Source organism: Eulemur rufifrons, chromosome 2 (assembly GCF_041146395.1).
Source record: "Eulemur rufifrons isolate Redbay chromosome 2, OSU_ERuf_1, whole genome shotgun sequence".
NCBI classification, from domain to species: Eukaryota; Metazoa; Chordata; class Mammalia; order Primates; family Lemuridae; genus Eulemur; species Eulemur rufifrons.
Genome location: NC_090984.1, coordinates 118,855,494 through 118,999,672, shown reverse-complemented (window position 1 = coordinate 118,999,672; position 144,179 = coordinate 118,855,494). Strand labels below are relative to the sequence as shown.

General features: G+C 40.2%; 1 protein-coding gene across 3 annotated transcripts; it reads right to left on the bottom strand.

The window, feature by feature from the left end:
- Positions 1 to 43,416: 43,416 nt before the first annotated feature.
- VRK1 (VRK serine/threonine kinase 1) lies at positions 43,417 to 126,887 on the bottom strand. Of its 3 annotated transcripts, XM_069465282.1 has the most exons (14): positions 126,822 to 126,887; positions 90,427 to 90,591; positions 86,447 to 86,502; positions 79,080 to 79,149; positions 77,763 to 77,850; positions 72,510 to 72,618; positions 72,295 to 72,387; positions 69,752 to 69,884; positions 68,824 to 68,944; positions 68,629 to 68,687; positions 65,121 to 65,299; positions 49,034 to 49,124; positions 47,250 to 47,321; positions 43,417 to 43,844 (listed from the first exon to the last, which is right to left on the bottom strand). In XM_069465282.1, exons 2-14 carry the CDS (start codon positions 90,584 to 90,586, stop codon positions 43,810 to 43,812), a joined length of 1,266 nt encoding a protein of 421 aa, XP_069321383.1. In that variant the 5' UTR covers positions 90,587 to 90,591; positions 126,822 to 126,887; the 3' UTR covers positions 43,417 to 43,809. The 3 variants fall into 3 exon arrangements, with proteins under 3 accessions (XP_069321383.1, XP_069321384.1, XP_069321385.1); XM_069465283.1 differs by lacking the exon at positions 47,250 to 47,321; XM_069465284.1 differs by lacking the exon at positions 47,250 to 47,321 and having other exon boundaries at positions 49,034 to 49,121.
- Between the last annotated feature and the right edge of the window lie 17,292 nt (positions 126,888 to 144,179).

Here is a 144,179-nt window from a genome sequence, read left to right as displayed (position 1 = left end):
CTGGCCTGGAGGAAGTGGAGAGAAGGGCCACCTCGAGGGTGCGGCCGCTGTCCGTGCAGAGAGAGCAGAGACGCTGCGTCAGCCAGAAGGAACACGCGGGTAGGGGCGCCGGCTCGTTCAGTCAGTCGACTGGTCATTGGGCACCTAAGACAGACGCTGTTTTACGCCTTGCAGGCAGAGCAGAGAACCAGCCACGCACAGCACCCGCCCTCACAGAGCTCATAGTCTGGTGGGGAGAGACCACAAGCACATAAGGAATGAATAAATAAACAAGAAAATGCAGGTTGCGGTGCACGCTCTGATGGAAATGAACAGGGTAATGGTGGGGAAGGCAGCTGGGGTGGCCCAGTGTGGAGGGCAGGGACCTCCCTGAGGAAGGGACTCCCAGTTTCTGGACCTCTGAGCCACTCTTTCCAAATAACAGAGAAGGAAGAGCAGCCACCGGCTCTGGGCGCTTCTGGTGTTCCCTTTGCTGAGCACGACCTTGTTGGACATCACGACAGCCCACCAGGACAGGCTCTGCTACCCCCATGGTACTGACAAGGCCACTCGGGTGCAGAAGAACTGCGACAGTCCGAGAGGCGGGTCCAGGCCCCACACCCCGTCTGTCTGACCCCAAAGCCTCTGTCCTTAACCCGGCCTCGCACACACTTCTGCTGCTGAGTTCAACATCTGCTTGGGCTGCGCTTTCCTGTCTACTCTCAACTTTCCAGAACACAGGTCCCTAACACCCCGCACCGCGATGAGGGAAGGGCTGGGGGGCTCTCCAGGAGCCTGCGTTGGGCGTCAGAGGAATGGCAGCTGCAGGGCCCCGTGAAAGCCACCACTGTGGCCTCGTGATGCTGTGGGGACAAGGCTGAGGGCTGAGGCATCGGGAAACCACGGGCCTTGCTGGGCCTCACTCCCTCCCCCTCTAAAATGGGGTAACAGCACTCACCCTGCCCACATCACAGGCCCGTGGGAGGATGGCACGGATGGGAAAGTTTATGAACAACGTCAGCTCGTATGTGGCCTCGGCCGTGGCATGCTCCTGGTGGGCGGCGGGGGCACGTGTTAAGCACTTGTAACCACCAACGTCAATGCTAAGGTCAGAGCTAGAAAGCGGGTCCTCGTGAGCTCAAAGCCCACGATCCACCACCCTAGGGAGAAATCCCGCATCCTCAGCCCAGGCAAACACCCTCTGCCGCAGCCACCACGGTGGCAGGAGTCACAGAGCCCCCCCTCCCTGGGTGCCCGTGGGGGCTTCCCTGGGGTACCCGGCAGAAGGAAGAGCAGCAGCCGCTGATGTGCGGAACCTTCACACGATGCACTTTTTTCCTCCAAAACCGGAATCCTGCGTGTTCGCGCACCCAGACCGACAGACGTCCAGTCCTGGGCCGCGCCACCCGGCTGCTGCTTTCCTTGCTGACAGAGGAAATGGCCTCGTGAGAGCCGGTGGCCTTTTTTTATTTTCTCTCAATGGTTGGAAGGGTTTTTTGCCTTCTGGTTGACACCGTGGATGACAAAGATGGATTTTCTAAGCAAATATTTGTGTTGTCTGTGGCCGTGTCTGTGCAGCGGGGAGCAGGCAGCTGGAGGACGGGAACCCTTTGGGAGAGGAGCGGGAGGGCCGTGTTTTTCTGCACCTTGGTCTGTCGGGCCGTGTCACTAATTGGAACTTACTGTCCCATTAATGAGTTTTCTCTCCAGAGATTCACATGACCATTCCGACTCTCGAGTCCCTGCCTAATGGACTATTGAACACCAGAGGGCCCAGGCGGCTTTGTCTCGGAGGCTTCCTATTCAACACGCGCCCGTCCCCAATTAACCCCGGGCTTCAAAACCAGGGTGGCAGAGCAACTCTTTTGCAGGCCAGCGCCTGGAAAAGGGCTGAATTGGTGTGATGTCATCGCTCCCCTCCCTGGAAAAGGCCAGCATGGCCACCATCTGAGCAGGGGACACTGGCCCCTCGGCGGCCAGGAATCAATTTTCGTTCTCAAGATGCCACATCTCCATTTCCAGTCACCAGGAGGCTGACGGTGACCCCAGTGGCGAGGCTCCCAGGGCACACTGGGGCACACCTGCGGCAGACCCCAAGCTCTAGCGGGTCCACAGAGCAAGCTCGTGGCCAGAGATGTGTGAGGACGGCCCTCCCTGGCCTTCTCCCCAGCGGGGGTGTCCATAGGGGAATTGCTTGCGCTCCCGGAACCTCGGTTCTCGCCTGTCACATGGAAATGACGACACGTAGCTGAGGGCTGCTGAGGTTAACTGCGGTGGATGATGCTGACAGTCAATACCTGCTGTTCTGCCTTTGACTGGGCGTCTTGTGTGAGGTACGTAGGAAATTCAGTGTTAGCCTCAGGTGCCCCCGACCACTGTTGGGCCCTGCCATGTACCAGACTCTTTTTCACGGGTGTCGTCCCATTCAACTCTCGCCATTGTCACTGTCAACGTTTTACAGAAAAGGAAACTTAGGTGGCAACGTCAGCTGAGTCACCCAAGATCTAAGTCACCACCTGTTGGAGCTCAGGGTGGAACCCCATCTTCTGGCTCCAGGCTGTTGGGTCTCTTTCCTCTCCAGGACCTGCAGATCTCTCCTCTCTACTGGTCAGCTCCCATCTTTCCTCGCCTGGTGGCCCCTGTCCCACCTCAGGCCCCAGCCTCATGCCAGTTCCCAGTTCCTGCAGGAGTCTGTGCACGCGGCACCTGCCTTTCTCATTTGGACCCCAGCTCACATCCCTACTAAGCCATAAGCTCCGGGAGGGCAGAGAGGGCGACCGACAGTTCACCACTTTGTCCAGTGCCTGGCACAGCGTAGACACTCACTGTGTACTGGATGAATGAATGATAAACAAAGAGAAGAAAGGCGAACTAATAGGACTGAGCTCTAACCAGGAACGTGGTACCCAGCAGGCCAGAGGGAGGCTCCTCGGCCCTTGAATGGTCTTTTGCTATGCAGGTGACTCCACCCTCTCCCAGAGGCGCTGTCTCCTTCCAGCAAGTCCAGCACAGCACACCAAACAGGGGAGATTATATAGCAGCAATATCTGAGCCTACATTTTTTTAGAAGTGTGGCTCAAACCCATTGACACGGAATCAGGCAGAGGCCTGGCATGGTCAGCTCCGTCGGCAAAGCTGTCCCATAGCCCAGCAGGTCAGTGCGTGTGGCGGAGTTTTGCCCGGATTCCTGTTCCATCTGATTTCCTCCAGCAACTCCAGTCCCCCGTGTACTCTGAGCACCAAGTCTTGCCTCCTACTGTTCCAGCTTCCCCAGACACTGCCGGGCGCCGACCATTGCCTCGGATCACCTGTGCGCTCCTGCCTGTGCTTTAAGCCTCTATCCAGATGTGGCTTCAGGAAAAGCCCATCCCTCCCTCTTGCTCTGACCAGGCTCCCGTCATGCTTGCGTTTCCCAGGCATAAGTCTCAGTCGTCTGCACCACTATTAATGACCGTCTAACCCGTCCAAGTCCCAGCTCTCTGGCCGCAGCATCCCTGGTGCCGGGCACATCCTAGGCGCTCAGTAAATACATGATGGGGAATGAATGTGTGTTGCACAAGTGTTCGCTTCTGGGATGTGGTAGCCTGGTGCCACTGGACACTGAATTTCTGCAAGTCCCCTGGCCTGTATCGTGGTCACCAAGCATCCTCTACTGATGTCTCCACATCTCTCATGAGGTCTACCCATGGGAGGGATCGTCGCGGTCCTAACTCAGGAATTCTGAAAACACGCTGTTTACCATTCTCACTGTAATGGAGCAAAATGGATTCTGGCTTCATAAAAGTAAGACCAAGTATGGGGGACTCCTTGCAGGGAACCGCCCGCACGTGTTTACGCACAGCCATCCTCTCTCCCAGGACAAAACTGAAACGGTTCTCCCTTTGTCTCCTCCTGTCCCCCAAAAGGCAGACAGAGCAGGAAGAGGAGAAAATCTACAATAACCTCGCCTCCCAGCCTCATCTCTTTGCAAAAGAAAAGCAGCATTTACTGGAAAATACTGTACAAAAGAATCTCTTCCCACAAGAAAAAAATGTAATCCTTTAGTGAAAAAAATGTAATCTTTAGTGAAAAAAAAAAAAATACATTTCCTTAAAACACAGCCATACCCTGCATATGGTCTGTTTAAATGCATTTTATTAAGATTTATACCACTTAATGATGGCTTAAAGAATCACTACATAAACAATACCGTTTTAGCGTCAGAGGGTTGGAATATTTCTAATTCGAGCCAGTAAAACCTCACTCCTCGGTGGTTTATGAAACTCGAATACGTTGATGTGGCAGCACTCAATTAATGTCAGGCCGTATGGGTTCCAATCTGGCTTGAAATATATTTAAACAAATGAAGTAGATACAAATGTTGGCTCTTCGGCCAGCCGGAGCTGAAAAATCCATTCTCCAGCCTATTTATAATAAGAACTAATTTGAATGTAATTTATCTAAAGCACAATGTTTCCTAATTTTTACATGCAACTATTACTTATAGTTTAAGTAATAGTTATCTCCACGGATCTTAGTGCACCTAATTGAAAATGCATGTTATTAAAATGCAAGACTTAATCCTTCAAAAATAAAAGCATTATCCTAAAGAATAATTGAATACTCAGACTCAGAGCGAAAGAGAACAGGGGAGAAAAGGCTTTTTTTTAATTTTTTTTTTTTAAAAAAAAAAACCAAAAACCTCCCCTTTAAATACAGCACTTCTCTCTCTTTACGTGGTATTAGAATTGTGTCAGAGTGAAATTAGCCACTCTCGACCCGTTATTTCAATTCAGATTACCACTGCCTCTCATCCAAGTGTCAGACTTGGCACTGGAGTCAAATCCGTCTGCCGAGGAGTGACATGTCAAGGGTGACAGTGACAAATTGTCACTAAGTGAGGAATAACACATGACAGGGCATGTGTCCGTAATGAGGCATATGCATGCCAGGAAGCCTCGGGACGCACGGGGCTGGGGGCGGAATGCTGGAAGCGCTCCTGAGCCGCGCGTTCTCATTAGGGCTCCGCGCCTCCTTGCACGGGGCTCTCCAGCATTAAAATAAATAAAGAATAAATAAATCCCTAAATGAACAACACACGGACAAAGCCCCATTCTGTTAAAAAAGAAAAAAAAAAACAAACAGAAATCCAAATGTTTGTAAATTTCTTTTTGAGGGCTTAGAATAAAATAAAGCTTTTCTTCCTGACCTCGTCTTTTGCCTTCGCAATTTGTTTCTTCTTTTCCTCCTTTAACTTCACCAAGATCAAAGAATCGCAAACTCCAGAATGGAAAGATTCCTCCTCTGTGTGTTTGTACAGTATTTATACGAGTACTTTGAGAGATGATCCAGTTTACCAAGCAGAGGCCATCACAGAGACATCTCACAAAGGCGTCCGAAGAGATTTCTTCCTGGCCTCCAGTGCAAAGGACGGCCTTTTAACCCCACGCAAAGTGTGAACTGTTGGGAGGAGGAATAAAAGCAGGTAAGAGGTGTTATCATGAAAAATTAACAGGCCACAAAAATAGGAAGCATTAAGAAAGGGAGATAGAATTCCTTGTTGTTTGGTTTGGTTTGGTTTCATTTTGTTGTCTTTAATTTCCCATATGGGATCTCTGAAATTGCTGGTTGTCCCAATGAACAGTCATGTTTTTATTCCCAAGTCATGTGGATGCATAAAGAAGTGCTGTTGGATGGATACTTAGTTGGATGGGTGAATGGATGGATAGGTGGGTGGATGGGTGGGGGGATGGGTGGGGGGATGGGTGGGGGAATGGGGGAGGGGTGGGTGGATGGGTGGATAAATAGATGGATGGGCACAGAGGTAAGTCATAAAGTGATGGCTCACAGGTATGGCTGGTTCAGGTCCTTTGAGGAATCAGATGTCATGCTAAGACATTAGACTGTGTCCAAGGTGGAGAGTTTGAAGGTGTGGGTACCATGGCCAGGTCTTGCCTGGTAGAAAGACCACTCTGGCTTCAGTGTGTGCAAACAATGGGGGTAGATGAGAGTGGACCAGAGAGTGACCAGGGTGGAGTCTGCTACAAACTTCCACCTATGAAATAGAATAATAAGGCCCAAGAGAAAGTACTGAAAGAGATTGAGAGAAATGGACAGACTTAAGGAATGTTAGAGAGAAATAATAAAAAGGAATTGGTGAACTTGTTGGATTTGTAAAGCAGAGAGATCCTGGAGGACTCTCAGGTTTGGGTCGAAGGTGGAACTACTGACGGAGACAGCAACATAAAGAAATGGCACATTTTAAAAGGGAGTGATAACCCGATCATTCGGAAAATGTTGAGATCTTAGGAAGAAATCCAGCTTTGGGAGCCCTCAGCACACTGGTGGGAACTGACATTGCGAGAGGGGAGAGAGAGCTCTATAACCAAAGACTCTATTTTTGCAAAATCGGAAAGGACGCAAGGGGCCACGTTTGCACATTTCTATAGTACACATCTACCTGCAGATCGGTATTTTTTTAAGTTTTAAACACCAGTTTGTAATCTGCTTTTGTCCTCTTAATAAAAATATCATGGACGTATTTCTTTGATATCATTTTTAATGGCTGTTTCAATCTATGACTATGTCATAAATTACTGAATCTATTCCTTACTGTTGGGCATTTAGATTATTTCTGGGTTTTACATACTACAATCCCCTTCCTGTGATTTTGACAGTTATATACTGATCTTTGCGAGGGCTCCCCAGACCCCCACCAGGATCAAAGTGAGGGAGAAGAGCAGGGATGAGACGCAGAGAGCCTAGATGCGCTCAGCGAGCACGCTGGGGACAAGAGGTCCAGTGGTAAGAGGTGACTTAGGGGTCACACACCATCTGTGGTGGGGGGAAAGATGGAGGTACCCAGGGTGGCTCTACTAAGAACTTCTGTCTGCCTCCGAAGTTCCACAAGTTCCACGGAGCCTCTCCAGGAAATTTCTTAATAAACCTTCATTTAAAAGTCACTTATTAAATTTAATGTCTCAGACATCTGTGTACTGATTTTTACTGTGCATTAGTTAGGCCAGGGGAAGAAAGCAACCTAAATGTCTAGCGGCTTAACACAGCAGTTTACTTGTTGTTGCTGCTAAACGTCACAATGTTCACTGTGGGTCTGCAGGAGCCTCTGCTCCACAGAGCTCCACAGGGATCCAGGCTGACAGAGGCTCCCCCATCACACGTTTTCGCCACCTGGAACCTGCCCCCTCTTTAGTTGCCACGGCAGAGGGAGAGAGATTAGAGAATCCTACATGGGCTTTGCACAGCCCAGAACTCTCGGACATCGCTGCTTCTCACAGTCTGTGGGCTGTAACTAGACACAGGACCCGCCTGCCTGCAAGGAGCTGGGAAGTGTGGGAAGACACATGGAATGTCAGGAGAGTTTTCCTGTCTGTGCCGTGGATGTAAATGGCATGTCCACGCTGCCCCAACCTGGGACAATAACAAAAGGTCTCTCTTTCATGAAGTGCCCACCGAATAACATTAGCAAAAGATTAGAAACAGTCTAAATGTCCATCAGGGGGAACTTATTCTGTTACACTCATCAAAGATACATTTCAATCACAAAAAAGAAAATGCATCAATACGATGTGTCCAAAGAGAATGAATCCATATGAAACAGTCTCACAATAATTACAAAGTGAAGAAATCATAGCGCAGAACAGAACGCAGTACTGCCATCGGGTAGAAGAGCGTATATGCAGTTGCTTGTATGTTCTTGGGATGTCTCTGGCAGGACACACAGGCAGCTGGTGACATCGGCTGTCTCTGGGCAGAGGAGAGATGGCTGAGACACAGGGGGGAAGGGAACAATTTCCATGGCTGCCCTTTCCTACCTTTCAAATGTTGAAACATGACCTATTTTTTAAAAAATAAATGCATGAAAAAATGGGCAAAGGACTTGAATAGACATTTCTTCAAAGATATGCAAAGGACCAGATCCCTAAGGACAAATACTGTGTGATTCCACCTATATGAGGCACCTGCAGTAGGAAAATTCACAGAGACAGAGAGTAGAGCAAAGGTTCCAGGGGCCATGGGGACAGAGGATGGGGAGTCATTGCTTAATGGGGACAGAATTTCTGTTTGGGATGATGAACGAGTTCCGGAAATAGTGGTGATGGTTGCACAACATTGTGGTTGTATTTAATGACACTAAATTGTACATTTATAAATGTAAAAATGGTAAATTTTATGTCATATATATTTTACCACAATGAAAAGTTCATTCCTACTTAAAAAATAAATAAATGCATGACCTATTTAGAATATTCATAAAATTATTTTGTAAAAACCTTCATTAATATTGACACTGCGTCTCCCACATCCCTGTGTAGGAACTTGTCACACGCAGACGCGCACACACACACACACACACACACACGCACATACACACACGCATGCCCCGTGAGCAAGCCCCAGCATCACTGACAGGCTCCGGGATGTGGTCTGCTGCCTCCCTGGGCCCCGTGTAAAGCCACCATGTCACAGTGGTGGTTGCCAACACCCCTCAAGGGCCACTTTCCTCCAGGCGGAGCCCTTTCCCCCTTCCAGCCCAGGGGGCCACTCACCTCCAAGTCCAGGCCCGCAGCCCAGGAGGCGGAGAGAGAGGAAGCCAGGGGTGGGTCTCTCTGCAGGATGGCTGCAGTGAGAACAACCAGCCCCCTGGGAGCCCCAGGGCCCCGGAGCCCCAGGGCCCGGCCTCGGAGCATCAGGCAGGGCTGCAGAAGTGCGGGGAGCAGGAAGCCGACTCACAGGACAGTTGGTAACACTGAGCGAAATCTGTGCCAAGCTCAGCCCTGGCAGGGGTGTGACTCCAGCGGAGAGAGAGGCTCGTGAAGGCTCCGGTCCACTAATTAATTGCAAGTGTTTGGGGAAATCAGAGAAAATTTTCTGAAGACAAATCCCAGACCTCCCATTGGACAACCGCTCCCTCTGCTCGTCCCCCAAAGTCTAGTTCTGCGCAGCTGTTTCCCCAGACAGCCCCTCCCTGCCAGCATCCCTCCCCCAGGGGGACATTAACATCATGGCGGCCCCAGGCTGCCACTCCTCACCCAGGGAGCCAAGTGCCTCTTCCTAGGTCACCGATTCCAAGGTGTGACTGCTGTGGCCTGGGAGTCATCTGGCTGCCCAGACCTGGTGAGGTTGCAGAGGTCCCAACTGGGCAGCCCGTTCCAGGGGCACAAGTGTGGACTGGGCACCCAGGACTGTGTCCGGGGCACTGCGGAAAGTGAACAGGACGAAAGTCTTCATGCCCCGGAGCTAGCGTGAAGACACACCACATAAAACAGGCAAACAAGAGAGAATGATACAGATTTCTTACAACATAAAAACCCTGGAGTCACACCAGGGCCTGTAGCCGAGGGGTCAGCCAGGGTCTGAGCTCCTGGGGGCAGGTGACCAAGGCAGAGGGCGAGGAGGAGGAGGAAGGCAGCGGCTCAGAAGGGGAATCCACTGGAGGGGTTTTAGCAGAGGGCCAGCCTGATCACTGGGGTAAATGTGGGAAGAACAAACTCAACCGGCATTTGAATCTAAAATTTATAATCATCAAAAAGTGAAAAGGATAAAGGTATACAACAATTATTAATATGTACCCATAATAATTAACAATTAAAAAAAATTTTAAGTGAAAAGACAAACCACAGATTGGAAGAAGGTATTTCCCATTCGTATGACCAGCAAAGGGAAAAGATCTGAACGTATGTAAAGAACATCCATAAATCAATAAGAAAGAGACAAAAACACCCCAAGATGAAAGACTTTAAACAGGCTTTTCGCAGAAGAAGGAACACCAACAGCTCACGAACATGTAACAAGATGTTCTGCCTCACAAATAATTGGGAGATGCAAGTTTGGTGCCCATGGGTTTGAGAAGTTGTGGAGGGCCCAACAGGGACACACATCCCATTAGGAAGCAATTGTGTGTTTAAGAATAAAATAAGAATATATATATTTTTTTCAATTTATATGTATTACGTATTTTAAGAGGCTACTAAGTCATTTGGACATAAATATATGTTTGGTTTCTTGGATCTAATATTAATTGACGAAACTCTTGGGTATTTCTCGTGGTTGACGGGTGGGTGGGAAAATTTCTGAGACCCCAAGAGTGCCAGAACGGATTACACTGGGGACCTGGGGGTTGGAGAAGATGGCCTGTCCCGGAACCAGCCCGGCAGGTGCGGCGAAGGCGGGAGTAGGGGAATCTGGGGGAGCACTCGGCTGGAGGGGGGGTGAGGGAAGAACAGACAGGCTTTTCCTCTGGGGCTGTAAGAGTGCCTCTAACTGATACTGTCCAGTTCACGCTGGCCTGTTTCGGGATGGCGCAGGCGCAGAAAGGCAGGAGGTCTGACGGGGCTCAGAGGAAATGGTCCAATCCCTGTGCAGGGGCTCAAGTGTGTCCCCCAAAAGAGAGATGCCCAAGTCCTAACCCCTGGAACCTGTGCATGGGAACTGGTTCAGAATTCGGGGTCTTCACAGACATAACTAAGTTGGGAATCTCACACCGGATTTAGGATGGGCCGTGACTCCGTGACCAGTACTCTCACAGGAGAAAGGCGGAGGGGGACTTTGGACACAGAGACACAGGGGAGAAGGCCACCATGCGGAGACAGAGGCAGAGACGGGAGCAACGCTGCCACCAGCCCAGGAACACAGGGAGAGACAAGGAAGACCCTCCCCTGGAGCTGTCAGAGGGACGCGGTCCCCCCCCCAACACCCTGGGATTTCAGACTTCCAGCCTCCGGAACTGCGAGAGAACAAATTCTCGTTGTTTTAAGGCACCCAGTTTGTGGGGATCTGTTGTGACGTCCCCAGGAAACTAATGCAGCCTTTTTGTCCACTGCAGAGGAGTCAGCAACAGGGCCAGGCGACACGCACATCTGTCTGCCACCAGAGGCGGGACGGGGCTCCGAGGGGAACGCAGGACGCAGCTGTCACAGCTGAAGCTGACCGCTGGCTCCCTGCAGCATCCTGGGCTGGCGCAGAGAGGCCTCGTGATGCGGCTGGCTTGTTTTCCCCACGGCCAACGGTTTATTTGGGGGAGTAAAGGGCACACGCATACCTTGTCAGGCAGGAGGTGGCAGTCGGGGAGCCCTGTGCTGGGCTCTGGGCTGGCTCCACCCTTCTGTGCTGTGTGTTCCTGGGTCTGCCATTTCCCACTCTGGGCAACCGTGAACCCCTGGGCCAGTGGCCTTCCTGGGAAATGAGTGAGCAGCTGGACTCTGAAAACCCATAGCCCTCGGCTGCTCGGAGGAGGCAGCACGGTGCTGACACGTCTGCCTGGGAGACAGTGGGGAGGGCGTTTTCCTGGCGGTTTTCCTTTGCGAGGGCTGCCGCCACAAAGCGCCACACACTGGTGGCCCCAACAACCGGGATTTCCTGTCTCTCCGTTCGGGAGGCTGCCGTCTGCGATCAAGGTGCAGCGAGGGTGCCTCAGGCTTCCATGGAGGGAAGGGTGGAGGAATCTGCTCCAATCCTCTCTCCCAGCTTTTGCTACCCTCGGGCGTTCTTTGGCTTGTAAATGGCGGAATTCTCCCTGTGGTGTCACATCATCCTCCTGTGTGTGTCTGTCCCCAAACTTCCCCTTGGTATAAGGACACCAGTCACGTTGGATCAGGGCCCACCCTAATGAGCTCATTGTAACACGATTCCCTCAGTAGAGACCCTATCTCCAAATGAGGTCACATTCAGAGGTACTGGGGGACACATTTTTTTGAGGGGAACACAATTCAACCCATAAAACTGGAGCAGCCACCACCAAAGCCATGTAGTGAGCCAGCTCTTCCCCACACCCAACCAGTGAGAGGGAAAAGATCCTTCCAGAAGCCATTCGATCACGTATTGCTTGGGGAGCGGGAGAAGAGGGTGAAGAGAGATCGGTGGTGCCATGTGTCGAGTCGCGGTGGCGAGGGCAGGGGCCACTCTGCCTGGGTTTGACCCCCCGGCGAGGTTCTGTGAGAGCTCTGTGGCCTCAGGCAATGTCCTTAAACCTGGGGAGGCTCAGTTCTCCCCGTTGCAAAATGAGAATGAAAAGACAGGACCAATGCCCGGGGTGACCGTGGGGAGTAAACGAGCGGGCACGTGGGAAACGCCCAGTGCAGTGTGGGCACGCAGTGCGCCCTCAGTAGACGTAACTCTGTGTCCCGGACTCTGAAATATCGTGCGTGTTCCATTCACGGGCAGTGAGTAAGAGAGAGAATGAGGGAATATAGAAATAAAAACCGATAAGTTGGCATAATTTTTGCAGGCTTAGAACCACGAATTTTATGTGTCCATGGAAAAAACCTAACGCACCCGGCGAGCTGAAAGACTGCTGGTTTCCCTGCTCTCTCCCACCAGCGAATCCTCCGTGGGGGAAGGCAAGTTCACGGTTGCTCCCACTGCCGACTGGTAAATGTTTTACACTTATTTACAAGGCAGAGCAATTATGTATAATTATTCCATAATGCAAACACATTATGAATACTTACAGCACCATTTTTTCCCCTCCTCCTAAGGAATCTGGTTGAACTCTATGTTACAGATATTGTGCGTAATTGAAATCTGGAACAGGTGTAGGAAGGAAGAAAGAGCCTTCCTGGCTGAGGGTAAGAAATCGCAATGAGCTCTCTCGTAAAAAGAGGAACGCTGTTCTGGGAAGGCCTGGGAAAGGGTCTGTCGTGGAAGAATCTTGCCCAGCGGAGAGTCGAGCACAGACGTGCTGAAGAAATCAGGAACGTCCACGAAGAGAAGCCCGTGCACCCAGGCCCTCTCTGCCACATCACCCTTTTGTGTATTCCTTGGCAGCACCTACCGCTTCTGAAATGACCTTCGTTCTTCGTCCCTGGCCCACCCCCCCTCCACTAGACAGGTGGAATTGTTGGTCCAGCTCAGCAGTTTGTCTCTGTTGCCACGGCACGCAGAAGAGGGCTGAGCACACAGTAGGCACTCAATAAATGTCTGTTGAATATGCAAGTAAATAAATGAACGCGTCGCTCCCTGAAGGGAAGGAGTAAGTGGGAAAAGGAATTATGGTTAAATGAGCACTTGCTGCACGGAGCAGTCCCAGGACCTCACTCACTCCTCACAAGCACTCTTGCGGTTCGGTATCTTACTCCCAATGCACAGCTGGGGAAATCGAGGCTCAGAAACGTTTGGCGGTTTGCCCACGATCACAGAGGTGCAAGTGCAAGGCTGGGGAGATGAGAGGCTTGCCCGGACTCGGCTCTTCCCGCTGTCTGGGCTGTCGTCCGCATCACACTTCAAACACCCCGCTGAAAGGGGAATGTCTTACGGGCGGCCAGAATGCCACAGATCGCCCAACTGACGAGTCCCACTGTGATCGGAAAAGAGCAATCAGATACAAAAGCTGTTTTCAGAAAGGAAAACAAGGTCGCAGTGGCCGGTGGAGGCCAATCATCCCGGAGCTCGTTTTCCTGACAGCTGAATGGAAACTTGAACTGCAGCCTCTCAACCTGAACTTCGACTTGGCCTGATCCGTATCGAGTGATGACAGTTTGCCATCTGTCCTGCGTCTGGCCTCCGAGGACCCCAAAGGGCAGATTGGATCTCCCCTTGCTTGGCCTTGACAGACAGACCCTGTCTGTTCTTACCTAGGAAACAAAGGCGGCATTCACTGCCCTGCTCCCTCGCAGATGGCCGGACACTCGCCAGTGGCCGTCTGTCACACTCCGCCCAAGAGGGTCAGGACTGGGCTGGTCACTGGACGGCGAGGGTGAAGCTGATGACAACGCTCGCAGGTAGAGTGTGTCAACTGGGGTGCGACAGATGAAACTCGCTCACCTTTGCCCCGAGTGTTGACCTACGGGCCACAGGGAAAGAGTGTGGACTCGGGAGTCCAACACGCTGTGTGCTGGATCCTGGCTTCCTCCTGTGCTGGCCCGTGACCTTGAGCCTGTCACTTTCCTTCTCTGCTCAGCTGTCTTAGCTATAAAAATAACTTCTTCCCTATGGAGTTATTGTGAAGATTTCATTTAATGTATGTAAATCATCTTGGATCTTACATTGAGAATGAGCTTCTTAAATAGTAGGTATTATTATTATTATTAGATTACCTAGACTCTCAGAAAATGTCTCTTAAGCCCAAGAAGTTTCCAGGAATGGGGCTGCAAACATTCTTTGTTGAACTAACCTCTTCCCAAAACTCATCCAGAAAATTAGTACAACATAGTGCTGTAAGAGACCCTGAAAGTCATTCGATATGCCCATTTTACAGATGGGGACACCAAGGCCCAGAGAGGGAAAAAGAGTAGGCCAAGGCCACCCAGTAAGGCAGTAGCAGAGCCAGGAGTTGAAACGCATATCCTCAAGATGTTCTTCTTAATTTCCATAGCTCTATACATTTTGTATCAGTTACTGTTGCTGCATAACAAATATCCCCAAAATTAATGGCTTAAATCAACACCTTATTGTCTGTGTTAGTTTGCTAGAGCTGCCATAACAAAATAGGATAAACAGGTGGCTTAAACAACAGAAATTTATTTTCTCACTGTCCTGGAATCCCTAAGTACAAGATCAAGTTTCCAGCAGGGGTGATTTTCCCAGCAGCTTCTCTCCTTGGCTTGCAGATAGCGGCTTTCTTGCTGTGTCCTCACATGGCCTTATCCCTGTTCATGCACAACCCCAGTGTCTCTTCCTCTTCCTAGAAGGACACCAGTCCCATTGGATTAGGGTTCACCCTCATGACCTCATTTAACCTAATTACCTCCATAAAGGCCCTATCTCCAGATACAGTCACTTTCTAAGGCACTGCAGTCAGAAACTCAGCATATGAATTGGGATGGGGCCAGACAATTCAGTCCATGACATTATCTCTCACTGTTTCTGGGGGTCAGAAATTCAAGAAGGCTCATCTGGGCAGGTCAGGCCAGGCGTCTCTGTCCTGCCATTGCAGTCGGATGGCGGATAGAGTGGGAATGGCGGGGGCTGGAGCACCAGGACCCTGGCCTGGCATTTCTTTCTCTTTCTCCTAGTCTCAAGGCTCCTCCAGGCAGTCTCCCCATGTGCTTTGTCTGGGCTGCTTCGTGGCGTCGTGGCCCCTGGGCAGCCAGGCTGCAACCCCAGTGATCCAACGCAGAGCACGGCAGCTGTGCAAAGTCAGGCTGCAGCATCACTTCTGTCTCTTTCTGTTGGTTACAAGTCCTGAGCTGTGCTGGGTTCAGTGGTGTCCCCCCAAATTCATGTCCACCCGGAACCTCAGAATGCCACCTTTGGAAACAGGGCCATTGCAAATGGAACTAGTCAAGATGAGGTCATACTGGAAGAGGGAGGACCTTAAATCCAACACGTCTGATGTCCTTATAAAGAGAGAGAGACTCGGATACAGATCATCACAGAAGAGACACAAGGAACCAAGGCCACGTGAAAATGACAACAGATTGAAATGATGCAGCTACAAGGAAGCCAAGGATTGCTGTCAGCCACCAGAGACCAGGACGAGATAAGAAAGGAGTCCTCCCTCGAGCCTCCAGGGGGAGCACGGCCCTGCCGATACCTTTATTTTGGACTTCTAGCCTCCAGAGCAGTGAGGGGATAATTCCTGTTGTTTGAGTCACCCAGTTTGTGCTGATTTGTTACAGCAAGCCTGGGACGCTGACACACAAGCCAGCCAGGTTCGAGGGGAAGGGAATTAGACGCTACCTCTGGATGGAGAGGGACAAAGTTGCAGCAGGCACATGGGACAGCAGACACTGCACCACCCATCTCTGAAAAGTATAATCTGCCACAAACTCTGGAGTTTCCAAGACGAGTGACCTTAAGTCACAGGTCTCCACATCCTCCCAAGCCAATCCAAGCTCTCTGGGGTGGCCACTCTCAACCTAAGAGCTCTCAAAGGATGTAAGGTGGTCGCTGGACCTGGGGCAGGAGTGGACACTGGCTCAGGTGGCCGGAGAAGCTGGGAGGTGTGGCTTCTGGGTCCCGACTCCTAAACCAGCATGAAGCAAACCAGCACCCCATGGCCCTTGAAGCCTGAGCAGGGACATTTGCCAGGTAATGTTAGGAAGCTGCCTGAGCTTCAGGGAAGCCTCATCTCCCCAGGGCTGGCTGGGGCTTGCGAGCAGGGACCACTGTGCATCTCCTGATTCCGGACGTTCTCTGTCCACCAGGAACAGCTGCCCAGGCTGCCCTGCCAAAGCCTGCTGTCTCGCTGTCTCAGTCTGTTCGAGCTGCTATAACAAAATACCGTAAATTGTATGGCTTGTAAACAACAGAAATCTGTTTTCACACTGTTCTGAAGGCTGGGAAGTCCAAGGTTAAGGTGCCAGCAGATCCGCTGTCTGATGAGGGCCTGCTTCCTGGCTCATGGACGGTCGTCCTTTTCCTGTAGCCTCCCACGGCTAAGGGCAAACAAACTCCCTTGGGCCTCTTTCACAAGGACACTGATCCCGTGCATGAGGCCTCATGACCTAATCACCTCCATGACCTACTCTCTTCCCAAAGGCCCCCCCTCCAATCCCCTCACATTGGGGATTGGGTTTCACATATGAATTTTGAGGGGACACAAAAATTCAGGCTATAGCAGGGCCGCAATAAACCAAAGCTCTGCCCTGGGCTGCCTTCATCTCGAAGGAAATGTTTGACCTCCTAAAAGTACGAGACTAAAAGTGGGGAAAACTCCAGCTGTCGCCTTAGTTAAAGAATCCCCAGCAGCAAAAGCAAAAGCAAACTCACAAGTGACTGAGCGCCGGGCTCCGAGCACGTGAGTTATTTCTCACTCGTGTAAGAAGGGTTTTAATTGGCAGGTGTCCCTCCTCCCAGGGGTGATTTGGGGATCCAGACTTCTTCCATCTGTGGCTCTTCCACCTCCTGTACGTGGCCCCCGTGTCACCATGCCCAACTACATGGAATCTGCAAAGAGGGAAAGAGCACAAAGGGTGTGCGGGCAGGTGGGGTCGGGGAAGGCCTGGGCCAGGCCTGGAAGAGGTGCCATCACCTCCACCTACAGTTCATTGTCTAGAACCCAGTCGAAACACAAGGGAGGCTGGGAAGCAGAGTCCAGCTGTGTGCCCACGGGCAGGGGACATGGACATGGGGGGCTAGCCAGGGTCACCCGGGTGCAGGGAGATCAGGGCCCAGAGAGGCTCAGCCATCGAGCACCCAGGCTCTTTTCCCTTCTCTCCTCTGCCCACAGTGAACTCTCTGCAAGCAGCCCAGGGTCCCCCTGGAGTCACTGGGGGCTCTTCAAGCTCCACGCCACACCACCAGTCTGTTAGCCAGCACTGCCAGCTCTGCCCGCGCGTGCCGACGCTGGCCCCTTCTCCCAGCCTCCATCCCCTGGTCCAAGCCACCATCATCTCTCTTCTCGGTGATCAGTGTCACCTCCTCATGGGGTTCTCTGCTGCTCCTGCCTCCTCCCCCAGCCCTTTCTCACCACAGCAGCCTGAATAATCCTTCAAAACAGACGTCAGAGATCTGGCCCACTCTAAAACTGTCCCTGGCTCCACATCTCTCCCAGAGCGAAGGCCAGCGTCTTCAGCGTGACCCGAGGTCCCTGCACAATCTTCCCCCCTCCATCACCTCTCGGACCCTCCCCCGTTCACTCAGCTCCAGCCCCACGGCCCCCCTCGCCACCCCGCCTGCACGACAGGCACAGTCCTGCCTCGGGCCTTTCCGCATGCTGTTCCTTCTCCCTCCGACACAGGGCTCACCCTCTCACCTCCCTCAGGCCCGCATTCCAGTCATTTTCTCAGTGAGGCCCACCCTAGCAAGCCCATCTGAAATGTCAATGCCCCTTCACCGATTTAATTTTTCTCCTTGGCACTTGCCACCATCCAGCAAACTACAGTCTTGCTTACTTTCTGCCTCCCCTACAAGAAGGTATTGCCAATGCCATGAGCACTGCCTGGAACATTGCAGACCCTCAGTGAAATCTTGGTTGGATAAATGAACAGAAAGGCTACAAGGGCAGTGGGGGCCGTATGCCTCCTGACTCGTGTCCAGCAGGATAAGGAGAGGGCTCTTGAATCTGACCAGACCAACATGGGAAGCATGTCAACCCCAAGACTCACGTCCTTAGTGAGTTGGCTCTTGTTTTCAGGATCATCCCTCATGGTGGCAAGATGGCTGCCATCACCCCAAGCATTACATCACACTGCAACATCAAAAGCAAGAAGCAAGAAGGGACAGTCGAGCAAAAGGAACTCCCCACATACACCTCTCTTTTCTCGTCAGAGAAGAAAATCTTTCCAGAATCTTTCCTATGCATCTCACAATCCAAACCTGGAACACAGGAGCACCCCTACTTGCAAGAGACCCTGGCAAAGGAGTATCAGGCTCTCTGAGCCTCTAGAGTTGAAGGTGGGTGAGGGTGAAGGGAGATTGGAGTGGGTGCTAGGTAGGCACCCTATAAGGTGTGGGCGCAGAGCCAGCACAGTGGGGAAGACCAGGCAAACCCACGAGAGCTGCCAGGCAAGGCCAGAGTTGGCATGGCCTGCCCCGGTCCCCTGATCCATTAGGGCAGGGACAGAACCTGCGCCGAAATCTCCCACAGCCCAGCCCAGCACCCTCCATCCAGCTCCAATAGTTCTACTTTACCAGAAGTGAGAGAGAAAGTTCTGGAAACAGCCCACGAGATAAGCATCATAGGATCACAGCTATCTCCTTGCCATAAAGAGAAGTGCAAGGATAGAGATAAAACACATGGCTGTGAGTAATACTTGCTCCTTGTGATCAAACCCTGCATTGCCATAACGACTGTGGTCCTCTGAAGTCAGCCGCACCCTGGCTACGGCAGGAAGGCTGAGGCCGGTCGCCCACCCACACCGCCCTCCAGAGCTATTTTCTTCCTATTTAATTTCCCCTCTTTTTGTCACTTGATAAAATATAGTGCATTTTTTTTCCTGGAAAGGACAGCTATTTTATCAGTATTACAAAGCACCTTCAATTTGAACTCAACTTGTAACCACCGCTGAAGACTGCTTTGCTTTTAGTCACTATTATGTGGAATGTTATTCATTACTTTTCTGTATTTCCAGCAATATGTTTTCTATCAATGCGTATCTTTTGTAACTCTTTTTTTTTTTTTTACATGAATGAATGTCTCTCTCCCACAATATTACATGTGTAGACAACAGGCATGCCAAACTCCAGAGTGTCTTTGACTTCCTGGGAAAGGAAAAGCAAAATAGATTAGAATTAACTCTTTTCCCAGAGCCCATCCCCAGGACACACAGAGACTCCACCTCCTGCACCCCTGCCCGCCCTTCACCTGTCTGATAAGAACGCGACTCCACGGGCCCAGCAGGGTGGGCTCGGTCTTCCTGGACGTCCCAAGCTTTGGGTGCTTAGGTCTGGGGTAGAGGAGGGTTTGGTAGCTTCGGACACAGCACCAGGTATCACCCCGACATGTGGGGTCTGGGTCCGGATGCAGATTTGCGTTTTCTGAGCAGGTGAGCCTCAAAGCCCCGTGAGCCTCAGTCCTGTCTCTGCAGGGGTGTAATCCACAGGGCTTGCAAGGACTGCACTCTCTCCTTGTCAGCGTGCTCAGCCAACTCTGGAGGATGAGAGTCGTGGCTGTTCTTCAAGAGGAGCAGGGCCCCACAACCCGGTCCCTGCTCTCAGGACCTCACAGTTTGGGAAGGAAGCCCGGAAATCCCTCCTCTCCCCAAGGCCGTGTTCCCATGCTGCCTCTTCCAGGAAGCCTTCCTCATCCCCGTATACCCACTCTGTGCCCAGGGAGCACCTGGAAAGCGGCTTCCTGTTTCTCCTTTGTGTTACCCATCGGCCAGTGGGTCTCAGTGCCTCTGCCACGCCTGAACTTCCCTCCTTCATCTCTGGAAGCCCAGAGCCTAAAATCTACTCGATGCTCCGGGAATACTAGCCGGCTTGATTGAGGCTCCCAGGGCCACAGACACCGTAGCTGCTGCTACACAACAACACAAACTTAAAACAGCGCTGGTTTCACGTATGGTAACCGCGGAGCTGGAAGTGGGTCTCCCCAGCGCAGCGTGAGCACCCTCTCAGAACGCAGCCCTTTGAAGAACTGCTTTAGGGGAAGGCGAGGACGCCAAGGGGCCGGGTCGTGGCAGGGTGATCCTTTGGCAAAGCGGAGTCTCGCCACACCCACGTCACACTGAGAACCCATAACAACCAACACCTGGAAGGCAGCAGGCAATTTACAAAGAGCTCTGAGGGAGAGAAAAGGAAAACATATTTGCAACATCTAAGCCAGCAATGGATCAGATTTGGAATGTGCAAGAAACTCCAGCAAATGAATAGGAAAAAGAGCAGACCTAAAAGAAAAAATGGGCAAAAGAAAAGAACAGGCAACTCACCGAGGAAGAAAACAAAAGAATCAACAAGCACGTGAAGAGATGTTCAAACATATTAGTAGTCAGAGAAACGCTATTTAAAACAAAGATCAGTTTACAAATATTAGACTGGCGAAGATTCGAAAGGCAAGTTGTGCCAAGTGGTGATGAAGGTGTGGGATGTGGCGCCACCCTGAGCTCCGCTCCTGGGTTCACAGCCCAGAGGCACTGGCAGTGACCCACGCGGCCACCACGCTGTCACGCGGCCTCACTGTGTTCCACGCACACCACGTCCACGCCATGGTGAGACACACACATATTTTGTGTACCACTAAGAAAGGAAAAAAACGCTGCCAATTAAGCAATGACAAAACGCTTTCTTATCACTTAGAATTTTCACACTCTCCAAAGGGCTTCTTTAGCCTTGCTTACATATGTAGATTTTTTTCCAATTATTTGTCACCTTTAGGCACATATATAAAGGAAAATATAAGTGAGATAAATCAAGAGACGTCTCCCAGCACTGCTCCGTGTCCCCAGCCACCCTCTGACTCAGTCGCCGGTGCTCTTTTCCCACGCGGCATTGCCTCCGCGGAGCGCCCCCTACCAGTGCGCCCCCGTGTCTCCCGACGCCCTTCCAAGCTGTGGCCGCCGCGGCACCAGCTCCAGCACTGGTGCTGACGACGTGTCCGTGGGGGCAGGCGGGGGAAGATGCAGGCGGCAAGCACGAGGGGCCACCCAGATGGAGATGGGAAAATAACCACAAACATGCATCTCATGAATCTCTGAGACACGGTATTTGAGGATTCGGTGGCCATCTGGGGTCGACGAGGAAAGTGAGGGGACACACCAAGAGCGCTCTGCAGCAGGAGCTTGGGGCGGAGGCACACGGCCGCCTGTGCGCGGGAGGGTCAGGGAGGGGACAGCAGGGGGACAGCGGAGCCATGAAATGACTCACCAGCAAGAACAGCAAGGGCAGAAACACGAAAGGCGGCTTCCAAACTGTTGACAGGTCACCTGTCCAGCTCAGTTAATCCTCAGAACTCCCCCCAAACGCAGTTCCGGGACGGGGAACCCAAGCCGAGAGCGTGGCATGGAGACCCGGGTCCAGGGAGGGAGGCCCCCCGTTCACGGAACGCCTGCTGTGCACGGGATGCGGTTCAGCCTCACGGCACCCTGCCAAGGCAGGCTTGATTGCCCCACCTCATACAGGCAGAAACTGAGGCTCAGAGAGGGGAACGCTCTTGCCTGGGGACACACAGCTCATAAGGCCCAGCCTGGGATTTTTGAGCCCAGGTCTGAGACTCCAAAATGTACGGTGTCTCCACGATGTGCCTTTATCACCATGCGGCCATCACAGCTCAGGCCAGAAAAGGGGGGCAAAGAAATTCCAAGGCAGTGTGTGTAATAAGCAGGAAGGCTCTGCACACGGGGGCAGCGTGCGGAGGGCGCGCCAGCCGTGGGAGGGCCCCAGCGCGGGGCAGGCTGGCTGGGCAGACCCGCGGGGACAGCTCCGCTACACTCTGCTAGCCAGGCAAGGCACGGAGCCGCTGTGCCCTGAGCCCCCGTCCACCTGCCCCGCCTTCCCGCCACCCTCCCAGCACACCAGCTATTCCACTTACCTGCTTGTTCTCGCTATTTCCCCCGCAGTAGACGGCAGGCTCCATGGGGGCAGGGACTTTGTTTGCTTTCTTCTCTGCCACATTCCCGGTGCCTCACATCGCAGACCTCAGTGAGAGCTTTGCGGGATAAATGAAACCACAAAAGGCCTATAGCCCATGCCTTTCTGAGGCACTGGGGTACCCTGGGAGGGTCTGAGAAGGGCTGTGACACTCCCGGACCGGCCCAGCGGTAGCGGTGGGTGCAGTGGTCAGCAGCGTAGACTCCGGAGCCAGGCTGCCAGGGTGTGACCCCTGCCCCCGCGACACATCAGCCTTGTAATGGCGTGCAAGTCACTTGATCTCAGCTTCCTCGTTTGCAAAATGGGGATGAAAATAGCACCTCCTTCACAAGGTTTTGTGAGGATGAGATGAGTTAGTACCTGTGGCTTTTAGAACAATACCTGGCCCAATAGTAAGAGTTGGTCATGTATCAGTTAGTTTTTGCTGCATAACAATCCCACCAAAATTAGTGACTTGAACTGCAATAATTTATTTAACTCATGATTCTGTAGTTTGGCAATTTGGGTTGATCTCAACTGCGAGGTTCTTATGCTGGTCGCAGCTGGGCTCACTGCTGCTTGAGCTGGCAGTCCGTGACCTCACGCTCACGTTGGGTGGCTATCCAGCTGTGGCTGGGGATCCAGGGTACCTGGGCCAGGTGACTCTCAGCTTCCAGCAGGCCAGCTCAGTCTTGTTCACGTGGTGCCAGGGGCACAGCATGACCAAGTGCAGAACAACAAAGTAAATCCCAATGCACAAGCAGCATCCAAGCTTCTGCTTGTATCATTTTGCTAACATATTTCATCGGCCGAAACATGTCACCTGGCCAACCCAGCTTCAAAGAGCAAAGAGATAGGGAGAGAAGGATTTGTGGCTGTTTTTGTAATCTGCCACTGCCCTCATTGTTTCAGAAATGCCAAAGGCATCCAAAGAGAACTCAGGAAGCCTTTGCCAATGGCCAGATTTGACAGAAGACTGGAAGCCCCGCTGGTGTGAGAAATGGGACCAGCCTGTGCCATTCCACACGGCTACTTCCCAGCCCTCCGTGATGAAAAGCAGTTGCTGTGAGCGGTGAGTGGGCTAATGCCAGAACTAGGTCTCGCTCTGTCTCAAACGGCCCTTAAACTTTCGGGGATGGAGGACGAAGTGTCGGCTTGGAGCAGGCCTTTCCAGGAGGGGCCGGAGCTCTGTGCCTGAGGCATCTTTCTGGGGGGCATTCCCGCGCCTCAGCCTCCCAGTCCAGTCTGGGAAAGCCTGGTCTCACTTAGCTCCTTCTCAAACAGTAATTTGAAATCAACGAATCCCGCTCTGACGTCCTCCTAGCCCGTGATTACCGAGCTCTAGACGTGGGGAAACAGGCATTTCTCAACCAAACCCTCCATCCATGATCATCATTATTGCATAATTGGGGACATCAGAAGCGACAGAGTGCCGCACGCTGCCAGGCCTGCACTCCCGCTCAAACGACAGCCTGAGTTCAGCTGCTGGAAGACGGGAAACGTGGCTAATTGAGACTAAAGACTGCTCTGCGTAGCTTTCTAATTTTCCACAGTTAGTTCCTTTTTATTCTGCAGTGGTATCCTTTTGGTAATTGACTTTCAAATACTACTTGTTACATATCACACTTAAACAGGAGTATTTCTGGCAGGGTTGAGCTACACAATGGGTCTCGAAGTGGATTTCATTAAGGGGACCAGCACGGCAGATCTGAGGGACCCCTGCAGAGCCGGCCACACGTGGATGCCTCAGAAACACCAGCCTGTGGGATACGTCCACAGTCATCAGGGCACAGAAGTCACAGTGTCACCTGTGTGTGCATACGGCGGCCACACACGTGATCACAGAATTCCCACATCTTTCCTCTCATTTTACGTGACCCTGTGAGTTCAGAGGGACAAGCGAGACATAAGGAAACTGAGGATCAGTCACCCACAAAGCACGTTGCTGCACATCTGCCGTGTGCCACGCGTTGGAAATGCGGACGTGAATGAGGACACCCCGGCCTTCGAGATGTCCACAGCGTGGGGCATACGCGGGGAGGGATAAAAAGCAAACCAATTATAATAGTGCAGTGGGAAAGTCTCGATTACAGAGATTTATACACATGCAAAATGGGGCAGAGAGGAGAGTAACTCTCTGTGGGGCTGGAGGAGGTGAAAGTCAAGTCAAGTCTTGAAGGATGCCTAGAAGTCCACCTGGTGGAGAGGGGGCTGAGACACCCCCGTCAGAGCAGCAAACAAACGCTGCCGATTGCAGGGAAGGGAAGAGGTTCTCCAGGACCCATGTGCCAGGGACAAGGCAGAGTGTGGACTGGCCTCAAGTCCCCGGCCTTGACTCAACATGCACAGTTTGTGTGCTCATGTGCTATCCAACCGTTTGGCAAATACATCCGCTTCCGGGCTTCCATGGAAGCTTTCATGATATCCCCGTGGGAAACCACATACTCATTTCATTGGGGCTGTCAGGGCTCCAACCTCATTTGGATTCTTATTTTAGAACTGCCACTGGAGTCCATTTGTAAGCCATATAACGGTTTTGTTTTTATGCCCTACATTGTTTTTGATCCCAAGTGCTATATTCCTCAGTGCAACTATTCATTTTGTTGCTAGATTTGGCTCCAAAGAATTTGGAAGTATTTCCAGACATTAAATCTACCCTCAAAGGTTGATGATAGCCGCTGCACCGAGAAAGGACTGTGTTCGTGTGGGAGGAGGGTGCACCCCAGTCTGCCGCCTTCTTCACCCTACCCAGGGGAAGGAACCTCCACCTGCTCCCTCAGGACACTGACTGGGCTCCTCCGGGCAGTACCTGGTGCTGGAGGGCTGGCTGTGCATGGCATTTGCCCTCCATTCATGGTTTATTAAGCTGCCCTGTCCCTACCTCTGCCTCGGGGATTCGACCAACTTACTCACTCTTATCTCAGCATGCTCAACGCATTGCAGATTCTTGTAGCAGAAGGCTAGCAGAGCAGCCTAAGACTCCAAGATCTGGATTAGGGCTTAGGGAGCGATAGGAGACTCTGCTTTCTTTGATAGACAACATACTTATTAACAGAGAGGAATGTTACTTATACAAACAGAGAGGAATGTTTGTTTTTAGAAGTCTCGTCATTAAATAAAAGCCACACCTTGAATACAGTCCATTCCAGGAAGGGTAACAAAGCATTTTCCATTAAAAATGTTTGTAAAATCCTTTTCAAGAAGGGAGCATGATTCTGAACCCAGATAGATGATGGGGACGGAGAACCCATTTCTAGATCAGCATTCTAGTCTCCAGCTTCTCCTCCTCTGATGCATTGAGCGCCTGTCTCCATGCACGGGGGAGCCTCCCCACACCCCGACCCAGCCCCAGCCCAGAACCACCACCCCAGGGAGGAAACGGCAGTTCTAAAGATGCCCACCCCGGCTCTCAGAATTACAAGCTGTGAATTATTGAAAACAAAACTCAGAACTACGCAGGGCATCCGAGAGGAGGACTGGCATTTCTGGGCTGGGAATTATAGATTGAGGTGCCTCGGTGAGGTCTGCGGTTCCTGCTCCGGAGGGCGACCGGGGCAGCCGGCTGCCTTGCTTTCCACGGGAGCTGGTGAGCAGTGTGACACTGTCACTCACCAAGAAAAGTCACTTCCCAAAATACCACACGCTGCAGGTAAACGGAAGAAAGGTCAGGACGATGTAGGTGTGCGTGTTACAAAGCATCTCGTACATAAAAATTGCCTAATTACTGGGAAGATACGGAAGAGCACATAATACTGCTCCGAGCAGCCCACCCTCGGGCTGGATGTGAGGCGGGGCACATCTCCGAGCCGCTTAAACCAATCAGACCTCTGGCTTGCTCCAGCTGCAGGGAAAATACCAAAATTCTTTGTGCCCTCCCTCCTGCCACATTGTTACAGGTAAAGCAATCTCTGTAAAAACAGCATGAAAACATCACATAAACTTGAATCTTTGTGTTCATTTCATACTTAAATAATGTGACTAATCATTGCTTTTTACTCTTTGTCCTTGAATTTTCATTATGAAGATTCAAAGGGTATAAATTTCATCCATTAGGTTTGGAAGCATACATAGTATGTTATTTGAATGAATTAAATTTTGTTGACTTCAGTCTGTTCAATCAGATTTTGAAATAAGATGGGCGAACATCATGTCCTCCATTGCCTTTTGTTATTTTGTTTGGTATCTAATCTCTGTGCTCCCGACAATGGGTGCTTTATCATGCAAAGACCAAATCGCTTTTCAAGCAATACAATTCTTTTAAAATCACTCCATAATTCATTTATCCCACTCCAAAAAAATCATTTGTTGAGTATCCATTATGTTCTAGACATTGGGCATCAAGGACTAAGTCAGCAGACAACTGCTGTTCTCGTATTTCCAGGAGCTTGTTGGGAAAATATAACAGATACAAACTTAATATAAAAACAGCCATCTATAGAACAGGAAGCACATAGGAGAGATCTCTCAGCCAGATCGAGGGGACCCGGTAAGGCTTCCTAGAGGAAGTGACACCAGACCCTGAAAGAATGAGTAGGAATTAGTTAAGTGGAAAAGAGGAGAAAGGGCTTTGGGGGTGGAGGGAGGGCCACGTGCAAAGACAAGGAGGCTTGATGGGGACAGCAGCTCATTTGAAAAACTGCAAGAAGTTTCTTTAAGACATATCACATGAATGTGAACTACAAGTGGCAAGCCCTTTGTTTCCACTGGATTTTCTGTGCACGAAATAGAGGAGCTCCTTGAATCTTCCTTCTTTTTCTCCCCAAGGTGTGAGTGTGAATCGATGTCATTAAGTCTACACGTTTGTTCTGGGAGACAGGTAATATTGGAAAGAACACGTAAGCCAGGGTACCAGGTTTCTAAAGAGATGGATGGTGGTCGCAGGACTAAAGGGGGCGGAGAGGCTTTTGCAAGAAAGCCTGGAAAACAAGGATCCAGACGCCACAGGAAGGGACTCTGTGACCATTACAGGAAAAATAGTAGATGGAAAATCAAACTGTCAAAGGACTTGGATTCTACAATCCCATGTCCCTGCACACACACACATACACCCACACAACTAGGGGACATTTGGGTTAGCTGTTGGGGCATCTACTGAGGTATAGGGCTGACTAGACCGGTGGTGGTAATTGCATGGCCTGGGGAGAAACCCCAGAAATAAGGGCTACTCCATCACAAGGGAATAACTGCAGAGTGAAGACTGTGCACATCACAGGGATTGCAGGACACCGGTCACAGGAGCAAGGGCATCCCCAAGATTCCACTGACCTCCAGGAAAGGAGTGTCTGTAACTATGGAGGAGAACTCTGACTTCCTGAGATCTTCCAAAAATGTTGCAGCTTTGTGGCACCCACCCACGTACAGTGTAACGCCAACTATCATCCAGCACATTCCATTCGTTGGAATTCCTCAACCTTGTGGTAACTTTGCACAGTTTTCTTAATTTCCAAGAAATTGTCATTTCCCCAAAGAAAAGGGAACTATAAGAACCAGAACTCTTCCAAAAAGTCAGTTACCCAAGGGCAATTCTTTATCAAATGCATTGATTATGCCAATACACTACTTCCCCACTCGACCAATCTCTCCTAACGATGAGTGATAGCAAGCCTCGCTACTCTGTGATCACGGGAGAAAGGCAGGGCACGGGCCTCGTGCAAAGGAACTCAAAGCTCCAGGTGGGAAAATGACATTTCATATAGGAAACGAAAGCACACAACAGAATGCAGCCAAGAGCCTGAAACGTGCTGAACTGCAGGTCTAGTCAACAAACCTTTTTTGAGCATTCACTCAACCACTGGTTCATCCATCGACCTCTTCCAAAGTTTACCAAGCACCTTCCAGATGCCAGGAACCATGGGGAATACACGGGCGAAACAGAAGCAAAGTATTTCTTGCCAATAAAGAGCAAAAGTGGGGACCTGACCGCAAGGTAGGACTGGAGCTTCGGAGGGCTGTGCATACCCTGCTGTGAGAATTTAGAGGAAGAGCACCACCCCCTCCCCTTGGAGCACTGCCGGGTAGGCTTCGTGGGGGTGGAAGCTTTCCATCCAGACCTGGAAGGACAGGGAGGTGCTGTACAGACCCCTGATTCTCAGACAAATCCTGGAATCCCACCTGTCCTCAATCTAGACAGACATGGTCTTGTGCCAGCTTAACAGTGGAGAGGTCCGTAACATACCTGGCAAAGACCTAAGCACCAAGGGGAGCTGCGTGTGCAGTGAGAGGAGCCTTGGGTTCGCTCAGGTGGACCTGAGTTGGATTCCAGATGTACCATTGGCTTGCTAGGTGACCTAGATGCTGTGGTGCACCACCCAGATGCCCCTGCAGGACCGAGGGATCCTCTCTCAGCTGCTGGGAATATTGGCACTGTCTGCTGAGAGTTGCTCAAGATCTGCGCTCGGTGGAAGAGAGCTGCTCTCCCCTGGGGCAGCCCATACCTAATAACAGGTCTGTATGGGGGTAGGGGCATAAAGCCTCAGCCCTTTGCCTCAGTGTGAGACTGTACTGAAGGACCACCCAGCCCCAGAGCTCACCAGCTTGGCTGAGGCATTTCTTGCCACTACACCACAGTTTGACTTCTCCCTCTGCCCAGCCCACTTCCCTCAGTGCCCCGCAGGCAGGGCCGTGTGGCACCGTCTGCCATCAGCTTGGGAGAGCCAATTCGACGTGCCTCTTCCCAACTGTGCACTCAGTGACATCAAGCTGATGGCTAGAAATGGGCCATCGTGGGAGAATTGACATCATGCAAACTGGCAAACTCTACAAAATCCGAACATTTCCACCCCCACCCCAAAGAATTATTAAATATTCACCAGCACACCGCTGCCCACAGCTGTCAAGCCCAAGGCATTCCTCAAGAAACTTCCTGAACACAAGACTTCTTTACATCTCAGGGTCTGTTTCCTAGGGACCCAATATGAGACTCTAGGTGACCAGGGGTGGGGTACGTGTGCAAACCAACCCTGCCACAACCACTGTGACCTTGGGCATTTCACCTAACCTCACGAGCCTCAGTCTTCTCATTTCAAAAGGCGTGGACTACGTCTATGAGTTTGGGGCTGTGTTACGTGGAGCGCTGGAGTCTTCAGGGTGTCTCTAAGTTCATGGAAAGGCTATCGAATCACTGTAGGGCCTGAGATGTGAGCACTGGAGGCCTCTCTAAAATGCGGCTAAGCCCCTCAGGTTGTTGCGAGGAATAAACGGGACCAGTGAGCAAAGCCACTAGACAGTGCTCCTGGGCTGTGGTCCCATGAAAGAAGGATCCATTACTCTCTCAGAGCCTAGTGGCTCAAATATGCATCAAATGATTAGAAGAAACAGCCGAGGCCTGTTTCTTTGCATAGCAGAACGCAGCATGGAGAGAAAGGATCACCAACCAATCCAAACATAACATTTTCACTCAGTTTTTCTTCTCTGCGGGTATCATAAACATAAGGAGAGACTTTTAACGGCCAAATCGTTCAACAAAACCACCTCTTTAGAACCACTCCATTTTGCGTCCCACGGCGAGGCTACTGGCTAGCGCACAGAAAAGGGCCTGCTGGGGTTTTAACATCGCTCTCTGGTTTCTTTCACAGAAGAGATCAGTCTCACCCCACCCACCCTCGTCCAGCGACAGTTGAGGGCTAATTGTTACCTTGGGGCGTTGGCCTGCGATTCTCTCCTTGTGGAGGGTAATGAAAAGGATTTCTTGTAACCCAAGACACAGAATCATGTGCCTTTCTTGGAAGCAGATGAAAGCCATTTGTCTTTAGCATTCTGTCGTGCACCTTTACTGATTCCCAAATTACGTGTTCGGGAATATAATCTGAGACGTTGCTACCAAGTAGGTGTTTGGCGATGCACTTTCCTCGGCTCTGCCTCCTATTATTTGAAAATTAGCAGCCGTTGCATTTCAGGTGGGGCTTAGCAAGTAGAAACACAGCATTCCCAGTTAAATTTGAATTTCAGATAAATAATGAATACTGGTTTTAGTATAAGGATATCCTAGGCAATATTGGGACAATATTGATACTAAGAAATTATTTGTTGTTTATCTGAAACTCAAATTTAACTAGGCATCTGCTGTGGTTTGAATGTTTTGAGCCTCCAAAATTCATGTTGAAACTTAATCCTCATTGTGGTGGTATTAAGAAGCAGGCCCTTTGGGGAAGTGATTAAGTCATGAGGGCAGAACCCTCATAAATGGAATTAAATGCTCTTATAAAAGGTGCTTAAGAAAGCTGCCCGGCCTTTCTGCCACTTGCAGACAATACACTTCCCCTCTGCCATGTGAGGCCACCGTGAGGAGCAAGTGCCATCTTGGAGGGAGAGAGAGCCCTCACCAGACACCGACTCTGCTGGCACCTTGATCTTGGAATTCCAGCCTCTGGAACTGTGACAAATACATTTCTATTATTTATAAATTACCCAGTCTAAGGTATTTTGTTATAGCAGCAAGAACGGACTAAGACAGAATCCTGTATTTTATCTGGCAACGCTAATTTTAGGGAACTTCCAGAAATCAAAAAGAGTAAGAGAAATTTGTGAGGTTCGACTTGAAGCAGCTTCCGCCGTCTTTCTTATTTTGTGTCACGGGGGATGTGCACCCCCGCAAGCCGTGGCCGCGTGACAGCTCCAATCCTTCCTAAGTACTGGCTAGTGGAGGGCCGTAGAAGAGAAGGGATAGAGCATGGCAATGCTTTAATGACTTGAAATTAGAACTTCCTACCTTGGAAACATCATGCATGTTAGAAGTATTCCTGCAGTAGGGAAAAAGCAGAGAAAAAAGTCCCCCCAAACCCCACGCACACCGAACACAACGTCTGCCATCTGGAATGTCTTCTAATTGATCTCCATTACTGCCCCATCCGGACTGTCTGCCGCTCCATCCACCACATCTACGTCCTGAAAATAGAGGGGGCCTAGGAGTTGAGATAAGAACCTCTGCCTTTTACACATTCGTTTATTTCTGGATTTGGTGCCTGACTTTCCAAATGAGGACAGAGAACTATGTTATGCATGAGAAGGGAGGAAGAGAGAGAGAGAGAGATCTGAAACTGTCTGCCGCACAGGACTTGCCCTCTCGGCTGCAGACAGAAGGTGTTTGATAGATTAGAGTCCTGCCTCCATTTCTCCATTCCTGGACCAAATGCCACAAGACAGGGATAGAATGCACCCAAAGTTTCCATCTCTCTGTTGACTGTAGCAGCAGTGCTGTCACAGCTCACGTTTCTACCATCAAGGCTTGAACTCAAAGAAGTCACTAAATGAGAAAGTCAACTGGCAATTATAAAACAAGATATCTTTCCACAAACTACAAAGGAAGTCTCATTACTTAACATTCATGCCATTTAAGCCATTATCTGACACTAATAATTTATTATTTTTAACTTCCTATCTCATAGGTGTGAAAGCCATTCATGTTGGTCACCAAATACATCTGGTTCTCCTTCCCAGTGCAGCCTGGGTCATGGAACATGGAAGAGGCAAATCCCTGTTGTTTATTTTTCCCCGAAGATGTTATATTTTTTTTGAGAAGTTTTAGGTTCACAGCAAAATTGAGGGGAATGTACAGAAATATCTTCTATACCCCCAGCCCCACTCCATTACACATAATTTCCCCCTTATCAACATCCCTTATCAGAGCAGTACGTTTGTTACAACTGACAAACTCCTATGGACACATCATCACCCCAAGTCCGTGGTTTACATTAGGGTTCACTTTTGGTGTTGTATGTTCAATGGGTTTAGACAAATGTATGATGACATTTATTCATCATTATAGTATCATCCTTCTCGTTTTTAAACCACTAAGATTTTGGAATTGTTAGTGTGGTATGACTTAGCCCACACTGACCAATACAGTCTGGGTTGAAAATGTTTGGGGGGTGCAAGGCCGGGTTGCAATGGCTGTGCATGGTATCAAGTTACAGAGATTATGGCCACAGGGGACAGTAGTGAAGGGGACGGCTCTGAAGACCTGTCTGAAGATCCAGACAGGTTGGGCTCAGATACTGCTGTACAACTCATTAGTTGTGTGACTTTGGGCAAGGCAAACTTGACCTCTTTAGGCATCAGATTCCTGGAAAATCATAGCACCTTTGTCACAGGGTTGTTATGAAGATTAAATGAGACGATGTCTATAAAACAGCACTGTACCTGGAACATAATAAGCACTCAGGTTAATATTAATAGTTTTTAATTTGATTACTATTAAAAGAAGGAAATTCTAATATAAGAATTCCCACATAATATATTTAGCAATCTCTGCTTGAAGTTTCCAGAGGTGAAGAGTTTACAGCCTCATGGGTCTGCTGGTTCCATTTGCACTTACATAGCTTGTTTGGTCACTTCCCTGCACTGGGCCATCCCTCTTTAACTGAGCCTAGTGGCTCACTTCTCCGGTGACTCAAAAGAGTCTTCTTCTTCCACATGACAGGTCTTCAAATGTTAGTGGGCACTGACCTTCTCCACCACACCCCCCACAGCCACCTCTGTCCTCCTCTCCAGACTGTGGTCCCAGCTTTTCCATTTCCTGTGTAACGTGATTTCTTAACCGTTCTCCATGCTACCCATCCTCATCTGGAAGCACCTCAATTTTTCCAGGTCCATGCAAGCAGGTACCAAGTATGGCACCAAGACAGTCTCTTCAAAAAACTGTCCAGCGACAACTGGACATCCATAAGCAAAAAGCAGAACCTGGACATATAACTCACAGCTTATACAAAAAATAACTAAAAATAGATCACGGCCTTAAATGTAAACTATAAAACTTTTAGGAAAAATTTAAAAACAGAAATCTTTAGAATCTAGGGCTGGTGCAGTTCTCACACTTGACACCAAAAGCGCAATCCATAAAAGGCGAAATGGACAAGTTAGATGGCACTCTCTTAACTCTGGCATTCAAAATTCAGCCCTCTGGGCAAGAGACAGAAACAATCTTTTCTGGGGAAATTGACCAGTCCGAGAGGAAAGACCTTCAGATAATCACATGGCAGTATATGAGGTACCTCTTGTGCACGGCTTCAAATCCTTGCTCATTCCAGCCCAAGCAACAGTGACCGACTCTGCACAGGCTCCCCCAGCTTCCTGAGTGCTGCCTGATGGCCCCTCTCCCTCCCTTCTCTGGGGGTCGCATGGGATGCCTGCCAGGAACAGTGGGAATTCCACATGGGCAGCTCAGAAGTGTGAGAAAGCTAGCATCCAAAGACAGGCTGTGAGATGTAGTTCATAGGCTCCTTGGAAGATCCTGCAGGATTCGGGTGTCTGTCGCTCCTAGCAGTGGCCAGCCTGATGCATCTATGGTGGTTTTCCTTCTTCCCTGTTTTTACTCCCTTGTCCCTCACTTCTCCTCCCCAGGATCACATTCAGAAATAAACTACCTCCATGTAAGCCTTTGTCTCGGGCTCATCTTTCCGAATATTCAAGTTAAGAGACAGGGTGCTTCTAAAATTGGCCCACCTGACATGCTAAAAAAATAACAGCTCCAAACCCCCCCCCACCCCCATCACACACAGACTCGGAACTCCCGATCACCTGTTTCTTGGCTCACTCTTACATATGAACAAACAGCCAAGGATCAACAGGCATTTGAGAAAACCATCTAAAATGAAAGACCAAAACAAATGGTGTAACCTGGAGAAATAGAGACTATGTAGGGGCCGGGCACGGTGGCTCACGCCTGTAATCCTAGCACTCTTGGAGGCCAAGGCAGGTGGGTCCTTTGAGCTCAGGAGTTCGAGACCAGCCTGAACAAGAGCAAGACCCTGTCTCTACTAAAAATAGAAAGAAATTATATGAACAACTAAAAATATATAGAGAAAAAATTAGCCGGGCATGGTGGCACATGCCTGTAGTCCCAGCTACTTGGGAGGCTGAGGCAGGAGGATCACTTGAGCCCAGGAGTTTGAGGTTGCTGTGAGCTAGGCTGATGCCACGGCACTCTAGCCTGGGCAACAGAATGAGATTCTGTCTCAAAAAAAAAAAAAAAAGAGACTATGTAGGGACAAGGAAGCTTCCAAATGTTATAATTGTTAATAAAATCCTTAGAGATCCTGCGTCCATGAACTAAGACCAGAATGATTTTTTTTTTTTTTAAAGAAACATTAAGAGAATGAAGAAGAGCTCCTGGAAATTAAAAACATGATAGCAGAATTAAAAAAAAAATCAGGAGAACATTGAGGAAAATTTCCCACAAAGTACAGTAAACAGAAAAGAAAATGTTTATAATGGAAGTTCCACAAAGAGAGAACAGAGCAAAGAGAAAGGAAGAAATCATCAATAAAATAATTCAAGAAAAATTCCCCTGGATATATTTTCTGATTACAGGGATATGAACCATAGAAAAGATCCACATCAATACATCTTTGTGAAATTTAGGACATTAGGGAGAGAAAGAAAGCTCTTCAAAAGGCAGGGGGGAAAATGGGTCCCATACAAAAGACCGGAAATCAGAATGATTTCAAGTTTGATCAACAGCAATACTGGAACCAGAAGATATCACAGCAATGCCTTCAAAATTCTGAGAGAAAATTACTTCTGATCGATAACTCTACACAAATCAAACAATCAGTCAAGAGGAAAGCTAGAACAAAGACATTTTCAGACATGCAAGATTTCAAAAAATTTAGCTCCCACACATCTTTTTCTCAGGCAACTAATGAAGGATGTGTTCCACCAGGTAAGAGGAGTAAACCAAGGAAGAGTCCCACACTGGATCAGGAAACAGGTGAGCCAACACAGGGGAGAGACAAAGAGCAAAGCCCAGGGCAGGGGAGAAGAGGCATCCCACGAAGATTGTTGTACAGATGTGCAGCAGGTAACTGGCACAGATCAGCGGATCTTTGAAAATCTGTGCAAAGGACTGTGTTGGGCTCTACAGTCAGAGTCCCTTCCCTCCAGTGTGATTAGACAGGCAAAGCCAAAGCTTCTTCTATGAATAGATACAATTAAAAGATCTTCCAAAATGATGATGTGCAACTGAGACGGAATGATAAGACAGAATATATTCCCTAACACCATGAATTAAGAACATTAATAGGTAGTATTTGACTTCACAGTTTGACTAAAGCCTTTAGTCCAATAAATTGCAACGTAGGAAAAAATAACTTTCATTCCTTCTCTGATACACACACACACACACACACACACACACGCACAAACACAAACAGATATGCAGAGTGTGGCTTTGGAAGGCTATAAGCCTATAACAGTTATTTCTGGGGAGGGAAACCCCAGGGCTGGAGGAAAGGTTCTTGATTTTTTTTTTTTTTTTTTTGTCATGGATTCTTTTGGTTGTTAATGCAACAAATAAAACAAGTTTATTTTCTATACAAATTCCTTGAAGGTCCATGATCTTCAATTTAAGAACTTTCACTATTTACCTTTATTCCTTTTGATTTTTATATCACATACCATGTATATATACCTATTCAAAACACAAGTATTTCCTAAAAATCAATTAAGAATGAAGTAGGGATGCATGAGGTCTAACGTATATTGCATTCATTTACAGCCCACAAAGGTCATCAACCAACAGCTGGAGGGTCTTAAAAATCAGAGGGCTGTTCCCACTTTGCCTTCCATGGGAGAAGCCGTCAAGCCTACCTCTTAGAGTTTGTGGCAAGATTTTCAAAGCCAGTTCTATTTTTATCCAAGGCAAATTGGTTACATATACATTTTTAATAGCATATTAATTTTATTACAGATAATCTAACAGTAGATAAAATGGTCTCTTTTTCCCTTTTCTATTAGCTTCTGGTGTAGAACAAAAATCCAGCATTTCTGTTCTTTTGCGAAGACACGTGAAGCTCTTCACCTTTGTCAATGAAACCACTTCCATTGATGGCACTTCAGCCATCTAGCCAGAGGCTGGAGAAAATGAAAGATTATATGTCAATGTGGGCTACTCAATGGAAATGTAATTATAATGACTGTTTGGGTTTCACTAGAATGACCTCTACCCAGTTTTGTCTGCTGGTGGCCTTTGGTAGGGAAAATGGCGCCACAGAGAGTAAACCTCGATAGCAGTTCTGGGGTATTGGGGAAAGCTAACCAAAGAATGGCCAAATATTAAGGAGATGGAAAGTATTAAAACTCTCTTGTGACTTTAAAGAATGTAAGATTAAATTACCATTCCTAATATCTTCTCAATGGGGAAATAGAAGAAGCCATCATTTGGAGTCTTAAAAAGTTTGCATATTTTTGGAGCAAAAAACCATTCATTTCAAAACAGAACATCGGCAAAATAGGGCAGGGTGGGAGGGGGAGCTGCTGCAGATGCACCGGCTGAGTCAAGATGACAAGACTTATCTTCTCCCCGTGTCTTCGTTCCCAGGCTCTAATGATTCAGACAGCAAGTGTTAACTGCACACACCCCGTACCAGCCTAACTTCTCTTGACAGCCTGCATTACAAATTTAAAAAATTTTTGAAATTAAGTATCTTTGAAAATGGAAAACAGATCCAATGTCCCAATTTGGAAGAAGGGAGGCTCAATCTAGAAACTAAAATCATGGCTAATTTGCCAAGGGTGGGGAGTATGAGGAAGGGTCTTCTGAATTCCCCCTAACAATGGGGACGATCAATTAGGCAAGGAGTGCTTTGAGCCTCTGTGCTGGCTCTGCTACAATTTTCTTTTTTTTAAATGTCTGGCAGAATGTTTTACAAACTAAACCCAGCAAGACTACAATTTTACCAGAAGGTGCCTCAGATGGTTTTGCTAATAATTTTGATCAGCCGAAATGGAGAAAAACATCATTTCAATTATTCACTTTTCAAAAGCCGTCAATTTTAAGTTGGAATATTCAATGCCCCTTTCCTCCTCCCTCCATCACCATCAACCAAATAACACCCAACCCTGGAAGAGCCCTCACAAAAAGGTAAAGGGAGTAGGCAGTGACGTTTCTCAGTATGTTGGCATGCTAAGAATCTTGTCAATATTAATTTCTTGCTACTCGGAAGTTGAGTCCAGCTTATGTGTAACTTTGTTTGAGAGCGAGTTCCCTTAGAGATACTCGGGGGAAGCTGGCATTGCTGCTGCTGCGAAGATGTAAGTGCGAACCACCATATATTGGCTTTTGTTTTAATAGCCTTTTAACCAACTTTGTTAATGGACTGAATGCAATTTAGATATGGAACTTGGCTAAAACGTAGCTTCAATTGGCTATTAAAATTTAAGAGCCAACTAAGATAGCTAATTACAAAAAAAGCTCCAGTGATAATGCTAAGCAGAATTAGTAATAGCAAATGACAGTCTGTCTAGTCTTATTCCCATAGGGAAAGAAACTCTTAACTGAGAAGTCAACCAGACAGTGTGCAGCAAACCTAATTGCATTACTGGTATTATGGCATACAAATCTGGCAGCTCACTGGGACAAAACAGGGCGGAAAGTCTGTCAAACTCGAGGTAGAAAGCAACTGACCCTCTTTTACATACCAGTTATAACAGATTCCAGGAAATTTTAGTTCTATTCAGAGTTGATGGGTAAATGCTCTTTTATTGAGGAACATTCCTATAAAACCCTAGCAAGGACTGAGGAATAAGGACGGAAGAAAACAGACGCTCACAGAGAGCACAATTCAAAAGAAAAAGATCCTTTACCTATACAGAATTAGATTCTCCCTATAGATATTTACGTCTAAAAAGGGCAACAATAAATATCTGACTGCTAAAAAGTTGAGCTTAGAAGGAAAAAATGTTCTCCTTCTTTGCTTCATTACAGATACCCTCATTATGGCATCAGTTGAAGTGCAGACTAGCTCTCCTGTGAAGATTTATCATGTGTGGTGGCCACTTTGAATCGGAGGTACTGGAGTCTTTAACATTCCCTAGTCAAGTGTCTCCCTGCTGTGCCTGTAAATGTCAGTCCAGTTTTTTCACGGCTGTGCGCACAGATTAGAAACAGCAGGAGAGCTTGGGAGTATGACTACAATACCAGTAAGGACACTTGTCTTCGTGGCACTGCTCAAGTGATTCTTGGAATGCAGGACCCTGCTGTTTTCTAATATTTACACACAACTGGAGTCATCAAGAGCAGTAAATGCAGTCTAAAGGCAGCTTGCTTCTTTTGTGTTAGGGACTTTACATTCAAATAGGGATATCAACAAGAACACTAAAAAAATATTTTCTTTAAAGTTTCATATTTCCCCTCAATTTTGCTGCTACGAGACCAACCAGGTATTATCATAACTGTTCACTTAGCTTGACCCTCCCTTCAAAACACTTTCTATGTGCATCATACAGTTCATTGGGAACAGCAGGTGTTTTGGACTCTTGACCTCAAATCGTGTTTTTGCAGACTGTGGCTTCTCTGACCTCTACAGGAACAGACGGGGCCCTAGAAAACATTTTGATGTAATTTCAGCCACCTTTGCTTTCTGAACACTTTGCATGACATATCAGACTTATTTTGGAGACTATAGCACCTGGAATACAGACAGCTTCTCTTTCAAAAACCTGGTTAGGAATTAAAAAAAAAAAAAAAAAGAAGTGGGGTTGGGGAGAGAGAAAAAAAAAAACAAACCCTTCTTTAAATAATAAATGGTAGGGTAAACCACATATTTTTGTCATAAGCTTTTAAATACCTGCTAAGGATTTCTGGACTAGAAACTTACCCAGAGGTTGCCGGGGGAGGGGGCGCGGTGCACAGAGATGAGATCATATATCTTTGCAATTATTAATAGAATGTTAAGCAGATTAGAATGTGCATACTTCATATTTCTCCAGTTGAATTGACTTATGTGTTAAACCAAAATATTCTGTAACAGTTAATGAAATAAATGAAGATAAAAGAACAAATTTTGGGTGTTTGTGTTTTTTGGAGGGTGTAAAAGGATTAAAATGCCCAGGACATCAAAGGTCTTCTTAAGGATCTTGAAGGCACATTTCTCTACCTAGAAAAGCTCGAGAAATAAACTATTGCTCTTTTCACTAGGCAATTTAATAGAATCACTTCCCAATTGTAACTTTCTAGTCTTCAGGTTCAGCAGAACTTTTAGTTGCTCTACCCTGACTTTGAAGTACTAACACATATTAGTACCTTATGGGGAAAGTTTGAGAAAGTGTGTAGAGGCCTTTTTCATGCCTGAGAATTATACCAAAGACCACCACGATCTGTACTACGATTTTTGCATCAAGGCCAGAGAGAATATTGAATACAGCAATTTTTCCATTTATAAAGAAGCTGTTGCCCAGGTGTTGTAAGGTTTTCATTTTACACAATTGTGATCATTTTCACTTGCTTCTAAAAGATATCAGAAACAGAAAGACAATCTACAAAAACTGGAAACAGATTCCAGACTACTGTCCCACCTCCTCCCCACTCCATACTCTGGATGCACTCCTTAGTCTCTGCACCCCAGGCACAAAGATTATCTAATAGATCATCTCCACTCATACTTCTGATATTTTAGAACAACATTCTAACAAATGTTGGACTTAAGTTAAAAAGAGAGGTTTTTTTTGAAAATCATTTGCAGTGGAAATAAAACTAAATTTCCTTAATGTAGTTTTACAGGTAACTTCATGATGAGCCAAACTACAAAATTCAGGAATGATCTTCAGCTGCAAAATGCTATGCCATAATAAAAGAAAACTTACCATTGTATGTATAAACACACCCTTAGCATAATGGAAATGGTAAGCACTTTATTTGTATAATAACAGGCAAGTGATAATGAGAATTATCTAAACCATATGGTCAGCAGTATACTGCAGAGAATTACTAATATAATGTATGAGGCTTATAAAGACTCTTTTACAAATAATTCTTTAGTGTGTCTTGTACTTTCTATGTAGAGCTTAATGAATGAGTGGGTTACAGAATAACCTGTGGAACTTAAAAAAAAAGCACTATAAAATTTTATCTATGCCACTGTTATAACTATAAGAAGTTAAGCAGACATGGAAGAGGACTGAGCATAACATAGTCAAAGAACAAGGGTTTGATTTCTGCAGTGGTGGTAGGATCAGAAGTGAATTTTTTTTTCTTTCATTTGGATTGCTATTAATGTGGTCTGGGCAATAAGTAAGAATTAATAATAAGTAAAATGGCATTAATTAAATCAGTGTGGTGCTGGCATGAGGACAGATCAATGAAATTGAACAGATAGTCCAGAAACAGACCCTGGCATGAGAACCTAATATGTAATAAAGCAGGCATCGGAAACCAGGGTGGAAGAGGGGTGGGAGAGAGAATTTACTTAACAAATGGTATGGGAGCCACTGGTTAGCTGTTTGGGAAAAAATCCACTGTGATCCTCACCTTGTGGCATATATACACCAAAATAAATTCCGTATGGATTGAAAATTTAGAAGCATTAGGACCAAAAGCCTAGAAAAAGTCACAGCAAATATTTCTGATTTCTGGATGGAAAATATTTTAAAACAGTGGCAGAAATTACAATGAACAGATCAATAAGATTAAAGCCATAAAAACTAAACTTCATAAAAATGAAAAATATATCATCAACAAAAAATAAATAGGAAAAAGTCAGCAACAAGCATGACAAAGGGTTAAGGTCATTACTATATATAAACAGTACATACAAATCCACAAAGAGAAAATAGAATGACTAGTTTACAAATAAAGAACTGTTCAGGTTCACTAGCAATCAAAAAAAATTTACCTTATCCAACTATAAAAATAAAACTTAATATCTTAGTACATTCAGGCTGCTATAAGAAAAATATCATAGACTAGGGTGGGTTAAACAACAAACGTTTATTTCTCACAGTTCTGGAGGCTGGAAAGTCCAAGAACAAAGCACCAGCAGCTTCTATCCCTGGTGAAGGCCATCTTCCTGATTTGCAAGTGGACACATAACAGAGAGAGACATCATCTCTCTCCTGTCTCTTCTTTATAAAGGCACTAATCCCATTCATGTGGGCTCCACCAATCACCCCTAGAGGCCCCACCTCCAAATACCATCATCTTGTGAGTTAGGCCTCAACATATGCACTCTGGGGCAGTGGGACACGAACATTCAGTCTATAACCCTCAAGGATGACAAAAATTTAAGATGGCTATTCTGATTTACTGGGGAAAATCTTAAAATAGATTTTTGCCAAGCAATTTGGTAATACACATCGACAGCTCTGCATTTCATAATCTTTGACCCAGTGGTGTCCTTTTGAAAATCTAAGAAAATATTCATACATGTTGACAAAGATTTCTGTCCAATTTTGTTTAAGAACATTGTTTATAATATCCCCAAACTGAAAACAACTTAAATGTCCAATATTAGGGAAACAGTCATGAAAGTAACATAAATCTGTAAGGAAAGATACCATGGAAACATAAAAGTTACGTTCATAAAGTATCTGTAGTAACATGAAAAGTATTTGTTAGCTTTAAAAAGTAGAATATAAGATTTTACATAAAGTATAACTATTTAAAGATAAAAATGCATAGAAATGACTAGAAGAGAATGGGTCAAAATATTAACAGCGGTTGCCTGTGGGTGGTAGCATTATGGTTTGTTTGTCTCTTGACATTTTTCTGTATGTCCTAAATTTTCTACAAGGACCATGTATTGATATACCTTGATAATCAGAAGAACACAGAGCATTAAAAATAGAATTTTACAGAACAAGAATACAATGCTCAACTGTATATATCCAGATCCATACAAATACATATAAATTTATATTTCTGCCATCAATTTATTGCTATGCAACTTGGGTCTTATATGCACATTTAATTTAGTAATTAAAAAAAATCAGGGGTTTAGAACTCTGGCCTATTAGTGTTTGATTTGCCTTAAGAGATCACTATGGAAGAACACCTAGAAGCTACTTTACTTTAGGGCTTAGTTAGTTACCAAAGATTTATCAGTTGCTTTCTAGAAAATGTAGAGCACATATAAATCCTGTTGCATGAAAGATAAGAGCCTGGCAGAGGTGCTGATCCACAACAGACGAGAAAGGCTCACCTCACTACGGGCCTAAGGCAATGGCAGGGAAGGCAGGACACAACGGGGCCAAGAACACCTTAGAATATGGAAGCTGCATTGTGAAGGGAGAGCAGAGGAGGCAAATCCACTCCATTCAGGGATTGAAAAAAAAAATAAAAACATTTCAAGATAAAAATAATAAATATAAAACTGAAAGGGACAAGAAAAAAAGCATAACTCTGACTGGCAAGGAGGTTGCTTAACCATAATAAAGGAAGTAGGAAAAAATAGTACAAGGTAGAGAACAAAAGAATAGCAGAACAAGGGACGCAGCTGATTAATCAAACTGGCCACTGTGGCTAGTAGTTTGTTATTAACTTCTGTAGCCCTGCCAATACAGTAACATTCAAGAAAATGCCAGCACTTGTTTGAAACAGTATGTGAGGAAATATTTGTTTTCTTAATATTTAACCAACAGGTTTTGCTACGTTTTTGTGTTTTGAAAGATAAAGAAGGCCAAGGCATATACACAAAAACATATCACACACATTTTTTCCTATTTTAAGCGTTAATGTGTTTAAAACAGAACTTGAGGTATTACAAATAAACTTGGGATCATAGCACTGATGAGTACCAAAAACCCCACATTCTACAAAAAGCAGGAGGAGTCTCTCCCCAAAATCTAATTCTTTATTCTATAAAGACACATAGCTCTAGAACTTCAGCAAGCATTAAAAGATTAACCTTCAAAGGAAAACCTGTATATCTGTTTTGCATTTTTCAGTATCTGACCATCACAGTGATAAATGCTTCACATAACAACTAAATAAATACCCACATCAGAAAGCCAAAAGTTTTAGTCTGTGTTCGTTCAGCATTTCTCAAACTTGGTGCAACCTTGACAATATTTGGTAAGCCTACATCCTCCCTTTACAATTATTTTCTTAATATTTTCTTCAAATTAACTCACTTTTTAAAAAGTGAAATATCTACCACAGACTTGTCCTAAACAGTAATCACTAATTTAATATGCTAGCTGTATTTTGATTACATATTAAAATACTTAAATATTTAAATGAATCTGTGTCCACACAACACCTAAAAACACTGTACATACTATACATGGTAAGGTGTGCCCCCACTAGAAAATATATTCCAATCCCAATTTCTCTAATGAAGTCAATTTTGAGGAATGTATCTTGAAACTGTTCATAAATATGTTAAAATTTCAAGCTCCTGGGCCCAAGGCAGCTAAAAAAAACTTCACATCTTAAAAATTTCTTATCATTAAAACTCTAAGGTGCTTGGTTTACTGTACAAATATTACATGGCATAAAAACAAAACTTGCAAGAAAAATAATCTCCTGTGAATTAACAGGCTATATATATGTCCAGTTCACAGGACTTACTTAAAAGAAGTCAGTCTTTACAGAATCTTTGCCACCACTTGATAATTTATCACCTGTTTTCTTGTCATACAGCTTGCATACTTATGTAATTCCTATGTAATCTAACGCTCAGATATGTATATTTTCTCTCTTACAGACATATGTACTCCATTTTTTCTTTCATATTCATTTCCCTTCTTTATACCTCCTGGCTCATATAGCAGGTGCTCAATAAATGTTTATGGAACAGAACAAAATCAATACAAATCAAACCTTATAACCATAACAAATTGTGTATTAGTATCAAGCAACTCAGATCTTTATTTTAAGTTTTGGATTTCCTTAAAAGTGAGGACTTTGTCAAACATTTTTATCCATTCTGGGAAATGTACAACAATTAGAAATGTGCGTATCATAGTAATTTTTCTTGTATGTCCTTCAAAACCTCAAACACAGACAGCTTGAAGTAGCTTAAAGAGTATAACCTGAAGATTATGAAATTTCATAAATTAGCCTTTAATAAATTGTACAAAGTATTTTAATAAAAAAGTTTGTTTTCTGAAGATACTGGTATTTAATTATTACTCCCACCCCACAAGACTCAAATGAAAATAAAACAAATAGAAAAGGAGAAAAAAATCAAACGAAAAGGAAGAAAAGAAAAGTTCAAATTAACAGCATCTGAATTACTTCTGGACTCTTCTCTTTCTGGTTCTTGAACCTTGAAGAAAAATCAAAGAAATTTAATCATGAATCAGTAATTTATAAAAGCAAAAGAACAAAAAATAGAAATATTCCCATATACAGTTGTTAATATTTAAAAATCTGACTGATAAGTTTGCAGAGATGAAATTTGCACACAAAAGTACAACTGTTAAATGCCCTGAAAATCTTAGAAAATTTTGTCAATTTTTAATGTCAAAAAATATGCTAATAAAGCCTACTTTTTTAGCCATATAAAAACTCTTAAAGTCATAAGATATATCTAATTTATAGTGATAACAAAATATTTCTCCCCAAAATTTTTATTGTAAAATTTAAAACACTGACACCAAATGTAACATATAGCAATAAGAAGCATTTATTCCTTGGGAGAAGCAACAAGGTTATGCATATATGGAAAGCGAGGAATTTTATTCTAAATGAGTTGGTTTTTAAAGTCTATTAACTATACTTTTCAGGCAGGAGAACACTGGGCTTACTCTAAAACGGAAAGTCTCTTCCACTAGGAATAATGCAGATCCCAACTGAGACGCCTCCTGGAAAAGCATCACATCCGAAACTGGTCTAAGTCTCCACGACAGTTCTCATCCAACTCTTCTTGGGTTAGAACAAATCAGTGATTCTCCCTTGGGATTCTTCCTGAGCAAGGAGGCTTTTCACCTCAACGACCACCACCCCCACACCCCCTCCAACTCTGAGCACAGCAGAGTCAGAAAGATATGCCTGATCCCAGCTGCCTAGTGCTGGCAAGCGATGTGTGGCCATTCCTTCCCACTACCTCATGCCGCACTCTGCCAGGAACAAGCAGGGGCACCAGAGTGAGGGACTGTGAGATGCCCATAACCAGTCAATGACTGAACTAAACAAAAAAGAGATCAACGCTTTTCTGAAAAGTTCGAAACATTCTTTGAATCTGGCACAAAATTTCTAGCACACGTTGTGTAATAATAAACAGTCTCTAAAGGTTTTCTGATTAAAGGTTTATTTACTTAACTGGAAGGTCAGTTTAAAAGATAGCGCTTTTTATTTTTCCAAGTTATAGTTTCTATTTCCTTGCAATACAGCTCAATTAAAGCAAACTTCAGACTTATATGAATATCTTTTTTCCCTGCTACTCATAATACATAACGACATAATGAACTATGATTGAGTTAAAAATTTGTGGTTTTTCTCCAATTTTTGTGACGTAGCCTTCTATTAAAAAAATCCCACGGTAGATTTTTAGGTTTTTATTTCAAGAATTTTGAAATTAATTCTATATACAAAAATGTGATAGTGAGATTGGCATAATGGGATATCACAAAATCAAGGCCAATGATCAATACTATAATACACGTCCCTTGCAGTAAATTTTTGAAACTATAACATTACAAAAGACACTAAAGTAAAAACAACAGAGCTATATTAAAATAGCATTATTCTCATTAATGTCCTAATTTGACATTTTACTCTTAAATATCATTGTTGCTTTTCCCCTTCAATCTAAAGTTTCTTGCTGCAACAAAAAATGCTATCACCACCTGAAATTTATTATATAACCTTGGAGATTTTGCTGCATGTATGGATATTTTCCCTAATAATCAATTCTAATTGTTGCAGGGAAAAAAAATCTATCTTCTTATCTCTTCAAAATATAACCATTTTCATAATACACTAGTATGGGTAAAAGGTCTAATCATAAGACTAATGTATATATTAATAATTTGACATTTGAAAAATAACATATACAAGTTTGGGATACTCCTATGATTTTATAATGCAGAAGAAAAAAAACAAGCGGGAAATTTCTTTGCAGGGTGCGCTTAAAAATATCTATTTCTTGACTAGTCATGCTCTCCCCAAAGATTCCTTGGGAATAGTCCCAAATCCAAGGGAATAAGCAGCAATGATATTTAATTTAAGAGTAAAATGTCAACTTAGGACCTTAATGAGAATAATGCTATTTAAATATAGCTCTATTGTTGTTATTTTAGTGTCCTTCTTCAAACATTCAAAAATAACACCAATAGGAGTAGTCTTCATTTTATGAACAGTAGGGACTGAGTATACTGGCCATAAATATCATGTATATATGAACTAATTTTTAGCACAATTCTAAAATATTGGCATGGTTTTGAAATGCCAGAATATGCATGGTTTTTTAAGGCTTATCATTTTGTGAGGGGGAAAAATTACTTGCAGCAAATAACCAAATTTTCTCAATTGGTAAAAATTATGCCTTGCATAAAAATAAAAGGATTAGAGGCCTCTGTTCTTCTTGAAAACCACCCCATCACTCCCTCTCTTTCTTTGAGAAAACCCTACACAATACACATTTTGAAAGCTTTCAGAATGTGTTCTTACACAATAGACCCCCAACTATTCAAAATGAGTTTAGGTGTAGCAAGAAAATTATACACGTTTTAAAAATGGTCTAAATAGATATTAAAGGAAAGTTGCTCCCATTTTGCTAGGCACAGCATTCTGAAAGATCACACAGTGAGAAAAATCTCTTACCATATTGTAAATCATAAATTGTGTTTGAAAATAAAATTGTTAATGAAGAAACTGACATTTCTAAAGCTGCTGTTAGAGGTAACCATTCTTGAAACACGTTTATGACACAAAATTTTAAAGCCCTAAAATACAGAACTCACTGAACTGTATTATATATTTCTTAAAATTAAAAAAATTCAAATGTAATAATGTTTCATCTCCTTCAAGTTACTTTAAACTGATGAATACAAAAATATACATTTATATGAACCCTTGGCTTTTTCTTTTTTATTAGAAGCAATAACATTTTACCGTCTCAGGTAATATATCTCTCATTTATGAATATTTTGATAGTAAAATACTTTAACTAGCCTTGTACTGTAGGGGAAAAAATTGCAATGGGAAAATAAACAGCATTTAAGTAAAGCACTTCAGAGTTTATATGAGTAAGAGAGACTCTGATTATTCTTTATCTTCTTAAAAAGTTATGTCAAAAAAAATCTGAATTGTTCTCCTTAAATTATCCATGAATCTACTCTCTTTTGTCATTGATAAAATAACAAAAATACTAACATATTTTCTCAAGTTAAAAACCATCAGTAGGGGACATTACATTAAAATTTTAGGTATAAAAAAGCATTTTTATCATAATACTAGAATTTATAACCATTTATCTATCAAAACAAATACCTCTGGTGCTCATAGGCAAAGTTCAGGTAACAAATGACATCCAGGCAGTAAAGAGGGACATGAGTCTTCCCCATGCACAGTTGTGACTTCGCTTAGACTTAACGGGTATCAGCCTTACTAGGACGATGGAGGACCTTTCCTAAACTAAAATTGACAGTTTTAAAATTTAAAGGATTTTTTTAACAGTAAGAATATTATTCTATCTTTATAAATGCTCCTTAATTTTGTTCCCACTCACTGTCATAGCTGCTGCTGCTAGCCTCTGGCTGAGACATGCTTCCATGTATTGCTCCTTGGGACTCCTCACTTCCTAATAACAAAATGAACAAGACAGGGGAGGAGGGGAAAAAAGACAGAAGCGAACGGAAGAAGGCAGCAGAAAAAAAGAGAGGGACTACTTCAAAACCTTTAGCCTCCAGAGTGAAGTTATATATTCCCTCTTTAGGTAATACAAGTATTCTTTGGGTAAAGGTAGATAAACCTAAGGATGTCCTATACACAATATGTAATAAAGAAAATGTTAATAAAATCAGGGCAAAGATGATTGTCTTTCAAAAAAGTTGAATACTTTGCTTTCCACAAATATGCATCGATACCACTGTCAAAAGGCAAGGTAAAATATATTATTCGCCTTACTCAACAGGGCACTTATGCGTTAATAAAATTTTTAACAAAAATAAGCCTTTTTCTATTAGAAATCAAGAAATATTTCAGGACCAACAAAACAGTAAATAAACAAAAGGCAGACCAAAGAGAAACCTTTAAAAAAAAAAAAAGCATTGTGGACAGCACAGCACTGAATCTCTCCTCATCGAATCAAGTAAATCAAAGCTTAGAAAACTTGGAACACACTGACTGGCAGTTTAGTAAACATACCAAAGTCCAACCTAGTTTTGCCCCTTGCAGATGTTGCCTTTGCTAATGTCATTTCTGAAACTACTCCATTATTGGAAGTGCCATCAATCCCAGTTTATAAGCCATTTAAGAAATTACTTGGCCGGGCGCGGTGGCTCACGCCTGTAATCCTAGCACTCTGGGAGGCCGAGGTGGGCGGATCGTTTGAGCTCAGGAGTTCGAGACCAGCCTGAGCAAGAGCGAGACCCCACCTCTACTAAAAATAGAAAGAAATTATATGGACAGCTAAAAATATATATAGAAAAAATTAGCCGGGCATGGTGGCGCATGCCTGTAGTCCCAGCTACTCGGGAGGCTGAGACAGGAGGATCGCTTGAGCTCAGGAGTTTGAGGTTGCTGTGAGCTAGGCTAACGCCACGGCACTCACTCTAGCCTGGGCAACAGAGTGAGACTCTGTCTCAAAAAAAAAAAAAAAAAAAAGAAATTACTTCATACCTGGTTTTTCACTTCAAGAGCTTTGAAAAGTGAGTAAGTCAAAGCTTTAATTCCTTGCCTCCTAACTTGTTCAGAGAAAAGAGGAGTTGGCAGACTTTATGGGGAACAATCAGGCAAGTGGAATTTGGCAGTTGCTATAAGCTCATGTCTGACTCCTAACATCCACTATCATACCAGAGTCACGTGGGATCAGCGTGAGCAAGTAGAAAGACGCTGGCCTGAGAGTTAAGAGTTCTGGTCTCTACCTCTAACCTTTTCATAGTAGTTCTATTATTTCCTTTGTTTGTTTTTTCTTTTAGAGATGGGGTCGCTATGGTGCCCAGGCTGGACTTGAACTCCTGGGCTCAATCAATCCTCCCACCTCAGCCTCTTCAACAGCTGTAACTACAGGCATGCACCACCACGCCTGGCAGCTCTGTCATTTAAACACTCAGTGTCTTGGGCTCCAAATCTGCAAAATGAGGCTAGCTCCCCAGTCCCAACTTCCTGATTATTATGAAGAGTAAATAACATAATGTGTGTACAAAAGACATAGTGATACATACTATACAAATATAAGATCTTACATGATATTTTCTTATAAAATCAAAATGTTATGACCCCCCACCTAGTGGGAGGAAATGAAATTTGTGTCTATATATGGAAGAAACTAAGCAAAACTGTTCAACTTACGCGTTTGTGTGGCCTCCTCTGTCTGTGTATTTGAGCATTCCATATCTTCAACACTAGATTCTGCACTTTCTTCAATTTCTTTCTTTCGCTTCTTACACAAAAAAATTTAAGAAAGAGACAGAGAGAGAGATATGTAGTCTGATGGTTAAATAAGTAAATATACAAACTTACCACATGGTATATATAAATGTACATAGGTATAGTTATGTCAAAACATACAAGAAGAATATTCATAAGTTCAGGATAGTGGTTAACTAAGGGAAGGGATGAGGGATGAAAGAAAATGGGAGTAAGAGAACTTTCAGTTACACAGTCAGTTTGGATGGTAGGTACATTTGTTGCATCCACCTCTAACTTTTCAAGCTTTATATAGTTCATCATTGAAAGATATGTTTTAAGCCATCATGACTGACCATAGAGAAACTCTCTTTTAGGTCAGGCGAGGTGGCTCACGCCTGTAATCCTAGTACTCTCAGAGGCCGAGGCAGGAGGATTGCTTGAGCTCGAGTTCAAGACCAGCCTGAGTGAGAATGAGACCCAGTCTCTACTAAAAAAATAAAATAATAATAATAAAAGAAACTCTCTTTTAAAACAAAGTGTTTTACAAACTTGCTATCACCCACCACTCACTCAGGCCAATGATACTTACAATGTGGGTGGGAATGTTGGGAGAGGATAATCTACTTGATAAATGGAAAAATATAGCCTCACCCTGTATGTTGTATAACTAATTGTACCATATAACATTGGTGGTAAAATTCTATTCATCAATTAATAATGGCAAACTTCAAATAAATATTTTGCTTTTGACATACTTTTTATTAAAAGTTTAAGAGGGCCACAAGCCTTACTGAAAATGAATCGCCTTAAAAGTATAAAGCTCCCCTAAAATCCCAAAAACCATTTGAATTTCCCACCATTTCCTCAGGCCTTTCCTATTTTTCGAATGGAGTGTTATTTAAGAGTTAGTGCCTATATTCTGTAATTATCCATTCTTCCCAAATGTTTGCTCAAGTTCATTTTATTATCTTCTATTACTACAACATTTTCTAACATATCCAGTCCTGTGTAAAGTTTTAAAATTCCTTAACATCTCTACACATAGGTATAATTAGAAGAACATTAGTAATAAACACAAGACTTTGTATTTTTCATATCTTTATCCCCATGTAGTTTTAAATTTAAATGGGTTAAAATCCAAATTTTAATTCAAAGGTTCTGTAGGCTGCCCAAAATAAGTTTGCATTATTTAGAAAACCATCTGATATGTCCCAAATTTCACAGATTCACAATGTAAAAGAATGTCCTCATTTATATATTCTAACAATTTATAAGTTAAACTTCATCTGAGCATGTTCCTTGCTGCAGGCCATTTTGTGTATAGCTAGAAAAGAGGATAATACCTGCTGACAGCACATTATTCTTTTTCCTAATGGCAACCATGGGTTCTGTTCCAAAGAGAACTACATGGGAAAGCTTTACTCTACTCAAGCCACATTATCTTAAAATCTCCAAATGGTCAGAACTGTTATTACTTATGTATTACAATTAATCCCACTGTTTCAAAAACATTCTTAAGGTGGCTGTGGAAAGATTAGAACTTGGAGATACCTACCATGTTCTTAAAGAAAATGCTTCACATACAAAAAAATAAAAACTTGACTAAACCTCTAGAAACTTTAAAAGGCATTCATTTAGCAGATTTACACATGGAGGTACTGCTTCTCAAAAATAGCTATAAGAGTGGCTATAACTTCATATAACTGATGAGAGAAGGGAAGAGTGCCTTACATCTTTCTTTTCCGAAGTGTTGCTTCATGATTACCATCTAAACCCTGCTGGGCTGAACAGATTGGTTCGATAATTACATACAATAACTGCAGTGGGCAGGTAACCCTCAGCTGGCACAGGGCAGCTCCCCTGTGAGAACTTCCATATGCAAACTGCACTGATGGAGTGCATTAGGTACATCTTTCCTGCCGGTGCACAGGCCTGATTAACGCCAGCCAAGACTCCAAGGTTAGCATGTCAGCAGATTTGTGATGCATTAGGCAGGAATAAACACAGACACTTTTGTTCGTTCAGACCAAAATTAAGGAGGAATATTTCAGTACTATATTGCTTTCCATACAGGAGAGAATGCATTTTCCAGTTTTTGGAGGGCAGATTTTTAAATGCTCATTATAAAGGGAGCTAGCTATCCAATACATTCTACCCAAGAACCTAGTGCATTCATCTTGTTTTCAAGCTTATTTAATAAGAAAAGAGCTTTCTTAATCTCCATGCAGGTAAATTACATAGGAATGAAAATCAGACAGTATTCAACCAACAAAAGAAACACCTGTGCTTTAAGCAGATGCATTAGGTAAAGCACTGAATTGCATTAATCCACACTTCAGCCAGGTATCTCCTGCCCAACTTTTCTGACAATGTATGTAGTTTGGATAGAAAGGGCCAGTGGTCTACAGACCACCAATTAAAAAGCAAAACAAAACACAAACCCTTCAAGTTTAAGAGTTTCTAAGTATGTTATCCATTTTATAAGGCAATAAGTAAAATTCCAAACAATTTGCTGCCAGCTTCTTCCTTCTGAATGTCTCCAAATGCTTCATTTTGTTATTTACAACATCCTTAGGCTTCAAATAGTGCATATTTTGGTTCCCTTTGAACAGAAAAACAGCTTCACAAAGTGACTATGCTAATCTCTGATCTTGTCACATTCTATACCAGGTCTCACAGGTGCCTTTGTGTTTATAAATGAAACCAAAATATTGTACGACACACAGAATAACTTATAAAATAAACTTAAAATAGTGTTTTCTTTTAATTCAGCACAGCTAAAAGATCTTCAAAAAATTCCATTTATTCCAAAGGGCATTAATGTATATATTACACATTTTTTAAGTGTCCAGATATGCTAGTCTGAAATTTAGGTTATTAGCAGCTTCTCACTTCCAATGTAGAAGAAACAGGAAGACAAAGAGGCTAGCTGCATTTGGACTGGTAATTTACTAATAGTATAAACACTAATTGGAGCCCAGTTATAGACTTAAAGCTGTGTCAATGGAAAAGAAAATCAAAAATTTTCAGAGGCAAAAAACAAAGAGCAATTCTTTGCTTCCCAAATCAAACATCAAAAGATTACTGCTAGATGCTTTCAACAGCCTCTAAGAAAAGCCAGTCAGATTCATGGCTGTATCCAAAGAAGATAAGTACTGAGGCAATGTTATTGGGGTTTTTCCCATCCCTTATTATAAAAGTTACACATGATTATTTTAGAAACTTAGAATATACAGCCTAAAGTTTTAAAATGTCTGGTATTGCACATGTGTCCAAGAACAAAGAACTCAAAATACAAAAATGTGACTGCACTAATCAGTTAATCTTATTTATTTAAGGCTACTTGAAGTCACTATGCAAATGTATACAATTTACAAATTACTATCACATTCTTTAATAGCAACTAAGAATAGAGTATTAGTTACTCAATAGTAACGTAAAAAAAAGACAGGACACATCTTCCATTAAAGTAAAGCAAACACATGTATTATACAACAATATTTATAAAACTAGTAGATTTAGTTAAGATCCACTATATAGACAGAAAAAAACTAAAGGTGGGGACAGAGGAAAGCCAAAGAGAATTTGCTCAGTGTTTCTCGCCTGGTGGTGGTAAAAAGACTAGAACTCAGAGCTCTTTCTCTGTATTACAATTACTTCTCCACAGAACTATGCTGCCTCCCTATGTGACTTTTTAGTATGAAGCAGCAATTTATAGTTGCTGTGTTCTTACTTTAACGCATTTTTTTCTAAAGAGTTATAGCACACATATTTGTGTGCTTCGTGTAGACTATTTCCATGCCCCTGTCTATTTCTCTCCTACTGTGTATGCTCACTGAGGGCAAGGACTATGGTTTTCTTCATTTTTTTAAACCTTAATGAGCTCAGCACAGTGTTTTACACATAAATATTTATAGATCGGCACCTACAGAGCAACTGTTCAAGTACTATTAGTAATAATAAAGAAATGATTTCGTATCTTACTCCAGGTCCCTCAAAAACTATATAATATTTGAATGGACATTAAGTAATTACAGATATGTTTTAAGAAAATGCAGGAAAAGGTCAGATATAATTAGAAGGAGAAGAAATGAAAAGATGGGAAGTGGGTTAGGAAATGAATAAGTGACTTAAAAAGGGACAGATGAATTTGAAGAATTATCTAAAAATATTCTGCTAGAATGCATTAAAGTGATTTATTATTTCAAATGAGTTTCAGTGATGAAGACTGTAATAGGAATAATGAATATTGCAATTTCCTTCCACAACAGCATTGACCTCCATCGGAACAGAGGTGAAGATCACCACCACGAACTTACTAAGCATCTACTGTGTGCCTGGCACTGTTACAGGCTTCCCTCTCAACCTGAAAAACAGACGCTATAAAATAGATTAAAGCAAAAAAGTAATTTCAGCTTTTATAACATTAAGCACACACGTTCAATTTCTACAACTATTTGTCTTGATGTAAGCCCTATAAGAAATCCTTTTAGCATACTGTAAATAAGTGTTCTTAAACAAGAGTCCAATGTAATCCCACTTATATGGAATTTCATTCTATGAAGTATCAATCCATATGTAAATTTAACACACATATGACTTCACAGTCAACCCTTGATTTTGTTTTTTGTTGTTATTGTTGCTTATTTGTTTAAATTTAGATCTCTCTCTCCTGTGAACACTTAGTTACCTACTATGCAGGTAGGAAAAGGAAGTACAATTCAAATAATTTTGCTAATTATTAACAGGTCTAGGGGAAACAGTTTAATAAAAGAAAATGTTTAAGTACGTGGCTAACAAAATTTAGAATATCTATGTTCTTCACTAGTTCAAATACCCACTTTTACAATATTATGAGGAATTAAGACTTTACTGTAATTATCTGAAAATGGTACATCAAAAATTACTAATTCATATGAAGTGTGCCAAAAAAATGGTAGACTCTGTCAGAATAAATAAATGAATAAAACTCAATTTTATCTGATTGGCTATCAGGATTGACTGCTCCATGGGCAATACCTTTCTTAGCAAAAGCACTGCCTTCACAAAATAGGCATAATTTCTATACTTGCATTTTTTGAAGCATATGTATGTCCCTTCAGTTTGGCCTACTGAGAAACTAGAGGAAGATAGGATCCCTATTGTCATTCATTCTCCTAGGAAAAACATTCAGGTAATGAACAGATGAGCTGAGAAACAAGTTAAACCTTGATCACATGATCTACAAGAGTACTACCTGCATATGGATTTACTCTCATCAAAGTCTCATACAATAGCAATCACAACATAGAAAGATCTCCCAATTGCACTTTTGAACACCGTAAATCCAATTTCCAACTTGTTGGTAACAATGACCTTTCATGATTCCAGCATCATTCATATCACAAAGATCAAGAAACTTCAACATGATCAAACCTGTAGTCACTTAAGCTAAAAGATGTTTCTAGAGATCCAATGAACTAAGGTCTAGAAGACTAATGTATCAGTATATTCTCTTCTCTACTAAAATCAGTATGACAGTCTTTCATTCATAGCTTCCTCTGAGGGCTCTATGACTTGCACCATTAATGTCAAAAACTTTTAGCAAAGTTAAGATGTTTCAAGGACAATTTATGAGGAAAGGCAAATGGGTGGCTAGTTATGCCTTAATTATATTTAATATTTTATGCCTAAAACCACTAGATGTTTAAGTGCCTTCAGCTTCTCTGAAGAAAAATGCTATATAAATGCATAATAATAATAGTGGCATAGCCCTGGACAAGTCGCCTAGCCTCTTTTGAGTTTTAGTTTCATTTGTGAACAGATGTATCTCACATGGATGCTACAAAGTATATATAAAATAATTTAAAAGTCCTGAAAGAATATAGAGTACTACATAAATGCTCAATGACAATCTAGCACAATCAAGTCCTTTAGAGAATTCTCAAAATAAGAATTAAAAATACAAGACTTTGAAAGCTATAACACTATAAACTAAGAAGGCTAATATTTATAAAGACAAATACTTCAATGAAAGACAAACCCCAAGTATCATATATACTGGTGGGGAATTAACTGATCTCAAGCCATACATGAACAAGTTTATTACAAAACAAATCATACTACTATTAGCTACTATTTATAGACAGAATGCCTGATTTCCCCTCAATAAATCTATGTCCACAAAACACCTAATTTCCTAAACACATAGGCAGAAAATAGCAGACACAGAATTCTTTGGTAGTCAGGAGTCCTTTGCTTTATGTCAACTACCTATTACCCATTAGTATCAAACAATAGCTTTGTGGAAAAAAGTTAACTACAAACTCATTAATTTGTTTTAATATAAGTAAGTTACAGAGCTACATTTTGGAGTCCTTACTTCATAGTAATTACCATCTTGTCTTTCACAGCAAAATCAATTTTACCAATTCACAATCATTTATTATTCAAAACAAGCTATTTTAACACACACACTCACCAACTGAAATATAAGCCAGTCTTCATTTATGTGTACCTAATACCTTGTTTCATAAACTGAACTTTTTAAGGATCTAAGATCTTAGTTTAAGAGAGGGTGTTAACAGATTCAAATGAAAACATTCCATGTTATTTTCTTGTCATGAAGAAACCAGAAAGATGAGAAAACTTAAATAGTGGGTGAAATAACAGCTTTAACAATAATACTGCAGTTAGCATTTATTTGATCACTTGCTATGTACCTGCCACTGTTTTAGTAGTTTATCTATCTCTTTTAATCCTCGTAACAATCTTACAAGCAAGATAGATAACATTGTTATTTCCACAGAAGTTTTTTAAAAATTCATCCCTTATTAAAAAGAAATACATAGAAATGTTTAACATTTCCTAAGAACTGGCCATGATATCAAAGAAAAATCAATCTAATACTGTCCTTTTGAGATCTCAATTTTAAGCACATCTTACAAGCATGCCTTTTGTTACTTCAACAAATAAATTCTGCTGGGCACCATTAAAGCATTTTTATGACACCCAATGTCCTTCTATTAATATATCTGTTATAGCAAGGCACTTACATACACAAAGATCAAAATTTGGCATATATTATTGCCCACATACAATAACTGGACATGAGGCTGATAAATGCTACTACTTAAAGTCTAAAATGCCCAATATCTGCTATATTTATTTACAAAAAGGCTATTTTCTACATAGAAGCTAGAATTTGAACACTCAGATTTTGATTTGTAGTGGTTTTCAACGATATCTGCACAATGAAATCACCTAGGAAGCTTTTTAAAAATCCTGGGACCTGGGTCCCATCCTACAGCTTTAACTTAACTGGTCTGGGGTGCAGCCCAGGTAGTGGAATATTTAAAAGCTCCCAGGTGATTCTAATATACAACCCAGGATGCCACCCACAGCCCTCAAAACAACTGCATTAGAATGACCCGAGGTGCATGTTTTAAAGGGCCCTCCCGGACCAGACCAAGGAACTGGATGGAGAAGCAGGGAGTCCTGGCACCCAGAAAACAAACTATCTCACCCAGGTCTCATTCATCCTCTGAGATCACTGGAAGTGGGCGTCTGTCATAAAAACTACACTAAATTAACAGGAAAAGAGGCATTCCACTTGAGGCTGAGGAATGTAGTATTAAAATTAATCAACAAAAAATATGAATTGATAATAAAGATCTTCCTTAGATAACAAAGTCTAAGGAAAAAGACACTAAACTCAAACAGAAGAACTAATCCCTATGCCAAAAGAGCTAATATAAAAAGTTATAATTACTATTCTCAAAGAGACTTAAGAGGCAATCACACCAATCAAATAATATGGTAACATATAAAGAAAATAACCACTACCCTTAAAACATGACTGAAAAACAGAACAGATGAAATAAGTGAGCTAGAGGAAGCCCACAGATCTACCCAGAACAGTGTTAAGGACTGAAAAAAACAATTTTGGTGGAAGAGTTAGGAGATACGGAGAAGAGAAGCTAGCTTCCAGAGCTCCCAGATTCAGGCAGTAGCAGTTCCAGAGAGTGAAAAGAGAGATGAAAGGAAAGGAAATACATATACAAGAAGATAAATTTTTCAAGAGTTAAAAATACCTATTAAGTCTTTAGACAAAAGGGTCCACCAAGTAAATAAGGTTTAAAACAAGACACGCACACTTATTGTGGTGAAATTTAGAATGCCAGGACAAAAAGAAAAGCAAGATGCTTCAAAAGTGAAAAACAATAGAAATCTAACAAAAAACAAGTCAGGAAAACTGGATGCTAGAAGACAACAAAGCAATGCCTTCAAATGAAGAACTCTCTATATAGCCACATTACTCTTCAACTAGAGCAAACTATGGACATTTTTGGACTTTCCAAGATTTGAAAGTTTACCATTCATATGCTCTCTTTAAAAAAACTACTTGAGCATATACTCTGAAAAATGAATCCGAGAAAAAGGATATGGATAACAAAAATATCAGTTAGACTCATGATCAACTCTAAATAACCAATGATACATATTACATTAATACACACAAAAAAACTAAAACTAAAATCTCCAGATGATTGTAATATGGGAGATAACGGTTTGTGAGGAGCTGAGAGGGTAAAAGTAAAAACATGCTCAGTTTACTCTTATAAAAAAAGGGTATAAATCCTGATTAACTCTAAATGTTCACATACACTAACAAGTTAAAACGTGTTAAAAAATAAGAGTAGGGGCCGAGCGTGGTGGCTCACGCCTGTAATCCTAGCACTCTGGGAGGCCGAGGCAGGTGGATCACTCGAGGTCAGGAGTTCGAGACCAGCCTGAGCAAGAGCGTGACCACGTCTCTACTAAAAATAGAAAGAAATGATCTGGCCAACTAAAAATATATATAGAAAAAATTAGCCAGGCCTGGTGGTGCATGCCTGTAGTCCCAGCTACTCGGGAGGCTGAGGCAGTAGGATCGCTTAAGCCCAGGAGTTTGAGGTTGCTGTGAGCTAGGCTGACGCCATGGCACTCTAGCCCGGGCAACAGAGTGAGACTCTGTCTCAAAAAAATAAAATAAAATAAAAAAATAAAAAATAAGAGTGGGGACATTTTGGGGATAAGACTTCACAACTCCCCCCACCACCTAAAATCTGAAGAAATAACCCAAAAAAACAATTAAGAAATATTTCAGCAGGAAACAGAAGACGCATAGCTTTACACTATAACCTTTGAAAAGTGATGACCCCAAGAAGTTTGTCAGACACCTCAAGAATGGGAATGAACACTAGTCTGAAATTTTTCAACAATAATCCCCAATTTAGAAGATGTAACTAAGAAAGATTGGGGAAAAAAAAGGCTTAAAAAGCCCTAGAAAAGAGGAAACCCTCCCTACTCCTACAGTGACTCACCAAAAGCAGGACTTGTGATTTTGTTTCTTCTCTGATTGGGAATAAGCCTGGAGAAAGAGGGCAGAATAATCAAAGTCATTCAGGACTAATTATCTTCAATAAACAGGGAATTGCCAGAACAGATGACAAAAGAGAACATAAATAAGAAAAGAGCTAAAGCCATAGAGAAGACATAGCCAACTAAGTCTCTCTGTCACTGTGGATTGACTAACAATATCCCAAATTAATGAATTCAAATTTTTGCCTTTTCTAGCTAGGAAGAGAATGGAACTAACTACTGGGAAAAGACAGATAATGTGGCCTATGGCTCACCAAATCTTTCGCAAATATGCACCCTTAGGCAAAAAAAATGAATTAACACTACTGAGCTCTCAAATCCAAACTATGAGGGAAGGAAAAATAGTCTGATAAGATGAGAAGGTCAAATATTCACAAATAAAAGAATCTGGTAAGTCCATAAGAATCTATCCCCATTCAATGTGAATAGGACTGAGAGAAAAAGCATGGCAACAAAGTTAGAATGCTAGAGGACAAAAAGAGAAAATGAAATATATATTCATAGCATGGAAAAGATAGCTGAAGACTCCATCACTGAAAGAAAATATATAGTCCTCCCCAAAAGAAGAAAATTTTATAAAATGCATCAGAGGCTTAAAAAAGTTGATTTAAAAAATTGAAGAAACAATTTTTAGAAAGGAAAGCAAAGAGATAACAAGGAAACCATAATAATCATTACGGAACTTATATATTAGAAGTAGCAAAAACAGAGCAGACATAGCTGACAAGTAAATGACATGATAGAAAGGGTTTGGATGATCACAGATAATGCAAAAGTAGAGTAAGAAGCAGTTAGAAGAAAATAGACATGGAAATTGTACATGATCTCTATAGACATAGAAAACTACAAATACAACTGAGGTAAATGAAAGAACATTTAAATAAATATAGGGGTATACTATCATCATGGAAGAGAAGAGAATCTTATAAAGATGTCATTTCTTTCCAAATTGATCTATAGCGTCAATACAATCTCAACCTAAATCCCAGAAGTATTTTTGTGGAAATTAATAAGTTGATTCCAACATTTACATGTAAATTAAGAACCAAGAATAGCACAGACAATCTTAAAGAAAATGAAAAAAGAGTACTTAAACTATTCAGGTGTCACTATGAAGCAATATTTCAAACAGTCTGGCACTGGCACAAAGATAGACAAACAGGCCAATGGTACAAAACAGGGTATCAAGAAAAAGACCCAAACACATATGGTTATCTGACAGCCCACTGCAATGCTGTGGGGACATGATGGTCTTTTCAAGAAATGGTTCAGATCGACTAGATATCCACAGATGGAAAATAAATACTGATTCACACCACGTACAAAATCAATTTCTGTTTAAATTGTAGATCTAAAGGTGATGGCTAAGATAAATTTCTTGAAAATAACATAATATCTTCATGATCTTGAAGTAGACCAAATTTTCCTAAATAGAATACAAAAAGCACTAAGCACTAACCACAAACAAAAAAATCTGATAAACTGGGCTTGATTAAAATAAAGAACTTCTTTTCATCAAGATACCATATTAAGGTGACTTCTCGGGCCCCTCTCTCGGGACCCGTGAACCTCATCCGGGCCCCTCTCTTGGGACCCGTTACCCTCGCCCCCCCCCCCCACAAAAAAAGATACCATATTAAGAGAGTGAAAAGATAAACCACTGACTGGATGATATGTGTAATACATATATTATATACATACAAAGTACTCAATTCTGGCAAATCAAAAGAAAGTGACAACTCAGATTTTTTTTAATGGGCAAAAGACTTAAAATGCACTTTACAAATAAAAGATAAACAAGTCTGGCGGGCATACAAAAAGGTTCAAAATCAATATTCTTCAAGGAGATTAAATGAAAACCATGAAAAAGATTGTACACATCCACCAAAATAGGTAAAAATTAAATACAATGTAATAGTGTCAGTGAGCAACTGGAACTCCCATACGCTGCTGGTGGAAATGTAAATTGAGATAGTAGCTTTGGAAAATTGACTGGCAGTATCTACTAAAGCTGAACATGTGTAAGCCCTGTGCTTCAGCAACTCCACTCCAACTACACCCAACCTGAAATATATGTTGACCAAAAGAAATGATAAGACTGTTCTTAATAGGCCGGGCGCGGTGGCTCACGTCTGTAATCCTAGCATTCTGGGAGGCCGAGGCGGGTGGATCGCTCAAGGTCAGGAGTTCGAGACCAGCCTGAGCAAGAGCGAGACCCCGTCTCTACTAAAAAATAGAAAGAAATTATCTGGCCAACTAAAATATATATAGAAAAAATTAGCCGGGCATGGTGGTGCATGCCTGTAGTCCCAGCTACTCAGGAGGCTGAGGCGGTAGGATCGCTTAAGCCCAGGAGTTTGAGGTTGCTGTGAGCTAGGCTGACGCCACGGCACTCACTCTAGCCCGGGCAACAAAGCGAGACTCTGTCTCAAAAAAAAAAAAAAAAAAAGTCTGTTCTTAATAGCATTATTGCAATTGCCAAAAACTGGAAACAACTTAAACATCCATCAGTACTAGAAGGGATAAATAAATTATAGTACAGTCATATGGAGTACTATACAGCAAAGAAAAATAATAAACTTTTGTTACATGCAGCAGCATGGAAACTCAGACATACAACTCAACTGAATAAAAGACATAAAAGAGTATATACTGTATGATATCATTACTATAAATTTCCCCAAAAATGGCAAAACGAATTCTGGTAATGATCCATGTCTTGATTCAGTGATGTGTAAGTGCATTGTGTTCACTTTGTAAAGTTCAAATTCCATAGTTATTCATGTACTCTTCTGTACATATGGAACAATCTCACTTAAAAAAAATTAAGGGAAAAAAGGCACTTGACAAAATTCGTCCAAATAAGAAGAAATCCAAAATAACTCAAAAATAGACCAAAGAAAAAAATTGTTAGTAAATGCTAAATCCACGTAAATATAGCACTATGGCCAAACCATTAGAAAACAGAAATGAATGAACTTCAACAATCTAAATTTATATAATTAAAATACAGTTTATCTCTATTAGTGTATCAGGCTAAAACAGCTAGACAGATTTTCACCAAATTTACAGGATATATTTGGGGCAATTTGAAACTATAGGCTATGGAATGAAGACTGCAGAGAGAAAGGAAGGAAGTGGTCCACCAGGGCACCTGCAGGCTACTGATTTGCAATGGAAGGCCTCTACTCTTATGCAACTCTTTGTACCCTGTTCCAGGCTGAGTGCCAACAGGGGGTTATTTAACAATGGTTAATGACTTTTCAGAGAAACTCTAGAAAGGTCAATTTACATGATATAGCTAAAAAAATAAAATTTAAAAATTAGAAGGTAAAACAGGTAGAAGGAAAGAAAGGTACACATATTTCACAGGGAGCAGCAATATAGACTGTCTGAAAATGAAAAAATACAAATTGCAGGGCCATGCTCTAGACCTCCTCAGTGACTCTCCAGGGATGAGACTCACAAAAGATTCCAATCAACAGCCCCTTTTGTTGACTTGGGCGGGCAACTTAATCAAAATCCTAGAAGAAAATAGCTAATGGAAGTATTAATGTCCTTTTAACTTGCTGAGCTCTTTCCAGTAAATTAAGCTGTTCTTAACCCAGACGGAAGAGGGAGAAATTCTTTAAGGATGGGACTACATGTCATTGATCTTTGTGGCCCCGGAGAGCTAGCCTAGACCAGGTACATAAATTAGAGCTTATACATAATTGTTGAATGCTGACTTACAAGTACAAACTGAATCCAATAACTGTTGCACTGTACTGCCATATTCTAATGAAAGTGTTCAGTTATAATCAACAATAAAAATCTTTGGCTTTGTACTTTTCAAAAGCAGATTTATACTTGGTCTCTTTCTTCTTCAGCCTTACACATCCCAAAATTCTCTGCTATAAATAAAACCCTTTGCTATTAAGCTGGAAACATTTCCAAGTGGGTAAATTCATACTTCACTCTGGTTTCCAAATATGTTGTACCACAGTCAAGCATAGTTGCAAAAAAAAATGAACAGAAATCTTTATTCCATTGTTTATCAATTTCTACAGGTTTTACCTATGTCTCTCAGGAACCTAAAGAGAAATACATAGTGAACTGATTAAAACTACCTCTTTCCAAAAGACTGATAAACACAAAGCACATATACTCTACTTTTAAAAATTATGACAAAGGAAAAGAGGAGGAAGCGAATATGCTGATTATAAGATTAATGGAGTTAATATTTAGTTTTGAGCCTGCTGGTAACCAGAGCAAAAAAAAAAAGACCTTTATAAAAAGAGACAGCATATTAGTTTCTCTAAGGAGAACACTCTTCCTTGTAGGGAGCCCCCAACTTTTCATTCAGTGGAGCTCTGCTTTCATCTGTTTTAGATAGGGGCATTTACAATTTATTTGAAAAAAAATGTTTTGTAGCTTAAAAAAAAAAAAGAAAAGAAAAGATTTAAAAAAAAAAACTGATCTGGTCCAATTGTTTCACTTTATAAACAAAAGCCAAAAAAAAACTGGTAACTCACTTTAGCTACATGGTTACCAAGCAGCTTCGTGATTTTACCTAACCTGAGGTTAACTTTTAGGAATTTCTTTTTAATACAAAGAATAGCCCTATATCAGCAATGAGTATATAAAAAGCAGTAAACTAATAAAGTAGACCTCCTAATAATTCAACTTAGTATTCATTCCCCCCAGCTTAATAAAGCTTCATACATGTAGGGGATGATTCAACAGGAAATTTCCAGCCTTCTGAACTACCCAAGGACACAAGAGAATTTTAAGGTCACAGACGTTAGCTCTGCAGCAGACTGACCTATTCAGCTGTAAAGTCAGCCAACATGCAGAAACTAAATTTTCTCCAGCATGTAGGTCCAAACAACAGGGATTTGCAAAGGAAGGGGGAGTTACTCTGGACAAGGTCTTACTGCAGCAGAGGTCTTTACATCTCAATCAGCAAAATTTTAGAGAAAAACACTGTAGAAGCTAGCTATAAATATTAATGCAGAGAAATCTGTAGTAAGTGACAATATGTGTGCTGTGTGTTTATGCAAGTATGCAAACAGTAAGTTTACTACTTTCCTAAAACAACCCACTCAGGCTTCCATTCTACCCTCCTTCATTTCAAACCTGCCTTTCAGCACATCTGTTCACCACAAAAATGGAGCAGACAAAATCATGACAAAACTTGTGAAAGAAAAAAATATATACATAGATGCATGTGTGTAATTGCAGATTCTATTATGAAATTACAAGGACACCTGCTATTTGCCAAAAAAAAAGTCAAATTCATGATTCAATTTTGAAATTCCCATCTCCTTTGTTAGTTAAAAAAGATGATAATGTCTTAATTATGTTGCTTTTAATTTTAAAGAGAGAAAATTTCTTTTAATCCTTTTTCTCATAGTTTGAAATACTAGATTTCCAAAGAAACTTATTGGAATTTACAGAGTTAATGACAGTAAAAGTGGAAAAATATTTTTCTTCTAAAAGTAGTTTTCCTTTCCCATATAGAAACAGCTAACACATTTTATTAAATAATTTCAGACTATAAAAAGAAATCAGTAAGTTTATCAATAATTACTAAAAATAACCAATAGTAAATCAATAAGTTAATGCATACTTGTAAAATCTAAATTTTAAATTGATACAGGAGTTCTTTTACAGGCTTGAATAATAGTTCTACCATAAAAAGTTCATTGTTTAGCATTTCTCTCCAAAAAAATTAATCCCCTTATATGCATATATACAGCTTTACAAAATGACAGTTCTTCAAAGAGCAAAATAATGTTCAAATGGTAAACACACTATACCAACAAACAAGAAAACTTTCACAGGGTAATTTTTCAAATACCAATTTTCAAATTGTAAACACTTTACCATACCCACAAATAAGGAATAAATGAGAGATGAGAGAAACCCTACTTGGAATAAAAAAATACAAAAATTATGAATTCAGTACCCTATCAAAATCCCTCAGATATCAGTATCCCAAGTTAGAATCATTTTAGGAATTTAATAACTTGCTACCAAACATAAAAAATAGATATTTATTTTTCTACAACCGTCTACACATTGTCCTGTATCATAAAAAGATTTTGCCTGTACACAGTGGTGATAAATATTCAATTGCCTAGCAATTTGTTATTATTTTCTTCCCTGAGCTACTGCTATACTTTCTTTTTTTTTTTTTTTTTTTTTTTTTTTTTTTTTTTTTTTTTTTTTTTTTTTTTTTTTGAGACAGAGTCTCACTCTGTTGCCCAGGCTAGAGTGAGTGCCGTGGCGTCAGCCTAGCTCACAGCAACCTCAGACTCCTGAGCTCAAGCGATCCTCCTGTCTCAGCCTCCCGAGTAGCTGGGACTACAGGCATGCGCCACCATGCCCGGCTAATTTTTTCTATATATATTTTTAGCTGTCCATATAATTTCTTTCTATTTTTAGTAGAGGTGGGGTCTCGCTCTTGCTCAGGCTGGTCTCGAACTCCTGAGCTCAAACGATCCGCCCACCTCGGCCTCCCAGAGTGCTAGGATTACAGGCGTGAGCCACCGCGCCCGGCCTGCTATACTTTCTTAAAATTAGTGTTTGTGCACAATTATAATCACAAAAGCCCAAAGGATAATTAAATTTAAAAATTCACCTTTGTTGCAGTTTTTGCTTTCAAACCTCCATTCTCCACAACACTGAGGTCCAGTTTGCCATCATCCTTACTTCCTATGGCCTTTAGTCCTTGCAAAAGAATGTCTCGTAAATTTTGATAAAGAGGTTTTTCGGTATAGCCCAGTAATTTCACTGTTTCCATGTATTTAGCAATTTCACCTAAAAGAATAACACATTTTCTACTTTTAATCACAAATCCAATATACTTATCTCTTAGTTTAAGAAAATAATTTAGGGTTATAGTAAAATTAAAATGCAAATATACAACATCTTGTTCAGACACATGTTTTTTCCCAATCACTTCAATGAAAAATATGCTTTTGAACTCAGGAATTGTCAGGTAAGTCAAATAAAAAAATGTATTTGAGATATAACATAAAAACATTTTTTGTAATTGTGAGAGACAGTAAGAATACATACTTAAAATTTAAATATGTATAAATATAACTGTTATAGTTTTAAAGCTATAAAAAATACAAAGAACCTAGAAAAAGATCATGAAAGTAAAATGTCCTTAAGTACAATGAATATCATACTCAATTTATTTTTATTTTATTTTTTTTTTGCCATTGAAGCCATTCGCTTTATAGCAGATAGCTGCATTCTCTACGTGACAGAGAAATAAAACACACCAAAAACAGGTTGAAGAAAGGAGAAAGAAGTAAGGTCTGGTTTTCCCATAAAAGAGAAAAATTAGCTTCTAAATGATAAAAGGTTTACTGTACACAGAGGCAGAACCATACCATAAAAGTAACCCTACTATTCAAGATTAATACTTCTTAACATTAAAAATCCATTTTCGGGCTAATGATTTACATGTAGATCCTTCCCTGACCTCCAGACTTGTATATTCACTGCCTCATATATGGATTCTCGAATGTGTAACTATCATCTGAAATCCAAATCCAAATTCCTGACCTACGCTGAAAAACTGTTCCTTGCAGTTTTCCCTGTCTCAGTTACACAGAATTCCATCCTTCTAGCTTCTTACGCCAAAAACTCAAGAGTCAGTCATCCTTAGAATCTTCTCTTTTTCTCACACCACATCCAGTATATCCAAAGATCTTGTCAGTGCTACCCACACACAAACACTCACAAATCCATTAATTCAAATATTTATTAAGCACCCCGTATATGCCAGGCACTAACCTAGATACTTGGAATACTTCAGAAAAAAAGAGACAAAAATCACAAACTTCCACTTTCTTCACCTGATAAGTAGGATCTACAAAAAACCTAAAACAAACATCACCACATATGGTAAAATACTGAAAACGTTCCCTCTGATAGAGGACAATGGTTAAAATGTCCACTTTTACCTATTTCATTCAGTGTAATGAAATAGTCATGTACGTTTTTAGCCAGTATATTAAGGCAAGAAAAGACAAAGAAGGCATAAAGACTGGAACAAAAGATGTAAAATAGTCTTTCTCACAAATAACATGATAGTGCATGTAGAAAATCCTAGAGAATCTACAAAAAAAAAAACCCTACTAGAACTAATAGGAAAATCCAGCAAGCTCACAAGATGCAAGGTAACTATACAAAAATCTACCTTATTTCTACATACTAGCAAAAAGTAATTGGAAAATATTTTTTTTAAATGTCACTTAAAATAGCATCAGAAAGCATCAAATACTTAGTAACAAATCCAATGAAAAATGGGCAAGACTTTTCCAGAGAAGACTATAAAACACAGTTGAGAGAAATTAAGTTAAGACTAAGTTTAATAAAGGATATATACCTTAATAAAGGATTGGAAGAGCCAATAGCATAAAGATGTCAATAGTCCCCAAATTAGTCAAAGTTCCAGCAACTTAGGGGCAGGGGTGTGTGGGTGCATAATTGAGAAGGTGATTCTAAAACTTAAATAGAAATGTAAGGGGCTAAGAATAACAATGTAGCAAAGTCAAGTTTAAAGAAAAATAGTGCTACAGGATGTAAACTATCAGATACCAACAGATATCAAGACTTAAAGCTACAGTAATTAAGACAGTTTGTTCCAAGAACAGACAAAAAGAACAACTGAAAAAAGAAGAGTCCAGAACAGATCAACAGATCCACACTTGATTTATAACAAACGTGGCACCATAGGGAAAGAATGATCTTTACAAGAAAAGCTGCTGGGTCAACTGGATTTAAATATAGGAGTGGGAAAGAAAGCTGACCCCTCCTCATGTAATACACAAAAATCAACTGCAGGTGGACTATACAACTGTATGTATAATTGGCAATATGAAATTGCCAAAATTGTAACAACCCAACAGAAGAGATAAATAAATAGTGGTATATAAATACAGTAGAATACTATACAGAAATGAAAACGAACAAACTACTGTTAAACACACAACAATGGAGATGAATTTCACAAATTTATGTGAAAGAAAAGGACACTAACAGAACTAGACATTAATTTCATGAGGATGGAGATTTTTCATCTATTTCATTCATGGTATGATTCCGTTTCTATAAATTTTAAAAACAAATCTTTGATGCTGGAAGTTAAGCAAGTGGCTCATTAGACCGGAAGGAAAAGGCTACTGACTGGTAGGAGACATACAGGGTAATTCGGAGAAGGTCATATTGTATTTCTTGACGTGAGTGGTAGCATGCTATTTTAAATAGCATAAGGTCAGGGTAGACCTTCCTGAAAAGGAGACAATTGAGCAAAGGCTTGAAGACTCCTAAATATATCCAAAGCGACTTCTTCTCACTACCTCTACTGCTCTGTCCTTTGCTTGGATTACAGCAGCTTCTCACAACAGAAGCTGGAGATTTCCCTCAAAGATAAGACAGTTCGTGTCACTCTTCTACTCCAAACCTCACATACTTGCTTCAAGTAAAGGCCAAAGCCCTCATGACGACCTACAGGGACACATTCCTCAAATCTACTGGGCACTTGTGTTCCTTCTGCCTAGGACTCTCGTTCTCAGACATCCACATAACTTACTCTCTTACCTCCTGCTGCTTAAACATCACCTCCTTGGTGAGGCTGTCACTGGCCACCTTACTTAAAACTTCAATCTTCCTTCTCACTTTACCTCCCACCCCATCCCTACACCAGCCATTCTATTACCCATTTTCTTCTCTTTCCACAGTACTAACCACATAACATACTGTAAAATTCACTCATTCGTTTACTATTTCTCTCTCCCAACTAGAATTTAGCTTCATGAGGGCAGGGATTTTTGTTTTGTTCACTGATGCATCCCAGTGCCCGGTGTCTAGAACAGTCTCTCGCACACAATAAAGCCTCAATAAATACTAGTTGAATGAATGACATTTACTTCCTTTCCTGAAAGCACTGGATAATAATTGAATGAGGCTCAAGTATTTGTATAACAACCAACATTTGGAAAGGCAAGTGCTTTTCTGATGAGAGCAGATCCCAGTACAACGATTATACATAAGGGATATTCCATGGATAGCATGCCTTTATTTTTCCAGAACACAAAATCCCTATTAATACTTAAGAAATCTTTTCCTACCTGGTTTGTTTTTCTCAGGAAAACATTTGTCCATCAAATCTGCAATATTTTCTCTATATCTGTTAAAAATTAAACATTGAGTCATTGTTTGAAGCTTGATGTCACAGAATGTTATTAATATTTAATAACAATAAATAGCACATTAAGCTGTATTGTGCTACATCCTATATATGCTTATTACAAGTTCTCTTTTACCTAATTTTGGAATCTCTAACATATTTAGGATCTTTCAAATTATCCTCCCAAGGAAGATGGCCAGTCAGCCACTGGATCATGCAGTAACCAAGTATTTCCAAATCACCACGTCTTGATGGGGCTACAAATACAAAAGAAGAAGATGAGGTATACTGAAATAATTTTTAAGGTATAATTTCAAGTTTACATGAAGCAATAAGGTAAAACAGTTAACTCCACAGTCTATTTTTCATCACAAAATTTTGACTGCATTTAATAAATTATTGAACATTAGGCAGTATAAAAGAAATAACTTACTTGCTAATTTACCTCTAACTAATAATTAATTTTAAAATCCAAACTGTTAAACTTTAGGGTTTTGAGCTGAGACTATTAGTCTAGGAAATAAATTATAAAATAATATTTAATATTGCCTTTGGAAAACTTGAAGAAATTCTTTAAAATGTCATATGCTTTTAAGAGGCCCAGAGAACCGGGCGTTTGAGATCCTCCACAGTGTTGGGCACAGATAAAAAGACAGGACTGCTGAATAATAAGCTAACTTAACAGGTGACAAAATAGGTTATCTGTTATTAAGTTGTAGCTACACAGAAAACTTACACACCTTAGAATACATAAAAGCAAACCAACATTCCAGTTGAACTAAATAAAACCAAAAAGCAACCCTTAGAGCAGTTGAATGAACCACTTCACCACTATCACCTTCTTGGTTATCTTTCAAGGGTAAGAGGAAGGGGAGGGAGAGAAGAACACATGCCCTGGAATATACCTGTAGGAGTCTCACCTCTGCCTTCTTTTCCCATCCTACTTTGCCTCTTCAATTCTTATTTAGCTATCTATTTATTTATTTATGCATAATTAAGAACTGTGTAGGAATTTGGCTAACAACGTTAGCAGCATATTTCTCATTCTGGTACCACTGACATACCCACGCCATTATGTGCATCGATGCTGGTGAATTCAATGGTGCCATCATGACACCTTTTGGGGTCTTCTTTGTATTCTTTATGAACTCCTTCTGGGCAGTACCGATAAGCAAGGCCATAATCTACCAAGTACACCTATAAATTTCCAAGCAGCAAGACAAATTAAAGCCAAAATCATTACACATATACTCCTTTAAAGCACAGAAACAAAATACTGTCATTTAAGGGTAGATTCACCTACAAGGCCATACCATAGTGTCCCAAACAAGATCGATCCAAAATGCAAACAGGAGCAAACATTTTATCCTGAAAGACTTTTTTTTTTTTTTTTGAGACAGAGTCTCGCTCTGTTGTTGCCCGGGCTAGAGTGAGTGCCGTGGCGTCAGTCTAGCTCACAGCAACCTCAAACTCCTGGGCTTAAGTGATCCTACTGCCTCAGCCTCCCGAGTAGCTGGGACTACAGGCATGCGCCACCATGCCCGGCTAATTTTTTGTATATATATATTTTAGTTGTCCATATAATCTCTTTCTATTTTTAGTAGAGACGGGGTCTCGCTCTTGCTCAGGCTGGTCTCGAACTCCTGACCTCGAGCGATCCACCCACCTCGGCCTCCCAGAGTGCTAGGATTACAGGCGTGAGCCACCGCACCCGGCCTTAAAGACTTTTATTTTTAATAAAAAAGTTAAATGACCATGTAGCTATAGTCTGAATAATATCATTGACTCTATATACTTTTTTAGACAAGTATGTGTTATACTTGTAATTAATCTTGTCTCCTCAACTTGAACAAAGATTATAAATTTCCTATGTTCTCTTACAGAGTCTAAACAAAACTAAACACAGAGTAAACCACACTTGCCGTTGCCTTACACATAGAAAATCATACCGACTAGGAGACTGCTAACAGAGTTGACACATGATACATTAGTTATCTTCTATTCCTGTGTTGCTTCACTTGTAAAATAATCAAATCCCAATTTACTTCATAAAAATAGTTCATAGATTGTTATAATGATCCAAAGAACTTTTAACTGAGGCTCTTACCTACATTTAAGTACTATATATTAAAGTCAAGTCTTCATGATTAAAACTAAATTTTAATATTACATACACACATATCTGTGGGCATATACACGTGGGTCTGAAAGGCACACAAAGTTAATAAATTTGGTCTTCTTCTACTCCATAGCCACATATTACATCTCTAGTTCTGGATAAATGTATGCATCTGGGCACAAGGGGAAACTTAAGTAAAAATACGGGGATAGATCTAACACACATCTAACATGGGAAAAATAATTCCATCCAGAGCATATGGCCCAAGGATATCAAAGCTGCAAAAATATTTCCATATAAACAAAAGGCAGCATGTTTTAGTCAAATGCACATTGAGACAGGTTGTATTTTTATTTACTATGTTGTACAAATCCAATTTGCTTCAATTAATGGAAACCTAATTGTTTAAGGTTCTTAGCTGTGTTTTGTTTTTAACGTAGAAACATCCTAGAACAAGATGGGTAGAAAGAGTCGGTATGAATTTGAAGATTACCTTTAAGAGTCTCCATTAGCATGCTATAGTATAGCAACTTTCTTCTTTATGCTTACTTAGATTCCCTTATATCCACCATAACTGACATGGGAGGAAGGGAAGCAAACACATGAAATGACAGAAAAAGAAAAGAAAGCCAAAGGAGAAAGGAAAAACTAAGCAAAGGTAAAGATAGGTTCAACAGGAAGAAAAATGAAGTATAGAATATTGACAAATAATTATAATAATAAAAGTACCCAACACATTTAAAATGTTTAAATTGTCCTTTTTTCATACAAGATCAATGAAGAAGTGAGAACATACATTAAGTACAGTGGCCCAACTGTGAGTGTCAACTAAACCTTACTTTTATCAAAATCATGGAAACAGCTTTACAAGAAAATTGTATGGATGCCTCTAATCCAACTAAACTGACCCAAGTGAAGGTATAATAACATTAGCTTTTCTCCTTTCCTTAGAAAGTAAAAATTACAAAGGGAATGTAATAAACAAAAAAAAATAAAAAATAAAAATGCATATTTGAATTCCAAACACTAAGGGTATACAAATTTAGACAGCTAAGATATTTCTGTAAACCAATTGATTTGAATAATCAACATGTTAAAGACCAAATTTTCCAAGTAACAGAACACTTACATTTGATGGATTTCTTGAACAAAGGAAATAAAAAAAGTGACAAAGCAGACAGGCAAACATAATTCATTGGTGTACTATATAATTTTAAGCTTCCACCCCCAAATAGCTATTTGAAATTCATTTTGTATCACAAGTACTTCTTCTGAATATTATTTGGGCAAAATAGCCAACTTGATAAAGTGCCAACAAATAGCATCAAAAATGTAGAATGTTAACTAGATAAAAGTGTCAAGAAGAAATATTATTATTACCATATCTACTTCAAAAAGTAAAACTTCTGCATGGGTTCAAAAGTTCAATGCAACCAGATTTGTTTTCAAAAATGTTTTAAATAGTTGAAATTAAAGTTATAAAACTACCTGGTCAGGATTCTTGTAGCTTAGAAGAAGATTTGAGGCCTTGATATCTCCGTGTACATACTCATGCTCGTGAATATATTCGAGAATATCCAGCTATGGAAGCATCATACAGAATAAATTAATGCAGTACCTAACACCAACCAGCAGAGGACCAAACTTCAACACAAACTAGCCTTTAGTGTATTAAAAACAAATTTTTAAAAACAAGAACATACAATTCTTAAGCTTAGCTGCAAGACAGTTTTCCGAGAAAACCTTTTGGCATTTGCTTCATATATTTTCTGAAGGTCACTCCCAAAGCGATCCATTATCATAAACCTGTAACTGAAGACAAATATGTAAAGTCAACCAACGAAATATGACTCAGGAAAACCTACTTTGCAATGAGTACCCTCCTTTCAAAGCAATTTTTCCAAGGCAACATTTAGTAAGAAAGTATTCTTTTTAAAAAGAAATACAAACATTTGAAACAAGCTCCTGTCCTGCCTTTTACCTGGAGGGCCTCTTCCTCGCCTCAGCTAGTTATGGGAGACAATATTCAATTAAAGAGAATCCAACAGATTTCATTCATAGTAAAAATAAAACAATCTAAATAAGAATGATAGCACTGATTTTTCTCATTGTTAAAATTAATTTATGTTTCTGGGTAATAGTTTCCTTTCTATGACTATTTTTCTCTATTTTTAAGGTGTATTTCAGCAGTACCAACAGTGTTAAAATCAAGACTACTGTCAAGAGATGCTGTGACAACAGCTAAAGTCAATAAAATTGTTTAAGTAGTGTAAAAGGATTGTACATTAAACACTCAATGGCCAAGATTTGGGGAAGACCAAATATCCTGGAAAAATATGAAGATTTTGGTTTTTGCCACAAACCAACTATGTCATCCTGGCCAAGTCAAATTACTTCCTTAAGCTTCAATTTCCACAAGAGTAAAATAAGAAAGTAGGAACTCTCCCTTCCTATGATCTTTTTGAGCACTCAAATTCTAAGATTCAATAATCTTCTGTTATATTAATATTTAAACTGAAAAGCATCACTGATTTGAAGTAACACTGCTCAGTGTCTAATCTGAGAACCACTTTTATCTTCAACAGTTTCCCAGATTCCAACTTGTTTGGCTAAATAAATCAATAAAAACCAAGGCCACATTCAGAATGTATCAACATGTCTTCTAATGGGTATAAGACTATGAATCACCATCATCATCATAGATCTAGCATTTACTGATCATTCGGTATGAACATGGCACTACTCTAAGCAGTTTACATATATTAATGCATTTAAACCTCACATCACCCCTATGAGGTAGGTATTCCTACCATCCTCATTTTACAGCAGAAGAAAACTGTAAGTAATTTATCCTCTAGTATCTGGTGGGGCTATGCTTTTAACCACTGCACTACACATACTGAAATAAACGTCTCCTTCAACATAAGGGTTTTTTAAAAAGAAAAAAAAAAAAGAAAAAGGAAGTAAAAAAACAAACGTCAGAAGGATACAAAAATCCAACTTGTATGTTGCAGGCTTCTATTATAATACAATATGACAATTTCCATGGGGAAGGAAAAGCTAACTAACATTAAAAGACAACAGACCAAATAAAAAGTTCAAGATTCTAACCATTTTTGAACTGGAAGAAAATCAGAGATCATCTTGTCTAAACATCTTTTAATAAATAAAATAACTAATGTCTATGTAGGCAAAGTGATTTGTCTAAAGTCATATAACTAGTTATCGGCAAAACATATACATTCATGAAAGATTTCCCAGTACCCAGACCTATAAGATAATAAACAGGGAACAAGAATTTTGATTTACTGATTTCCTTTATATACCAGGTCTTGAAAGGTTGAGATGAGACCAGGACATATGGACATGTTTGCTTTTTTAAAATAAGTGATGTGTGTAATGATTATAAAACAGGTTGAATATCCCAAATCTAAAATCCTCCAGAATTTGAAACTTTTTGAGCACCAACATGATACTTAAAGGAAATGCTCACTGGAGCATCTTCAGATTTTTGGATTTGGGATGCTCAACTGGTAGGCATTAATGCAAATATTCCAAATTAAATCTAAAACACATCTGGTCCCAGGTATTTCTGATAAGAGATACTCAACTGTACTACATGGGTAACAAAAATATCTGACAATGGTCTGAAAGAGGGCTGAAACAGAACTGCTTAATTCAATATAGGATCTATTAATAAATCACACTGTGTAAGTCTTTGTTTTTATTCACAGATCATCTATTTTAAACATAGATCATCACTATTTTAAACAATCCCTTAATCTCCTATTTCTAAATTATAAATATCAACTGCAGCATGATTCCATAAATTGCTTAGAAATTTACCACATTCTACTAGAAAGACAGCTCTACCACTGAGTTGTAAGATGAAGGTTATTTCTAAGTAACTCCTCTAAAGTAAAAACTTTGATGTATACTTTTCTAGGGACTTGGATAAAACATGCAAGTAATGGGAAAATATAAATCAGTATAAATGATTTAATGACAGCAGCTAACATTTTTACAATCCTAACATTGTTCTAAGCCCTATATACATATTAATTCAAATGAGTTACAAAAAAAAGTAAGGATTCTGGCAGGGAAGGGGCTGGAAGAATAATCTTACTTTCTATTTCTTTACTTTTGTAAGAACTATAATGATTATTTTTAAGAGCTTCAACTTAAAAATAAATCAGTATCTTACACATGACTAATGTTCTCTTTTTGAAGGAGACATTTCTAGCAACCTAATTTTCTAGCAGAAACAGGCTAAGAGGTAAGGTCACCACTAGCAAGCGGTGAGTTAAGACTTTGCCTCAAGTATGTCTGGTTCCAGTTGCTGAACTGTTAGGCACATCTGATCCACACCAGCAAAGTTCTCTCTAGCAGCACCCTGGTCAGTCAGCTTACAGAGTCAACCTTTGACCCCTCCGTCTCTTTCATCTCAGGCCCTGGTAACCTCACAGGAATCACATACACGCAAGCCCTAATTAGCCGGTCCCAAGCTTTACCATAAAATAGGTGATAAGAATGTATACAGTAAAATGTGCTATGACAGTGTGGGCAACTTTAAGACAGACCACCATTCCCTAGCAAAACACCACCATTCCCAAATATAAATAATAAATAAATAAAACCAACAATAATAACCACAATGATGATGATTACAATGGATATTTACTGGGCACTTACTCTGTGACCCTTACAATTTACGTGTCTTCATTTCTTCTTAACAATAACTCCATAGAGTAATACTATTATCCCCATCTTACAGGTAAGGAAACATGACAGTAAAGAAACTAGCCCAGGACCACACCTGATGGAATCAAGAATAATCAATCTAGTGCTAGATTTGTTCAGTGATGTTTATGTTTTATTGTGATATACTACACTTTTTTTTTTACAAGAAGTTTATAGGAAATTATGGAAGAGTTAGAAGAGGCTTTGCTATTCCAAGTCCAAAACTGCTCTAACCCCAAGGACACTTTTCTTCCAATCATCTCTACAAAATGTGGTTTTACATAATGTACTATTTCTTAGGAATGTAACTATTGTATACTAGAGCACAAATATATCTGCTTTCTAGCAAGTCATCTGCAAGGGTTTTTCTCACTTTACTCCCCTCTAGATAGTCTCTGATTTGCCACCTAAACCAATTCCCAAGTGCCACTTTCACCATCACATCCTCTCATCCCTTGCTCAACAGCATGTAATAGCTTCTGACCACCTCTTGCACATCAGTTTCCAAACTGCTCTTTCCCCTCTGCATATTCATTAGGTGCCCCAGTCTCTTTCTCCAAGTTTATTTCCTTCTCTCCTTTACATACATGCCCTCTTCCTTGCTGGAGAAAGTGGGCATCAGGCCACACAGCAGGACAGAAGGCTATCTATCCTCCCCTGGACATGTCAGCCCTCCTTTCAGTGATTTTCTAAACCAGCAGGTCTTAACATTTAAGGGATTATAGATCCTTTTGGGAGTAAAAGCTAACACTTATCTATATTCCACATATATACTAAGAGCTTTACATTTAATCCTCATTAAGTGGGTAGCTATTAATCCGTTTCACAGATGAGGAAACTGAAGCAAAAAGAAGAAACTTACCTAAAGTCCCATACCTTTTAAGGGGAAAAACAGAGATTTGAAACTAGACAGTCTGGCTCTAGAACCTTCACTCTTAACTTGCTTAACTAATCCTTGCTCTACAGTATTTCTCCAGGAAATCTTATAAAAACTATGAAAATTTGTCCCAGTGAAACTATGATGTCAGGGAGCCCCACACTCCTTAGAGATGCAAGGACACCAAGTGAACAACACTGGTTGCCTGCCCAGAAACTACCCCTCCTCTTAGCTTTTCTAACAGAGGACCTTTTGGCTCAGGCACTCCCTCCTCTTCCACACAGCCAAATGCCTCACCAAGTCAATCACTGTGATCACTCTGCCCATGCCAGTGAGTGATTTAAGAATGAGCACTGATATAAGTCTGACCAAGAAACATGAGAAGTCTGCCACAGGACTCCTGGGAAGAGAAACTCACAAGATGCAATACTATTTTCTGCCAGTGGGTCCTGTATCTGCACATGAAGCCTAGAAATGGGGCAGCCACCTTGAGACCACACCATGGAGAACTAACTGAGAACAAAGCCAACATGAGGAGGGCAAAGGTACAAGATAAGGAACCTGGGCCCTTGATGACTGCTTGGGACAGGTGAGTCAAAGGTCTCCTTTACTTGCAGCTTAATGCATCCAAAGCAAACTGAATCTAGTTACAAACTAAATCTACTCGTCAAGTCTCAGCTACGAGCCTTACTCCATGAAGCTCCATTCAACTTATTCATTTGAATATTTAGAAACTGTTGCTTAAATATAAAATATTAGAGGTTTTCTTCAATGTAAGTATGCCAAAGTATGCATTCCCTCCATTCTCTGAACTCATAAGACATATAAGTGAGAATCACATGATAGCACTTAATTGTTGTCTAATTATTTCATACACGTTTGTTCTCTCACCAGCTAGACTGAAACTCTCATAAAGGGTGGAGTCTAATCTTCTGTGGGTAGATCATGTATATAACATAAAATACCAAATAGAATCCTAAAAGGCTCCCTTTTGCATAAAGGACATGGGGTTTTGTTTGTTTATTTTTAAGGGAAAAAAAATCAGGGCCTGTTTGGTTTTGCTCCTCCCTGTCTGCTGGGTTCTAGTCAGTTGATACTGCTCTGTAGAAGTCCCCTGATTAGAGAAGAACTTCCATTCTAACAGGGCATCATAGTTTGCAGCCATGGAAAGCAGAGGATGGAGATATAATCTGACATTCATCTGTGTCACATACACTCCACATAGTCCAGATGAAGGCCTAGTAGTATTTTAGTACTCGGTAAATAATTCTTGACTAAACCATCTGGACAATGAATGCTCAGAAAAGAAAGAAGAAAAACAAATCATATATATTTTTACCTTTTTCCATTTTTATCATGTAGACCAGACCCCCAATACTTAGGAACACCCAGGTACTTCAGTTTATGGGTACGAATCCATTTTTGAACTACAAGTTAAAACAGATGCTTATGATTTTAATTGTTATACAGAAATGACAACTTTTAAAAAAATCATTAAGAGCAGAATGTACTTACACATGGAAAAAGAATTCACCAAAAAAGAAAATGAAGAATACACAGTATAACCAATAACTGAAAACCACTTTAAAATCAAAGCATTTTTATTAACCTACAAAATTTTGTTATCTTTCCCCTAAAACTGTCTTTAAAATGAAAAATCTACAAAAAGCATTTTTAAAAAGATCTAAACCACAGTACAGTCGTCCCTCAATTCCAGGACTCCTCCAAGATATCAAAAATCTAGATGCTCAAGTCCCTTATATAAAATATTGTATTTGCACATAACTTCTACACATCCTCACATATACTTTAAATCATCTCTAGATTACTTATAATACTTAATATAATATAAATTTTATGTAAATAGCTCTTATACTATATGCTTTTTTAATCTGTATTATTTCTTATTGTTGTACTGTTACTTTTTTATTGTTATTTTTTCTTTTTTTTTCAAGTATTTTCAATCCTTAGTTGGTTGAATCTGACGATGCAGGACCTGCGGATACCAAGGGTCAACTGTACTCAAGTTGCAGTCTGTCTCTCTAATTATGAAAATGTTTACTTGCTTCCACAGAAAGACCTATTTTTTACACCAACATAAAAGTCTGCCTCAATCTAAAAGTCTTTAACCAGGAAATCAAGATCTAGGAGAGATGGATGGCTTCCTTGAGAAATTGCCAAGCTTGATACCATTCTACCGGGAGAATTCCTGGGTTCTTAAAGGAGAAATGAGGGGAGGTAACAGGAAGACAGAAGGGACAAGAGTTAACTAAAAGAAGTTCTGCTCTCTACCTTGATATTCTGTTTTATTTCATCAATTATGGCATTCCCCCAGGCTATGTTCTCCAGAATCTAGAAAAATACTCAAAAAGATTTGGAGATCCTTGAGCTATACTCATGAATTAGGGTTAATTCTCAGTATTTCCTAAATCTTCATTATTTATTAACTTTATTCTATATATCGATAAGATGAAATCTTATCATAACAAACCCATTAAGAGATCAGAATTCTTTATATGAATTGCATTTAAATGGAATTTATAATGCAAAAAATAACAGACTCATAACATAAGATATAATGCTCTAGTCTTAGCTTAACAAAACAAAAATAGTGGTCATTTTAAAAGTGTAAACATATGTCTACTGTATTTCTTACTTTGCTCTGGTTTAGCAGCTCGCTGGTAGAACTTTAATTCAGTAAAAAGAGGTCCATTGTCACTGGGTTCCTTAAAACATAAGAGTTAATTAGTACTAGCAATAGTTAAAATTATTGATTATTTTCAATAAGGCTTCAATAAAAACAAACCAAGTTTTCTTTCTAAACAATGTAATTTTGATATTTAAGTTTATAGCGGTGTTAAAGATTAAGTCAAACTCCTTAGAAATGCTGAGGGAAATTTAAGTCCATACATCTCATATTTATTTTAAGTTCCATTTCTGTAAGTAATAAATTATACAAAATCAGATATACAGCTCAGTCTTTGCAGAAGTTTAAAAAAACGTTTAAACTAATTTTCATCTTTATTAAGCTTCCCCTTAAGCAAAGATCAGCAACCATGTTAACTGTATCACCAAAGGGCTACAAGATATTTCTGAGATTTAATAAAATTTCAATACCTGATTTAACCAATTAGTGGCAAAATCCCATTCCTTTCCTGTTTCTTATTACAGTTATATTCAATTTATTAGTACTGGCCGAAACAGACCTTACCACAAAGAAGAGTATGTCTCCTGGGTCTCCAGAATGAACGTACACTGTCCACTTAACTGCATCCTTTTCTTTCTGACACTGATTCCCATCTTTTTCAAATCAAAAAGCTCTGCAACTTACTTCCCACACAATAGTTTAAGTCAAGAAGAAAATGTGGCTCATTACCAATTGTTTTCTATCAACTTTACTGAACTACATTCATTTCATATTTTAAGGGATATTAACAAAACTATTTATAAAGGGATACATTTACAAAAGGTATTTTGCACAAACAAGAAATAAAACCTGACAGGACTTTTGCCCTGTTAAATAAATACGAAAGAGTACTGAAGATCGTATAATTTTGTGAACTTTTTAAACAGTAAATTTTATCTGACTAAAATTTGGTTAGTATTTATTTAATATTTTGTTCTTACCTTTTTTATTGATAATTAGAGAAAAATTTTAAAGCAATGAAAATTTGAAATGAGGAAGCTAACATTTCTAAACTAATTTTAGGATTGTTTTTCTTTTTAGGAGATATGGGAAGAAAATTACTCTGGACAGAGTATCTACGTAGCTGGAGTTCAAGCTTCAATAGAGCATTAGGAGAAGTGATAAATGAGGCCCACTACCTTAATTGGGAGAAAACTTGCAGTTTTGAGTTACTAGAGATGCCTTTTACAAACACTTAAAATATGTTCACTTTTTTTTTTCATTCAAGACATCCTTACCTATCATAGAAAGCCACTCTATACACACAGTTCTAGCAGCTCAGATTTCTTGTAATTCAGTAAAATAGGAATCCTTAGTTAAAGCACTTAGAGGAAGACTGATTAGCCAATGTGCAAATAGGCAGTACCTAGTTATGAATGAGCATTTCACAGCAAATGGGCAATACATATAACACTTGGATCAGAACCTGAAAATAAGCTTGACTTTTTTGTTACAGGTAAGTATACTTTTCAGTCCAGCCTGGAAGAGAGTGGTATACATGGGCTTGGCATGTCCTCAACTCCATAAGAAGTAGGAACTAACCGATATTCTAAAAATTTGAGTGCTGACTCCTTAATTCATGGACTCAGCACCTCAAGATTCTCCATAACCTGTGGCTCCTTTCCTAGTAGCAATGGTAGCTAGACAGACACTTGTGAATGTTTCAAGCCAATGGCTGAGAACAGGCCTTCATCGGGAGTCCAGAGAATCAGTATATGAAATGGAAATTCAAGAGAAGAAATTTTGGTAAAGTTATTCTCCAAAGGCTAACTTTTGGGCTAGCTCATTAATATAATTCAGGTTTGAAAGGGGTTTTCCTAAGACAAATCCTGGCTTATACCATCAGTATAAAATTCTGATTTATTCAGTTTCAACCTACGTCATATCAGCTTTAATTTTCAAGTTTCCCTTCAGGCAATAATTTATTAAACTTATAATAATGAGAATCAACTACATAAACCAGGCTATTGTAATGAAAGCACCACTACAATGAAGGCTCTTTGAGCTCATTTCATACTTTCTCTAATCCAATAAACTTCCATTATCACAAAATAAAGGAGCTACTTCCTTGGCATTGCACTCCAGCCAAAGCTAGCTATTTCTGTTGAAGAAAATACCTTAACTCATAACTAAAATTTTATTAACATATTTCAAATCTAAAATACTTTGCCAACTCTATAATAGCCAAGATTTAGAAAAGAAATTGGGACTGACATTTTAACTAGAATATCACTAAACGTTTCTTTAAGACTTCTAAGTGTCAAAATGAAGATGACAACAGAAAAAAAATTAAAATGTGATATATTTCAATGGCACCATCTAAAAGCAACTGGCTGCCATTTAAAAATGAAGCTGCACAAAGTTTCTCCTTCCTACCAAAAAATTATGATATATGAATTGAAAATTCAGGTCACTTCTCATAACATCAGTGATGGAAATCAAACATCAGTCTGCAAACCCCTTTCCAGGGAACTTTGAAATACAGATTTTTATCAGTTCACACTGGGAAAGGACCATGATACAATAAACGTTAAGACCCACCATCCAAAAGCCTGACCTCTACCTCCAGTTCTGCTACTGACATGACAGCAAAGGGTGCGTGCAATTCAAACTACTTTCTTATTAAGTCTGTCAGCAAGAAAACACAAAAGAGAATTTCTTTCTCTTTGCATTATCTAACTTATCAATTTATCATTTCTCTCTGCACATTTACTTTCCTGAAATAAAACACAGATAGTGTCTCTCAGTAGAGGCAGAGAAGACAAGTTTGCTGCGTCCTGGGTGCCCCAGCACCACTCCTCCTCAGCTGCTCCTGTAGGTCAAGCATTACAGCCCAAACAAAGCCAGAGACCACTATTTGGTAGGAAGAACATTTTGAGTGGGTGCCTAAACATTTATCTTGAATATGTATGTCTTAACTTCACTCCAATGCCAAATATAAGAAATCTGTGGGTTAACTATTTGGAGCTCTTTCATAAAGCAGATACACGTACTATTAGCAGTAACCAAATTTTTTGACAAACCTTCCACATTAAAATGGAAACCCTTACCAGAAGCACAGAGTACCTGCAAGTCCCTACTGAAGAAGAGGATCATAAAATAAGGATAAACCATGTACGCACACATGATTCCATGTAAAATAATTTAAGGTGCTTTGTGTGCCAGATTCTATCAGTGGTTCTCAATCTTGATGCACAAAAGAATCACCTATAGGAAGCTTTATTAAAAATATCAATACCCAGGCCTTACACCCAGAGATTCTGATTATACTGCACAACTATGCTTGAGAACTACTGTTTGATATACCATTACATTATTAGGTCTAATTTCACATTAAACATCAATGTCTTTATTTCTTAAATACCATTTGCAAGTTTTTTCTCTAAAGCTAAAATATATGCTCACTTTAGAAAATTTGGAAACATTTTGGTATATTTTCTTCATATATATAGCCTTCATAATACAGAGCTCTGTATTCTGCTTTTTTTTAGTAATTATGAAATTTCCCCCAAAGAGTAGTACGTGTTCTTTGAAAACATGATCTTTAACAGCCCCTCATGTTTTAAATGGCAAATGTTCATAAACAGTTCTGATTTTAACTCTGGAAAGAAATGATACTCATTTTACATGTTTGTATTTGATGAACCATTTGAACTTTTCATACTATAAAGCTGTGAGAAGGCAAATTATGAATGGCCTACTCTCAGTGACGCAGACAAGGGAGGAAGGTAAGTGACATCAGGAAGTTGAGAGTAAATGAATAGTAGTAAATAGGTGGTGGATAATTATGGCTAAAACGTATTCCAAAAAATAAATACAATAAGCATTTAAAGATTTCATAGGGGAAAAATAGTTTAAAAACAAGGTCCTTATCAACTAAGTCAAAATCTACTTAGGAAGATAAAATAAACGCACAAAAAAATAAAAACAACTAGTGGCATAAGGAAGATATTAGCATATGAAATTGTAAAACAAATGTTAATACAAGGAGTGCAGTAAGAGTTTAAAGGAATCCAGAAAAGACAGCTATCAGAGGAGAAAGAAGCAAACAGCAGTTACTAAATTTCCCCTTCAAAGGGAAAGAGACAGTCATAATGTTGTTTTGCTTATGGCATTCTTCCAGGATCACAAACTGTAACATTGAAAAAGTTACTGAAATATTAAATGCAAAAGAGAAATCAACTGAATATTTATCACTGTCCTAATTACAAAGAGAAGTAATAAAGGATAATAGAAAGAGAACTAAATTAGAAGACAGGAGAGTCACAGTACTGAACTAGGTTTGATTAAATGGTCTTAGAAATGTAATTTGTTACCTTAAGCATATAGGAAATATCTTTCTATCCATTTTTTTCCTTAACTGTATATAAGTAAAAAAAAAAGGTAGTAAAAGTGAAGTTACATTGAATAACAACTGAAATACTTCCAATTACTCACAATAAAGAATAATATCATAATTCCGAGATAAAACACAACTTAAAGAAACTCGGGTTATACAGAACAAAAAAGACATGGTTATACACCAGTTCCACCTATAAGGTAAGGCACTGGCAGGCTTTCTTTCCGAGACATGGAAACGATTATACAAATTAGCCAACTACAAGAGGTCAGAAGTAACCATATCATTTGAACCTCAAGATTATGAGATGTCATAAGGACACTTGCTTTCTTCCCACAGTAGAAGCCTTTTGACGATCCTAAGAAGAAACTAATCTTACCCACAGATTTTAATATTTTAATTTGTCATATCAAAGACAAATGCAGATAATATTCTGCAATTAAATGCAAATGATCCAATTTAATAGTAAGAACTTTAGTTCTTCTGATTTAGCAGCAAGCTGACTATTTCAAAAGGAATGTTATTCCACAAATGAGAAGGAAGAAAAATCCAAAATAAAAGGGAATCAAGAAAAGGGAAATGACAGGAGAAACAAAGCACTGACATACAACTTTAAAGTCGTCACTTTACTTCCCCTTCCCCGCAGGGAGAAGCACTGGGACTCAATTAGCCTCCCACCGTAAACAAACATAAAGGTGGATAAAAAAATAGCAATTACTATTTTCAAAAATTCAATAATAGGCAGTACAGGAGTGTGACCCCTAAAAGATAGGAAACAAAGAGACCCCCAGGACAGCCTCAGCTTTTTTTCCTAGAAGCACTAGGAGTAAAAAGGAGGAGACTCAGGAGACTAAACATAGCACACCAACAGGCCCTGGTACCAAAACAAAATAATGAGACTAGAAAATTTTGAACCAAGAAGTATCTGGGGGAAAAATTAAAGACGAGTATCCCTCATGAAATCCTTAACAAAATATTAGCAAATCAATTCCAGTATTATGTAAAAAGTATAATACACCATGACTAAGTGGGGTGTATGTTAAGAATACAAAGTTAGTTCAACACTCAAATATCAATCAATGTAATTGCCACATTAACAGAATAAAGGAGAAAAATCCTGTGATCCATCTCAATAGATGCAGAAAAAGCATTCAAAAAATGAATAGGCAAACTACAAACTGGGAGAAAATATTTACAACACATACATCTGAAAAAGGACTTGTATCCAGAAAAATTCTTACTACTCAATTATAAAAAGCAAACAAACTAGTTATTTCATTTAATAAAAAAAAGAGACACTCCACAAAGGAAAATATATGAATGACCAATAAGCACCATGAAAAAGTGTTCGAAATCATTAGTCATGAAGTAAAAGCAAATTGAAACTACAAATGAGACACAGCTACACACCCACATAATGGCTAAAAAACAAACACACAAAACTAACACCACCAAATGCTGGAGACGACACGGAGCAATCAGAACTCTCGTATGTTATTGGCCGATGTGTAAAATGGCACAACCACTTTGGAAATCTGTCTGGTACTTTCTTATAAATTTAAACATATACCTTCCATATAAACCAGCAATTCTACTTCTAGGTATTTACCCAAGAGAAATAAAAACCTAAATCCATGAAAACACTTGTACAAGAATGTTTATAGAAGCTTTATTCCTAACAGCCAAAAACCGGGAACTACCCAAATGTCTATCAACAGAGAAATAAAATGGAAAAAATGATTGATGCACCAACAATATAGATGAATCATTAAAACATCATGCTGAGCATAAGAAGTTAGAGACAAAATAGTATATACTGTATAATACCATTTATGTAACATTCCAGACCAGTAATAACTCATCCCTGGCAAAAAAAATTCAGACAAGTGGTTGCCTTCAAGGGTATGGGGAAGTAGGAGCTTGACTAGAAAAGGACATAAAGAACCTTTTGGGGGTGATAGAAATGTTATATGTATTAACAGATGTGAGGGTTACACAGGTGCATGCACTTGTCAAAAGTCTTCAAACTGTTTAATATCTATGTGAATTAAACATCTACATATAATAAAAAATATGCCTCAATGTTTTAAAAAGTCATGGAAACAATTCAGGTCCAAAAACGCTGGCTCCCAAGAGGTCAATTTTTTTTTTTTTTTTTTAAAGAGAGTAAAACAAATCAAAACAAAAAACTAAGTTGGGGTAATTCTAATTCCTAAATTTCTGTATCCTTTAGGAAAAAAAGTGGGGAGGAGTTATAGGTTAATTTGCCCAAATAACACATCCTATTACTTCTTTTATTTAACAAAACCATGTTCTTCACATGTATCAAAAAACTTTGAGGAAGGGAAGTAGCAAATGTTGGTAAGCAAAAAGATGCACAATTTATTTAAAAAATAGTAGTTAAAATGTCTTTTAGTTTTCCAATATATAAATTGACCTGGCTATTCAAAATATGCTTATGTCAGATGGGATGTTGCCAGTCTTTACGCAATACAACTAATTTCAGCATTAGTGGAGCAAGGAAGGTCTAACAACCACTCTTAAATAATTTAATTTACTAAGACAGAAGGAGAAGGGAAGAAAATTGGCAATAAACAAAAAATCGATCAAGTGAAAGTCCAGAAGTAAATGCAAAAGAAAATACAATAAAATTATATTAAATTAGTATGATCTTGTAGGATATAAATATAAAAAGTATTTGTAAATAGCTGAAATTTTTTAAATGAGCTGAATATTTTTATTCCACATCTGGATACCTCTATGCTTTCATTCATTTATCACTGAATACCAGCGCCACTCTAATTCAAAAGAGGAGAGGGACTTTTTGAACTCAAGTTATTTAAAACTATAAAGCTATTTTTATGTCTCATTAAATATTTATAAAACATTATTAAAAGTATGATACCTTATGGTTTAGTCTAGCTATCAAAAAGGATGTTTTACAAAACAAATACTACAACAAATCAAAAGAAAAAACTTAGATAAAATATTTTCTTACCACTTTTACAACACATGGTGCATCGCTGCCAACTGATTTTGAAGAATTTGTATCAGCTGTTTAAGAAAGTGAAATATTTAATATCAGAAAAAGTAGCATTATTATAAATATTATGTTAATATTTAGGTCTATATATGTTACTCCTTGATAGAATAAATTTCATTTCCCAAATATGTGTTTTAGGATACCATTACAGTATATTTCATCAATTTTAAGACTTTCCCCCTCCCCATATTTTAGTATGTCTGAAATTGGAATGGGTCTTACAGTCTCTGGGTTCTTAAATTTGATCATTGATTAAGTACGAGAAACTCTGAGTTAAAGTTAAGATAACCTTGAATTCAAAAGTACTCTTGGCCTTTGATATGCCAACGTATAATGTGAATTCCTCAGAAGATAAATGATACAATTTCTTAAATTTAACAAACTATGGAATCCTTTTAAGAAGGAGCATCTGGAGGGTAAAACATGAGGGAGTTAAAATTCCAAAAAGCACTAGTTTGGTAAAAATGAATCTGGACTAATAGTTCAGGATGTTGGCACTAGAACTTTTACCTGCCATCCAGAATGTTCTTAATGAGACTGTCATTTTGTTTCATGCAAATAAAGAAGCTCCATTGTCCTGGAATACTGAGTTAGTAATATAAGGTTGCCCATCTTCATTAAACAAATATTTTCCAAGTATCTGCTATATACTAGTTTCTAGGAAATAGGAATTCTGCAGTAAACAGGCAAAAAGAGTAAATCTTTACTCTTACAAAGCTACATTTCAGAGGCAGGATGCAGGCAACAAATAAAACATGAAGAATGTTTGACGGCACTAAGTGTTATGGAGCAAAACTCAAGCAGAAAAGGAAGGTAGGCAGCGGTAAGAGAGAACTCACAGGGTGTGATTCAAGCAGTGGTCTGAAGGCAATGAGGGAACAAGCCATGTTAGTACCTGGGTGAAGAGCACTCCAGGCAACCAGCACAAAGGCCCTGATGTGGGAATGTGTCTGACATGTCCAGAAAGCAAGGAGGCTAAAGTAGCTGCAGTGAGGTGGAAGATGAGATAGATTAGGAAAGCATCAGGGAACAAACACAGGTCACATAAAGGTTTTGGTTATTACTATTAATGAGATGGGGAGCCACTGGAAGGTTTTGAGATGAAGATTGGCAGTCAGATCTTGATTTTTAAAGATTCCTTTGGGCTGCTTTGTGGAAAATGGAGCATGGGGGCAAGTGCAGAAGCAGGTGAATCAGTTGGGAAGCCATAACAGTGCTCCAAGTATATCAGTTATACCTCAATAAAGCTCCCCAAAATTTTCAAAGGCTTAGCACAAAAATAATGTAAAATATTCTATTAATAATTTTATTTTAAACACATTCTGAAATTATTTGTTAGACATATTGAGTTACATAAAATATATTATTAAAATTTTTTTTAAACGCATCACATACAAAGATCAAGAAGGCAAAGGGCAGAAGGATGGCTGAAGCATAGATTTTGAGACAATAAAAGGGATGAAGATAAAAGTTACATATGAAGGGTCTCATATGCCACTCTTAAAAATTTGGCACTTTATTCTAAGGGCACTGAGGAGCCATTAAAGAGTTTTAAGCAAGATAATCATAAGAACTGATTAGTATGCTAGGTCACTCACGGCACACTATGAACAATGGGTTGCAAGAGGGCAAGACTGGGACACAGAAGATTCAGTGCTACAATGAGAGTCCAGATAATGACCAGACCTGGGACAGTGGCAGCAAGGATGGAGAGAAACAAATGGATCTGAGAAGTCACAAAGGTAAAGCAACAGGACTAGAAAAGGTATGAAGGCCACTAGTGAAGGAATTCTCAAGAATGCTTTCCCAGTTTCTGGCTTTACAGGTGTCCTTCATTCAGACAATCGTCTGCTGATCATGAGCATATCAGGAGGTGGAAGAAGATAACATAAGTTTTAGACATGCCTGTGGAACATCCAAGGAGAGATCCCTTGTAGGCCACTGGCTATGGGCCTAGACTCAAGAAATCAAGTCCGAGGCTACAGATAAAAGATATGGAAATCAACAATAAAAGGACAGTAACAGAAGCCATGATATTCAATGAGATCACTCAGACAGAATATATACAATGAAAAGTGAGCCAAGGAAGGAAAGCTGGAGAACAGAGGTACCTACAAAGATGACCAAGTACAGCCAGAAAAGTAGTAAGAAAACCAGAGAGGAAGGTATGCTATCATGGAAGACAATGGAAGCAATGTTTATGAGAAGGAAAGATAAACAGTATCAAATGCTGCAGAAAAAAATCCAAACAAAATTCAAAAGCAATCTTTTTAATTCACTAACAGAAATTGCTGATGATCTTGAATATAGCGGTTACAAAGTATCAGCAACAACACAGAAAGAGAAACTAGAGGCAGCAATATTCAAGCAAATCCCTCATTTTATAGATTGGTCAACCAAGGTTTACAGAAGTAAAGTTTTATTACAGAGATCTGTCAAATCATGGGATATTAAAGACACTTAGTATTATATGGCACTTTATGATGATAAATACAAATAAAACAGCTAGCACACATATCAAGCAAGCTCCAAATGTGCAAAAGGTAACAAAAGCAAATTAATGTAAAATGAAGAACCTACTTGTTTAGAGACAAGTTCCCATTAATATGGGATGTCATAAGCCCACACATCCTGCAGCAGAGACAGCTTATATAATCTACCATCTCCTCTAAATCACAAGGTCGAAAATATATACCTGGCTAATATAGCTACTATGCTTTCTTGATTTACAAGGATTTTCACCTTAAGTCAGATACAGCCTAGCTTACTGGAATGGGCTTGGCTCTAAACAAAACCAGAGAATCAATATGTATTTCCCAAAGAAGTGTGTCAACGACCTATAGAAAGCATATGTGTAAAATATGGAGAAGCTCTCGATTTTAAGCTATGTTTCATGAAGACAGCCCTAGAAACTGCTGCTGACCAACTGCAGCCCACTGGTCCTGGAAGAGGTTAAGTGGGACCCCCTCTTGAGTAAGAGGAGTGCTCTTTTATCTATGTCAGTGGTTCTCAAACTTTAGCATGCACCAAAATCATCTGGAGGACCTGTTCAAACACACTGCCAGCCCTCTTCCTACAGTTTCTGATCTGTAGGTATATGGTAGGGCCCAAGAATTTGCAATTCTAACAAGTTCCAGGTAACACTAACCTATCCACACTATTAATATGCCAAGTAAGATGTTACTTAAAAGAAAAAAAGAGTTCCACTGCTAAAAATAAAAATTCATAAGCCTCTATGGCAGAAATCAAATAATTAAATTGAGATTTGAGGAATACAGAATGGAAAAGTTAGAGAGAAATATCAGAAGCAAACATGAATTACAATTGTATCACTACTAATATTCTTGGTAATATTAGACAGCTTTAGAAGCAATCAGGCAAAATGTTTTTTAAATCAATAATTTCAGGGTTCCACAATGGGTCCCCAAAATTTCAGAATAAGTATGCTAGTTAACAGCACATTTAATCAGCCCTAATATGCAGTTTCTAGGTAATTCTCCTAATTCCACTATGAAGAGTATTAGGTTTGTACAGAAAGAAAACAGATATACATCCATAAAAGATCTGCAAACCTCCAAATTAGACAAACACAAATGGAATAAATCCCAATTAGATGAAGGTAAGAGAGGACAGATGTACATGGCTTTCTTTGGGTCTCAAGAGATTAAGATTATATAAACTATCTTAAAAATCTAAAACCATAGTGCTCACTAATAACAACATTACAGATATATTACCTTCTTTTTTTATTGTGATTAAATTAACAATCGTCTTTTCCATTCCTATGTCAGAGATGCACTTTGGCTTAATCATACAATATTAAGTTGACTGCAAATTATTAGGAACACCCTATAATTTCTCATAATTGCAAAACCATTTTGATAAGAAAGCATATAAATCTTTGGGTTTATAATTAGAAGCAGTCACATACTTACCAAGATATATACAGCCAAAGCCACCTTGGCCAATGGGTAATCCCACTTTCCATTCCTTTTTTGCCATGTCAGTTATTATCTCCCCAACTGCAAATTGTTCCGCAAGACGTCTCTTTGCAGGGCCCTGTCTTCCAGCTTGAGCCGCTTTTACACGAGGCATTTTTGCTATAATACAAAACAAAGCAACACTCAGAATTATAATCTTAGAAGTATTCAAAACATTTTTCCCTAAGGAAAGCTTCTGTACAACAGAGATGTTCAAATTCCTACTTATTCCAAAACTTAAAGGACATCTGTTAATTCTGATTTATAATGGCTCAAATCCTATTTGATTATTTAACTTTAGAGAGGAGACAATAAATAAAATATATGCAATTATTTTCAAGGAAATATTTAGGTTTAAGTTCCAGTGGCATAAGATCTATGACTAAAAATGCTATTTAACAAAAAAAAAAAAAAAAAAAAGACTTGCTCTATGAAGTTGAGGGGACAAGGACAAGGTACATGCAATTAGAATGCACACTTTATATTAATGCAATGAGGATTTTATAAAGGTCAATACTGATGTGACAAGTACACAGCACAGAGTTTAAAAACACAAGGCAATTAAGCACAAGGGTCTCGAGAGGGCAAGTGTTCTTAGGACATGACAGTATATGCTTTACTTAGGTTCCCATCTGTCCTCACAACTCTGTGAAAACTGCATTATCATCCCATTTTATAGGTGAGGAAATTAAGGCCCAGCAAGCTAGTAAGTGGTGGAACAAAAGCAATTTGCGCTGATGACTACCTGACTCCAAAGCCTCACCAACATGCTCCACAATTACAGAAGTCACTGTAAGGAAGCATAGCCTTCAAGAGCGACAAGGAGAAACTGCGGCTGTTTAGTCATTTGGGTTCAAACAAAAAGCAAAACTGGTGACACACAGTATTTCTACACTTCCCTTGTCACTAAGTATCCTGTAGGAGACGAATCTCGATTAATTTTCCCCACTAACACATAAGTTTAACAAAACATTCGGGGAAAGCAGTGTTTCACTGTGAAAAATAGCACTGGACTGAAATCAAAAGACCTGGATACCAGGTATAATACCAGTTAGTTGAGTAATCTTGACCAAGTCACTTCACACTGGGCTCTAAGTGTCCTCAGGTGTAACTCACTTCATTGAGTGAAGGAACTCAATGTATATTTGTATGTATGCCCATGTGAGCAGTGTGTGTGTTGTGTGATTTCAAATTCTCAGTTCTACAAATATTAATTTTAAAAGATTTCAAACAAATATGTTAGGATTCTACAGTTTCCTAAAAACACAGTAGAGACATAGTAAAAAAAAAAAAAAAAAAAAGGAAGTTGATAAGAATTATTAAGACAGTCTGAAAAATCTGAAATGGCTATTCAGATGAAAGAAGTTCATTGTTTGGTTTTAAGCCTAGATATGCTACATGCATACATACTATATTTGATTAGAACTTTTCAGCAAATACCATCACTCCACATAAAAAAAAAGCCATATATGCAAATGTTCTTTATTAATTTATTGGGGATTTTTAAATCGACTTTTTTCCTAGAGAATACTAATGCATTTTTGCTATCTAAATCTTCTCTAATTTAACAAAAACATCTCCAAAATAAATGAATGTGCCCGTCACTTCTTCTTATCAATTAATTCTCTTAATTAATGTGTTTTTAATCATGGTAAAATCTTGCTGAATGGAATTTCAGTGTCAACCAAGATAGCCCAGATTCAAAACACCAAAAAAAGTAACTTTAACACCTATGGCAGTGAACCAAGTAAAAAAACAAACAAACAAACAAAAAAAACTAAAACACACAGTACTTCCAAATACTAAAAATGAATGCCTTTTGAATTTTATCCAACTTCATCAAGTCACCAGAGTAACCTCCTATTTGATTGTTTATTTATGATAGTCAAAACAGTTTGAAATAAGTGAAAAAGATGTTTTCTTATCTTTCTATAACTCAAAATAGTGACTAGGCAATCTTTTGTGTTTTTCTGGAATTCTTTTCCAGAAGTGATAAAAATACGATATTTTAAATGAAATATTCTGGTTCAGCATCAACTCAATATAAATTGTGGTCAATAAAAAGTGTTTTTCCACCAAATAAAGCTGTTTGTTTTCATTTTTAGTTTTAATCCCATGGCTAACTAATTGAAACTAAGTATAATTATTACTTAAGGCTTGGACTGACTTTCTTGTCTAGAAATAGTCCCACAGAATGGCCCCATTGCCGTCATCTACTGATCACTCATAAATCACTGCTCCTGAAGGTTAACACTGAACACGGTGAGAGCAGCAGCACAGTTGGTTAATCTCCCTGAATTCCCCTAAAGACCCAGACAGGACAAATAAAGACCAAACTCAAAACTCATGAATAACATCTACAACAAAACTGGGGATAGTATCTCTTATCTCGACAAATCCCAAAATTTGAGTAGGTGAAGACAAACCAGACAGCAACAAGATCTATGTGGTATCAGGAACTGTAAAGAAGGGAGCAGAAGTATAGTGCCTTTGATGAACCTAAGAATCCCAAAATTACCAGGGGCTACTTCTTAGAAAGCACAAAGACACTGTGAGAATAGAAGTTGAAACAAAAATGGGTGCAAGGGGTCGGGGATAAAGTCTGAAGAGGCTGGAGCACGCTGGACTACACAACTCTCAAAACTAATCAACCAAGGTCCCTCCCAGCTCAAAGCCTCAGGCTGAGGAGAAACTGCTCGGTAAGGACTCTAAAGTGAGCATCACAAGGATAATACAAATAAAGGACCAAGAAAGTTCAAATGAAAGTGGATCTGTGAGTTAGCCTCCATATTTTGGAACACTACACAAAAACAAATAAAGAAGAGGTTCTAGAGAATGACATAAAGTCTCCCTGAACCATATCATTTAAAACTAATTGCATATGAAATTCAGCAAGAGAAAAGGATGGAGACCTAGTACCTCACAAAGTTGATTTTTTAAAAAAACAAAGAAATGCCCATAAGAAAAACATACCTCCCAAAAGGCTGACAGCTTTCAAAACAAGCTAAAAAACATTTTATATACAAAGACTAACATGACTCAGAAAAATTCAGAAATCAGGTGATAAAAAATTTAAAAGGAAAGAGAAAATCTTTTCAGAAATGAAGACTAAATGAGAACAAATATAGACTGAATAAAATTTATAAAAATAACAAGAGAAATAGAAAGTGAAAAAAACAAAAAATCAAAAAGGACAAAAAAATTTTTAAAAGAAAATCATAAATTTAGAACACAGAAAAAAGATGATATATATATATATATATATATATATATATAAACAAAGAAAATCAGAGCAAGGGAACAGAATACTAAAAATGCTTAAATTCAAGAAAACTTTCATGAACTTAAAATGACCATCACTAAGACACAGGCTAATAAAATTACTGAACTTAATAGTAAAAGAAAATTCTCGTTGAGAATCCTAGCCAAAACGCAGATATTTTATAAGGGAAATAAAATCAAATTGTCATCACTTTGACAGCAACACTTTATGCCGAAAAAAAGGGGAAGTAAGAATCTACTAAAGAACAAGCCTAAGATATCCAAAATATTCGTAGAACTGAGACTCAACAACAGTTACAAAGGAGAGGATAGAGTATACGATGAGCATATGCTCTAGCAATGCAGATATAGTATAACTATAAAAAACAGGATAACATATGCAAAAAACAACTTTCCAGTAATCATATTGTGATAAGCCTACTGTGTGCATAAATGTTGAATAATGCAAATGAAAAATTGTGATATTCTTATTCTGTCATTCCCTTACATCCTAAAAACTCAGGATTCAAATATAAAGAAAGTAGATAGAGATGCAAGATAGAACAGGTAAAGTTGAAAATGCTGTACTTGGAAATATTTTTAATTGAGAAGGTATTTTATCTTTTACAAAAAGCATACACATACATACACAGAGACACACCCTTTGTATTAACAAATGGAAAAACATCCCCTGCTCATGAACTGGTAGAATCAACATCGTAAAATGTCCATACTGCCCAAAGTGATTTACAGATTCAATGCAATCCCCATCAAAAAACCAGCGTCATATTTCACAGATCTAGAAAAAATAATCCTAAGCTTCACTTGGAACCAATAAAGAGCCCAAATAGCCAAAGCAGTCTTAAGTAAAAGGAACAAATCTGAAGGCATCACATTATCTGACTTCAAATTATACTACAAAACTATAGTCACCAAAACAGCATGATACTGGTATAAAAGCAGACACACAGACCAATGGAACACAATACAGAACCCAGAAATAAAACCATCTACTACAACCAACTGATCTTTGACAAAGCAGACATATATACCCTGGGGAAAGGAAGCCCTATTCAATAAACAGTGCTGGGAAAATTGGATAGCCACATGGTAGAAGAATGAAACAGGATCCCTATCTCTCACCATATACAAAAATTAATTCAAGATAGATTAAGGACTTAAATGTACAAACAAATACACACACACATACACACACCCCCATGGAGTATTACTCAGCCATAAAAAGGAATGAAATAATGTCATTTGTAGCAATGTGGAGGGAACTGGAGACCATCATTCTAAGTGAAGTATCTCAGGAATGGAAAACCAAACACCATATGTTCTCCCTAATAAGTGGGAGCTAATAGATGGGTACACACAGGCACAAAGCAGGAGGATAGGTGTGGGATGAAAACTTAACTATTGGGTACAATGAACACTAACTGTTCTGGTGACAGGCACACCAAAAGCCCTGATTTAAGCATTATACAAGATAGCCTTGTAACAAAAACACTTGTACCTCCTTAATTTTTTTATATTAAAAATAAAATCAGGGAATTGACATTGGTACAATCCATAAAACAAGTTCAAATTTCACCAGCTGTACACACACTCATTTGTGCATATGTATAGTCCTATGCAATTTTATCACGTGTGGACTGTATAACCGCCAGTACAATCAAGATGTAGAACTGTTCCACCACCACAAGACTCTGGTGTTACCCCTTTAACCACACTCACCCTTTCCTTGTCCCTAACTCCTGGCAACTCCTAATCTGTTCTTTATCTCTATAATTTTGTTATACCAAGAATGTTACATAAACAGAATCAAACAGTATGTAATGTTTTGAGATTGGGTTTTTATACTCAGCATGATCCCCTTGAGATCCATCCAAGTTGCCATGTGTACCAATAGTTCATTCTCTTTTATCCCTGAGTAGTATCCCATGGCATGGATATGCCACAGTCTGCTTCACCATTCACCCGCTGACAGACATTTCAGTTCTTTCTGAAATGCTGCTATGAACAACAACAACAACAAAAAAAGAACATGCCACTACCCATGAAGTAGTCTTGCCAAAAAGTAAATAATAAATCGAACTCAAATCTGATCAAGCCTACCAATTCCCAAGATATGAAGAGAACAGAAGAACATGATAAACTATAACACAAGAATGCAGACAGCAAAATCCTGACTATAGGAAACCCTATAGGACATATAATCCCATTTTTTCAGCAAATTAAGGGGGGGAAAGGAGGCACGGGAGGAAAAAAAATAGATTTAAAAAAGACTTAAAACAATATATCTAAAACAAAACAAAATCAGGCAAATCTAAACCACAGCATTTAAGAATGCACACTTGAGTGGTAAAACTTTAAAGAAAAACAAGGAAGTGATCACCATCAAAGAGGTTACTTTGGGGTGGAACATGAAAGTTATGATTCAGTTGAAGCAGCTGGCAGGCAAAGTTTTACTTCTTAACTTAGGTGGTACTTATACGAGTACCTTATAACAACGACTCATTAAGTCTGTATTTGTTTAAGTTTTCTAAATTGTGCAATATTTTATAATTTTAGACATTCAAAAATTACTGCTCCTCTAATTAATAATCACCAAGGAATCAAAACTAGAAATGTTCTCATACGCAATGAGCTTGCCCAATCCCCCTGCTGATAAAAAAAAAAGAAAGAAAAACAAGAGACACCTAAGCAAAATCTGCACTTCATTTCCTGTCAGCTACTGGTAACTTTTGCCCATTTTTCTTCTGGATTACTAGTCTTGCTTTTCGTTTATAGACACTTCTTACATATTGTGTATTAAAGCAATTAGCTCATTGTATTACAAAGAGCCTCCTCAATTTGTCTTTGTACACTATTTTTAGCTTTTGAATTTCATCTCACCCTTAAAAAGACCTCCCCCCAATTTTTTTTTAATATCCTATGTTTTCTTTAGTTATTTCATGGTTCATTTCTTACTGGAAAATTCTCACCTGCCTACACTTATTTTGGCATAAGATACAAGGTAGGAATCTAGCTTTTTCCAAATGGTTATCTAGTTTTGTTCGTTTTTTTTTTCTTTTTCAGTCATTCATATTCATTAAAGGCATCTGGTGTTCAAAGAACTTAAATATAACACGTCACATCAACCCAAGTAAACCAAGTACAAAAAATATTCATATAAAGGTGTTTTCACATGTAGATCCTAGATTACCAATTTCTGAAGAAGAAAGGAGAAGGAGAAAGAAGGAGGAAGGAAGAAGGAGGGAGGGGGGGAGGTGGTAGAGAGGAGGTGGGAGGAAGGAAGGAGAAGAAAGAGGAGGAGAAAAAATAGAAAAATAGGTTCAATTAACTAGCATTTGAAACTAACTTTGTGCTTGGGTTAAAACCTCCCTCACACCTACGTCTGCTCCACAGGAGTGTTAAGAAGTCATTGAAATATACTCTGTTGTTCTGATAGAAAGAGTCCACTATCACACAAATATTTCTTTAAAATATACCTAAAACTCCCTCCTGCAGCTCCTAATGGAAAAATATGTGGGGGCTACAATCTTAGGTGGCCTTGGGAAACTGATGGCCATATCAGTGCTCAGGGGATAATTCTATTGGGTGCAAGGGGGGGCCAACGATAAATAAATATTTACTAAATAAATAATCTTTTAAAATGTTGAGAAACATAAAAGACTTAAATACAGCCAGTATCCCACATACTTAAAATAACTATTCCCAGAAAAAAAAAATTATACTTGGTGGTTGTTATGATTTTTTTAGTGTGCTGCTGAATTCTATTTATTAATATTTTATTTAGGAACAAAACTGATATTCATGAGAATAGTCTGTAGTTTTTTTTTTCTGGGATATTTATCTGTTTGAATATCAATATTATGCTCATTTCATAAAAAGATTTTGGAAGCTTTTCTACTTTTACCACAATCTAAGAGTTTAAACAGCATTTGAATGATCTATTCCTTAAAGGTTCTGAAGACCTTAACTGTGCAAGTCTGACAATCCCAGGTGTTGGTAAGAAGGTAAAACAATTAGAATTCTCATACACTGTATACTGTCCCAAACATTTTGAAAGTCTGTCTAGCAGTACCTGCTAACTAACCCAGCAATTCAGCATAGACAGATAGATAGATAGAGACCTCTAAGAAAAATGAAAACTTGTTCACCCAAGGACATGCACAAGAAAAAGAATGATGATAGCAGCTTTATTCAATAGCCACAAACTGGAAACGCACATGTCCATCAGCCGGGAAATGAATATAATAAAACAAATGAATCTACAAACACTGTATTGAGAAAAAGATGTACCACACAGAAGAGCACATACTGTATTTTGTTTATATGAATTTCAACAATAAACAAAACTAATCAATGGTAATAGAAGTCAAACAGCGTACACTATTTGAGGAAGGAAATGACTATGAGTTGGAAGGAGGAGGCTGCAGTTGGAAGGTACCTAAGGATCTGGAACATTCTGTATCCCAATTTTGGTGTTTAAACTGTATATTCACTTTGCAAAAATTAATCAAGTGGTACACTTATGATTTATTTCATCCTGTTTATGTAAAATTAACACAGTAAATTATACAAATTACAAGTGTAACAGTGAGGGTCCATTCAGGAGACAAAAAAAACATACAAGTAATTAATACAGGAAAATGTAATATAAAAAATTATTAATTAAGTAAAAGATGGTCAACTATTAAAAGGAGTAAAAGACAACTCTAAGGAATATGGGACAAGCAAATACAGGGAGTAGTTACTATCTCTGAGGCTATGGGAAAGCATCCAAGGAAGGAACGCTTACTGGACAGGCCGTGGTGACAACCCACTGGGTGGCAGAGTAGCTCTCTGAAGTGCCAGTGGGGCTGGAGCTGCTCCACAGGCATCTGCCCACTGGAGCACTACGGGGAGAAAGAAGTTGCCTACTGGGGTGCTAACAAAACTTACAGGAGAGTAAGCATGGCTGACAGCCACACATCAGAAAGAAAGAAAAACAAACAAGAAAAACAAGCACACTGCAACAAGACAAGCCCTTTCCTCTGCTAAGTCTTGCAGTACACCTTCTTCACCTTCTAGTGACAAAATCTAACATTATTATGGAAAGGAAAAAATGTTTACAGGATCTAGCTCAAGTATCACAAATATTTGAACAAAGAATGGTGAATTTGGGGCTGAGAGGCAATAAATTGATAACTTGCACAAGTGGAGATTGATAAATGTTTACGTATATATACACACCTTTGCGAGAACCAAGATTAGAACATTTTCATCACACCATAAAGTTCCCTGGTGCCCCTTTCCACCAACATCCATTCTTGTCCTTCCAAACACAGGCTCCTTAATGTACCTCTCAGTGTGTGCCACTTACTTTGGAGGACACAATTCTGCCAGCTCTGTCTGACGTCTCACCTGTACCTCAGACCTGACAGTGGTCCCGTTCAGCATCCTCCCAGACCCCCTATTTGACCTTCACTGTACTTGGCAGCCCCTTATTTTCTGGTTCAGGGCTACAGAAGTCTCCTAGTTTCGGAGAATATGAAACCTGTGTTTCTCAATCTCCTTGTTGGTTTTCAGGCAATTTCTGAAAACAAGAAAGGGGAATTATTTAAAACTAGTAGTCCTGGCTCAAAAAATAATATAACCACAAGTATTTTCCTAAGTTAGTGAGTTTTCTGAAGAATTTAAAAACACTAATTTGAATTAAAAAAATCACTTTAGTACACTACTGAGTTTTTTCTAATAATGAAACCAATACCTGCATTAAGGTTTCTATTAAAGAACAATACACTGGAAGACACAAACTTTAACCAAATCACATCTATCCATGTAATTTCAGCCTACTTGGCTCAATGCAAATCTACTGTTATAGTAGCCAATGCAACAGAGAGTTTTCGCAGAAAAAAAAAGTTTATCATCACATAATCCATTACATAATCTGACCATTTCTTTTCCCTTGATATTAAATGAAATGCAGATGCAAGTGAAAAGCACATCAAGATGCAAATCAATACTGCCCTTTGCTGAAATCACTCACTGGTATATTCCATATTAGCATATTCACCAAAATTTAATTGTAAACAGAGTAATTATGGTACTAAAGTTATTAAATACACAAAGCAAGCTTGGAACTATACATATTCAAATAGAATTTCAGTGGCAGATCAACTTTTATATCTGAAACAATACCCTAATTAATAGTCAGCTCTGATGATAAAATGGTCCTCTGTTTTTCAGATAACATTCCAAAAAAAGTTCTGCAATGAATATTAAAATAAAGTTTTGTGAAGAGATTTTAAAATTTTCAATAGCTATATTTATCACAATATGGTACTGTATTTAGACAACTGGCATTTCTCAAGTCCTGGATTCAAATTTGAAATTTTTTTTTTTAATCTTTTGCTGAGGAGAGAAAAAAAGCTTGAATGAATCACAACAATGACACTTACACTTAATGAGCTCTATGAATTCATCATATCCAAACTGGAAAATTGTAATGCTGAATAAAGCTCATTATACACTGGATGACTACTCATAAATTTTCCCTAAAATAGTTATGCATGTAAGCTCCTTTAGAGGGTCACATATTTTTATGAAATTTTCTTTAAAGTCATAAACTTCTCTGATGTGTTTTATACCATATAGAGACATGATGATTCAAGGATAATTTTGGACAAGCTGGACTATTCACCATTCCATTAACATGGTACCAACACATTCTTATCTCCTGTCTTTGCAGTGTGAAGCCTTTTCTCACACAAACCCCACTCTGTATACATTTATGGAAATTTTTCCCATATCCAAAGATCTACCTCTTCCTCAGTCAGATATGACCTCTGAAGTTTCAGTACTATTTGTACCTCTTATTGCATGGGATAAATAAATATTCCTTGTAAGTTTATAAGATCCCTGAATATGAGAACTGCCTTAGTCACAATACATCGTACTTGGTAGGAATTCAATAAATTTATGAACTTAAACAGTAAAAAGCTTAAGTTAGTTTTTTGCCCAAGTGCCTGATGTCTATGCTAAATACACATCATCCCATTGCAATGGATATTGCCACTCCTTTTAAAAGCCTAGCAACTGCTCTCTACAATGACTATGTCAAACCCTGTTTATTCTTCCTCAAAACTATGATTCCCCTTCCTAACTCATAATTCTCAGATGATCTACTCTAGAGAGAAATAGAAGCTTCAGATGGGAATTCTTTTGTCTTTCCAAAAGCCAACCCTGCAAAACCACCTGTGCCCACTTCAAGCCAATCCTAGCTTCCTTCTCTCCTGTCACAATGTAAAGAAGCCATCCTCTCCTATCCCATCCCCTCCAACCTTCTCAGGACTTATACTATGAATCCTTCTCATATATTCAATGTCTCCCTCAACAGGATCCCTTCCATCAGTTTTTTAATATGCTCATGGCTCCGCCATTTAAAAAATAAATTTTTTAATCTCCCTGCTCTACTATCCTTTCTTTTCCCTTTCCATGCCAAACCTCTCCATAATCATATGTACTTACTGACATTTCCTTTCTCCTCACTCCCTCAACTCACCCCATCTGGGCTCCACCTTCATGACAACTAACAACTCCTGCTAAGGTTACCGGGGAGCTCCACACCACAGAATCCAGCTGACATTCGGAATCACTCATTGGCCTGTTCAGCGGCACAACACTGTTGTTCATTCCTTCTTTCTTGAAACAATCTCTTCCTTTTGCTTTCACAATACAATACTGTCCTGGAATTCACTATACCATTTAGGCAACACACAGTTCTAGATAATTTGGGGGAGAAAACAAGTTCTTCTTTCAAGATGAAATGAGCTTGTCCTTTCAAGGAGCTCATTCCACTTTATGATATACAGTTTTCCAGGGCTGTGTGTTAAAAAAGCAGACCACCTACACTTCCACAGCTTATACCAAAATACAAATTTTATTATATGAGAATAAATTATGTAAAATAAGAATATGCTATTAAGTAAAATTAAGATCTTTGGAAATTTAGGACAGAAGCACACACTTGAAAATATAAATGATTGATAATGTTTGTTCCTTTAAGCTAACAAATAAAGGAAAGAGTTTATAGTCTTAAAGAGGTGTATGTACAGCCATGTGCTTAGCAGCACTATCCACAAACAGCAAGAGGTCGAAGAAACCCAAGTGTCCATTAACTGACGAATGGATAAACAAAATGTGGTATATACATAAAATGGAATATTCTTTAGCCTTAAAAAAAGAAATCCTGACACATGCTATACCACAGATAATCTTGAGGACAGTATGTTAAGTGAAATAAGCCAGTCACAAAAAGACAAAAACTACATGGATTCCATTTATAGGAGGTAACTGAAGCAGTCAAATTCTCAAAAACAGAAAGTATAATAGAATGGTGGTTGCCACAGACTGAAGGGAGGGAGAAAAGCAAGTTGTTATTTAATAGCACAGAGTTTCAAATTTGCAAGATGAAAAAGTTCTGGAGATCTGCTTCACAACAGTATGACTACCCTTAATACTACGGAACTGTACACTTAAAAATAGTTAAGATGGTGATTTTTATATGTTGTTCATTCACAATTTTTTAAAAAAGAAAACAGTCTCCAGATGCAATAGGTAAAACAGACACAGAAATAAAGTTGATCCAAGATAATACCAATACGTTCTTGGTGCCTATGGGGTCACTGCTCCCATACACACAACTAGAAAAAAACATTACAAGTGGTACTTTTTTCAAAGGTTGTTCTTATAGATGCTAATTACATAAATCTAGTTATCATAGCAATAAATAAATGTTAACTGTGAATTATGTAAATTTTTGAATAAGAGTAATCATATGGTTTGTTCATTCATTCACTTACTCTACAAATACTCACTGATAACCTACCAAGTACCAGGCACTGTTCTAGACACTTGTTATACCTCAAGGAACAAAACAAAGATCCTGCTCTTTGGACACTTATATTCTAGCAGGAAGACACAGACAATAAGAACAAATAAGTTATTTATCTAACATTTAGAAAACGTAGCTGTTATACTTCAGTATAACAGGAGGTGACAGGAAATAGAAGATAGGGAGTAGAAAGTGGCAGAGGTAGCTTGTAGTAGTAAACAGAGTGGTCGTGGTCAGCCTCTTTCACGAGGACTTTGCTCATCTAAGCAAAGCCTTGAAGGAGGTGAGGGAGTTGGCCATGTGAGTATCTGGGGCAGGCAGAAGGAAGAGTTGTGCCAAGATCTTAAGGTGGGAGCATGCTTGGCACCAGTGTGACTGGTGTGGAGTTAGCAAGGGAGAAAGTAGGAGATGAAGTCAGAGGAACAGATCAAGTAAAGCCTTGAAGGCCACTGTCGGGACTCTGACTTTGGCAACAGGGTAAACATACCTCTGTAAGGCTTTGGAACATGCTATATACTTGCATTTTAATTCACAATACTTCAATCAAATTAAAAGTCATACTCTGAACACATGAGTCAAAAAAAACTCTCCCACTGACTAAATTCTCACCAAAGTTTTTACATTTTTGATGTTTTTCACTAACATGTATTAATCTATTCTCAAAATACATTCCATCAAGAGACTAAACTATGTAAGCTTAAAATAAATCCAAAATTTTAAGTGCTTCTATAGTGCCTTTGTCACAAAGGTCACCTCGAGGTAGGAATCAATGGGTTTGTAATGGATCAAATTCCACTCCTAAAAAGTAGGATCGGACTAAGCCCTATTATTCTCCCTTTAACTTAAATATTAGTAATTTGGTAATGCTACTAGAGTGAATGGTCTGTAATTTTTTTTAAAAAACATGAAAATTTTTATCATGTTATATCTTTTTTTAAATCTAAAATAAAAATAATATCAAGTCCCATGGAATTCTACATTACTACAACATATACCCTGCACTTCATTAATTCATTACTCAACAAATACTCATTGACAACATACTTTGTGCAGGAACTGTTCTAGAAGACAGGGATAAAGCAGCAAACAAAGTAGACAAAAAGCCCTACCCTCATGGAGCTTACATTTTATTCAGGAGAGACAAATAATGTAAAACATTAAAACATGTCATATGTCCAATTGTAATAAGGGCTAAGGGGAAAAAATGGGAGTTGGTAAAGGAAGTACAAATTTTAAAAGATGGTTTGGTAAAGCTTCACAAGAAAGTGACATTTAAGCAAAGACCTGAAAATAAAGTGAGAGAAGCTACTCTGGAAGTAGAGCATCCCACACTGAGGGAGGAGCAAGTACAAAGGTGGTAAGGAAAGAATATGGCCAGCCTGTTCTAGAAACAGCAGGGAGTTGGTGCAGCTGAACAATCAGCCAGGAGAGAGAGAGCACCAGCTGAGGTCAGCTGTAAAAGGGCACAGAGATGGAGAACATGTAAACCGCACAGGTCACCAGAAGGAAATCCCTAGAAGGTCTTGAGCAAAGAAGTGACATGCTCTGACTTGCATTTTGAATGGATTGCCCTGGTTGATGCATCAATAAGAGACTGTAAGGGGGCAAGGCAGAAACAGCTGTCAGTTATTACAATGGTACTGCTGCTGGAATAAGCAATGATTGCATTCATCTTTATTGAATAATAAGAATGTCGATTTTTTAAAAAATTGTACTGACTTTTAGCCACTACACAGAGGGATACAGAATAACCTAAGAGTTTTGGTTTTTTTTAACTTTACACAAGCTGCCCTCCCCCTCAAAAAAAACAAGTCTGCAGTGCCAAGTAGAAACAATTGATATTAGTGACAGATGGTCTAGGAAGCATGCTAATCATCTCTTACTCTAGATTTTCTAAGCTCTCTCTTTATAGCAATTTAGTTCACCAGGAAATTAAACACTTGAACTCCTTTATTCCAAAGGCATTTATAAAAATACCTCCAAAATATGCACCAGATACTACTAGAGGCTGGAAATACAAAGATGAATAAAATGCAAACTTTGGTCTCAAAAAGCTTCACTTAGCTTCATGTAGAAACATCATCACATAGTTATGATTTAATATTATACCATCAGCTTCAAACAAGGATCAATAAAAAGCCTCCCAGGTAAAGAATGCTTCTGAATCCTTTGATAAAACTATTTATTAAAGACAGTGAACAGTTGTAGACATCTACAAAACAAACCCTGTCAGGTTCACGATAGGAAAAAAGTGCCTCTTCCAATGATGCAAGTTTTTAAGGTAGCAAAAGCTATGAAACTCCTGTTTCCTCTTTTGGAAGGAATGCCAGGAAGTTCAGAGCAAATTACGAAGTCATTTATGAAACTACTCATCATCTAAGGCAGTAACTGTCCATCTTGGCTATACATCACAGTTACTGTACAACTCTGGAAGAATAAAGGCGCTACTCCACAACAGCCTTAGCATCTGTATATTTTCATGCTGCACAGGAGACCGTGATGCACAGACTGAACCACTGGCCTCGATACTCTGGTACATCTTCCTTTCTTCATTAAGTCACTCATTTTCATTGCTCTGTTATATACAAGTCTATTGTATTTGAAGATTTTAATAAAAGCCCCCTCCAGTTCATTTTAGAAGTTAGATAAAAAATATAAATTGGGGAATGATTCAGGAGGAGTCAAAAACACTGCTTTTTGCCATCCCATCATATCCCTAGGCCAAAGACTCATTTGTATTTCAAACTTATTTGGGATTAAGAAGTAATTACATGTTTTGGTGTAAATGGCTTCCTGCCAAACTACAGTAAGTCAAAGAATAAAATCAAACAAGAGATAATTGGTCAACAAAGAACTTCATCACCTCTTTTGCTAAATTACATCAGGAACAATTTGAAAGCAATACATCTAAAGACAATCCTCTTACAAATGAGCCAGCTAATCAGAAGTTGATTAATGTATTTGATTAGCGCTAAGAAATCATCTGAAAAATAAAATACTTGCGTTTATACAGCTACTTCCCAATAACAGAGGGTCTTCATATATTTTCTTTATTTTGATCCCAGAGACAGAAATGTAAAGATATTCACTAGAAATAAAAATACACTTGTTACCAAAACCAGTAACATTAAAAACCTGAGGCATAGGAGGGCTAACTGATCTGCCTCTGGGTTTCTGTTAGGAACACCCAGTCAGTCCCCTGGTTTCACTCAGAGAACCATGCATATCAATAAAAGTATGAAAAACATTCACGGCTACATGATACTTTCAGTAACATTAACAAAATAAGTATCAAAATATAACACAACAAACCATGAGAATATAGAAGTGAACCTCCAGAAATAATGATCCCATAAATTCATAGATTTATTCCTGAAAAACATTAAGCTAAACTCAAACTGTGATACAATCTTTAGCAGCAATTGTCACACTAGTCATGTTTTCACACCTAAGCTGGAAAGAACTAGGTGAAGACTTGTGATTCTAACTCTGAAAGAGGAAGTGGGTATCTTCAGAGGAATAAAATTTCTTCCTATTCAAAAATATTTTTACTTGTATTAGAAAAGTGATTAACATCAGATTACAAAATTTTTTGGTATAGTGAATAAAATGTTTAAAATCCAGTATAAAATGTACTTCCTCAACTTGTATTTCCTTAAATGACTTCTAAAAGTTCTTAAAGAGGAGCACTAACTGCAGAACTAGTTTTTAACTAGGAACACAGAGCATGGTACATTTCTAAACACAAGCCCTAGACACTTCATTGCTACCACTTCCCCCCACAAAAGAAGAATTCCAGGATATAGTTAATAGAAGAACCATTCCTGGGTCCCAACAGGTCTCCCTGTTGGGAGACGGTGAAGACGACACTACAGTAACATTCATCTACTCCTACAGAGATTAGAAATTAGAAACTTACTGTTCTGCCTATGTAAGAAAGTCAGAGCTAAGAGATGAGCAACAGTAAAGATGTCAACTTCAAAGGAAAGTTGACACCTGGCTCCTTGACCCTGAGTCCTACAAAAAGAGCTAAAAGGAATGCTTCTTTATGTAAACACTGAAACTTTTATAAAATTAGAAATGTTGAACTATATCGCTAATATTTTTATATAACATTTAGCATATTTTATAAATTTAGTAAATGATAGATTTCTCATTAATTCGCCTATGTGGGCGGGGGCAAAATTAACTAGCAAACTCTGGTTGTTCACTATTAAATCTATCAATACACTACACAAAACAGCTACTAAACATTTTTCCTTATGTAAATCTTGGGGCAGAGCTCTAGGGGAGAAAATTTCCAAATACTCTAAGAAGAAACTAGAATGACCAAACAGTCAAACTGTATCAGAAGTATACTGTAATCATTTAAAAATTCATGAAAACATAGAACTTTTCAGAATCTGAGAGACAACATTTTTCTAAACAACACAAAAACTCAAGCCATAAAGAAAATTTCACAAAATAAAAATAAAAATTCTCCACAGGTTAAAAAAAAAAAAAAAAAAAGGACCATATAGGAACTCAAAAGACAAAACATATCTGCAAAACATATGACAAAGGCTAATCTTCTCAGTAGTTAAAGAACCCTTTAAATTATAAAAAAAAAAAAAAAAGACAAAAGCCCAAAAGAAAAATGGGAAAATGATATGAACAGGCACACTGACCGAAATATAAATGGCTTTAAAGAAAAAAAATTTATCAGAGGAATTTTCACATACAAAGTAGAGAAGTAATATAATGAGAGCCCAGGTACACATCACCCAGTTTCAACAACTATCAGCACATGGCCAATTTGCTTCCTCTATATATCCCAATGTACTATCCCGTCCCAAGATTTTAAACAAACCCTAGACATTGTATCATTTCGTATGCAAATACTTCTAACAGATATTTTTTTAATATAGCCACCATTTATCATTGCCACATCTAATAAAATTAACACTGATTCCTTAATATCATTTAATTCTAATAAGAAGTGTTCAGATCTCTATAATTGTCTCCAAAGATGTCTTCTTATACTTGTGTTTTGTACTCAGGACCTAAAGACTAGTCACTGCATCTGGCTGATGTGTCTTTGAGTCTCTTTAATTTATGAGTGTTAACTCTCTGACATCTTTCCTTCCTCTTGTCATTTGTCCTGTAAAATTTCCCATTTTTATTTTTGCTGATTGTGGCCCTATATTTTCACTTAATCCATTTCCCTGTATTTTTTGTTATTGATGCTGTTGCTCAAATCATCCTACCTCTAGTATCAATGCCCTTCAGCCAAGACCACCAGAAATATACCTGTAGTTAAACAACGTAGGTTTCTTACTCATCGCAGTGAGGGAGAACTCACACCATAGGGAACCTGGGGCTTCTCAATAACAGGATGTTAAAATTTATTACAGGATTTGGGCTTGGTATGGTAATTTGAGGGCGAGTCTAGAAAGGGAGGGGTTTCTCTACACTGGATGCTGTCAGGAAGTGGGCCAATTCTGTGATTGGGTATTTCGATAAATCTTACCTAAGTGAGGGGAGACTGACTACAAGGAAGATAAAGCTGCAACAGGTAAAGAAGCAGCAGTCACCCATTCTGGCTATTTTGTAGGTGACCTTGGTTTTTGTCTGTACTTTGCTCATTTTAGCATGATCTGAGAAATTCTGTCTGAGGTTTTCTGTGAGATTGTTCATGTTCAGTGGGAGAATAGCACGGCCTAGCTGTTGAGTGCTGGGCCAGCTGCTGAATGTCAGAGACTGCTCTTTTCTTTTTTCTTTCGCACTACACAATGAAAGCCCCTTCAAGTTGGCCACTGTGTCCTTCTGATATGACCCCAACTGTCTTGGAGATTTTCCTTGCTTTCTGGTACAAGATGTTTCAGTTTCCTCCTGTAAATTTTCCTGCCCTAAACCTAAAATCAGCCACTTCTACAAGGGACCCTGTTTCATTTTAGTCCAATATGGTATTTGGAGACCAAAATCTGGACCCTAAGGTTTTTTGCTTCTAGGTTATTATTTCTAGGTCTTTCAAGTAGACAGAGCAAGAATTCTTTTTAAAGAGAATCACAAATTTGTACTGGTATTTCCCATTCAAATTTAAAATTATAAGGTTTTGCTTAACTTCACTGACTTTATATTTGTATCTCTTTTTCTCTTTTGTTAAAAATCTTGGTTCCTGGCCTGCTGTGGTGGCTCATGCCTATAATCCTAGCACTTTGGGAGCATTGCTTGAGGCCAGGAGTTCGAGACCACTCTGAGCAACACAGTGAGACCTTGTCTCTACAAAAATTTTTTTTTTTTTTAAATTAGCCAGGCATTATGGCACATGCCTGTAGTCCCAGCTACTCGGGAGGCTGAGGCAGGAGGATCACTTGAGCCCAGGAGTTTGCAGTTGCAGTGAGTTATGATCATGCACCACTGCACTCCAACCTGGGTGAGAAAGCGAGACCCTTTCTCAAAAATAATAAATCTTGGCTCCTAACAATGTTAACCTAAATATTTACCAGATAAATATTTTTTCTCTTTTAATTTTTAAAATTTTATAAAACATTTACATGTTTCCAAAGCCCAAACAATACAAAGTGTGTTCAGAGAATCCTAGATTCTATTCCCCTTCTCTTCTTATAAGTAATTGTTTTCATTAGTTGTTGGTTTATCCTTCCTGGTTTCCCTTTTTAAATAACAAATAAAATACATTTATCTGCATCCCCCCACATCTTAGGTAATAGGTAGAATATTATACACCTTGTTCTTCATTGTTATTTTTTCACTAACAATACATCCTGGAAAGCAATAGCAAATAGGCTCAGCTTCATTCACTAATAAAATGCAAATTAAAATCACAATGAGGCTTAATTTACAATTAAAATGGCATTTTTCAGCTATCAGATTAGTCAAATTCAAAGAGTTAGAAAATGCACTAGGTTGGTAAGAGTATGAGGAAAAAATGCACATTAGTTCAGTATTATCCATCAAAATTTTAAATGCACATCCCTTTATCCTACAGGTATACTCACATACTGTCAAATATACATGGATATCTACTGCATTACTGTATACAACAAAAGGCTAGAAAGATCCTTAATTTACAACAAGAGGAGACTTATTAAATGAACAATGGCATATCCAAAGAATGGAATATTATGCAATTTTAAAAATGAGGTAGATCTATATATACCAATATGGAATAGTCTCCAAGATATATCATTAAATGAAAAATGCAAGGAAAGAACCATGTATAAGAACATTCCTATTTATATAAAATAAAGGAACGTGTTTATACATAGGCTTCATAGGCTTGAATATGTATGACCACACCCAGGGAGTTATGCAACAATGTACCCCCCATAAATATATATGTCCACACCCAGGGAGTTGGGCAACAATGTACCCGCATTGAATATATATGACCACAGCCCGGGAGTTGTGCAACAATGTACCCCCATGTGTATATATAGCATATTACTAAGAGGCTATATAACCAAATAGTAGCAGAGGATGCCTTAAGGGTGGTAGGCTTACCTTTCATTCTTTACCCTTTTATAATGTTTACATTAATTATTGTGAGGAGGTAATTTTTCAATTGAGGTTTTTTTAATTCTTCACAAATAATAAAAAAAAAACTTTACTAAATGAAATGCCAAGTAACTCTTTTCTTTGTTGCTAATCTGGAATTTGTCAGTGCTTCTATAACAGGATCAGCACAAGTCAGCCCTACCAATTGCAATTGGTTAAAAACACTGCAATCAACTACGTAGAAAAACAATTCTCAATACTTTCATTTGCAGACAGAATCATACCTTCACGTTTTGATGGCAAATACCAGGTCAGCCTTTAATGAGTAATACTGTCTCTAAAAGACCAGAAAATTAAAATGAATACTGACATCAAGTACTTACATTCATATGATCATTTATTTTTGCTCAACTAATCCTGAGTAAAAATATGAATGACTGAATCTATACCAGGAAGAATCAAGTAACCATTAATTATAACCCACAGCTCTTACACATAAATGAACTAATATATTACAACTAATACCATCACTATTAAGCATCTATGTAGTAGGCTGTGTCCTGGGTAATTTAAACACATTATCTCTAATTCTTACAATAACCATAAAACATAGGTATAATTATACTGACTGTACATATAAGGAAACTGAGGATAAGGGAAATTAAATAATTTGTCCATGCCCTTATAACCAGTAAGAAGAAAAGCCAAGGTTCAAAAACCATGTATGGATGAGTGGATAAAGAAAATGTGGTATGTATACACCACAGAATACTACTAGGCCATAAAAAAGAATGAAATACTGTCCTCTGCAGCAAGGTGGATGGAACTGGAAGCCATTATCCTAGGTGAAGTAACTCAGGAACAAAAACCAAATACCACATGTTCTCACTTATAAGCAGGAGCTAAGCTATGGGTACTCAGGGGCATACAGAGTGCTACAATGGACAGTGGAGCCTCAGAAGGGGGAGGGTAAGACGGGTGAGGGATGAAAAATCACCTATTGGGTACAAGGCACACACTATTAGGGTGACAGGTACACTAAAAGCACAGACTTCACTAATATATAATTCATCCATGTAATGAAAAACCACTTATACCCCTAATTCTATTGAAATAAAGTATTCTTTTTGCAAAAATGCCTTTTTGTTAATTAAAAGAGACTACATACTACAGAATAAATCATTTGAAAATCAAGAAGTATTAACATAGGAAAATATTTGTTTTAATAACTAATGATATAGCCATAAATATAAATGCCATAAAAATAGTATAAAGGACCAAACAGAAACACACTCACAGGTTACTATAAATATGTATCCCACAGCCTAACTCAGTTAAATAAAAAGAAGCTGGATGACTTCCAAAGAACAAAAGGACAAAAGTAATGAAATAAATCACTGATATAAGTAAGGTCTTCCGAAAGGAGTTTTTAGTTGGTTTTTTTTTTTAACATATTGACATAAATTCAGTTGAAAAACCTGATGTAATAAACCACTACAGAATATATGGGAAAAGAAGTTAAAAAAATACATGTATAAAAATAGTACACTTAATAAGACCATCTTCTAGATTCTAGTGCAAAACCCTGAAGATGCTAAAGTCCATTTCTTCTGTAATCTCAGCATCTGAATGATGGCATTTTTGTTATTTCTTACTAAATGGTCCAGACAAAATCAAATACTCAAGAATCTAATTCTGCCCACATGCCAAAGAAAATAAGGTGAAAATCCCAGTCAGCACTGAGCAGTGTACAGAGCACTAGACTGTACAGCCTTGCACACGTTTTACAGCACTTGTGACACTATATTATCATTAGTTGTGTATATGTCAGCCTCTCTTGACATATTTTGTGAGAATCTGGACATCAGGGACCCTGTCTTACTCACCTTGCTAACCCTTCAGACTAACATATATGTTACTTGATGAGAAACCAATTGATATTTCTTAAGAATGAGCTGAAATAAAGTTAGTCTAGTTCTACCTCCTACAAACTTCGGCACCACCCAACTTCTCTTTTTCCCTCACCTATAAAATGAAAAGCTTGGATTAAAGTGGAAGTCACACATTTTATCTACTGGTTTGTAGAGAAAGAAGCATAGTTCATTTTAAAACCAGTATAAACCACAAAGGATCTATTCCAATAACCAACAGATGTGTATTTTCCAGGCTAAGGTAATCCACAATGTATGTTGCCAATGGAAGTTGCTGCCAAGAGAATGAAAGAGAGTTTGAAAACCCTCTTAACCCTCCTGCTTAATACAGAAAGACTGAACAGTCCCTGAACAAAATGGAAGAAAAACAAAAAAAAAAAAGTGTTTTGAGTTGAAAATAAATCAAAGTGAACATTAAAAGGTTAATGAACTCAGTAATAAAAAGACAACGAACCCAATTTAAAAATGAGTAAAGGATCTGGATAGACATTTCTCCAAAACAGATAAACAAATGGCCAATAAGTACACAAAAAGATATTCAACATCATTAGGTAAATGAAAATCAAAACCACAATAAGACACCACTTCACACCCACTAGGATGGGTATAAATAAAAAGACAATAAAAAGTATTGGTAGGATCTGGAGAGATCTGAACCCTTATACATTGCTAGTAAGAATGTAAAATAGTGCAGCCACTTTGGAAAAGTTTGGTAGCTCCTAAAAAAGTTAAACAGAGTTACCTAGGTATATACTCAAGAGAAATGAAAACATACATCCACACAAACACTTGTACACGGATGTTCACAGCATTATTTCATTTAACCAAAAAGTGAAAGCAACCCAAATGTCCTTCAATTGATGAATGGATAAATAAAATCTGGTATATCCATACAATGGAATATTATTCAGCAATTTAAAATATGTACTAATGCATGCTACAACATGGATGAAACTGGAAAACATGCTACGTGAAAGAAGTCTAGTCACAAAAGGCCATATATTGTATGACTCCAATTATGTAAAATTTCCAGAATTAATAAATTTATAGAGACAAAAAGCAGACTAGTGGTTTCTTAGGGATGGGATAGGGAGTGGAGAGTGACTGCTAATGGGTAAGGGCTTTCTTTTAGCATTGATGAAAATATTCTAAAATTAGATTGTGGTGATGGTTGCAGTTCTATAGCTACATTAAAAACTACTGAACTATACTCTTTAATGAGTGAATTATATGGTATGTAAATTATATCTCAATAAAGCTTTTTTAGTTAAAAAAAAAAAGTAAGTGAGGAAAAATGTGATAGCAAGTAGCAAGGATAACAACAGAAGGAACAGTAGCTACACTGGATTATACTGTTCTGTGGAAGCTAGACTAGACCTTTTGATAGAAGGGCAGAAATCACCCCAAAGCAGGCCACTGACAACGCAAACAAACCAGCAAATGGGAGATTTCCTGTTGCGTCATTCAGGTTGGTTCCTGGCTTACTCTTCTTAGGGGCACAAGCATAGTATGCAAACCTCATAGAGCAATTTGTAAGGCATGCCACTTTCCAGGAACAGATATGCAAGATGGGAGAGAGAATTTGCCAAGACTAAAACTCACTGATCACGAATGACTTTGCTGATTCCTGAAACGGTATCTGTGATTCTTTAAAAGTTCAATAAGAAACTAAAGCAACACGTAAAATGAATAGGATGTCCAGATTTTCCAAAATGGAATTGGTGTCCTGTATGATGACTTACTAAAGCAGAATGATGAGCTCCTAGCAAGGGACAGATATACCAAAAGGATCAGAAGAACATGAAATCCTGGACTTGCCAACATGATCAAGAAAGCTTTCAACAGCAGCTTAGATGAAGATCTACATGGCAAACTTACACTGGGGACAACATAAAGCTGGGAGATGTCATGAATACAGTAGATAAAAGAATTCAAATATAAGAAGATTCTAACAAGCATCAATGCAACTGTAAAACTAGGTAAGATGATCTGGCAAATCATAGCCAAAATGAAAATCAGAAAACATTTCATTCAAATCCTTCATTTTACAGATGAAGCTGAGGCCAGGGGGGTTTAAGAATAGGCCCAAGTGCAGAAGATTCATTAAAGGTAACTTAAGGCTGAGAATACAGGAATCCCAACTCCCAGACTGTGTCCACCTGACCCAATGCTACCTGCCCACTACTTGTATGGATAAGCATATGAATAAAAAGGAACACTGACCCCTACCTCACAACACACAAAAATCACTTCTGGGGACTTTGACCTTAACATGAAAGGCAAAATAGTAAGCCTTATAGAAGATAATATAAGAGAATATCATCATGACCACAGGTAGCAAAAACTCAAATAAGACACAAAGCACACTAACCATAAAGAAAAAGATTGATAAATTGGAACTAAAATTTAGAATTTCAGTTCATCAGAAACACATTACAAGAGTGAAATGGCAAGCCATAAAATAGTAAGAAATTTTTACAATTCATATATTCAACAAAGGATTCATATCCAGAACATATAAAAACTTCAACATTTCAATAAGAAAAAAGAGAATTCAATTTGTCAAAAATGGGCATAAGACTTGAATAGATACTTTACAACAGAGGATACCCAAATAGCTAACAAGTATATGAGGAGGTGCTGAAAGCATTAGTCATTAGGGAAATGCCAATGAAAACCACACTGAGATCTGCTAAATAACCACTAGAATGGTTAATTTTATTTTCTAATATTTATCTGACAGTATCAAGTGGACATAATGCTGCAGGGCAACTGAAACTCTCATACTTCAGTAAAAGTACAAACTGGTACAACTACTTTGGAAAACAGTTTGGCAGTATCTTTCTGTATCTATTAAAGCTAAACATATGCATACACTTTGACCAGGAATTCTACTCCTAGATTTATATACAACTAAAATGAATATATATGTATTAGCAAAAGATATGAATAAGAATGATTAGCAACATTATTCATAATTACCCCAAAGTAGAAAGTATTCAAATATGCATCTACAATACAATGGATAAATTTTGGTTTTTAATTTGTGGTGGCTTTAAAAAATGGCCAAAAATTCTTTGACACACATGAAGACATGAGTTCTATATTCCTTTCCCTTGAATCCAGGAAGGCTTTTGTCTATGTTAACCGATACAGTATGGTGGAAGTGATATTATATGACTTCTGAGGATAAGTCACCCTCAGGAAGCTTCTTCTGGAAACTCTCACCCAACATGCTATGAAAAGCCAAGGCCTCATGACCCCCCAGCGTGTAGGTGCTCCGTTCAACGGTACCAGATCATCCTGGTCTTCAAGACATCCCAGTCAAGGTACCATACACATGTGAGCAAAGGACCCTCTAAATGACTCTAGACCCCAACCATTGTAGAGCAGTGACGAGCCATCCCCACCAAATACCTAACCCACAGAATCCGTTGAGCATAATAAAATGATGGTTGTTTTACACCTAAGTTTAGAGTGGTGTAATCAATAACACTAATTCGTTATGCAGTAATCAATAACCAAAACTAGTATATGATGTAGAAATAGACAACCAGAACTACAGAGCTATTTAAAAAAATAACAAACTACATGCAACATGAATGAATCACAGACACAACACTGAGTAAAGAAAAGTCTGGCAAAAAAGAGTACGTAAGGTACCATTCCATTTACATTTGAGTTCGAAATCAGGCAAAACTAATCTATAGTTATATAAGTCAGAATGGTGGTTACCTTGGATGGGAGTAATCACTGGAAATGGGCACAGTAGAGGCTTCTGGAGTGCTAGAATAGTGAATGTCTTGATCTGGGTGGTGGTGATTACAGTGTGTTTACTTCATAAAAAAAAAAAATCACTGAGCTTGATGCTTAAGATTTGTGTACTTTTTTGTTACACTTAAAAAAAAATTTAATCAGTACAACTTGGTAAACCAATAGATGCAAGAGTGTGAAGGAGAAATGAAGGATGACTTCCAAGTCTTCAGGCATGACTGACTAGGTAGTACCATTAACTGAACAGATAAACCATGGGGCAAATAAAAACAGGAGCAGAAAGCAGCAACTATGTCGTATTCACACTTTGTATTTAGGTATCTACCATAGTACTTAACAGTCACTCTAGCTTACATGACACTCCTCTCATTACCAGCCTGCCTCTTTCACCATATTTTCTTGGTCTCTTTTGTTGCTTCCTTTCTGCCCAGCTGCCTCTTAATATTGGGATTAGTCAGGCTTCCATCCTCAATCATCTTTTCAATCGCGTACATGCATCTTTCTCCTGTATTTCCAACCTCAGTTGATAGCATCAACATATACTTGTTCTTTTAAGCTAGAAACTTCCAACTAGACCAAGAATTAGGATTCCAAAATATATTTAAAAGTTGCAGTTAGCTAAATTCAATAAAGAGAAATTTAATGGGATAAACATAAGCTCCCCTGGTCAAACCCCAAGACTAATGCATAAGAACAGGATGAAAAAAATGGCTTAGACAGATCTAGGGGTTTAATTCAACTCTGGGCTCAATGTATGATATGGTCATCAAAAGGATATAGCTGGCCAGGCGCGGTGGCTCACGCCTGTAATCTTAGCACTCTGGGAGGCCGAGGCGGGTGGATTGCTCAAGGTCAGGAGTTCGAGACCAGCCTGAAAAAGAGCGAGACCCCGTCTCTATTAAAAATAGAAAGAAATTATCTGGCCAACTAAAAATATATATAGAAAAAAATTAGCCGGGCATGGTGGCGCATGCCTGTAGTCCCAGCTACTCGGGAGGCTGAGGCAGGAGGATCGCTTGAGCCCAGGAGTTCGAAGTTGCTGTGAGCTAGGCTGACGCCGCGGCACTCACTCTAGCCAGGGCAACAAAACAACACTCTGTCCCCCCCCCCCCAAAAAAAGGATATAGCTGACATTAATAAAAATACAGTATGTAGAAGAAAGAAGGTAATAGTCTTCCCTATACTAACAGAAGAAAAGTGCTATATCTAGAACAGGAGATGCAACTCTATTGCTTATTATCAAACCATACCTGGAGTATTGCATTCAATGCTAAGCACTACAGTTTAAAAATGGGATTTTTTTTTTTTTTTTTAAAAAAAAGGAAAGCCACCAATGTGGTGAACTGACATGAAACCATGCCATACAAGGAACAATTAATGAACTGGAGATGTTTCAAGTCAAAAAGACTGAGATGCCTTGATGACCATCTTCACATAGTTGAAAGGATATTATGTAGAAGAGGGATTCAGCTTATTCTACATATCTCCAAAAGAACTGAGTACAAGGAATAAGAAAGAAGACTTCCAGTCAATATAAGAAACAACTTAGTAGCAGTCAAAATTGTAATAAAACAGGATAGGCTGTCTCTAGAGCAGTGGGTCTCAACCAGAGATGATTTTGTCCCCCTGGGCAGTGATGCTGCTAAATATCCAATAACACAGAGAGCAACAAAGAATGACCCATCTAAAATGTCAATAGTCCCATGGTTGAGAAATTCTGCCCTAGAGGTAATGAGTTCCCTGTTATATTGCAGGCATTCCCTTATAGGCCAGACCATGTGACGATGTCCAATAAATGATTTTCAAGAATGGTGGGAAATAAGTTCAAAAAGATTTTGTTTCAGATAACTCTCCAGAGAAAAATACCTTCAAGTACGTCTAAGTGATGATGGTGGTGATGATGACAAACATTTATTGAAGACTTACTGTGGGCCAGACATCACACCAAGTGATTCACGTACACATTTTAGTTAATTCTCACAACAACTCTGTGAAATAGGTATTATTTTTACCTTGATTTGGTTCAGTTGGATTGCTCTAATGTCGTATAGTCAATATTTGAACTCAGATGTACCAGACTCTAGTTACACACATCATTGTCCAATGAATAAATGTTAAATGATTTTTCAAAGCTTTTGTACTCTGGAAAACAAATGAAGAAACACATATTCCAGAAGTATCAGGACAATGTCTGAACAGGTTTGTCCTCACTACAAACCTAGCTGGCTAGGACAAAGAGGAAAGGATTACTTGAAGTAGTCCTGTGATGAAGGAGAGAACAATTATCTTGATTGTCCCCAATTGCCTACTTCTGTAAGAGCCAAGAAGCTCTTATATACCCATGGAATCTCAGTCAGAAGCTGGGATTAATGATGACATCCCTTTATCCATAGGCGTGAAAGCTCAGGATGGACAGACGTTTGAACATTCCCGACTGGGAATCCTGCCCTTAACAAATACACTAGATGCAGATACATGGTTTCTTGGCTGCCTACACTCAGGCCCATCTGTCAGGATGGCAGTGTGCCTGCTCACATGTTGGTCAAACTGTCACTAGGGCATAGGTGCCAAGCAATGATAGTTTTAAATGGGCAGCTTGCATAGCACTATAAGAGCTTGCTCTTCTGCAGAAAAAAAAAAAAAAATTCTGTGATAATACTGAAGGGCTGCAATCACAAGTGAAATATTCTTGGTCAATCTCAACATTTAAGTAGAAAAAGATCTAGACTAGTAGAAAATAATCAGACTAAGCAAGTTAAACATAAAAAGTACTTTGAAGACAAGTAAATTGTTACACGAAAGCTTTTCACACTGCTCATCTTTCATTAATATGTATCATGGTAACCTCTTATGCAATGAAATCCTTGGCTCAACAAGTAATCACTGATTTTAAAAAAATGGGATGATATGCTTTTTTGTGTTCTAAATAAAAGAGCAGGAATGTACTGATTTCTAGTAGTTTGTCTTATACTATATAGGTTCTATTTGTTGGCTGGTTATTTCAAAAATGACGGAAGTCTAATCTATATCCAAGACTAATCTTTTAAATGCACAAAGGAAAGCAGAAACCCAATGAGATTCCTACAGATGAACAGGGGAAAAAACTATAACTTGTATGGAGAAAGAAACCAAGAACTGAAGTAGGTGCTAAGAAAACAGAACCTGAGTATTTTCAGTCATGAATTTAAAAATTAAGACTCAAGGGCAGAACCATAGATCTGTTACCTGTCACATCCCCTGACTATAAGCAAACTGTTCCTACACTATATCTAGGTTCCTATTCTAGCCTTAAATATCTTCTAGATTACTGGCATGAAGTATCTAATGTCTTTACTGTCTGGAAATTTTTCCCTAAAAGCAAAACCCTAATTCTACAGTTTGAGTCATTTGTTCTTATTCAGTACTCAGGGATTCGGAGGAACAGCTGGTCATCATCATTCTCTGTATAGTTCTTCACATACAAGTACCAGGACATGCTGATTAAATAACCCCTGAGTCTCCTCTTTGCCATGATAAATAAATCTGATTCCATTAACTTTTTCTCATTGGATCAATATATCAACTCCCTGCCTTTATTATTTCAGTTGCTCAACTCTTGGACCTTTCTCAGGCCTGATAAGAAATGTCACTCACATCAACAATGAGCCAATAGAAACTACTCTCTTCCCACATGTACAACCCAATAAAAGTAGCATGAATCTAAATGACTTTGAAAGACCAGCGGAATTTTCAGTATTCATCACTGAGGACAGCAGTAAAAGTTTGACTTTTACACTTCTAGAAGATACTAGGAATTTATAACATTCTGAAGTACCACCACTTTTTTAGCTTTCTGTTAGACATTTGTAACACAAAACAAGTCAGTCAAGTTAAGGGTCCTGATTATATCCGGTTCTTCCTACCAACACATCACTGCCATACATGGCCCTAAAACAACTTCTCTTAAATACCATTACCATCATATCATTTTCCTGCTCAAGAACATACAGTACCTTCCTAGTAACCAATGAAATTGCCTATAAACTCTTGAATCTTGCCAGCAGTTTATAACTTATGAACCAATTGTCTTTCCTTACTTCCTTCTACCCCTTCACTTGTGTGACTCCCCAAACCAGCCAGTTTTTATTTTCTCTAGAACATAGCATTCATTGCTCGTACTATTCTCTAAAATGTTTTCACGTTTTCTTAAGACTCAAGCCATGTCATACCTTCATAAATCTGTACTTAATTGCTCATTTCCTTCTGTCTTTGTTCTGGTACTCAGTTTACAGTGTATGGCCAACTGATTTTTGATAAAGGTTAAAAAAAAAAACTATCCAATGGCGAAAGGGTAGTCTTTTCAACAAACGGTTTTGGAGCAACTGGACATCCACAGACAAAAGGAAAAGAAAAAAGAGCCAAGATATAAATCTCACATAGTGTGCAAAAAAATGAACACAAAATGGATCACAGATCAAAATGTAAGATTTAAGTAAGAGAACATCTTCCTGACCTTGAGTTAGGCAGAGAGTTCTGAGATGTGCATGACACCAAAAACACAATCCATACATCAAGAAGTTGGACTTCATCAAAATTAAAAACTTTTGTGCTGCAAAAGAAACTGTAAGAGAATGAAAAGACCAGTCAGAGACAGAGAGAAGACATTTACAAATCATATATTTGGCAAAGAACTTTTTTCCAGAACTTACAAAGAACACTCTAAATTCAACAATAAGAAAACAAACAATCACAAAACGGGCAAAAAACGTGAAAAGACAAGTCACCACAGATATGAATGGCAAATAAGCACAAGAAAAGATCAGCCATTAGGGAAATGCAAATTAAAGCCATGATGAGATAACACTACACACAAAAAACCCACCAATATCAAATGGCGATGAGGATGTAGAGAAACTAGATCTCTCATATAGCATAGTCCCCCCCTTATCTGTGGGAGATAGGTTCCAAAACCCCCAGTGGATGCCCGAAACTGAGGATAGCACTGAACCCTATATATACTTTATTTTTTCCTATACATACATACCTGTGATAAAGTTTGATTTATAAATTAAGCAAAGTAAGAGATTAACAATAACTAAAAATAAAATAGAATAATTATAACAATATGCCAGCATCACTACTCTTGTGCTTTGGGGCCATTAAGTAAAATAAGGGTGACTTCAACACAAGCATTGCAATACTGGGTAGTCAAACTGATAATCTAGGGCTACTAAGTGACTAACTGGCAGGTAGTATATAGAGTGTGAATACACTGGACAAAGGAATGATTCAATCTCGCCTGGGACAGTGAGTCGGCATAAGATTTCATCATGCTACTCAGAATGGTGTGCAATTTTAAACTTATGAATTATTTCTGGAATTTTCCATTTACTATTTTCAGACCATGGTTGACCAGGGTAACTGAAACTGCAGAAAGCAAAACTGAGGGTATGGGGGAGACTACCATAGGGATGATAAGATTGTAAAATGGTGTAGTTACACTGCAAAAGTTTGGCAGTTTCTTAAGTTAAACAAACACTTATCATACAACCCAACAGCTGAACTCTTGGACATTTATACTAGAAAAATGAAAACTTACATTCACACAAAAACTTGTACATGACTGTTCATAGCAGCTTTATTTGCAATCACCAAAAATCAGAAATAACCCACATTTCCTTCCATGGGTAAATAAACAAAATGTGATACAGCCATACAATGGACAAGCAGAGTACAATTACCAAAAGCAGGAAATTGACACTGATACAGTATTAGTAATTAAACTTATTAAAATTTCATTTTTTACATCCTTTCGTGTGTTTATGTAATCCTATGACATTATATGTATACAGATTCATGTAACCATCACCATAATCAGGACACGGAACTATTCTATCATCCCAAAGAAACTCAGCGCTAACCCCAGAAAAACTGGTCTGTACTCCATTTCTATAATTTTGTCAGTTAGAGAATGCTATACAAATGGAATCATAAATCACATAAGCTTTTGAGATTGGCTTTTTTCACTCATCCACATTGCTGCATGCAGTAATAGTTTGTTTCTTTTTGTTAATGGTGGTGTTCCCTTCTATGACTGAACCAAGTTTTATTTAACCATTCACCCACTGAAAGAGATGTAGGTTGTTTCTGGGTTTTGGCTATTATTAATTAAGCTGCTATGAGCATCTATGTACAGGTTTTTGTGTGAACATAAGTTTTTATTTCTCTAGGATAAATGCCCAGGAGGGCAGCTGCTGGGTTGTATGTCAAGTGCATGTTAACTTCTTGAGAAACTGCCAAACTAATTTCCAGAGTGGTTTCACCATTTTACATTCCCACCAGCAACACATAAGAAGTAAGTCACAATTTCTAAACTATTTTCTACAAATCTTAAAAACCAACAAGGTTAAATCTCTTAAATGTTATAACCTAAACTTAAGTTTTTTTCAGATGAATTTTAAAACTTCTCCTGATTCCCAAATAAGAGACTTCTTTTTTCTCATCACCTCAAACAAAGAATTTACACAGGTGACCCTTGAACACCCAGGTGTGAACTGCAAGGGTATACCTATATGCAAATTTTCTTCTGTCTCTGCCACCCCTAAGGCAGTAAGACCAACCCTTCCTCTTCCTTCTCTTCTTCAGCCTACTCAATGTGAAGATGATGAGGATGAAAACCTTTTGATGATCCACTTCCACTTAATGAATAGTAAATATATTTTTCTTATGATTTTCTTAATAACATTTTTCTTTTCTCTAGTTTAAGAACACAGTATATAATACATATAACATAAAAAGTATGTGCTAACTTTTTATGTTATCGGTAAGGCTTCCAGTCAATGGTAGGCCATTAATAGTTAAGCTTTTGGGAAGTCAAAAATTACACTCGGATTATTCACTGTGTGCGGAGTCAGCACTCCTAACCCCCAACTTATTCAAGGCTCAACTATAATTACATATAATTTATATATTGATAGCTGTTGCCATATTATATAGTAAACTGCCACAAAAAGCAAAAAAGGCAACTTTGAAGCCTACAGTAGAAAGAGTAAAATCTATTCCTGCATCTTCCAGTCTATAAAGGCTTAAGGTATAACAGCACTTTCTAACATTGAGTATTGTGAATTACAATCACAATGCGTTAATACATAGTAACATCAAATGATGACATTTGTTTAGCTGTTACTTCGTAAAACAATTTGAGAAAATCAAATAACCTGAAATAAAGCTGTAATTAGCTACATGTCTAACTTCATGGTTTACTTTTTTAAAATTTTAGATATAATTGACAATTAGATAATGCAGTCTCTTCTGGGTTCTTAAAAGAAGTAGCTTAAGTCTAGAGCAGACATATCTGCCAACATGTAAGCAGCAGCTAGACAGCCAGTTCACAAAGAGAAAATAAAATAAATGCACAGAAAAAAATTATAAGACCTCAGAAAGAGTGGAATAGTACTGCCTTGTTCCTAATGACTTGCCAGTCTCATGTTTAGTCCTTTGCAGACCAACTATATTGTACCTGAAAATGAACTCTATTAAGAAACACATATCCATCATCAGCATATTTGCTTAAAAAGTATGACAGAACGTTTCCAACTCTCAAATTATCTTGCAATTCAATATGACTTCCATCTACTATATCTTCCACTTAGTGAATACAACTTATTGATAAACATTTTAGTATGCACATATATTTAATGTTCATCCTAAACATTTGCCAGTCTGAACAGTATATGCCTTAATCTTCAAATCCTAGAGTGCTGGTTTCCATCCTATGGGAACCTATCATAGAGAGAGAGGAGTTACTGCAAAGAATCATCAAAACCCATGTATTTACCTAAATGACTAAATAAATACTATGACTCACAAACATATTTTGCCAAGTTGACAAAGATACTGTAGCTAAAAAAATTCTTAATAAATTTGTTGAAGAATGTCAATAATAGTTTCTTGTCATTAGTATTTACTGATGAATATTAAAAATCTAACACCTAATATGGGGAGAAGGGCACACCTCATACCTTTCTAGACTCTCTAGAGCACTTTTTTATTTTAAAGTAATGCCCATATGTCATCCAGAACAAGAGTAGTAGGATGCGCTTGAATTTGAAAGCAATGATTTAAAACAACATTGGGAGAGATGGAGCAGGAGTAGGAGTAATTGGGAAAGTACATGACATTACATCAAAACAACTTCAGAATGCTGGGTGCCTAAATATCATGGGGGGAGGGGAATTAAAGGGCACAGCACTCTTTGCTTCTTTATAAAGGCAAGTAGGAACATATTCACAGGAATTTTGGTCCAAAGTGCCAAACATATCCCAGAATACAAACACATCTTGGGTATAGCATCTAGCTTAATGTTTTGTCAGGATTCTATCACCTCTTTAAATTAATCTTGCATCTTTATTAAAAATTTTCTACACTTTATCATTAACAGTGCAGTTTTTCAAATGTGCCCTAGGCATTTACTGACTTTTTGTGTGCTGGATGGTCAAAAAGTCAAAAAAAAAAAAAAAAAAAAATGACCTACATTAATTTAAAACAAAGAAAACTTGCTTCAACAAAACACTACAATAGCAAGCATAGACTTTGCACCTAGCACAATTCCTGGCAAATAGGAAGCACATGATCTCTGTTGAATAAATAAGTCCATTTCTTCTCAATCCAAAAAATAACCCTGGCAAGCATGTAAAATATCCTACCAGTCTGAAAAATAGTCTCCAATCCTATTCAGTTACCAATCCATTCTAGGAACCCATCAAGACCAATTTTCATGAAAGCCTCACTCACACACACAAAGAGGCAGCATTTAATTCCCATTAGGCTCACTGCCTGATATATGGAGATATGAGCATTTGCACATTTGCATAAATTCAGGAGTCATCCTTCATTTGATATAAGGTAAATTTGAAAGCTTTGTTTCATTTCCAGATAAGTTTTATTTTTCAAATCAAAAATTTTTTTTAAAGTTTTATTTTTCAAATCAAAATTCTATTCATAGTACATATTTTATTAAGGATGCTTTTAAGGAAAAAAAAACAGTTGTCAAAATTAAAATCTTGTTTTTTCTCTTCTAGACATCTGGGACATTCACTTATATATTTATTATTACTTCACATTAGTTCTCAAATTTTTAAAAAACCTGGCCTATTTCCTTAAGAAATTTAATTTTAGGGTCTGTCAACATTTTGAATGCATTACTGTTATTTTTAAAATATACACTTGCATACTGGAATAAAACTTAGCATAAGCTTTCCATATAACCATTTCCTGGGCACTTACTAACTTACTATATGCCAGGCTCCATGCTTAACACATTACTCCATTATCTCATTTGTTTAACAAATATCTTCTCATAATTCTAGCAGCACTGAGCATAACAAGAAGCCACTGCACTACAAGACTGATATTTGTACTGGATACCCGTACTAAATTGACAGTAATGCCTAACACAAGGTTATTGTTATTAAATTCAAGTTGTGTTACTGTATTAACACAGAATCTGATCAGCAACGCTGAGACGCACAGAGAATACCATCTGTGGTAGCAGCAACAGAGAAAGCTATTATTGACTACTTCAGTTACATTCCCTTCTATAGGTAGCAGATGAACATCATCTTACCTACCCAGAAATTTAATTCCAATTCCATGTATGCCATGTTGAACAACATAAATGTAACCTGAGCAAAATGACTATATAAAAAACCCCTGCTTCCTTCCGAAATTACTTTAAAATTGTGGATTAAATTCTCCCCCAAAGTATCATGCTCAGCATGTCCAAAAAAAAAAGGTGCCTTTTTCTGAACTCTTGAAAATAAGTGCTTCTACATTTTTTTCACTCTTTTGAATTTCAGACTCAACAGATGGGCAATTCAAGTAAAAAATAATAATAATTATTACTATTAATGAGGTTCTTCAACAGTTCCCTAAAAGCACCCCCCTCCTAATAGCAAAACTGATATTTCCCAGTTGATCCAAGAAAGAGAGGCGGGGGCAAGGGGGTGGAAGAGACTATACAAAGAAAAACAAGAACGAGTGGACTGGAAAGAAAACTGGGGTGGCCTCCACAGGAACCCAGTCTCTGTTTTTCTCTCTCTCCTATCTCTCAGCGATTCTGGTGCTGTTTGTCAAATTTAACTAACTCTCCTAAGAGTTTTGAGACCAGAACCAAAAACTATTTCGGCGGTAGGAAAACCCGTGTGTTGCCCTTAGATGCAGTTGCATCAGTCAAGGGTGCGCCCTGTCCGCTGGGGAGAGAACAGAGGAACTGTCCAGAGGGAAACGAAAATCTCTTGTAAAAACCGACCGCGACTCTAGCGCCTTGAACCATGCCCGAAAGTAAGTTCTAGGGGCCTGACCGCGACATGACAGGTAAATAAAACAAAAGGGAGGCCTCGGGGTCCCCGGGCCAGGACTGCTCCCCTCAGCGGGGGTAGGCGCCTTGTCCCCGCTCAGCTCTTAAGCCTCCTCTGAGAGGCCCTCCCTGACCACCGAACCTAACCCACACTACTCCGGCCACCGTCACCTGTCCCCATTTTAAGAAAGGTTTTCGGTATCCGCAAAGTACGGTATTTGCGCATATCGTGTTTCCCTTCTAGAATACGAGCTCCGTGGCGACAGAAGGGCCTCGTCGGTCCTGGTCGCCCTCAGCGCCAGGCTGACACACAGACCGGGTTTCTCAGACGAGGCCCCGAGCGCTGAGGCGGCGATGCAAGTCTGAGCGCGTTACGGTGCCCGCCAGAACATGGCACTAACTTGGGGGGCCGGCCTGGGGCCCCGAAAGGGCCTGAGGGAGACCGGGAAGAAGCGGGCGCCGGCACAGGCTAAGGCGATGCAGCGCATACCGGCCCCCAAGAGCGGTCGAGCCCGGCGGCGCCTCCCGCAGCCCCGCGCCCGCAGGCCACCCCCGGTCACCGCCGTATGGAGGCCCAGCGCTGGCCCCGGCCCCCGGCCGCCCGTCTCCGCGCCCCCGGCTCTGCGCGCGAGCTCTCCGGCCGCGCCACCGGCGGCCTCCCTACCCGGAGCCGCAGGCCGGACGCCTTCTGCCCAGTACGAACTTCCCGCCGCTTTAGCCGACTCGCAACTCGGCAGCGGCGCCGGCCCCTTCACACCCGGCAGTACGGAGCCTCCCCATTGGCTCCGGACGACGCTGGGAGGCGGGACGCGCGGGACCGCGTAGGGGCCAGGCAGGGCCCGCGCCTGCCCTGCTGCCTTCCGGGAATGCCGGGAGCTGTGGTCCCGCACGCCCGCGGCTTCCTGGGAAGTGTAGTCTTTTAGTCCAAGTGAGGCTGCAGTCCTGCCCCCAGGGCTTCTGGGAAATGTGGTTTACAGCCTCTGCTTCTGCCCTTCTGATCAAATACAGTACTGTACCCATCAATGCCATAGGAACCGAAAGAAATATTCCCAGTGTTCGGGGTAGCTTGATTTAATAAACGTGTTGACAAAGGGTTGGATGTAAAAGAAGTCCTATGTTACCACTGGCTGTCTCTCCTTCGCACTTGAAGTTGAGTTTTCTCGTACTCTTGCCCAGCACTCTGGAGTGCTTTCCCCCTGCAGTCTGCTTCAGTAGACTATGGCCCGGCTCCGATTTGACCACAGTTCAAATCCTAGCTCTTCCACTTTATAGCTTTGTAAACTAAGGTAAGTTACTTAACCTTTAAGAGTCTCAGTTTCCTGTTTTTGTCAGTATAAAATGAGATAATCTATATTACACAGGAAAGTGACTCCCAATGCTGGGAGCCTCTTGAGGTCCAAGTGGGTCCTTGGCTTTGCGTAAGAAAGAATTCAGGAGCGAGCCAACAGTGTAAAGTGAAAGCAAGATGTATTCGGAAAAGTATAGAAAGTCTGCTCCACAGAACTAGCAGAAGCTAGTTCTCCTTGCAGAAGAGAACAGGCCCCCTGATTCCTGTTGCCTTTCTATTTAAGCAATGGCTTAATTATAGGCTAAACAAGAGGAAGAATATTCTTGGAAGGGGCCATGTTTCACCATCTTGGTTCTAACCCATTGGAACTTGCCCTGCCTCCATCCTGTTTTGGTCAGGGTAATTTGAAACCTTGTTTTGAGACTTCCTCACTCAGGCAGTGCGGTAGCAATGCCAAAGCAATGCCTAAGGCAATTACTACAGTAATATCCAAAGCAGTACCTGCCAGTTCCCTATCTCATATAGATAGTACTTTGCACTTAGTGTTCAATAAATAGTAGATAGTATTAGTATTATTTAGTATTGACATGTGTCTAAATCCCACCTGTTTTTTGTCAGTGGAAAAGAATCCAAACTCTGTAAAATAATTGAAAGAGTTTCATTCTGAGCCAAGTATGTGTGACCATGGCCCAGAGACCCACCTAAGAAGGCTTGAGCAAGTGGTCTGCCCATGGTTGGGTTACAGTTTGGTTTTATATATCTTAGGGAGAAAGGAATTACACATACATAAAGTCATAAATCAATACATGGAAGGCATACATTTGTTTGGCCCCAAAAGGCAGGACATTTCAAATCACAGGTTATGGGTGGGTTTAAACATTCTTGATTCATAATTGGGTAAAGAGATGAAGTTTTTTGTTTTTGTTTTTGTTTTTGTTTTTGAGACAGAGTCTCGCTCTGTTGCCCAAGCTAGAGTGCCGTGGCGTCAGCCTAGCTCACAGCAACCTCAAACTCCTGGGTTCAAGCAATCCTTCTGCCTCAGCCTCCCGAGTAGCTGGGACTACAGGCATATGCAACCATGCCCGGCTAATTTTTTCCTATATATGCTTTTAGCTGTCCAGATCATTTCTTTCTATTTTAGTAGAGACGGGGTCTTGCTCTTGCTCAGACTGGTCTCGAACTCCTGACCTCGCGCCATCCTCCCGCCTCGACCTCCCAGAGTGAGGCGTGAGCCACCGTGCCCGGCCAAGAAATGAAGTTTTGTCTAAAGGCTTGGAAAGTTTTAAGTTAAGACAAGGAAGTCTGTTAATCAGAAACAAGCCACCAGACATTTACCAAGACTCAAGTGATCTGTTAAGTAAATTGACGACCTGCAGGTGTGGTTTAACTTTTGCCTTACATGGCTTTAGGTTTGTTAATAATTTTGTATCTTACAGTTACAAAGAATAACTCTAAAAGGGACAGGGTATAACTAGGCATGTCTGACCTCTCTTCTCCTCATGGCTGAAACTCAGCTTTAAGGTTTGGTTTGGTTTTGTTTGGGGAGAGGTCCCCTTGGCCAATAGGGGATCCATTCAGTCAACTGGGAGGGCTGAGGATTTTCTTTTAGTTCACACTTTCAAAGCCTATTTTAGTATCTACCTAACCCTCTGTAATAGTTCATCTGTAATTCTCTTATACCACAGTTTGCTCTGTATTTATAACCTGTTGTCTAAGTCTTCATCACCCGTGAAACTAAGCTTATGGCAGACTGGGACAGTGTTCTAGGACAAAAGCACCAAAGCCTAGGCAGAGGGAGATGAACAATGAAGCCAATGAAGTATAAGCATTAGGACCTCACTTGCACACGTCCCTTCCAAAGCCCTGAAAAGGGCCTTAACAATATGTTTATACAGTTTTTTTGTTTCATCTTCCAAGATAAGATATTTTTGTACGATTTTCTTAAAGTAGATCTTGCAAAATTGTATAAGCTTAGGTCCCTACAAAACCGGGGGACGGGGGGAGTTGTGTCCATGCAACAGTGCAGTGTGGTGACTGATGTGTTGCATGTACCCCTCCAGATAGCCTCACTGCCCCAGATACTTCCCCAGCCTGCCCTCTGCCCCAGGAAGCTGACCACTACAAACCACTTCAAGGTCCCTGTGCTCCCTGGCTTCTGTAGGGAACCCCGTAGAGGATTGGAAGGAAAGAGAAAGGTTGGTTAGGGTGGGTTTTCCCCTGGATCCTTGCTGGCAACGTCACCTCCAGTTGGCTGGGCCCTCAACTGAAGGTCACTGCTTCCTGGTCCACCCACCAGTTTGCAATAACAGTCATTCCCTTTGTTCCTCGGTCTGGAAGTGATAACACCATGACTGCTGCTCGGCCCCAAGTTACTGCTCCAACCTGCGTGGTCCCACCCCCACACCTTTGTAAATAGTCCTGTTGCAAGTAAACCCTCCTCAAATGATCCTGTTTCAAATGTATCATCTGCTTCCTGTTGAGACCCTGATGGAAACACATGCATAAGGTGAGCACTCGATGAATATTTGTTGGCAAAGAGGTCTCAAGATTCACACATCTCATGGGTATGGAATCCTCCAGCAAGACTCTGTGGCCAGAATCCACTGAGAGGAAGACATTCTACACACTCACACATGCGCACACACACGAGCATGCGCTAAGGAGACTTGGAACAGGACTATCTGTCACAGTGTGACCAGGTTCTCTAACCTCACCACAGACATGTGGAAGAAATGTCCCTGCCTCCACACTGGGTTGACAATTGGCTGACCTTAAAGCACAACTAAATCACTAAGCAACAGTGCACGGCGTATTCCAGGGTGAGAATGGGATGTATTTATTCTAGAGCTCATGGCCCTGGCACCCTCAGTAGGGTGACTTACTGTGAAATGCTACTTAAATGCAGCTATGTTCCAAGGCAGTTGCCAACACCTCCAACACCACCCACACATGCTGAGATGTCCTACCAGTGCCGAGCACAGCAGGACCCCAGTCTAAGCTGCCGTTACAGAGACCACATGTCTGAAATGCTGTAGGTGGGGCTACAGCTCTGGAATATAGGAGACCCTTGACGAATTTGCATGAGTTAATAGCTTGGTATCAGGATCAGGGTTGTGCAGAATGTTAACTAGACTTGCTATTGCCGGGCTTTAGAAATTAAGAATTGAACTAGGGAGAAAAGGTTCATGAAAATAATTCTGCCATTTATTCAAAAATACCTATACAGTCCAAACGTTTACCAAACACTGTGAGCCAATGATTGGGCTAAACTTCAGGGATTCTGGCTTAACTAGTGTTTAAAGAGGCCCTACTATTTGTTAGGCACTGTGCTGTTTCACATACATTATCTCTCCAATTCTTAGAGACAAAAAAATATCTCAAAGAATTTAAATGACACTAGGTCCTTAAATCTACTTTTTTTTTTTTTTTTTTTTTTTTTTCTGAGACAGGGTCTCATTCTGTTGCCCAGGCTGGAGTGCAGTGGTGTCATCATAGCTCACTGCAACCTCAAACTCCTGGGACTCAAGTGCTCATTCTGCTCAGCCTCCCGAGTAGCTGGGACTACAGGCACATGCCGTGACACCCGGCTAATTTTTCTATTTTTTGTAGAGACAGAGTCTTACTATGTCGCTCAGGCTGGTCTCCAACTCCTGGCCTCAAGCAATCCTGTCTCAGCCTCCCAAAGTGCTAGGATTACAGGTGTGAGCCACCATGCCCAGCCTCCTAAATCTACTTCTAAATGTTCTTTTTACTGCCCCTTTACGCACAGCCTCAGTACATAAGGACAGCTCTTATAAAGAAATACTTTCAGCACAGTGGCAGAGATTGTACAAAACGTTGTTGTCACAACGAAGTACTGGTTTCCCTGGTTAAGGGGCCATAAGGATAAAGCAGAGTGACCCAGGAGAGGGTTTAGCTCATTGAATAAAGATGTTCCAGCTGCCCAGCAAGGGCAGACCAACTAAAAATTTATATACAGGATCTGTATTGATTTACCACATAGCTGGGCCCCAGAGGTCCCTTTTGTATCTCTGGGAGGCCTAGCACAAAGGCAAGGAGAAGTGAAAACAGTGCAGGGCACTTTGAGGGAGCGTGAGGAGGGCGGCATTGGCTCCGCTGTGGCTGGACTCAATCTGTGAAGTTCAAACAGACATGATAGTCATTAGGCAGCAACACCGCCTGGCAGGCTGCCCAGTAGGCACTGGTTCTGCCCGTGAGTCAGTCCATGAATCCTTGTTCTTATTGTTTTCATCTGCAGAATGGCCCAACCAGCTCTCTGCCTCCCAGGCTGGTGGGAGTCACATGAAGCTGCATCTGAGAAGAGCTTTGATCTCTCTGGACCAAAGCCGCCAGGGTGTTATTACTCAGTGTAAGCGGCCTAACAACAGCCTCAGGAAATATCACCTCCTGGGAAGAAGGAAACAGGAGGAGGGAGAGGAGCAGGTGTGATCAGGGGTCTTCTGAGTGCCCTGCCCCCGAATTGTACCCCCCATGCCCTTTTGATGCTCCGTTTCATCATAAGTGCCTAGACCTCTTACTAATATTTCCCTTTTAGCATCTTTTGGTCCCCTACCATGTGCCAGGCAGTGTCCTTAACACATTTATAATCCAGTGGGACAGCCAGGCATATCCACAAATTTCTAGTAACCACGATTTTCATGAGAATCTAATATGTGCTGGGCAAACCATTTCACACAGCCCTGCGAGGTGGGGGATATATGACCCCAGTGTCCAGAGGAGGAGACAAAGCCCCAGAGAAATGAACCGACTTGCTAACTACCAACAGAGCTGTCTGACTCCAAACCTGTCCTGATGTCCATCGCAGCTGCTGAGGTTGGGAAACGTAAGGAGGTAAGAGCTACCTGGAGGCACACACACTCACGCAGTGCAAGTGCAGGAAGAAGAGCAAGTTGTCCCGCCAGGCTTCAGAGACAAGGCAGCATTAGCCCAGTTACTCTGCTGAACTAATCTAGTGACTCCCACGATAGTAGAGACAGGTTCTTTTAGATGTTATGACACAATAATGGACGATTCTAGGTTATTCTGAGGTCGGAAGTGTATGAAAAGGCCTAGGAAATGTTTCCTTCTCCTTTTCTTCCTCCTTATCATAATGAACTCAGTGATGGTGATGGTGGTGGTGGTGGTGATGTTGATGATAACAGCTTCCATTTATTCAGTTTTAAGTATTTGCCAGGAATTGTGCTAATACTTTACAACCATCATTTCAAAAAATATTCACAAGAACCTTTGAGGGCTGGGAACTTTGCCCCCATTGTAGAGATGAGGATACTGGAGCTCAGAGAAGGTAAATGACTGGCTAAAGGTCACACAGCTAGTAAATGATGCAGTTGGACTTTAAGCCAAGGTTTTTACTGACTCAGAAGACCAGACATTTATCCACTCTACCATGCAGTGCACCACACACTCATCACTTGATGTGTTCATATCTCCTGAGCTGGTTTTCAAAATTCCATTATTATTTTTTCTTTCCCAAATCTTGAGAGATTAATAATATAGGAAAATTTAATGTGTGGGCCTCCAAGAATGACTGAGTTGTTTCACAGTGCACTGGTGAAACCCTCTGGGCTGAGCGTGATGTGAGCCATGTGCACGTTGCTGTCTGCCCACTTCATGGGAGGAGTGGCCAATAGGGTCTGTCAACACTGGGCATCTATTTCTACTGCCTTCTACTGACCCTTCCTGCTACAGAGGTGGAAAAACTGAAAATTGCATTTCCCAGACACCCTAGTACTTAGGGCTGTGGATACAAAAAGTCCCACCAGTTAGATTCCTCAAAGAAGATTTGGAGGGCAGGAGTAAGGTGGCAACATGGTCATGGGACCTTGGGATTTTTCTGCAGCAGTAATCCAGTGCCTTGTCTCTAATTTTATGAGTGTCAGAAGGCAGTTGTGATGGTGGCAGTAGCAGCTTCCTAAAGTGGGTGTAAGTTTGTATAGTAAAGAATTGGACCTTGCCCAAAGAGAGGTCTGGCCTTTGTGCTCAGCTGTTGGAAGCTAATCTTGAAGCCCTTGGAATGTCATGCCTAACAGGAATATCTTTGTTTACCTGAAGACCTTAGGTCACCAGATAGTCTGAAAATATAATTGGCGGGGGGGGGGGGGGGAGAGGGGGGGAAGGCCATACCAGGTAACCTGGGGGTAGTGGCTGGTCATGCCAGAAACATCAGCAATGCAATTTAGGATGAGTGTTTTGGGTCATGCAGTATCAGTCGATCTCCAGAGGGACTGGAAAGTGATAGCAGCCACACGGGCAACCAGCTGAACCTTTGTGATGGGGCCTCAATAAAAACTCTGGACACCGAGGCTTGGGTAAGCTTCCCAGGTGGGCAACAGTCCATGAATATTTCCACACATTGATACTGGGAAAGAAATACTGCCCTAAGACCATGAGGAGAAGACAATACAAACTTTACATTTGGAACTCTCCTAGCTTCTGCTTCTTCCCTTGGCTGATTTTAATCTGTAGGCTTTTCCCATAATAAACCATATCCATAAGTATAACAGCTTTTAATGAGTTCTGGGAGTCCTCCTAGCAAATTATCAAAACTGAAGGTGGTTTGGAGACCTCCTCCCCACCAAACTTGCATTTGGTTTCAGAAGTGAGGGTGGTCTTGTGGACTATATTCTCTCTGTCCGTACAGTTGGCTAAAACTTTCAGAGTTCTTAAACTCTCTAGTCCCAATGACAGCCTCTTCACTGTTCCCCTTTGGATTGTAGCAGAGCCAGTGACTCCCTTAGCAAAGCAGTTCTGCAGTGCCCAGCTAGTGCCTGGTAGGCCGGCCCTTCAGGGCTTTACTCCCTATATTGTATCTCTTTGTGCTTAAAATACCTAGAGTGGTTAACTGGGTCCTGTGTAAAACTTTGACTAATACAGGAGGGAAGCTGCTCTGATAAATACAATCTCTCATCCATTCTAACATGCAAGCTTTTCCCATTTTAATACCTCTGAAATTAGGATATATCTTGCAATCAATGCCAATTATGTTAATAATTGGAAGTGGTTTTATTTTTTATTAGTAGCACATAAAATAATGGGGCATCTTACACTTGACGGAGTCTTAGATTTGATGACATTCTACGATACCTGGTGCTTGCCTCCTTGGAACTTCTCTCAAGATCATTTCTCCTTTTCATTCCACTTTCCACATTGCACACCGGGTCTGACACTCCCAAACTCCCAAGGACATGGAGTTCCCTCCTTTCTCCTGCTCCACACTTTTTGAAATTGAAGACACACATCCTTAGAGAAAGAGAGAAGCCATGTGGTAATGCAGTCGGGCGTGGGTTTTGTAAATGAGATAGGCCTGAGTCTGAAGCCTCCTTCTGCCCTTTAATTGCTGTGTGACCTTGTATAAATTATTAACCTTGCTGAGCCTCCCTCTTCATCTGTAAAAGATAGGAGCTGTTGGGATTAAATGAGATAGTATCTGCAAAATTGTTGGCCCTCGTAAGCACTCAGTACGGGTTGTTTCCTCCTCCTTCTGCTCATCCCTTTGTTATTGTTCTCCTTCTGAACATCATGAGGTCTGCCTCTCACATCACTCCATCTCCTGGAGCCAAGCTGCAAGCTGCTGTCACTATGAATTGTCAGTGGCTAGACACAGACTCAGGTCAAATATACATACATGTCCATATCCAGCTGCCAAGCTGCAAACCGGGAAAGGAAGGGGAGCTTTTTCAAAAACAAAAGCAAATTGTTGCTTTTATTTTTGCAACCATCCAACTCTTGTCATGTTTTGATTTCAGGGCTGCTCCAAGATTCTGGGACAAAAGGCACTATATATAAGCATTATTATGAAACTCAAAGGGGCTCTGTGCAAAACAAAATCCTTTCATCACAAAAGAATTGGAAAGACTTGTTACCAAATATACTTACTGCGTGGAAAATGCATTTTTCCTTTTTTCCACACACCCTCACCATTGCCACTGCTGTGCTGTAGCTAAACCCATACCCTATCAATTAATTTATCAGCAAATATTTTAAATGATAATGACTAACATATTTTGGCGGTTACCATGTGCCACGCATGGTCCTAAGTACTTTATAACTAGTATGTCATTCGGTCTTTCTGGCAACTCTGTGAGGTAGGTACAATTATTAGCCCATTTCACAGGTGAGGAAATTGAGTCTTGGAGAACTTAGGAAACTTGCCCAAAGTCATAGAGTTAATAAGGGGTGAAGCTAGGGTTTGAACTCAGCTGTAGGATGTCTGTGATTATGTTCTTCCTCCGTGTCAAAGGGAACATGGGATTGCAAAACAAAGAATGGCTGTGGCCCTGATCTTCAGATATCTGTTATCTGATCACCAAGATAAATTGTCTAGTGACTGGCACGATAATAACTGTCCTGGTGATTCAGGTGCAGCAGAAATCTCAGTGAGCCAGGCTCTTTGAGAAGCCAGAGTTCAGGAGCTGTCCTTTATTTTTAAGAATTGCTCTGTCCACCTCTAACCTGCACCACCAATTTCTCTGACCCTGTGGTTTCCTCCCAGTTCAGGCAACAAGGACCTTCCAGTTCCATGCCTCAGAGGAGGAATGCCACAAGAGAAGGAACAAAGATGGTAATTCTCAGCTTTCGAATTTTAAAATACAATTTTGAAACTCATGGCAGAAACAATGGAATTCAGAGAAGGTTTTTTTGAGTTTCAAAAACTTATCCGTTTGAGTATCAAAGGTCAAGGCCCTGGAAGAAGGCCAGAGCGTGCCAGGAGTTTCAGAAGACCTCTCTCCATCCAGCACTGGATCTGCTAACAGGAGAGTGGGGAACAGGGAAGAGAAAGGTATCCCTGAGAAAGGCCTGTGTGCATCCTGCCCCTTCCCCACCCCAAGACCAAATCCCAGGTAGTGGTGGAGACAGAGCCTCACATGGGACACATCTGATGGGTTTCAGAGCACCAGGTCTCACCTGTCTCCTGGGTGCTCCCTCAGGCGCCGATTCCATGTGTTATGGGCTGAATCACACTCCTCTCGTCAACCACTGGTTTAAGCCTCCCAGTCTCTGGTATTTTGCTCTGGCAGCCCTAGCCGACTAATACACATGGTGACCAAAACCTAGAGCTGCAGAGCAGCAGGGCTCTGCCTCCAAACCAATCCCCACCCACCCCCTCCTCCAGGCCGCCCCCCAGCCCCTCTCAAGGCCTGGGGCCTGGCTGCAGGCTCAGCGCCCCATCTCTGTCTCGCACCAACAGCTGGCGGCAGCCTGTCTGTGAACCAGGCCAGGAGTCCTTTCTTCTTCTGTCACTCGGGTTAGAGGGAAACTACTGTAAGGCCAAAGCATGAGCTAAGAAAGAGATGCTGGTGCAACTGTACTTTAAACTGTTAAAAAGACCAGCAGAATTCCTAGGAAAATAGTGAAGGGGGATGGGAAAGAACTGTGTTGCACTTCTGTTACGGGAGGCCTTCAGAGGATGCTGACTTATTTGATCCTCAGTATCAAGCCCAAAAGGCAGGTGTGATTATCACTAGCTAACAGATGAGAAATGGGAGCTTTAACTGTGCTTGTGACTAGTTAGTGACAGAGTCGGGCTCTATGCCCAAGATTAACTGACTCTCAAGCCATGATAACTCCATACTGCCCACTAAAACTAGATAAGTGGGCATCTCTCTCTCTCTCTCTCTCTCTCTCTGTTTCTGCACAAAAGCCTCTGGCTAATACCTTGAGCGAGAATGAATAACCAGTACGTGTAATTAATTGATAAATTATACTCACTTCTAGCAAACAAGCCAATTGCTATTTCGTCTCTCGCAGGTATGACTTGATTGCAGACCATTAGTGACCACTAATGAAAGAAACCCAGGCTGCAATTCACAAGTATGTTTGAATTTCCCAGGACTTGCATTTCACACCAGGGAGCTGAGCTCAGCCAACATTTTCATAAACTAACACCTGCACTAGAGGCATAAAGCATGATTTAACTGAGGTAACATTTGTCTTTGGGAATTAAAACAAACCAAAGGATAATTTGGGAACTTGATCATTCTTTCCCGCGACTGTCGTTGGTCTTAGCTTAACATAGAGATAAGCCTCAGGTGTTTTGAAAATCTGTTAAGCAGCTTTAAGAGTATTCAGGACATATTACAGAGCCATTCGGTGCCTCCGCTGGTTTAACCTGAAGTTTATTCACTTACTAGTGAGCAGATATTTACTGAGCACCTACTAGGCACTGTGCTAGGCTCTTAGGATAAGGATGAACAAGACGAGATTGTTGTCCATAAGAAGCCACTGTACTGGGGCAGATGGACGCAAACAGACAGTTAGAGGACAAGGGGGTTGTTGTACAATGAGGGGGATTGTTGCTCACACCCTCCTGTTTTCACAGGGAAACTCCTGTCCTACCTCCTAGGGGCTGCACTATTGGAAAGGAATTTCAGCCCCTCTCCCACTCATTCCTCCCAGGTAAGGAGAAGTGACATGTCAGATTGGTAAGACTAAGAGAAAGAACCCAGCATGGGTGCAGGGGAGGCTGAGTGCTTGTCTCTCTCTCTCTCTCTCATCTGGCTTCCTGCCCATGCCTCCAAGGTGTAAGAAAGCTTGGGTCAGGCCTGGGACCTGCCTTCCTAACTCAGGTCTCGAAGCCCATTCTCTCTCTGGATCACAGGTGTGGGCGGAGACTCCTTGTGTCTAGCTGTGAATGGCTAAGCTCAAGGGAGTCACCCCAAGGTTTAGGTCCGGGGCCAAAGTCTAAGGAAGCCCACTGGCCACAAGTCAAGCCATATTCTCCAATCAAGCTTTACCTAAAATAATGCTGGCATTTTGCTCTGTTTGATTCTGTGTCTATATTTCCATGTATTTCCACACTCAGAGGGAAGGAAATGAGTGTTATTTAATTGGGCTCCTAAACCCCCATAGCTAGGACGATGGTGAGCAGGAGCAGGTGAAAGAGTGAAAAGGAGAAACGGCTGGCCCAGCGGAGGGGGTGTGGCTGCTGGGTAAGGCTGGACCCTAGAGTGGAGTTCTGCAGGAGGAATAGGTGTGAACCAAACAGACAGGCATGGGAAGGGCATTCCTGGCAGGAGGAAGGGCTCATGCAAAGGCATGGAAGTAGAAAAGAGGCTTGGTACACTGGAGAAATTGTCAAAAGCTCCCCTCGTCTCCTGACTCTCCATGGACTGCACCTGCTTAACTGTGGCTCCTTCTTTAGGGATATCTCTTGTCTACACGTCCTCATCTCTCTGAGTACATATATGGTTTACTATGGCACTCGTATTCCGACAGCAATGCCCTATGTCCAGATAAACATCTTTTCTCTTAGAGAGCCTCTCTCTGTTTGTTATTTAGGTCGGCAGGCCCTCTAGCCCGTGCCCTCACCACTGCACCCCAAGGCCTCTCTCTCAACATCCTATGTCTTTTCTTTAGAGCACTCGTCACCACATTCAACATCCAAATGTAACTGCATATTCCGTTGTTGGTCTTCTGCACCAGACCGAAGATTCACAGGGCAGAGAGTTCACATACAGTCCACACCCACCGAATATTTGTTGAATGAATAAATGAATCGTTTGGTATGGCTGACTTACCACAGCCTGAGCTTGTGTGATGTATTAATATCTTTTCTACTAATGTCATTAAAATACATTCCTGCCACATGGGTTCACCCCCCTTGTGATCCTGGAGGGAATTAAATCACCAATAATCACTCTGGTTTGTAGCTGGGTTTATTTGTACATATCTTTTACTGACTACTTTTAAGCACGATCAGGAATTTCTAAGCGTAATATGTATGACTCAGTATTTTGATTAATCAGCTCAGTAGGGAAAATTTCTGTGGGTAATCAGACTGAACATAAAGACAGGGCACATGCTGAGAATGAATGGAGGGAGGGGAAAGAGGCAGAGAGACAGAGATAAGAATTCTTTTGTAGCCAGAAAGACAGTTTGAGTCAGAGCCACAGAACGTGTACAGTGTTTGTTAAGTGAGCTTGGCAGCTGTTTTAGTTTCCTGGGGCTGCCACAACAAATTACCACACACTTGGTGACCTACAATAACAGAAATGCACAGTGCTGGAGGTTGGAGTCCTAAAGCAAGGTGCCAGCAGAGCTGTGTTCCCTCCGAAGGCTCCAAGAGAGAATCTTTCCTTGCCTCTTCCAGCTTCTGGAGGCTCCTGGCATTCCTTGGCTTGTGGAAGCATCACTCCACTTTCTGCCTCCATCGCACATGGCCTTCGTCCCTGGGTGTCTTAAATGTCCCTTTCCTTTGCCTTTTAATGAAACTAGTCACTGCATTTAGGGCCCACCTGAAATCCGGGATGATTTCATCTCAAGATCCTTACATTAATTATATCAGCAAAGACCTTATTTCCAAATAAGATCATGTTCACAAGTACCCAGAGTTAGAACTCGGGCATACCTTTCTGGGGGACGCAGTGCAACGCACAACAGCAGCCATGGCGGATATTGTTGCATAACTCCCTTAATGGAGTTAAAATGTAGAGACTACCCTAACAGTCAACTTCCCTTGCCCTTGGGTGTTGCTGTGCCCGGCTCCTGCTGCTGTGTGTCCTCTCCAAGTTGGAGACCACTCTGGCCCAAGCCCAGTGCTGGGTGTCATTAACCATTCTGCAAGGTCCCCACTCTTCAAGAAGGAAACAGAGGCCGTATCAGTGGCTCAAGGTCACACACATGAGGAGTCAAAGTTTGGACCCAGGTGTGTCTCCAAAGCCAGGTCTATGGCCATCCTGCACTGCTTGAACCACTCCCATTGTTAGCCACTGTATTCTCTAAACTCATTTGTTAAAACACAGACACTTCCTGAAAGAGGTCACCCAAGCCTTCCTAGAAACGCCGATTGTAGAAGAGTGTATTAGATCACCTTCTTCTAGAACATGAGAAACCCCAGGGTATACATCGGGGAAAGGCAGTAAGATGGAGCTTGGATACAAGGTGAATTTACAAATTGAGAAACTGACGCCTAGAGAGGTAAAGTGACTGGAGCACACAGCAAATCAGTGGCACAATCAGAAATACACCTGAGAGTCCTGACTCTGCATCAGGAAACCTGGAAGGCATCAGCCAACGTGAAATATCCTAAATTGGCTGTGTTAAAGGGTTGCTATCAATGGAGGCAAGTTTAAATAGCAAGGGCCCAGGCCGCCTCTGCAGAGACTCCCTCTGGTCAACCCTTCCCAGGAGGCCTCCAGAGCTGCACAGTTCAGAGAGGAGAGTTAGAGAGCATGGGCGTGAGTGCAAAGAGACCTGAGTTTTAATAGCAGGCCTGCTACGAAAGACTCAAGTGACCCAGAGCCAGTCACTTCTCCCCTCTGAGCCTTAGTGTCCACTTTAAGCAAAAAGGTTGGATTTAATAATCTCAAAAGTGCCTCTAGCACTAAGCATTTATTATTCAAGGCCAACAAGAGCTAGTTCAAATCCCAAGCAGACATCTGTTGTTTCCATTACCCGATATCCTTTCTCCCTTCCTCTATCAGCAGCTTTCCACTATTCCAATAGGGAACCCTCACCTCTAACTCTTACCTTACAGGCAGAAGGGGCCGATGCTCTGGAGTGAGCATGTGACAGAGGCCTAGCCAATCAGAGCCGTTTGCTCCCTGGAGATGGTGATTGGTTTGGCATAGACATGTGATCCAATCTGAGCCAATGAGATTCAACCCAGAGGATTTTTGTTGAAAATGTTGGGAGAAAGAAATTCATTCTCTTTCTGGTGGCATTGCCAAGCAGTGAGAATGGTGAGCAAAGGACAGCAGCATGAAGGGGAGCCTGACCGACTGTGATGTCAAGGGGCAGAGGGAAACCGAGTCCTGATGACACTGACACTGCAGGAGCACCCGGATGCAGCCTTGCCTGAACTCTGAACACTCATGCTCCTGAGATACTTCCTTACATGAGCCATTATCGTCCTTTCTTCTTCTTTCTTTCTTTCTTTTTTTTTCTTAAGCCACTTTAAGTTGTCACTTGCAACTAAAAGTTTCCTGATCGATACAAAAGCCCTCATTTTAAGGATGAAAAAATGGAAACTCCAGAGTGAAAAAAATAGCTTTTCCATATAATCTGACAGCAGGAAGCACCTCAAAGCCCATCAAGTCCAATTCCCACTATTTATAGATAAAGAAACTGGTATCCAGAGATGAGAAGTGACTTGTTATGTGTATACAACACACATACACACACACACACACACACACACACACACAGAGCAGTGTGAGTTGTCTTATTACAACACTGAGAAACTGTTTATCATCAAACATTTCATACATCCTATTACATGTGAGAGAATTATTATCTAGCCTGATGCTGTGAAATGCTTTTTCCCATAATGGAATTTTACTCTAGAAGTGTATTTTGGTATTAAAAGGTTCCACTTTATAATGTCGATGGTTCAATCTGTGATCTAAAAGGCACTTAAACGCTTTGAACAAGAGGCATAAAAAGCTTTTATTGCAAAAGCCTTGCTGGATCTACCAATTTTGCCATTGATCCTTTTCCCCAGAAGGCCTCTCTGGAAGCAGCCCATTCCGTAGCAAATCCCATGGCAGGGTTGGTCCCCAGAGGGGGAGTAAGACACATTTCAGAGGGCTGCACTTTCTGTGTGCCCATTCTCAGATAACAAAACATTCTGGGTGGACTGCAGCAAACTTCATTAAGCACATCCTTCTAAGCAAAGACATTTGAGCAATCCAGAAAGCCCATGAAGCTTGATTCTAACTCCCCTCATTACTCCCAGTGGGTTTCCTTGGTTAGGTCACCTCACCTATAAAATTGGTTCAATAATACCAGCTCCTGTGTTCTCGGGAGGGGTCATTCAATTACAGCTGCTAAGAAACTTGGTACATATGGGTGCTCAGTGAGTGTAGATTCCCTGTTCCTGGTTGACATGCTTCTTTAATAACTGAGAGACTTAGGTCCCACTGAGAACAGTGATGTCATGGAAAGAATCCCACACTTAGATCCAGGAGACCACTGATCTCCCAGCTTTACCCTGGGCAATTCATTCACTTCTCCAAGCCACCATTTCCTCATCATAAAGGGGCATTTGAATATGTCGCAGAGCTGTCATTGTCACTCGTGTTGAGCATGGATCAATATGGCTTCCTCCAACCCTGATTCCATGTGACCTTTCAGCTCAGTCGCCTGCCAGGCAAAAGAGGATCTGATTGGCACTTCTTGATCATTGACCCACCCTTTGCCAATAGCTAGGGACCAGAGACATTTGGTCCACTGCCTCTTCAGCAGGGGCTGTGGGCAGAGTACCCCATGAGAGGGTTTGTGGGCAGAGCAGCAATGACAAGCTAGAGTCATAGAACTCTTCCCAGAGAGCGTCCCATGGAACAGTGGTCCTACCAGAGTTCCAATAAGCGAGGGAAACATTGCATCCTGCACTTTCTGCACAGAGATTTCCAATGCTCATCAACGTATTTAACTCCTACAGTCCAAGACGAAAAGTAATCTTGTTTGATCTTGGACTTCTCAAACATATTTCACCATAGAACATCTTTCCACTAAGCATCGTCTAGCACCATTCTGCAGCATGAACGGAAGGCAGGGCACACTGATGGAGCAGGGCTCCAAGACTACAGAAACTTAAATGGGATTTTGAGGTATTTCTTATTGCTGATATTCCTGTGATACTCCACATGCATCCCTTTGGGTATTCCAGAATGAAGCCATACTTTAGGCCACATTGTTCGCTGTTCTCAAGGCATTCATTGATTCATGGATGTGTCCACCCTCACGAAGTGTACCCCACCAGGCAAAGAGAACACCTGCCACAGTATGGCTTCTGGCCAGAGGGGAGACAGACACATGAACAAAGGAGAGTGAAAAGGTCTGTAAGATGGATGTGCACTTTGTAGGAGTGGGGTGGGGAGAAGCCTTGTGTGAAAAATGAGTTGCCGCCCTAGGAAATTGTCAGGGAAGACAGGATGCGGCAGAGGCAGCACTTGCAAAGTCCTAGAAGGAAGACAGAGGGGATTTCTGGAATTACAGGTAATTAAATTAGGACAGAGCATAAGGGATGTGAGGAGAGGAGTGGAAAGGTAGTAGGGGCCAGGCCATGAAGAATTTACTGAGCCATGTACACTAACGGCTTAGGTTTCCTTTGGAAGAGTCCAGTGTTTGTGAGAGAGTGTGTGTGTGTGTGTGTGTGTGTGCGCGCGCGCGTGTGCATGTGGTGGGGGCCGGGGTATAGCATGGTTAGATCTGTGGTTAACAACAGTCCTAACACCCTATGGAGCTGTGCTTGGAGAGCCCTCCACGAGCATCTGATAATGGCTGATAGGGAAGATGTGCTTTAAAAAGTTAAAGAGGGCTGCAAATTCCTTGTCTATCTTCTGATCGAGGGACGAAGTTTATTTCCCCCTCCCTTTTACCTGGGCTGGCCTTGGTGACTTGGTTGGCCAATAGAATGTTGGAGAAGTGACAGTGTGGAATTCCAAGCCTAGGTCATAAGAACCCTTGCAGTTTCTACCTGGGCTTCTTGGAATACTCAAGGGGGAGCCAGCTCTCCCCTGAGACCACCAAGCTGTGAGGAAGCCCAAGCTGGCCACACGGAGAAGTGTGTATTGAGAGAGAGCCGTCCAGCCAGCCCCTCTGGCCTAAATGTCCCAGCCCAATCATCAGACGTGTCAGTGCAGATGCCGTCTCAGTAATCCCGTCCCAGCAAACACAACGTGGGGAAAATCAAGGAGCCCAGCTGGCAGCCAAAACCAAGGCCCCACCCAGTACCACAGCTCCAGTGGGGTCTCCCAGGCATTTCCAGTTGTT

Bases quoted from the DNA above. Each gene is read 5' to 3' on its own strand.
- VRK1 (XM_069465282.1), bottom strand. From the start codon at position 90,586: ATGCCTCGTGTAAAAGCGGCTCAAGCTGGAAGACAGGGCCCTGCAAAG. The intron at 86,503-90,426 runs GTAAGTATGTGA...TTTCTTAAACAG, and splicing joins CTTTGGCTGTATATATCTTG to CTGATACAAATTCTTCAAAA. The intron at 49,125-65,120 runs GTGAATTTTTAA...TTTTTGTGTAAG, and splicing joins AAGCAAAAACTGCAACAAAG to AAGCGAAAGAAAGAAATTGA.